The sequence below is a fragment of the Scyliorhinus torazame genome, chromosome 12, assembly GCF_047496885.1.
Source record: "Scyliorhinus torazame isolate Kashiwa2021f chromosome 12, sScyTor2.1, whole genome shotgun sequence".
NCBI lineage: Eukaryota > Metazoa > Chordata > Chondrichthyes > Carcharhiniformes > Scyliorhinidae > Scyliorhinus > Scyliorhinus torazame.
The window spans coordinates 55,454,901-55,599,079 of record NC_092718.1 but is presented as its reverse complement, the minus strand read 5'-3'; the positions used below and the strand labels follow the sequence as shown (position 1 = coordinate 55,599,079).

The 144,179-nt window shown below is 50.8% G+C and overlaps 1 long non-coding RNA gene across 1 annotated transcript; it reads left to right on the top strand.

Annotated features, from left to right (window-relative positions):
- Window positions 1–48,540: 48,540 nt before the first annotated feature.
- On the top strand, window positions 48,541–127,973 carry LOC140387179 (uncharacterized). The gene is made up of 3 exons (XR_011933769.1): window positions 48,541–48,603; window positions 124,279–124,399; window positions 127,200–127,973. It is a non-coding gene; the product is annotated as an uncharacterized lncRNA (long non-coding RNA).
- The last annotated feature ends 16,206 nt before the right edge of the window (window positions 127,974–144,179 follow it).

Genomic DNA, 144,179 nt, shown 5'->3' with positions numbered 1-144,179 from the left:
TCGTCAAACCTATTGGTCCACTAACTCTCGCTGAAGGTGCAAAGGAGCGGAGTAATGTACGAAATGCCTTAAATGAGGACAGGAGGTCTAACCAGTCTTCCATCTTCAGAGCGAAAGAGTCATAGGGCGAGATTCTCCATTCCCCCAACTGCGAGATACTCGGCCGCGTGCTACTCGCTGGCGATGGGATTGTATCTTTCCGCCGCTTGGGATTTCCCATTGATGCCACCCCATGCTGCTGGGAAACCTATGAGTGGGGGTGCTGCCAGCAGGAAAAGAGAATCCCGACAGCCGTAGAATTCCGGCCATTGGGTCATCGAGGACTACAGCACACAAAAGGCCCTACGGCCCATTACGCCTGCACCGATTAAAAACAACCACCTAAATTGTCTAATCCCATTATCCAGCACTTGGAACCATTGCCTTGCATTCCTTGTTATCGTAAGTACGCATCTAAATGTTTCTTAAATGTTTTGAGGGTTTCTGCCTCCATCACCCTTTCGGGCAGCGGATTCCTTGCCTCCCCACCTTCTGGGTGAAAATGTTTTTCCTCACATCCCCTCTGAACCTTTGCAGTCATTCTCATTGATTTTGTTGCTAAGCCTGCCCAGTTAATCTCTGGCTTCAAATGAAGGCAGTAGATCCACTGGCACCATAGGCTGGGCGGGAGAAATGGGTGCATGGATATACTTGCAGTGACCGTCCCACTCAGTTCCACTAACTGTCTTAATCGCATGAGCATCTCACTTGCACAGGAAGTATCTGTACTAATTTGGAGGATGTGGTAGTCACCACTGATGTATTATACTGGATATATATGGGGTTTACGGTAAGGCCCCTGTGATGCACGATCAATGACCACTAAAACGAGGTTGTAGTCCAACTGAAGGCATTAATAAGCTAGATGTTTCCCCCAGCAGCTCAGGTACAGAATGAGGGCTGCTGGGACGGCACGGGTTCTTATACCCCGCCTATCAGGGCGGAGCTATTATACACTCTAGACAATAGCCAGCATACAGGTTCTACCAATGGTACTTTAGCCTCTCCGGTACCGTAATACCTATAATACCACATTCAGTCCCTGTTAAAAAACGGTCCAGCAGGGGTGGTGGCTGGCAACTACAAAACATAACAACATGGTATAATTAGTTATGTAGGTACCGTAATACTTCCGTACAGTGTTTAGTAACTATTTACAAGTCTGGTAGCTATGTACATTTGGTGTTTTATATTTACAGATTACAGTTAAAATGAAGCAATCAGTCGATCGGGGGCCCTGTTCGTCCTCTGCGATCGTCGGAGCCTCGGTGGTGACTCCGGTGGAGGCTCGGGTGACTCCGGGAGCGTGGCTTCGATCTCCGTGGCAGCTTCGTCACCACTAGACAGCGCTGGTGGGGAAAACGCCTTACCTGGGGAGGGAGTGCCTGCGGGGGGCTTCGGTGGGTGCGGGGGCCTAGGCAGGGGCGGCGGAAGGACCGATCCTCCTGTAAGGTGCTGCGGTGGAGGGGAGGGTGGGACTGGTGGCTGGAATGTGCGTGGGGTTCCGGCGGGCGCCAGGTCCCGTAGGGAGACCGTATCTTGCCGGCCGTCGGGGTATGCCACGTAGGCGTACTGGGGGTTAGCATGGAACAGATGGACCCTCTCGACCAACGGGTCCGACTTGTGCACCCGCACGTGTTTTCGGAGCAGGATGGTTCCGGGTGCTGGCGGCCAGGTCAGGAGCGAGGTCCCAGAGGAGGACTTCCTAGGGAAGACAAGGAGACGTTCGTGAGGTGTCTGGTTGGTGGTTGTACAAAGTAGTGAACGGATGGAGTGGAGGGCATCCGGGAGGACTTCGTGCCAGCGGGAGACTGGGAGGTTCCTGGACTGTAGGGCCAGTAGGACGGTCTTCCAGACCGTTCCGTTCTCCCTCTCTAACTGTCCGTTACCCCAGGGGTTGTAACTGGTCGTCCTGCTCGAGGCGATGCCCTTGATGAGCAGGAATTGACGCAGTTCATCGCTCATAAAGGAGGACCCCCCTATCGCTGTGTATGTAAGCGGGGAACCCGAACAGTGAAAAGATGCTATGGAGGGCCTTGATGACGGTGGTGGCGGTCATGTCGGGGCAGGGGTTGGCGAATGGGAACCGGGAGTACTCGTCAATCACGTTCAGGAAGTATGTGTTGCGGTCGGTGGAGGGGAGGGGGCCTTTGAAGTCCATGCTGAGGTGTTCAAAGGGACAGGAAGCCTTTATCAGGTGTGCTCTCTCTGGCAGGTAGAAGTGCGGTTTGCACTCCGCGCAGATTTGGCAGCCCCTGGTGGCAATCCTGACCTCCTCGATGGAGTAGGGCAGGTTGGGGGTCTTGACGAAATGGAAAAAGCGAGTGACCCCCGGGTGGCAGAGGTCCTCGTGGAGGGCTCGGAGGCGGTCCACTTGTGCGGTGGCACATGTGTCGCGGGACAGGGCATCAGGAGGCTCATTTAGCTTCCCGGGATGATACAAGATCTCGTAGTTGTAGGTGGAGAGTTTGATCCTCCACCGCAAGATCTTGTCGTTTTTTATCTTGCCCCGCTGCGCATTATCGAACATGAAAGCCACCGACCATTGGTCCGTGAGGAGAGTGAATCTCCTGCCGGCCAGGTAATGCCTCCAATGTCGCACAGCTTCTACTATGGCCTGGGCCTCCTTTTCGACTGCGGTGTGGCGGATTTCAGAAGCATGGAGGGTACGGGAGAAGAAGGCCACGGGTCTGCCCGCTTGGTTGAGGGTTGCCGCCAGAGCTACATCGGACGCGTCGCTCTCGACCTGGAAGGGGAGGAACTCGTCAATGGCGTGCATCGTGGCCTTTGCAATGTCTGCTTTGATGCGGCTGAAGGCCTGGCGGGCCTCTATCGACAGGGGAAAAACTGTGGATTGGATCAGGGGACGGCCTTGTCCGCATAGTTGGGGACCCACTCTAAGGCGTTTTAGGGCCTTAGAGCAGTGAGGGAGGGGGGACTCCATAAGGGGGCGCATGCATTCAGGGTCGGGGCCTATAACTCCATTTCGCACTACGTAGCCGAGAATGGCTAGACGGTCGGTGCTAAACTCGCATTTATCCTTATTGTATGTTAGGTTAAGGATTTTAGCGGCCTGGAGGAATTTTCGGAGGTTGGTGTTGTGGTCCTGTTGGTCATGGCCGCAGATGGTGACATTATCGAGATACGGGAATGTTGCCCGTAAACCGTACCAGTCAACCATTCGGTCCATCTCGCGCTGGAAGACCGAGACCCCGTTAGTGACACCAAAGGGAACCCATAAGAAGTGATAGAGCCGCCCGTCTGCCTCGAAGGCAGTGTATTTGCAGTCACTAGTGCGGATGGGGAGCTGGTGGTAGGCGGACTTGAGATCCACCGTGGAGAAGACGTTATAATGCGCCTGTTTACCAGGTCGGATATGCGGGGGAGAGAGTACGCGTCCAGCTGCGTGAACCTGTTGATGGTCTGACTGTAGTCGATGACCATCCTATGCTTCTCCCCGGTCTTTACCACCACTACTTGAGCTCTCCAGGGGCTGTTACTGGCTTCAATGACCCCTTCCCTCAGTAGCCTTTGGACCTCTGACCTAATAAAGATCCGGTCCTGGGCACTGTAGCATCTGCTCCTGGTGGCGACGGGTTTGCAATCCGGGGTGATATTCGCAATCAGGGAAGGCGGGTCGACCTTAAGGGCCGCGAGGCCGCAGACAGTAAGGGGGGGGGGTATAGGGCCGCCGAATTGGAAGGTCAGACTTTGAAGGTTACACTGGAAGTCTAAACCCAGGAGTGTAGCCGCGCAGAGGTGGGGAAGGACGTAGAGACGGAAATTTTTGAACTCCCTTCCCTGGACTGTGAGGTTTGCTACACAAAACCCCTTTATCTCCACTGAGTGGGAACCGGAGGCCAGTGAGATTTTTTGATTAACAGGGTGCATGAGGAGGCAACAGCGCCTTACAGTGTCAGAGTGTATGAAGCTCTCTGTGCTCCCGGAGTCAATTAGGCAGGACGTCTCGTGCCCATTGATGAAAACGGTCGTCGTAGCGGTTGAGAGTGTTCGAGGTCGAGACTGATCCAGAGTCTCCGAGGCCATTCGCAGTAGTTGGGAATTCTGTTCAGGCAGTGTGTGGTCGGCCAAGCTGGGATCCTGGGGGTTCATCAAGGATGGCGTCTCCCATTGTTCGCACATGGCCGGGGGTGCACAAAATGGCGGCGCCCATGCCTCAAGCGTGGCGTCCATGGAACAAGATGGCGGCACCCGGGGTCCGCAGTGGCCCTGGGATATGGGGGTGGCGGCGACCGCTGGCTACACGGGGCCCATGGAGAAGTTTGTGGTGGCGGTCCGGATTCGCCGCTGGAGACCGCGGCCACCGCTCAGGCCTGACATACCCCCACGAAATGGCCCTTTTTGCCGCATCCCTTGCAGGTGGATGCGCGGGCCGGGCAGCGCTGGGGGGGGTGCTTGGCCTGCCCGCAAAAGTAGCAGCGGGGCCCCTCGGGGTTGGCAGGCCGCCTTGCAGCGCAGGCCTGGGCGGAACGGGGGAAGTCTCTGGGTCGGCCGCTGCGGGGTTCCATGCTGCCCAGGGGGCTGCCGTGCGGTCAGGAACGTAGGCGCGGGCGTTCCTGGGGGCCTGCAAGGGCCCGTGCCTACCTAAGACCCAGGGTGTCCTTCTCTAACAGGCGCTGGCGGATTTGTGATGAAAGCATACCTGCCACGAGAGTGTCCCGGACTAAGAGTTCCGTGTGTTCGCTCGCCGAAGCTTGCGGGCAGCCGCAGCTTCTGCCCAGCACCAGGAGTGCGCGGTAGAATTCCTCCAATGATTCCCCAGGGGTTTGCCGTCTTGTTGCAAGCAGATGCTGGGCGTAGACCTGGTTTACTGGACGAATATAGTGTCCTTTTAGCAGCTCGATTGCTGCATCGAAGTCTTCCGCTTCCTCGATGAGGGTGTACATCTCCGGGCTCACCCTTAAGTGCAGGACGTGCAGTTTGTGCTCTCCCGTGGGTGCGTTTTCTGCCGTCTCGAGATACCTTTTAAAACACACCAGCCAGTGCTTAAAGATTGCCGCTGAGTTCGCCGCGTGGGGGCTAAGTTGCAGACACTCCGGCTTGATTCGGAGCTCCATCCTTTCTTCTTAAAAATCTAGCTTATTAAATTGATGCATGATCAATGACCACTAAAACAAGGTTGTAGTCCAACTGAAGGCTTTAATAAGCTAGATGTTTCCCCCAGCAGCTCAGGTACAGAATGAGGGCTGCTGGGACGGCACGGGTTCTTATACCCCGCCTATCAGGGCGGAGCTATTAGACACTCTAGCCAATAGCCAGAATGTAGGTTCTACCAAGTACTTTAGCCTCTCAGGTACCGTAATACCTATAATACCACACCCAGTACTACAGGCACGGGGGTAGATCCCTGCCTGCTGGCTCTGCCCAGTAGGCGGAGTATAAATATTAGTGCTCTCCGTACAGCAGCCATTTCGTCAGCTGCTGTAGGAGGCCACATATCTAAGTATAATAAAGCCTCAAATACATTCTAAGCTCGTCTCGTCGTAATTGATAGTGCATCAATTTATTACACAGAGATTTTAAACAGATGGACCTCCACATCAAGCCGGATCGCCTGCAGCTGCATCCTCAAGCAGACAACGCCAAAAAAGACTTTGAAGATTGGCTAGCCTGTTTTGAAGCTTACATCGGGTCTGCGTTAGACCCAACCCCAGAAGCACAGAAGCTCCCGATTCTGTACACGCGGCTGAGCTCCAACGTTTTTCCCCTCGTCCAGGACGCGCCAACCTACGCAGAAGCCATGGCGCTACTGAAGGAAAATTATGCTCAACGGACCAACAAAATCTACGCCAGGCATCTCCCATCCACGCGGCGATAACTTCCCGGTGAGTCTGTGGAAGATTTCTGGCGTGCCCTTCTCGCCTTGGTGAGAGACTGACTGCCAGGCTGCTCCGGCCACTGAACACTCGAACCTACTGATGAGTGATGCATTTGTTACGGGCATAGGGTCTGATTACATTCGCCAGCGCCTCTTAGAAGGGGCCACGCTTGACCTCGCGGCGACCAAAAAACTAGCGAACTCGCTTAAAGTCGCATCACACAATGTTCAGGCTTTTGCCCCCGACCGCGCGGCCCACCCCTCCTGTGCATCATGGACCCCGCCGACGGCCACCCCATCATGGACCCCATCAGCGACAGCCCCCAGCCAATCCCACGCCTGCGCCACGTGGCACCCAACCAACCCCGGGGGACCCAAATGCTACTTCTGTGGACAGTCAAAACACCCCTGGCAGCGCTGCCCGGCGTGGAGCGCCCTCTACAAGGCCTGTGGCAAGAAGGGTCATTTCGCTGCAATGTGCCAGGCCCGCTCAATCGCCGCTATTGTCCCGGCACACCCCATGGTGGCCAGCGGGCGCCGCCATCTTCCCCTCCTCGGAACACGTGCGGCCCTTGGGCGCCGCCATCTTGCTCTACTCACAACACGTGCGGCCCGTGGACGCCTCCCCCAGGACACGTGAAGCCTCTGGGTGCCGCCATCTTACCTGCCTCAGGACCCCTGCCAGTCGGGCACCTCATCAGGCCGCTCATTGCCTGCAACCGCCGATGACCAGCCGCGTCTCGCCTCGGTCACGATTGACCAGTCTCGACCGCACCAGCCTCGCGACCGCTTCGACAAAGGTGAAGGTCGACGGGCACGAGATCTCATGCCTTCTGGACTCCGGGAGCACTGAGAGCTTCATCCACCACGATACGGTAAGGCGCTGCTCCCTCGCGGTACACCCCGCTAACCAGAGAATCTCCCTGGCCTCCGGATCCCACTCCGTGGCGATCCGGGGGTACTGCATCGCCACCCTCACCGTCCAGGGCGTGGAGTTCAGCGGCGTCCGCCTCTACATCCTCCCCAACCTCTGCGCTGCCTTGCAACTCGGCCTGGACTTCCAGTGCAACCTCCAGAGCCTAACCCTGAAATTTGGCGGGCCCTTACCACCACTTACCGTTTGCGGCCTCGTGACCCTTAAGGTTGACCCGCCTTCCCTTTTTGCAAACCTAACCCCGGATTGCAAACCCGTTGCCACCAGGAGCAGACGGTGCAGTGCCCAGGACATTCATCAGGTCTGAGGTCCAGCGGCTGCTGCGGGAAGGTATCATCGAGGCCAGCAATAGCCCCTGGAGAGTCCAAGTGGTAGTGGTGAAAACCGGGGAGAAAAACAGGATGGTCGTTGCCTACAGCCAGACGATCATCCGGTACACGCAGCTCGACGTGTACCCCCTCCCACGCATATCTGATATGGTCAATCAGATTGCACAGTACCGGGTCTTCTCGACAGTGTACCTGAAATCTGTCTACCACCAGCTCCCCATCCGCAAGGCGGACCGCCCATACACGGCGTTTGAAGCAGACGGCCGCCTTTTCACTTTCTTAGGGTTCCCTTCGCCGTCACCAACGGGGTCTCGGTCTTCCAACAGGAGATGGACCGACTGGTTGGCCGGTACAGACTGCGGACCACCTTTCCGTACCTGGACAACGTCACCATCTGCGGCCACGACCAGCAGGACCACAATGCTACCCTTTCCAAATTTCTCCACACCGCCACTCTCCTCAACCTCACGTATAACAAGGAGAAGTGCGTGTTCAGCACGTACCGATTAGCCATCCTCGCATCTGTGGTCCAGAACGGAGTTCTGGGGCCCAACCCCGATCGCATGCGCCCCGTCATGGAACTCCCCCTGCCCCACTGCCCCAAGGCCCTCAAACGCTGCCTGGGGTTCTTTTCGTATTACGCCCAGTGGGTCCCAAACTATGCGGACAAGGCACGCCCACTCATTCAATACACCGTTTTCCCACTGACGGCCGCGGCTCACCAGGCCTTCGACCGTATCAAGGCCGACATCGCCAAGGCCGCGATGCACACGGTCCACGAGACGCTCCCCTTCCAAGTCGAGAGCGATGCATCAGACGTCGTTCTGGACGCCACCGTTAGCCAGGCAGGCAGGCAGGCCCATGGCATTCTTTTCCTGCACCATACATGCCTCCGAAATTCGGCACTCCTCCGTCGAAAAGGAGGCCCAAGCCATCGTTGAAGCTGTGCGGCATTGGAGGCATTACCTGGCTGGCAGGAGATTCATTCTCCTCACTGACCAATGGTCGGTTGCCTTCATGTTTAATAACACACAGCGGGGCAAGATCAAAAACGATAAACTCTTGAGGTGGAGGATCGAGCTCTCCACCTACATCTACGAGATTTTGCATCGCCCCGGTAAGCTCAACGAGCCCCCCGATGCCCTTTCCCGAGGTACATGTGCCAGCGCACATGTGGACCGACTCCGGACCCTGCACGACAATCTCTGTCACCCAGGAGTCACCCGTCTTTACCACTTCATTAAGGCCTGCAATCTGCCCTACTCCATCGAGGAAGTCAGGGCTATCACCAGAGACTGCCAGGTCTGCGCGGAGTGTAAACCGCACTTCTACCGGCCAGACCGTGTGCGCCTGCTGAAGGCCTCCTGCCCCTTTGAATGCCTCAGCATGGACTTTAAAGGGCCCCTTCCCTCCACCGACCGCAACACGTACTTCCTCAGTGTGGTCGACGAATATTCCCGATTCCCCTTTGCCGTTCCATGTCCCGACATGACGTCTGCCACCGTCATCAAAGCTCTCAACACCATCTTCGCTCTGTTCGGTTTCCACGCCTACGTCCACAGCGACCGGGGATCCTCATTTATGAGCGATGAGCTGCGCCAGTTCCTGCTCAACAGGGGCATTGCCTCGAGCAGGACGACCAGCTACAACCCCCGGGGAAACGGGCAGGTGGAGAGGGAGAATGGGATGGCCTGGAGGGCCGTCCAGCTGGCCCTCCGGTCCAGAAATCTCCTGGCTTCCCGCTGGCAGGAGGTCCTCCCCGACGCACTTCACTCCATTCGATCGCTCCTGTGCACCGCGACTAATAAAAAAACCCCTGAACGTCTCTTTGCCTTCCCCAGGAAGTCCACCTCTGGGGTTTCGCTCCCAACGTGGCTGGCAGCTCCAGGGCCCGTTCTCCTCCGTAGACACGTGCGACTCCACAAGGCGGACCCATTGGTTGAGAGGGTACAGCTACTCCACGCCAACCCGCAGTGCGCTAACGTAGCGTACCCCGACAGCCGCCAAGACACAGTCTCCCTCAGGGACCTGGCACAAGCTGGGTCCCCACAACCCCCCCCCCCCCCCGCCCCGGTGCCACCCACCCCTCCCCCGGTGCACCCCACCACAGCCCCCGCTCCAGGACAATCCGTCCTCCCCTTGCTCCCACCCGGGGATGAAGAGGATTTCGACACGCTCCCGGAGTCACCGAAGACCAAGCCGACGCCTTAGTCGCCACCAGCACTGCGGCGCTCTCGATGACAGATCAAGGCACCGGACCGCCTAAATTTGTAATATTCTCTGTGATTTTTAAAAGCAACTTGTCTGTATATAGTTCTCCACCACCCCCGCTGGACTCATTTTTAACAGGGGGTGAATGTGGTAATCACCACTGATGTATTATACTGTATATATATATGGGTTTTACAGTAAGGCCCCTGTACTACAGGTACGGGGGTAGATCCCTGCCTGTTGGCTCTGCCCAGTAGGTGGAGTATAAATATGTGTGCTCTCCGTACAGCAGCCATTCCGTCAGCTGCTGTAGGAGGCCACACATCTCTGTGTAATAAAGCCTCGATTACATTCTACTCTTATCTCGTCGTAATTGATAGTGTTATGGGCAAGGCGTTTTCAGAACCCCAAAATGTATCATGGAGTTCAACCAACCTCTCCCTTTGGATTTGTTGCTTTTCCCAGCACACAGCTTTTTCCATAGGTGTGGGATTACAACTATGGACACGTGGGTTTTTGTTTATTCCATGAACTCAACTTAACATCTTAAATAAACATTGGATCTCTTAACACCACTTACTTCAAAGATAACTCAGAAAATATTGCAACAGTAAATAACTCCTTAAAATGTTCCTTCAAACTTCCAAAAGACTTAACACCTTTAAACAGTATCACATCAGGTTAAAGGATATATATATTTTCTGTTTTATGGCAGAGATATATATGCTTGGTTGACTTCAGCTCCAGCACCTTGCATTTTTCCGTCAAACTCTCTGGAAACACACAGACACACCCAAGCTGCTTTCTAAAACCTGGCTTTCTCCCTTCAAGCAGATCACAGCAAACCAGAACTTCTCAAGCTGCTGTCTCAAACTGGCTTTCTCCTTTTAAACTGCTCTCAGCAAAACCAGCCAGGCACTTTTTAGCTGCTCTCAGCAAAACCAGCCAGACGCTTTTTAACTGAAACTTCAAAATGGCTGAACTGAGCTGAGCTCCACCCACTCTCTGACATCACTGTTTTCTTAAAGGTACATTGCTTAAACATCCATGTTTTAAAGGTACTCTCACATGACAATAGTTCATCAGAGGAACGTAGCAGAGGGCAACACTGGTACAAGAAACTTCCCAGCAAATAATATTTCATAGTTGAAATGATACAAAATGAAAGAAGGCCAAATGGTTATGGTACAGAACCAGTAGCCCAGAATCATTAGGGGCAAGTTTCAAAATTTGATTCAATAAATCAATTGGAAAAATAGATATCTCGTAAAATTACAACTGACTCACTAATATTGTTTAAGGAAAATAACCTTCCATTGCTGCTTAACTGACCTCAGTGCACCCAACTGCATTCAGGCAGGTATTAAATATGGCCTTGGCAAAGCCCCCCACACCCTGACATATTGCACCAAGCACTTCTGGAGGCCCAAATAATTGGCAGTGATCCTGGATCAGAATAGACTCAGTTGTAAACCTGCATTATCTACAACATGGACAACTAATCTAAAATTGATAGATAGTTCTTGATCAATAAATGAATCAAGGGTTACGGAAAAAGAGCAGGAAAGTGGATGTGAGGAATGTCAGATCAGCCATGATCCTATTGAATGGTGGAGCAGGCTCGAGGGGCCGAATGACCTACTCCTGTTCCTATTTCTTATGGTCTTATAGGAAGAGCAGAGCTGGTGGCTGACATAGGGTCCGCCTACAGAATCAGCTAATGATCTTCTATCAGTTTGGAAAGTGCTTTTATCTTCTTTTCCACTGAATAGAAATGGAAACACGATATAGTGACTGCACTTCAAAAACAGAGAGGTCAATGATGCAAGTTATTTACCCATCCTGCAGCTAATTCATCGGGCAGAATCCTCTGCTCTCAACTTTAAGTTTGGTGATGGGTGTGGGAGTGAGTGTGACCCCTGCTGGTGAACATCCCACAGATGTTGCACAGGTCAGCTCAATAAATATGTATCCACGATGATCTCGCTAATTCCTGTGTGAGCGGCAGGCAGGACATCGCCCTCCCTGTCATTACCTCATGGGTTTGAAGGTCTGGGCATCATATTTAAAGGGCTCCAGGACAGACTTCCACTTTTGCCCGACCACTTCTCCAGCCTTCTCCACTAACCATTCCGTGGCCATCCCCATGGAACCTGCACTGCCAAAACACGGTCTCAAACACAGGTTGGCTTTTACAGATACTCCCCAAAGAGAACAATCCAGCAGCAATTCATCATTAATCATGGAAGAGATCTACCTCGCCAGGTGCACACCACTTATATACAGGCGTAAAAGCAAATATTCTAATTTCTCAGTGACGGGGAACTTAATTGGGTGGGGAAACATAATTCCATAGAACTGAGCTTTTAACAAGCATTCATGATGTAGCACCGTCAATATGACACGAGGCAGGTTGAGGTAATGTCAATTGAAGGCTTTATTAAGCAGAACTTTATCCCCAGCAGCGTGGTTACAGAATGCAGCTGCTGAGGGAAATGGAGGGAAAAACTGGGTTCTTATACCGGCATTTCTGGGTGGAGTCCAGTAGGTGGCAGATCCTATCAGGACCTGGCATCCCTCCACTAATAGCCTGTCGGCATGTGGTGTACCGTATTACCCCTAATACATACCACCACACATGACTTGCTAATGCATGCAGAAGGCCTTCCCGGCATTGGTCGTTGGGAAGCTCGACCCGCTTTGAACTTGCCTTTAAAACCCAGAGAACAAAATTCCTACAGTTCTTCCCAATGTCAGAAAAGAGATTTTTGGTCTCATGCCGAGTTAAGTTCCCCATTGCCTGCCATGCTTCCCACTGCTGATGGGACTGGAGGCTTCCGCCATCTGTGTCAGTAACTGGCCAAGCACGATACAGCTACGTTGCTGTTAGTTCTGGAGGTGTGAAACCTTTGGAGAAATTTTTTAAAAAAATCTTTTTATTGGCATTTTCAAAATTATATACATTGCCGTTCATTTTCATTTATTATACAGTCGCAAAGGTTTCTTCTTAGGTTTCTCTATTTACAGTCTGTCGCTGTCTGGCTCAGTATACAATCCTCACTATTCTCACCCCTTCCCCCACACCCCTACCTCCAGCTCCTCTCTCCTTGAACCCCCTCTCCCTTCCCCCCTTTTTCACTGCTGCTCCCCATTTTTTCTTGCTGGGTCTTGCTACCTTACCTTGCTCCCCAACACCCCCCTCCCCTCCCCCCCCACTCCCCAGTCCTCCCTCGCTTTCCTCTTTCTATCTTGCCCTGGCTATTTCTCCATGGCTACTGGCTATTTATTTATTTATGTGTTAGCCACAAACAGGTCTCGGAACGGTCGGGTGAATGGCTCCCATGTTTTGTGGAAGCCCTCTTCCGATCCACGGATGGTGAATTTGGTTTTCTCCATTTGGAGAAATTCCGATGGGTCGGATAGCCAGTCTGCAGCTTTCGGTGGTGCTGCTGATCGCCAACCAAGCGGGATTCGACAGCGGGCGATCTGGGAGTCAAAGGCAAGGGTGTCCATACTCCTCCCCATGAAGAGATCTGGCTGGTCTGATACCCCGAAGACTGCCACTTTCGGGCATGGCTCCACCCTCATCGCCACCACTTTGGACATTGCCTCGAAGAAGGCTGTCCAGTACCCAGCAAGTCTGGGGCAAGACCAGAATATGTGGGCATGGTTGGCCTGGCCACCTTGGCACCGTCCACATCTATCCTCCACCTCTGGGAAGAACCTGCTCATTCGGGTCTGGTCAAGTGGGCTCTATGTACCACTTCTAGCTGCGTTAGGTTGAGCCTCGCGCATCTGGAGGTTGAGTTGACCCTGTGGAGTGCTTCGCTCCAGAATCCCCACCCTATTTTGAACCCCAAGTCTTCCTCCCATTTCCTCCTTGTCGTGTCCAGTTTGGTGTCGGCCCTCTCTAGCAGTCGTTCGTACATGTACCATTTGAAGAAATGAATGGCAACTTGAACATGAGTGTGCATGATGAGCAATTAAAGAGCTTCAATGTTGTGTGAGTGCACGGGATGGGCCAACATTACGGAATAGCTTAAAAGTCATCTTTTTGTGGCATGTATACATTGGCCACTTATTGATACTTTAGGTTGTCCAACCACGTTGGTTTCCTTCTGATGTTCCCTGCTCTCCTGTATGTGTTCCCATGTTTTGTGGAAGCTGCGAGCAGTGTTGACTCTGGATACCAACACATGCCAAACACACTCCACTGGTTTCCAAAGATCGTGCCCCAGAGTGGCGAACAGGTCACCATCACACAGAGGATTCAAATACTCGACTGATCAATCGCCAACTCACAAACCCGGTTTCCTGTGTCTACATTTATTTCGACAGCTACTGGTCTCTACTCCATTCGGTCTTTGGAAAGTCTCAAATACACTTTGAAAGGCTGTAACAATTTTAACATAAGTGGCCATTTATTTACTTTTTAAGTGAGCACACCCTTTTAAATTTTACCTCTTCAAGTGTTTGGACACACTTCCTAGTTCGCAAAAGGAAACCAACTGTCGTCACGAAGCAAAACAGGATTTGTATAACATTTTTTATCACAGGTTTGTGTGTGCCATGAATCTAAGATGATGCTGAGCCATAAAGAACATATGCCAAAGTTTTGGTATCATGATATTGTGAGATGAGGTTATCTGCATTGAGATCTCATTGAATGAAAAGCATTTCCACTAATGAGAAATTGAGTTTGGATTTTCATTTAAATACAAGAGACAGCAAAGGAGGAAATATCCTTAGAATCATAGAATCAGTGCAGAAGGAGGCCATTCGGCCCATCGAGTCTGCACCGGCTCTCTGAAAGAGCACCCTACCCAAGCCCACATCTCCACCCTATCCCCATAACCCAGTAACCCCACCCAACACTAAGGGCAATTTTAGACACGAAGGGCAATTTAGCATGGCCAATCCACCTAACCTGCACATCTTTGGACTGTGGGAGGAAACTGGTGCACCCGGAGGAAACCCACGCACACACGGGGAGAACGTGCAGACACAGACAGTGACTCAAGCCGGGAATCGAACCTGGGACCCTGGAGCTGTGAAGCCCTTGGGCTAATCACCATGCTACCGTGCTGCCCTTATCTTCGTATGATTACGTGATCATTTATGAATGAATATCAATATGAAGTACTTCATGTTTTTGTTAATTGCAGATAAAAATCTGTTGGATAATCAGGATAGTCAATCGCAGGTAAAACTGATATACATATCGTACATGAACTACTTTATACAATAGACCATAGAGAAATTGGTACAAGTCAGATGCATCACTTTCATGATCACGACATGCTGCGCAACTTGACCAGTTCTAATGTATGAGGGGGAAAATATATGCAACAAAATTGTAAACCTATTTATAAAAAATTAGTTTATAATTATATCCCCATGGTGCACAAGATAAATAGCCCCCCATATTTCCTCGAGTATGAGTGTAGATACACACAAACGGTAAGTAAGGAGTGAACTGCCATCTTTCTTGGGGTGTGGGGCATTTCAGCACAAGATGTCGGTCATTCAGCCCTTCGTGCTAGTGTCACATCAGGTGGAATTAATATGCCCGACAGGGGTTTGGCACAACAATTGGAGAACTATTGGGTATCCGAATCAGTTAGTTGGTGGAAACCCAACGGTATCAAGTGCCCATTAGGCACTTTAATTGGCCACTCTCAGGCATTCCCTGGGGTGAGGATCTCGGGATGTGGAAATCCCACACACACAGAGCTGCTGGCCAATCGGAAGCCAGTAGCTCCTCTTTGCCATCAATGCCTCTGGGAGTGATGGTAGTGGCCAGTGATGAACTACCAGAGACCCAGGATCAATGAGGGGTCCCAGGCCAAAGGTAAGCGAGGGGGGCATTGGGAGTCACGGGGATGTGGCTGTGGATGAGGGAGGACAGAGAGGTTGGAGACATGGTCATGGGAGATGGCTTTCAGAGCCCCCTACTGATGTCAGGTTCCTCGATCAGGCACTATGTGCCTAGTAACGAGGAACCGCTGACAAAGCCAGCAGAGTTTGAAACACGCGGAAATCCCATAAAGATCCCAATTAATCCCTGGGCCACCACAAATATGCAGTGGGTTCAAGGATAATTGGTGTCAATTAGCTTGTTAATGAGCTAACAATGCTGCTAGTGGGCAAGAATTCAGCATTGGGCCCTACCTGCCCCAACTAAACTGGGGGCAATGTTCCCAACACCAGCAATTTGATGTGGTACTGCCGTCTAGCTCTCTCGGTCACATTGCCATCATGCCCGCGCCATTGAGGTCAATTAAATTCTGCCCATAAGAGCTATCTACTACTTGAAATCAATTTCCATAATTCCTTTCCTTTGTCCTTTAACATTTTTGTTATTCTTGTAATTGCTTATCTAATTTCCACTTATCTACCATAATTAATTTAGCTTCAAAAGCCACTTTAGGTAATTTAATAATCGAATCATTCTTTCTGTGAAAATAATTCTTCTAATGCCCATTCTTACACCTCTGGTACTATTTCTAAACTACCCATTGGAAAATAACCATTTGTTATAACCTTTCCAAACTCATCTTTAATTTTCAATGTTTGATTTTATCTTAACCTCCTCTTCTTCAGTGAAGACAGGCTCATTTTTCAACTCTGTTTTTTAGCAATAATATTCCCTCATCCTGTGTATCATCTGTGTGAACCTGCACTAGACCTATTCCCATGTTTTTCACATGTGGATGTCTAAAACTTCACAGAATAGGCCAGTGATAACATAACCAATGTCTGGTACATGTTCATCTCCAGCTTCGATCACAATCAATCTCAAAACATCACAGTTTCAAGTGTATTATTGAGTGATAACTGGCTTACTTGTAGGGAAGTGTATGATGTGATTTAAGTAAAAAGTATGTATTTTTGTGCCAAAAGAAATTTTTTAATACTATTAAATATTGTATCATTGGTTGTGATTAAGATTAACAACAATACTTGTATTGGGCAGACCTATTACCTGACATAATGATGATTCCACACAAAGCTTGCTTCACCCGGAGTATCAGAGGTTTGGTGTGCAACCCAGGGATTTCCTTCCATTAATCTCTCGCCCTTTCCACAATTGCACACTAGGGGTTAGGTGCGCTTGGCAGGGGCAACAGTTGTGTTTACATTTTATTTCCCATTTATCGTATTTTGCTTTTGCTCTGCGAACAAAACTTGTATCCTCTTTCAGCTGCACTTGAGATGGTTCGGGGTCAGTACCTTCCTGTTTGCAGGGTTTGGGGAGTCTGTCTTCAATTCCTCCGATGCCACTCTGCTCAGCGTTCCTGTGCCTTGGTCAGTGCTGGGCTTTTTTTTTAAAAGGGAGACTTTTGGATACTGTCCTGGTGCCCATCCAGATTCCTCAACCTTCTGGGGCAGCAATATCAACCTGAATGTGTGGACCTGATTTATCCACGGCTTTTTGCATTCCGTGCAGGTGCAGCTCCTGTTCTTCCTGCGTTGATAATCTCCAGCTGCCTGGCCTTCACTTTTCACGTCTTAATTTGTTTAACAGCGCACTCTGGCGGCACTAGATTCATGTTCGTGGGTTTGCTTATGCTGCAAGATCACTTTCAGAATCTAATGTGCCCAGTAAACTTGATTTACTTATTGTGGTTTTGTTTAATGGAAAATACATTCTTTAATTTTGTGGATATACAGCCACAACAGACAGATTAAAAAGGCACGTGATTTTAATAATTATAATACACACTGTAACATCATTTCCAGGACCAGAACTCTTCCATTTGGCTCCTGCAACAACTCCATTCCCTTCCTTGGCTGTTGGCTCAGACTAACCACAACAGTGTATAATCTTGGTGCCCTGTTTGATCCAATTCATAAACAAGGCTTTGGGTGAAGTGCTGGCAAATGGGATTAGGTGGATTAGGGCGAGAGATTAATGGAAGGAAATCCCTGGGTTGCACGCCAAGCCTCTGATACTCCGGGTGGAGCAAGCTTTGTGTGGAATCATCATTATGTCAGGTAATAGATCTGCCCAATACAAGCATTGTTGTTAATCTTAATCATAACCAATGATACAATACTTGATAGTATTTTAAAATTTCTTTTGGCACAAATTGATCCAATTCATAAACAAGGCTATGGATCAAGTGCTGGCAAATGGGATTAGGTGGGCAGGTCAGGCGTTTTTTATGCATCGGTGCAGGCTCGATGAGCTGAAGGGCCTCTTCTGTACTATTATTCTGCGATTCTGTGAACAAGTCTGCTTATTTCCATTTCTACAAAATTGTATACTTCCTTATCAAACACGTCCTGCCACTGAAATTCCTGTCCTTGTTTTGTGCGGTCTCCAGGTTTGGTTTCACAAATTAAGCATCTTCCTGTTCTCCTAAGATCAGCCCTTTATAAATTACAGCTCATCCAAAACTCTGCCACCCGTATCTTGCTTTGCACTAAGTTTCATTCATCCATCATTTTTGTTGCCATGACGCCTAATTTCTTACTCCAGTCCACGACCCACGTGGAAGTGGATTTTAATTCCAAATCCTTGTGCTCACTTACAGATCTCTTCATGATTTCACCAGGTCCGAGACAATCTCCTCCACCTCCATTCCCAAGCTTGACACCAAGTTTCTTTCTTCATTCTACTACCAATGGCAATGCCCTCAGTCATCTTGGCCTTGCTCGACGCTAGGCTGTACCTCGATATCTCTCTCCCAGCCTTCATCTTTATTTGACTGCTCGCCACATGTCTTCTGTGACTGAAAACTCATTTCTTCTCTGTGATGTATGTGCCTTGATATCTTCCTTACTTTAAAGAAGCTATATAAATGAAGGGTAAGGGCAGCACGGTAGCACAGTGGTTAGCATGGTTGCTTCACAGTTCCAGGATCCCAGGTTCAAGTCCCGGCTTGGGTCACTGTCTGTGCGGAATCTGCACGCTCTCCCCGTGTCAGCGTGGGTTTCCTCCGGGTGCTCCGGTTTCCTTCCACAGTCCAAAGATGTGCAGGTTAGATGGATTGGCCATGCTAAATTGCCCTTAGAGTCCAAAAAGGTTAGGTGGGGTTACTGGGTTATGGGGATAGATTGGAGTCGTAGGCTTAAGTAGGGTGTGCTTTCCAAGGGGCGGTGCAGACTCGATGGGCCGAATGGCCTCCTTCTGCACTGTAAATTCTATGATTCTTTGAAAATTGTTATTGTTTTAAATGTGCATTTCAATGCAGTTATAAAAATCTTCAATGAAATCTTCCAGGTCCTATTAAGACAGGTTTAGAAGTTGGACTGTGACCAAAGTTAGGAACTCTCATGTGGAGCAGCTCCATGACACATTCTTGCTTCTGAACAATCTTGCGGTAAAGTCTGACTGGCATCGGCTGCTCACCTGGTAATTAAGTGCCCACTCAGGGTGACTTTAGTGACACCGCCAAGATCTCCCGATAGCAGACCAGTGCCACAGTGAGGCCGTAGCCCAACAGGTGCCTGGATGCAGCCTATAGGGAGCTGGACAGGACACAAAGGGGGCCTCCTTGAATTCCATGCCTTCCCTCCTGCACTGCTGCCCCCCCTTCCCCCAACACTTCCCCAGAGCCACTGATGCCAATGGGCCACAGCTGTAGCCATAGGCTTTCTTCTGCAAGAATTGGGTTTCCCCTCCACACCGACTGTCTGGCAGCTGCTGTACACCTACTTTTACTAATTTTAGAAGTCTTTAGAGGAGGAGACCACTTGGAGATGCTTTCGCAGTCGTTAAACACCTCTCCCTGTGGGCCTGTCAGCCACCTACAGCCTTGGGTGTTCCGAATAGCCCTTCCACCCGCAGAGCCTGCCCGCCAACCTGAATTGGACGGGGCTCCCAGAGGCGAGGACCACAGGGCCGCCTCTATGAAGATCGCTCAGGTGGGCAGAACTCAGATACCATCAGGGTTCGAATCTGCCGACGGTCGTGACACCCAAAGAAACTTTGATGCTCCTACTTTCCCCCTTTCTTTGGTAATTAATGCAGCTCATGCCATCAACATGATTTTCTTTTTACAACATTGGATCCACTGGCAAAATAATGTGTCTTATTGCTGCTGCACTGCCATTTAGCTGTGAAATCCTACCGAATTATGCTTGTCGTGCTTGTTTTGAGATCAGCTGACTTTTCAGGCTGGCTGCTGATCTCTTCTGATATACAGTACACGACACAACAACCAGACAAGGTCTTTAATCAGAGTGATGAGGATTCGAGAGTACAGCACTTGTCAATGGCTGAATGAAGTCAGCAGTTAGCAGCTGTGGGCACAAGTCAGATGGAATGAACAATTTTCAAAATCGCCACAGGCTAAGGAATCATTGGCAATATTGTTAGGCATTCACGTAAACTCAAAACCTATGCAGATGGTGGTATTTTTGCAGCTGTTCTGTATTAAGACAGATAAGTGCAGTGTTCTCCTGTCTTAGCGATCTTCCCAGTCACTGCTTGACATCATGTGAATTATTATATATATATTTTTTTAAATTGCAGCCCTCTGCAAGGTTTTCTGTGATCAAAGTAACTTGCGAATCTCTGAGTTACAGCTTGAGGTAGTTTCTTTCATTTTAGATCTGCAGACTACAGCTGCGTTTTGCATCACGCAGCATCAACATAAATATATATATATATATATTTTCAAATTTATAATCTACGAGAATATACTCTAGACATCTCTAAAAACCCTTTTATTGACACCTGGCCTCCATTTTGGGCTGAACAAATCGGATTTTGGATGTGTGTGTCTATGTGTGTGTGTGTGTTACTATCTGCTGTCCTTCAAACAAAATATTTTGCAGCGATAAATATTGATTGGCCGCAATCAATTCCACAATAAATGAATAATTATCAGTAATTAACAGGACAAAAGTGAGATCATTTCCAATTCACCACCACTCTCTACGATCAGAATGTTAAAGATTCGCAGTGTTACGCTGATAAAAAAAACTAATTCTTTCCTGGCAGTCAACTACACAACTTAAAATTGAGGAAGGTTGCAGTGAGTAGGCCGTTTTCCTAAGCTCTTCACTGAGATTGCATTGATCAACCTTGCACTGACATCCAGCTCCCTCTGTTTGAAGATTATTTTTTCCCACATTACAGCAGCCATTACACTTCAAAAGCACTTAATTGACTGTGAAGCGCTTCAGGATGACGTCTCGAGGATGTAGGAACAGGAACAGGCCATTCGGCTCCTCCAACCTATTCCACTGTTCAATTAGATCATGGGTGATCTGTATCTCAACTGCATTTGCGCACCTTAGCTTGATATCCTTCATCACACCTGGAAGTAGATGTGTAAATGCAACTTTAATAAGGACTCGGGGAGTCCACACCAAGCAAAAATAAGAAAGAAGTTTTAATAACAAATAATATATGTTCACTTCCCGGTAGACCCCTACCGGGATCCTCTCTGGTCGGTGTCTTACTGGCCGACCTTATTTACACTAGGTAATTGGGCTGCCCTGTCCCAAGCAGGAGAGCTCATACTCCGCAAGGAGCTTGGAATAGTCAAGCATTCCCACCCCGTAGATCCCGTGCAGGATATTACAGCAACTTTGTTCAGTTTTTCTTCATAAGGCTGGCAAATGCAAAGATTTTTTTAAACAGCGACCCTAATGGGCATCACAGGACATGTGTTCTTGAAAAATGAAGTTGTGTCCTCACACCCTTCTTCTGGAGAATGATATGAAGGGTTGGAAGGAGTCCCTAATCGGATTAGGGACGTCAACGCCCTTCCGTGACTGTCTTCATATCAATTGATAGGATCAACAGCAAAAATAACTAAAGCACCTTTAAATAAGTAAAATGTTCTCAAGCAATTTACAGGAGCTTAATCAAACAGAATTTGAAATGGAGCCACATAAGCAGATTTTAGGGCAGGAGAACGTGAGAGATGCAGAGATGTTAATGGAAGGATGTTAAAGATACCTAGCTCCAATCTCCACTTGCTGCAACTGCCTGGAATGGGGTTTGAACCCTGTTCCTCCGCCCTCAGAGGTGGGATTGTCTTCACTAAGCATGCAATTATTTTATTCCCCTTATGAAGGGAAATACGAACAAATTGCATTTACATTGACTTGTTTCAGGTGCATTGAAGGATATTGAGGTAAGGCAAGGTACAGATTACCCATGATCTAATAAAACAGTGGAGCATTCCGTGGGTCTGAATTATACATTCCTTTTCCTGAGTACTTAAGACATCAATCACAAAGCGCGTGACAGCTAATTAATTATTTCTGAAGTGTAATCACTGCTATAATGTGGGAGAAAAGATCTTCAAACAGAGGGAGCTAGGTATCAGTGCAAGGCTGATCAATGCAATCCATAGACTCTGTATACAAGCAGGCTATTCAGCCCATTGCGTCTGAACAGACCCTCTGAAAGATCACCCTACCTAGGTTAACTCCTCTGTCCAATCCCCATAACCACACCCAACTTCACATCTTTAGACACTAAGGGGCAATTTAGCACAGCCAGAACGCCTAACCCTCACATCATTGGACTGTGGGAGAAAACCAGAGCACCCGGAGGAAACACACGCAGACACAGGAAGAACGTGCAAATTCCACACAGTCATCCAAGGCCAGAATCAAACCTCAGTCCCTGGCGCTGTGAGGCAGCAGTGGTAACACTGTGTTGCCTCAGCCTCTGCTACCTTCCAAGATTGTCGGTTGTATAATTGCTTGCTAGTTATGAAGAACACACTGTATTTTTAAAAATTAATTATTGGGACATGTGATGAATGTAGGCATTTCAGATATATTGTACTATATCTATTTGGTGCAATAAGCATTAAAAGTCTGGGTTAGTGTATGTATGATTGCTGCAGTAGTGTTTTTAAAAATCCTTGTTTACAAGACAGCTAGGAGTTTTGGAGCCAGATGTACAGTTAAAACATCGGAAAGGGTTGGGTTAATGGACCTATTTAGATTAAGAGGGTTCCCTGCAGAGAACCTAATTCGAGATATTGTGCTCAATTTAGTAAGATGATGTAGTTAATGTGAGGAGCCGGGGGCTGAAGCAGTCAGGACTTGAGGTTCAGCATTTTAGTTTTTGGATGGAAGGTGAGCGGAGAAGCAGTTTCCTGAACATAAGAACACAAGAACATAAGAACATAAGAACTAGGAGCAGGAGTAGGCCATCTGGCCCCTCGAGCCTGCTCTGCCGTTCAATGAGATCATGGCTGATCTTTTGTGGACTCTGTGGTGTTGGGTGCTCTGAGGTACAGACGAACCAACACGGTTGCGATTGGTACAACGCAGTTTTATTCCAACTAGTTATTTACACATCTGGCTTGGTACTCAGCACGTGGTGACTGTGTGAGTGTCTTGTTAATGAGGTCCTGGCCTTGTCCTGTCTCACAATGGACTGGCCAGTAGGTGTTGTGTTTCTTGTCTTAAACTGTGGCTGCTCTTGTCTGTGATTGGCTGTCGTGTTATGTGTGCTAATTGGTCTGTTGGTCTGTCTATCATGATGTGTGTGTTGTGATGTCTGTTTGAATATCATGACAGACTCAGCTCCACTTTCCGGCCCGAACACCATAACCCTTAATCCCTTTATTCTTCAAAAAACTATCTATCTTTATCTTAAAAACATTTAATGAAGGAGCCTCTACTGCTTCACTGGGCAAGGAATTCCATAGATTCACAACCCTTTGGGTGAAGACGTTCCTGCTAAATTCAGTCCTAAATCTACTTCCCCTTATTTTGAGGCTATGCCCCCTAGTTCTGCTTTCACCCGCCAGTGGAAACAACCTGCCCGCATCTATCCTATCTATTCCCTTCATAATTTTATATGTTTCTATAAGATCCCCCCTCATCCTTAGAAATTCCAATGAGTACAGTCCCAGTCTACTCAACCTCTTCTCGTAATCCAACCCCTTCAGCTCTGGGATTAACCTAGTGAATCTCCTCTGCACACCCTCCAGTGCCAGTACGTCCTTTCACAAGTAAGGAGACCAAAACTGAACACAATACTCCAGGTGTGGGCCTCACTAACATCTTATACAATTGCAGCATAACCTCCCTAGTCTTAAACTCCATCCCTCTAGCAATGAAGGACAAAATTCCATTTGCCTTCTTAATCACCTGTTGTACCTGTAAACCAACTTTTTGCGACTCGTGCACTAGCACACCCAGGTCTCTCTGCACAGCAGCATGTTTTAATATTTTATCATTTAAATAATAATCCCTTTTGCTGTTATTCCTACCAAAATGGATACCCTTACATTTGTTAACATTGTATTCCATCTGCCAGACCCTAGCCCATTCACTTAGCCTATCCAAATCCCTCTGCAGACTTCCAGTATCCTCTGCACTTTTTGCTTTACCACTCATCTTAATGTTGTCTGCAAACCTGGACACATTGCCCTTGGTCCCCAACTCCAAATCATCTATGTAAATTGTGAACAATTGTGGGCCCAACACTGATCCCTGAGGGACACCACTAGCTACTGATTGCCAACCAGAGAAACACCCATTAATCCCCACTCTTTGCTTTCTATTAATTAACCAATCCTCTATCCATGCTACTACTTTACCCTTAATGCCATGCATCTTTATCTTATGCAGCAACCTTTTGCGTGGCACCTTGTCAAAGGCTTTCTGGAAATCCAGATATACCACATCCATTGGCTCCCCGTTATCTACCGCACTGGCAATGTCCTCAAAAGTTTCTACTAAATTAGTTAGGCACGACCTGCCCTTTATGAACCCATGCTGCGTCTGTCCAATGGGACAATTTCCATCCAGATGCCTCGCTATTTCTTCCTTGATGATAGATTCCAGCATCTTCCCTACTACCGAAGTTAAGCTCACTGGCCTATAATTACCCGCTTTCTGCCTACCTCCTTTTTTAAACAGTGGTGTCACGTTTGCTAATTTCCAATCCACCGAGACCACCCCAGAGTCTAGTGAATTTTGGTAAATTATAACTAGTGCATTTGCAATTTCCCTAGCCATCTTTTTTAGCACTCTGGCATGCATTCCATCAGGGCCAGGAGACTTGTCTACCTTTAGCCCCATGAGCTTGCCCATCACTATCTCCTTAGTGATAACAATCCTCTCAAGGTCCTCACCTGTCATTTCCATCAGTCACTGGCATGTTATTGGTGCCTTCCACTGTGAAGACCGACCCAAAAAACCTGTTCAGTTCCTCAGCTATTTCCTCATCTCCCATTATTAAATCTCCCTTCTCATCCTCTAAAGGACCAATATTTACCTTAGCCACTCTTTTTTGTTTTATATATTTGTAGAAACTTTTACTATCTGTTTTTATATTCTGAGCAAATTTACTCTCATAATCTATCTTACTCTTCTTTATAGCTTTTTTAGTAGCTTTCTGTTGTCCCTTAAAGATTTCCCAGTCCTCTAGTCTCCCACTAATCTTTGCCACTTTGTATGCTTTTTCCTTCAATTTGATACTCTTCCTTATTTCCTTAGATATCCATGGTCGAATTTCCCTCTTTCTACCGTCCTTCCTTTTTGTTGGTATAAACCTTTGCTGAGCACTGTGAAAAATCGCTTGGAAGGTTCTCCACTGTTCCTCAACTGTTTCACCATAAAGTCTTTGCTCCCAGTCTACCTTAGCTAGTTCTTCTCTCATCCCATTGTAATCTCCTTTGTTTAAGCACAAAACACTAGTGTTTGATTTTACCTTCTCACCCTCCATCTGTATTTTAAATTCCACCATATTGTGATCGCTCCTTCCAAGAGGAAGAAATACAGTCCGAGGTTCTGCCTTATTCTGACAGGGCGTCGGGTCTCTTTCTTTCAAGCAGTCTCAAAGGATCTCTCTTTTTCAAAGTGGACTGTCCAAGACATCACTTTACAGCATGTATTCCTGAGTCTGCTAACTGTATTTAAAAATGGATTGTAACCTGAGATGGTTCCGTTGTTTGAGTGGAAGTAAAGATAGCAGTTAAGGGTTATTGTGACAATGTATTGATTAGCATTGTTTAAGAGGTAATTAGGTGTGTGATTTTAAAGATATTTTAATACCGTCCATTTTAATACTGTGTTAGTAATAAAGTTTGTTTTATTGTACCATATTGATGAGGGAACAAAATGTAATATCTCCGAATTTGTAGATGACGCCATGTTGTGTGGGAGGGTAAGCTGTGAGGAGGATGCAGGGATCCTTCAGTGTGATTTGGACAAATTGAGTGAGTGGGCAAATGAATGGCAGATGCAGTATAATTTGGAGAAATGTGAAGTTATCCACTTGTCTGTTTCTGTTTGCACCACAGCATAATTTGAGGTGTCCCAAAGAACCCATGTGCCGGAGAATATAAGTTGACCCAGCGTATATGACAACCTAATTTTTCGGTGCCAAAAATCAAGCTTTTTCATACTTGGCATACACGGAGGCAATGGCCTAATGGTATTGTCACTGGGCAAGGAATTCAGAGACCCACAGTAAGATCTGAGTAGATGGTTAAATTTGAATTCAAAAAAATCTGGAAATAAAAGTATAATGATGACCATGAAATGATGTCAATTGTTGTAGAAACCCATCTGGTTCACGAATGTCCTTTGGGGAAGGAAATCTACCATCCTTACAATGTCTGGCCGACATGTGACTCCAAATCCACAGCGATGTTGTTGACTCTCAAATGTCCTCTGAAATGAATGGAAGTTAGGGATAGGCAATGCTCATGTCCTGTGTGAGATTTAAAAAAAATATGCCCCACCCCCATCCCCGTTATTTTCAGCTATGAAATGCTACCCTTGAATACTCGTCCCCCTCTTTCATCCCAGAGGTGACTTACCTTATGCTGTAAGTCCGCACACGGTATCAAGGCTGTGTTGTAAATGCATTGTGGCATAGTTTAAATCATGCCCATGCATGACATGGCGAGTGGCAAACAGAAATAGGCCCGCCAGGAAGATGAATTAAGTAGGAAGCTGCTTTCAAGTTAAAAGTCATAACTTTTCTAAACTCGTCAAATAACCGTGCTGCAGTGAGGCATTTCAGTTTTAGTGAAAAACTGATGCTGGAATGGAAGAAGAAGAAATCTACACCGAAGAAGATGCCCGAGACCCCATGTCCAGCAAAGGCTTGAGAACAATAGCTAGTTGCTGTAGCCACTTAAGGAACGAAACAGTCCAGTGTTGAGACAGAAGACCAAGATTACTCAGAAGCTACCAAAAGACCACATTGCCAAAATTACCAATTTCCAGTGGTTGATTTTCAGACAGCGGCTAAAACATGAGTACCTATTATGTCACTTTGGCAACGTGAATGGAGCGCCCTCGAATTTCAATATGCCCAGCAACCGAGCTGCGGATTGGTTCAGGTTTGAAAGCAGTTCTAGTGAAAACTACAGGAGATGAGAAGACAGGATTCAGGGTGGTACTAGCCTGGTCGACAGAATAAAATTAAAGCCTGTGGTAACCTTCAAACAAACAACCATACTAAACATCAAATACCCTGCAGGAGTCCTTGCGCACTGCCCCGGCAACAGTTGGATGGTTGAGGATGGAGTCAAGGGTGGGCATGAGCATGCTGTCATGGAACTGTCGAATCATTGTGATGAATTTCTTCGGGCAGCCAAATTTCTCTATCACTTTACAAAGACCCTCATGGGTAACTGTGTCTAAGGCCTTTGCAAGGTCAATAAATGTGTAATGGTCCATGTTCCATGCTTGACATTTCTCTCTGAAGCTGTCTAACTGCAAACACCATGGGCTGGATTTTCAGTTTGGGAGACTAAGTCCCCACGCCAACGTGAAAACAGTGGTGTTTTATACCAGGCAAACTGGCACAAAATGGCCACCGATTCCCCGTTTTTACTGGGGGCTAGCAAGGAGGCAGCGTAGCTGCCGATACAGCCCTGAGCATTCCCGGTTCCGTGGCCGTGCTTGTGCACGGCGGCAGTCTGCAGCGGCCGCGCCATGCTTCATGGTGGACTCAGCCCGCGGACCAGGACCGCAAAAGTAGTGCCCCCCTTTGGCCACTCGTGCACCCCGGACCGCCCGCCCACAGTGCCCACAGCCCTGAATGAAGCCCCCCCATATGTGGATCGGCCCTCCCCCGACTGTGGCGGTGCCGGACTGAGTCTGCAGCCGTCACGCGAGGTTCCCGAATGGTGTGAGCACACTTGCCCTGGAGGTTTAAATAAAATCAGTCTCACTCACTTGACTCACTCACACAAAACTTAGATGCAGATGAAGAAAAATAATACAATTAGAACTCAGCATTTCAATCTCTTTTCTAGAAGGCTTATAGTTTCTTAGATGAGTTGAAACCTTGGCTGGAGTGAAAGTCTTAAAAGCAGAAGATTCTAAGTAAGTTACGAGTCTTCTTGTAGTAGAACTGCCAGGAGTGCGGTACGGTAGCACAGTGGTTAGCATTATTGCCTCACAGCTCCAGGGTCCCAGGTTCGATTCCCAGCTTGGGTCACTGTCTGTGTGGTGTCTGCACATTCTCCCTGTGCCTGCGTGGGTTTCCTACGGATGCTCCGGTTTCCTCCCACAAGTCCCGAAAGACGTGCTGTTAGGTGAATTGAAATGAAATGGAATGAAATGAAAATCGCTTATTGTCACAAGTAGGCTTCAAATGAAGTTACTGTGAAAAGCCCCTAGTCACCACATTCCAGCGCCTGTTCGGGGAGGCTGGTACAGGAATTGAACCGCGCTGCTGGCCTGCCTTGGTCTGCTTTAAACGGCAGCTCTTTAGCCCTGTGCTAAACCAGTCCCAGAATTGGATATTCTGAAATCTCCCTCCGTGTACCCGAACAGGAGCCAGAATGTGGAGACTAGGGGCTTTTCACAGTAACATCATTGCGGTGTTAATGTAAGCCTATTTGTGACAATAACGATTATTATTATTATAAGGTAGGTTCTCAGGCAGACTTGAATCGACAACAGATTGGAGCCTGTTCTTCCCCCACTTTCAAGGAGTTGATGCTTATTACCTAGGCTGCTTCATTGACTACTTAGTTGACTGGTGGCTTTTTGCTGGTGTCTCTGTCACGGCAAAGATTCTCGCCATTTTAAAAGCAGGAAACAAACATGGCTGCCTCAACCATGTGGCCAGTTACAAGTCCACAGTCCTTTTCCAAACAAGATGGTGAGTTAATACCGACAAACATCCTGTTTTGAGGCTTTTCACACTTTGAGTATTTGAGACAACCAAGCCCTTTGTATTTCAATGAGAGTATTTCAATGTCACAATGAAAGGTTGGCGGGATCATTTCACATTTGGCTAACATCAATTGACTTCTGAAACCCCTGGTGAAACAACAGGATGGGTTGTCTGCAAACCCCGTTACCTGTGTGTCTTGGTTCACATTTAAACAGGGATTGACCGCAGACTCAATGATTCAAATGCAAAGTCACACGGTATGCTGCTGTCACCTTAACAGCTTTTGGGTTCTTTTTCTTAAATGCAGCCTTAAAATTTGTAACATCTTTGGTCAAAATTTTCCGATTTGTTTTTCAAACTGTTGTCTTGGGCAGGAAATGTGGAGGGCAGCCCATTCGCTGCCTTTACCAGTTATTCCCACGGAGAGTGTCACCCGTTTGCGGACATTGAGCTCGGACCCAGCTAGATCCATGGAGAGGTGGGTTACGCTGTGTCCCAGGGTGGGAAGAAGGTTGCCAAGGAGAAGGTGGCCCACAACCGTTGGGAGAGGGAAAAGACACGAGGGACCGCCGAACCTGCAATCCCTCACCGCAGCGGAGCAGCGGGCACTGGATCTGGTCATTGGACCCAGAGAGAGGGCAGTCGCCATGGCCGAGATCAGCATTGGGCGAGCAAGTGAGGCCTCCCTGAGTTGCGCTTCCCTTTGGCATTTGTGTCACCATCATCACCACCATCACCACCACCAACCCCACCCTCTTCCACACCCGCCACACCTACACACCGCTCCACCACCACCCCAGCCTGCAATCTAATCATGCAATATTTCTTGTGTCTTGCTGGATCTTCTGGGGATGAAGCGGGCCCTTCTGGTGTCCCTCCAGCCCAACCACAACCTCAGCCCTAAATGGATAGCAGCGAGGACAAGGACAGTGATGGTAGCCCGAAATATCCCTAAGCACCAGTCCGGGGACGATACTGACTTCCTGCCACAGCTGCCTCCAACATCCACCACTAGCCCAGACGCTCTCACCTCGGTTGGGCACCTTAGCGAAGAGCTCCTGGGGCACTAACTAGTGTGCACCTCACACATGCTGCAGTACATCAGGTGGAGGTACGAACCGCTGAGGGGGTGGATGGTCAGAGTGTGGCCCAGCCACAGAGGCTAACTGCCATCCGGAGGGGTTTTGGGCTTCAGGAAAGGGCGGCCCCATTGATAGTAGAGATGCAGCCACAGAGCCAAAGACTACATTAGGGAGTGTCAGCAATCATCCAACGCCTTCAGGTACAGTTGGAGAAGTATAACCGCCTGCAGGGGCAAAAGGTGGTGTCGACCATGCGTTCCACCCAGGCCAACACTGCATGGGTGGAGGCCTTGGGGACAAAATTATCGGCTATGGGTCAGGATGTCCAAGGCCTAGGTTAATCTGTGCGGGTAGTGGCCAAGGCCAAGGACAGGGCTGCCCTGTCACAGGCAGTCATGTGCCAGAGACACCTGGACATTGCAGCAGCACTCCAGAGCTTGGTCCAGCCACAGCAGGTTATGGCTGAGAGGGCCGTCGGAATTGGTCAGGCACTGGCCGTCATGACACAGACACAGTGGGAGGTGGCACAGTCACTGGCTGATGTGGCACAGACCCAGAGGGAGGTGTTCTTCCCTGTGCTTCATAGCCGCGAGCATCGAGACCCTGGACGAGATGGGAGCGGACCTATAGGACTGGCAGCGCCAGGTGGTGGGGGAGACTCAGGGGTTAGGTCCACGCGCACCCCCATCCCAAGCGGTATCTCTGGGGACATCGGGCACCTTGAGGGGGGAGGAAACAATTGGGCCCTTGGCTGTTTCTCCCACAGGGGAGGTGCGGAAACACCACACCACAGCATCTCAGACTCCCCCTCCTGTCTCTGGCACATCTGATGGGCAGCAGGCAGAACAGGGTGGCATCATGCCACCTGGGACACTCGAGCAGCAGGGGGATCCATCCAGGCCAGTCGCCAAAGGGGACCCAAGTCACAGGGCAGAAATCACAGGCCATCCCCAATCCTCATGTACCACCTGGGAAGCATTCGGGCCTGAAAGGCCAGAAAGGTATACACCAGTTACGTTGGCATGGGTGCAGAACACAGTACAGCGATAGAGGCTAGGACATGAACCTGTATATTTATGTTCCCCATTTCACAATAAGCACCTGTTCGCAACATTGCAAACTGCCTTGGTGCTCTGCCAGAAGGTGTGAAGGATGGGCTGGGCTGGCTGCAGAGGGTACATTGGGGGGCAGGGGAGAGGTGGGAGGATGGTGTTGGTGGATTTGGGCCAAGGACCCCAGTTCAGCCAGCGCTCACCGCTCCAGTGCCCCACCCCATCAGCCCATTCCTCTCCACTCCATACCCCCCCACCAATCCCAACCTGAATTTCCCCCCCCCCCACCCCCCATCATCCCCACCTCTGACATCACAAGGGTTCAGTGGGCGCATGTGATGGAATGGCCAGCTCGCATGCAGGGATAACCCAGGTGGACGGTTGAAAGTGCAACCGAGGACATGAGTCCAATGTTGCCGAACGCTGTGGAGCCCCAGAGTTTATCGTAGAGTGGGTCATCATCATCTTCCATCCCATGGATCAGACCGCTGTTACTGTCAACCTAAGGCCCCCACCTCATTGGGGGGGAGGGGGGTTGTGCAGGGAGGTTGTTCATGCGAGCGGGTGGTCGGCCGGGGAAGGGTGTGCGGATGGGATGGGGTGTCCGTGCAGCAGGCCATTCGGTGAACCTTGAGGCAATTAGAGCATTCCATGCATGTCGGTCCTGGCATGTCGGCCTCCTGTGCCTACCCGAGCCCCATGTCCTGCAAACCCTTACCCTCCTCCACATCCTCCTTGTGGGACGAGGCCTGGCATTCATCCTCCTCCAGCACATCACCCCTCTGCTGTGCGATGTTGTTGGGGACGCAGCAGGCTGCCACAATGTGGGAGACTCTCCTAGCGCTATACTGGAGGGCCCCTCCAGAGCGTTCCAGGCATCTGAACCGCATCCTCAGGATATCGAAGCACTGCTCGCTTATGCCCCTGGTCGCAGCATGGTCGCTGTTGCAGCGGGTCTCCATGTCGGTATGTGGCCACCGGATAGGTGTCATCAGCCATAACCGCAGGGATAACCCCTGTCGTCCAAAAGCCAACCCCTTACCCTGGGGGGGGCGGGGGGAGGGTCAGGAGGGTGGGGACCGGCGCCTTACACAGGTCAGGAACCATCGAATGTGCCAGGATGAAGGCGTTGTGCACACTGCCCCGGGTATCAAACGTAGGCGTGCATGATGTGCATCTCACGGTTACATACCAGCTGGACTTTCATCAAGTGGAACCCACTTTAATTTGTGAAGAACGGCCCATCATGGTTCGGTGCTCATAGGGCGATATGCATCCCATCGATCACCCCCTGGACCCGGCGTATCTCGGTGATGGCAGTGAACCCCGCTGCCTGGCCATTCTGGTGGGCTCGGTCCACATTGAATTTGATGTATTGTGCCGGCCGGACATACAGGGCTCTGTGACGGCACAGATGCCCTTGTGCACCGATGTCTGTGAGACTCTGGACAGGTTCCCACTGTCATGAGAATGTCGCTTTAAGAAATGGTTAGCTGCTCATGTTACTGCAGTGATGTCAGAGTGTGGGTGGAGCTGAGCTCTGGCTCTGCTTTTTAGTTTCACTTTGAGAAAAGCTTGGGTGTGTCTGGCTTTATGGTTTTGTTTTTCAGTGTGTTGCAGCTGAAGTCAGCCAAAGCAGCTGTATTGTTGGAGCTCTCTGCCATGAAGGACTATCTCTTAATCATTTGGTGAATTCAGAATTATAAATGTTTTCAGTATTGAATGTAAACTCTGATGTGCTTCTGTTTAAAGGTTTGTTAAGTCTTCTGGGTGCAAAAGGACAGCAGACAGATTACTTAGTGTTGTATTCTTTGGGGGGTGTATTTGATTTACTGGTTGCTAAGATGTTCACTGTTTGTTTTAAAAAGGTTAACTTGAGTTCATAGAATAAACATTGTTTTGCTTTCAAAAAGAACTTTTCCATTTCTGCTGTACCACACCTGTAGAGTGGGCCATGTGCTCCCCATACCACAATCTATTAAAAGTTGTGGGTCAGGTGAACTCCATGATACACTTTGGGATTCTCTAAACCCTGGCCTATAACACCACTCAGCGCTTGGGAGGACGACGTGGCATAAATTTTCAGGGCGACCGTCACTTTGACGGCCACCGGGAGCGGCTGTCCTCCCTCATAGCCCCGCTTTGCCAGATGCGCCAGGTGCGACAGATATGTCACACGGTCTGCCTACGCAGCCGGAATCTTCGATGGCATGCCCAGTCCTGCAGGTCCTCGAATGACAGGTGTTATCAGTACACACGAGGCCTGATGAAATGCTTCCTTCCCACCTCCTCCTCGTCCTGTTGGGCGGCTGGCTCTCTAGCTACACCGGCTGCCTCCTGTTCCTCTGGGGCAGGCTCTGCTGCTGCAGGGTTCTCCCAAGGAGATGTGCGAGGCAGATGTTTTACGCAGAGGGTGGTGAGTGTCTGGAAACCGTTGCCAAGGGGAGGTTGTGGAAGCAAATACACTAACTGCGTTCAAAATACATCTTGATAAACACATGGATAGGCTGGGTATAGTGCTGCCGAAGGGCCTGTTCCTGTGCTGTATTGTTCTTTGTTCCTTGTTCATAAAGCCTCAGTGCATCCCCCAGTGCTGCAGCGACTTCGATGAAAGCCACCATTCCTGGTCCATTGTCTGCTGGAGGTGAAAGCAGAAATGTTAGCATGGGGCGTACCCCATACCCAATCATGCCCAATGGCACGGCCTACACTGAAGACCCTGCTCCTGCATGTCCACCTCCCTCCGGCATCCCACACCACACTCAGCCATTTCCATGGCACTCTGACCTCCGCACCCCTGGCCCCGTCGGTGCCTGGCAAATTGGGGGCCTCTGGCTCCCGTTCCTGCTGCCAGCGGTACGGTTGGCTGGCGCTACCCATGCCAGCGGTATGCTCCATGGCCCTCGTCCTGCGCCCTCATGTAGGGGCTACTGTGGGCAGTGCCCTGGGTGGGCTACATGCTGCGGGAGGTGGAGGGGTGGGTTCACCCATACGGCTGGTGTCACTCTGCACAACCACGGGCCACGGTGGGAGGTCAGTGGGGTGCGCAGCAAGATGGCTGCCTTCCAGGCCGCAGCAATAGCAATCCGTGCTAGATGCCCCGGTCTCGTGGGTGGTGCAGCCTGACCCCACGGCCCACCCCTGGTCACCCCCATCACCCCTTGCTGCCATCATGGGGATTCTAATCAACAGGTAAATTGGAAAAAATCAGATTGGCAAAGGTAGTGTAGTTATGGAATTTATAGAATGTTTTTGGAATAGTTCCTTTGGACAGCACATTCTGGAGCCAACCAGAGAGCAGGCTATATTATTTCAAAATCACAGAATCAGAAAAAATACAATGCAGAAGAGGCCCATCGAGTCTGCAGCGACACATGAAAAACACATGACCAACCTACCTAATCCCCATTTGCCAGCACTTGGCCCATAGCCGTGAATGTCATGATGCGTCAAGTGCTCATCAAGGTACTTTTTAAAGGATGTGAGGCAACCCTCCTCTACCACCCTCCCAGGCAATGCATCCCAGACTGTGACCATCCTCTGGGTAAAAAACGTTTTTCTCACTTGTGTCCCCTCAAAACTGACCCTTCCACTAAAGGGAACTGCTGCTCTCTATCTAACCTGTCCATGCCCCTTATAATCTTGTACACCTCAGTTTTCTCTGCTCCAACGAAAACACCCCAAGCCTATCCAACCTCGCTTCACAACTTATACTGGACTTGGTGTTGTGCAACAGGATAGGATTAATTGATGACCTCATAATGAACACACCCCTAGGTAGCAGTGATCAGAATATAATTAAATTTTACCTTCCATTTGAAGGAGAGAAGAATTCGTCCAAGATTAGTATTTTATACTTAAATAAGGGTAATTATGAGAGCATGAAAGTAGAGCTGGCTAAAGTGAACTAGCAAATGGGGTTAAGGGATATGTCCATAGAGATGCAGTGGCAGACATCTACAGAATAGACACATTTCAATAAGGTAGAAAAATTCCAAGCTGAGGACCCACCATCCGTGGTTAATTAAAGAAGTTAAAGACAGCATCAGACTTAAAGAAGAGGTATATAATTGCACAAAGACAGATGGTAGATCAGAAGATTGTAAATAATCTAAAGAACAGCAAAGAATGACAAAAAATTAATAAGAAGGGAAAATTAGAGAACAAGAGAAAGATAACGAGATGTATAAAAGTGGATAGTAAGCATTTCTATAGATATTTAAATAACGAAAGAGTTACCAAAATGAGTCTGATTGAAAATCCCATTGTGTCTGCACCGGCTCTTGGAAAGAGCACCCTACCTAAGCCCACACCTCCACCCTGTATCCATAGACCATAGAACATACAGTGCAGAAGGAGGCCATTCGGCCCATCGAGTCTGCACCGACCCAGTTAAGCCCTCCCCTCACTTTCGCCCTATCCCCGTAACGCAATAACCCCTCTGAACCTTTTTGGACACTAAGGGCAATTTAGCATGGCCAATTCACCTACCCCTGCACGTCTTTGGACTGTGGAAGGAAACCGGAGCACCCGGAGGAAACCCACGCAGACACAGGGAGAACGTGCAGACTCCGCACAGACAGTGACCCAACGGGGAATCGAACCTGGGACCCTGGCGCTGTGAAGCCACAGTGCTAACCACTATGCTACCGTGCTGCCTGTAACCCTGTAACCACACATCACCTTTTTGGACACTAAGGGCAATTTAGCATGGCCAATCCACCTAACCTGCACATCTTTGGATCTGCACATATGTGGACGGTGTTTACTATACATGCGGATAGAACGCTTTGATGCCACTCTTGAGGCACCGGAGCATGGCATTCTGTCCGGTGTCCGGTGCCGGCCAAGATTTTGGCTTCACGACCGATTCTCTGCCCAATCGCCGTTCCCAATTCTGGTATCGGCCGATGGATAATCCTGCATAAATGCTTCCACTTGCTGAAGGCTTAATTTATGTGTGCATAACGTATACTGAGCTTTGAGATCAGGACTCATTATTGCCTCAATATACAAGTTATTTAAAACTTCAGTGACAATAATATATACTGAGTCAAATTAGTGGATAAAAAGCTGTATCTAATTGGATATACAGTGAAAACAATCGATATTTACTTTCTATTTGACAATCACATTTGCAAGTTGTGTACCACCAAAAATGTTGGCAGGTTTGTTATTTTTTACCTCAAACCTCCCTCGCCAATGTTTTGGGTCTTATTCTTCACGGTGATATGACCTGACTCAGATTTTTACTTTCTTTTCCCTAGAATCTGCCTCATGCCGGATGGCTTTCTGCACATTAGCTTCAGAGGCTAAATATAAGCAAAGAGAATAGGGAGAGTCAGTGGGGCTTGAGATTCCCATTCAAACTGGCACAAGCGTCATGGTTTTAACGACTTTGACGCTAAGAACAAACAGTGACTGCAGGTGTAGCAAAGATGCTGATCAGGCACCTTGTGCACCTGTGTCAAAACTGAATATTATATTGATAATATGAATCTAGCTGATTCACATGATCACAGAATCATAGAATCTCGCCAGTGCAGAAGGAGGCCGTTTGGCCCATCACACTTGCACTAACCCTTTGAAAGAGCACTCCACCCAAGCCCATTCCCCCACCTTCTACACAGACAGTCACCCAAGGCTGGGATTGAACCCGGGTCCCTGGCACTGTAAAGCATCAGTGCTAACCACTGTGCCACCATGCCATCCCTACTAATCTACTGACACGGCTGAAGATCAGCTTTTCAGAACAGTGTACATTTTTGCTTGGAGCTGGTGTACTTGATCAGCGCCTTTTTCCCCTCCGACACGGTGTGCTTGGCAGTTCCCCGGGCAGCAGCAGGCACATGGTGGTCTGGATCGCTCGGGAGCTGATGGTGCTGCGCTAGTCGTAATGGGCCAGGCAGGAAGCCTCACCTGCGATGTGCTCGAAGATGTCGTTGATGAATGAGTTCCTGATGCTCTTGGCCTTGGAGGAAATGATGGCATTGGGATAAACCTACTTCATCACTTTGTAGATGTAGATGAAGATTAGTGGAGAGCACATAGCGGTTCTATGGGTATCAAGATCAGACGGTCATGTGCCAGTTATTATATCAATTACTGTATGGTCACCTGTTCTAATATGTAGCTCCATGTCAAATTTTGTTTGGTGCTAGTCTTGTGAAGCATCTTGGGACATTTCTCTGTGTTAAAGATGTGAGCTAAATGCAAGTTGTTGTTGTGATATTGTTGTGATAACAAATCACAATATACTATCCGTGAATCAGACATACTTGCATAGGACTCTTAATAAGAGGTGTGTCATCAGTCTGCCCCTACTGACTGCAGCTCTGTTTAGTTAAAATTGAAAAATCATTAACTAGATGTATTTTAAAATCTTTGTATATGTTTATATGTTTCACAACACTCTGGCCAAAACAGCGTTTGATTTTATCCTTAAAAGATAAAGCTTCTTCTGAGGAAAAATTTCAAATCATTCTATTCATTTTGACAGCCCAGCTGCGAGACGGGCAGAAAAAAATAGATGACCTACAACACCCATTTATTTATGCTTCGAATTGCAAAACAAAAGTGTTTTTTGTCAAGAATAATCATGCGGCTATGTTATTTCTCAAGAGAAAATCCTGAGATCTTCTCTCCTCCACCCCCCCCCCCCCCCCCCCCCCCCACCCCCCCCGGACTCGCTACGAGCTTTCTCATGAGAGATCTGCTGATATTATTTTAAAATGGCACTTTTAATTCCATGGTTATGTAGCTTGGGCCCACTGGACTTCAGAATGTGTGAAAACTCTGTTCTCTGGATGTGGCGGAGGGCTTGATCGGAAGGTATGGCTGCGGTCAGATTCAATGTTTTACATCCTGAAAATATGCAAGGGTCTGCTTTTCCTCGAAGACTATCTGAAGTTGAAATAAAGGATTTGAAATGAAGGCAACAGCCTGTGTCTCTTGCGGCTGCAAATGCCTGAAGGCAGGAAAGTGTTGGATGTGGTAAGGCGTCTTCAACAATAAGTGAAGAGATTGCACAAGCAGCGTTTAAATAAGGAATATAACTGCTTACTTTGAACCAGCTCCCTCTAAGAGGGAACTATGAATAAAGTTGTCAATGCAGAAGATTTCTTTGCTCTCATGATCTATTTTGTGTCGCTGTCACTGGCCTTTTGAGACTTAACAAAACTGAAAAGGATGCTTCCCAATTGAAATCAAAGGTTGAAGTAATTTGGGATCTCAGAGCAACGAAAACATGTGAATGGTTGCGTTCTCTGTACTAATGGAGCGAAATTTCACAGATATAGCTTGAAACTTTGAGAGAAGAAATATATTTTTGAAAGAGAACTATTTTTGCAGAACAAAGGAAAATGCGCAGGTGCAGATATTCATCTCAGCAACTTTAACAGATCTCGGTTTTCTGCTTTGGAAACAGCCTTGAAGTTGTGAAACTAGAATTTATTTCCAGGGTTTGCAATTTACGTTGAAACGATGTCTGCGGTGGGTGGGTGGTTAATTTTGTTGACTGTCGACGAGGTTTGGCTTTTGTAATTTTGTATTTTGGTATGTGAAAAATGCCTTCAATAAAAATATTTCTAAAAAAAATGAAACTAAGTCGCTGTTGAAATTTAAACATTCAAATTTAACTTGGACATGTAGACAAAAGAAACTGAACGAATGTGGAATAAGGGTGATAGATGTGCTTAGAATTATTGCTCAGACAGAGGGCGGATGCCAACGTAGGTTTTTGGGGCGGTGGTGTTGTAACTTTGCTATTATTTGGAACAGGCATTTTGGGGATGCTGTTCTCCTGTGATATGATTTGATTTGATTTATTGTCACATGTAGTGAAGTACAGTGAAAAGTATTTTCTGCAGCCGAGTGAACGTACACAGTACGTACTTAGTAGATAAAAGAATAATAAACAGAGAACATTGACAAATGGTACATCGACAAACAGTGATTGGTTACAGTGCGGGACAAGGGGCCAAACAAAGCAAATACATGAGCAAGAGCAGGATAGGGCATCGTGAATAGTGTTCTTACAGGGGACAGATCAGTCCAAGGGGGAGTCGTTGAGGTGTCTTGTAGCTGTGGGGAAGAAGATGTTCCTATGCCTGGATGTGCGGGTCTTCAGACTTCTGTACCTTGTGCCTGATGGAAGGGTCTGGAAGAAGGCAAAGCCTGGGTGGGAGGGGTCTCTGATAATGTGTCTGCCTTTCCGAGGCAGTGGGAGGTGTATATAGAATAAATGTGTGAAGCGTGTGTGATACACTGGGCTGAGTTCACCACACTCTGTAGTTTCTTGCGATCTTGGACCGAGCAGATGAAGTTACACTTATTGGCACTCAAATATTCAGAAATCTATGGATCAACGTTCACCATGCTCAAAATTCCTTCATTGATCATTTCTGCATGTTGATGTACCTTCATTTACATAGCGTATTTCATGATCCCAGGATATTAAGGCAGAGCTAGATAGATTCATCATTAACAAGGGGGTGAAAGGTTATTGGGGGTTAGGCAGGAATGTGGGGTGGAGGTTACAATCAGAGCAGCCATGATCTCGTTGAATGGCGGAGCAGGCTCGAGGGGCTTAGCGGCCTCCTCCTGCTCCTAATTCATATGTTCGTATGATATCCCAATGAGGTACCTTCGAGAGCAATTACATTTGAAATGTAGGAAATGCAGCAGCCAATTTGCACACAGCAAATTCTCACAAACAGCAATGTGATAATGATCAGGTAATCTGTTTCACGGATGTTGATTGAGGGCTAAATATCAGCCAGGGCACTAGGGGAAAATACTCCTCGTTCAAAATAGTGCAAATTGAATCTCTTATCACAAGCTGAGAGAGAGGATAAGGTTTAGAAAGTCCACATTTGGGAGTGTGCAGTACTGCAATGGAGTGTCAGCCTAGATTTTGTTTCCTAAATCCACCAGTTTCTCATTCCCAGGCACCCGAGCTACTTTACTAAACCAAGAAAGCAATATTCCTTCAAAAAAAACCTTTTGAAATAACACTGCAGGACACGGAATATGTTAGTGAAGTGAAGCACCACATTTAAAAATAAATTTTGATACCTCACCTGTTAATCAAGAACTGTAGAGCCATTTCCTTTCTCATTAATTGTAGCACAGAATGTGACAGCCAGACACAAATGGACACAACATTCTGAAACAGCGGGCTGATAGCTATTCTACAACAGACGATCATATTTCCTCAGCAACATTTTTCGGTCTCAAGGGGTTAAATTGCAAATTTATGTTGTTGGGAGGGGTGGGGGGGGGGCGTTGTTGTTACACAGAGCGTCAAAAGGTGTTTTTTTCCAATATGGGGCCAATTTAGTGTGACCAATCCACCTACCCTGCACATCTCTTGGTTGTGGGTTGTGGGGGTGAGACCCATGCAGACACGGGGAGAATGTGCAAACTCCACACGAACAGTGACCCGAGGTCGGGATCAAACCCGGGTCAACGACACCGTGGAGTCAATGGCAACAAAACTATTCCCATGACTGAGAGAAAATTGCAAGATTTCTGGGACAAGTTGCCCAACCATAAGGCGCAAGTCTCCCGTCCTTCAGCCTCCAGAGGCTATACCCTCCCAGCCTGGAGTTTCCTATTCTCTGCCCCATCAAACTTTTCATCACGTTATTGACGACCGTCCTGACGATGGCAGCGGTAAGTTGTACCCAGTTTCACCACTAGCCACAATTTATGTCCGGGATCCAGGGAGGTAGGAGGTATTTCTTTTTATTCTGTCCCCCTCTTCCTCTCCATGGGGGTGACCCTCACACGTTTATTTGGAAGTCAGCGAGGAGGGAAGGGTGTGTAATAGAAACGAAAAGTGCTGAAAGAGCTCAGCAGATCTGGCAGCAGCCCAGGGAAACTCAGGGAAGTGAAATTGAAGCTGTAATTAACTGGGCTCAAAATCGAGACAAGTAAAATTACTGCGTGTAGTGAGTAAAAGGTTAGTCTATGTGGAGACCCAGGCCCCGAAAGTCTTTGACGCAGAGCATGCAGTGCATTAGCCTGAGATAGTACATCCATCATGGCATTCCGAATGCAAGCGGCATTCACCATCCAGATATACATCACCTGATCCAGCCCGGCATGTGCAGGAAGCACAGCAGCAGGTGAAGAGAGTACGCTGCCCTCTTACTCCGGAGTCATCAGATGAGTCTTCGGACTTGCGGGGTGTGGGGGGGGGGGGGAGGGCTGGGGGGGAATGGGTGGGGGGGTTGGCAGTGGGGGAGGGTTGTTATAACCCACACGAGACCTACAGGGTTGGAGCAATCAGTCTCACCATGAGTCTCGCCGCTTATGAGCTCCCCCGATAAGGAGGCGAAGAACCCGAGGAAATTCAAGATTGAGCTCGATATAACATTGGCCAGGTATGGAACCGACAGAGCCAACCCGGCTGGGATCTGATGTAAATTGTAAATATAATTACTCTGCAACAAACCTAGTTTTCTTTTTGCCAACTTGATTCGGACTCGTTTGTGGCCTTTTAATGTGTCCAATGTTGTGCGGGTTAGGTGGAGCTACGGGGATACAGCAGGGGAGTGAGCCCAGGTAAGATGCTCTTTCAGAGGGTCAATGCAGTCTCAAAGGGCCGAATGGCCTCTTTCAGCACCTTAAGGATTCTAAGTCTAATTTGAGTGTTGTGTATTGTAAGCAATGCCTCTTTGTGTGGCATGTCACATATATAGACAGGTGACATGATCAGAGGCACTTCCCTCTCTTCCATAAATCAAATTAGTGCGGATGCTGGAATCTGAAACAAAAACAGAAAATACTAGACAATCTCAGCAGGTCTGACAGCATCAGATGGAGAGAGAAGGGAGCTAATGTTTTGAGTCTCGATGACTCTTTGTCAAAGTCAGAGAGAACTGGAGGTTTATACTGTAGAGGGGGTGGAGCGGTGGGGCTGGATAGGGCGTCAGTGAAATCTGGAGGTTGAGAAATATGTCGAGGGCATCTTTATCATCATCTTTGTCCACATCTGCTGCCTCACGGCGCCAAGGACCCGGGTTCGATCCCGACCCTGGGTCACTGTCCCTGTGGAGTTTGCACACTCTCCCGTGTCTGCGTGGGTTCCACCTCCACAACCCAAAGAAACGTGCAGGTTAGGTGAATTGGCCAAGCTAAATTGCCCCTTAATTGGTAAAGAAAAAGAATTGGGTAATCAATATTGTTAAAACATTTTTTAAAAAAAATTTTGTCCACATCTTTGTCAATCTCCACCTATCGCTGGCGCCCTCTCCAATCCCACCGCCCCACTACCCCCCTCCAGTTATCTCCAGCTTTGACAAAGAGTCATCCAGATCGAAACAGTAGCTTCCTCCTCTCTCCAAAGATGCTGTCAGACCTGCTGAGATTGTCTACTATTTTCTGTTTTTGTCCCCTCTCTTCCACCTAGACTGTGAGTAAGAACACCTAGATAAATAATGTCTGACTAGTTGGTTAAGAAATCCACTGTGTGACAACCTATCATCTTTTATCTTTTACTGATAAGAAGAACAGGATCTCCTAGAAAACATAACAGTGAAAAGACAAAGCTGGTGACAAGGATGCTTTTTCCGAAAATAATAGTCTAAGAAAGAAAAACCTGGATCTCGAGGCGAGGATTGATTTTCCGGAAATCACTGCACCATCTATAAATGTGTGGTAAAACAATTCATCTGGAACAGGGGGAGAAATTCTCCGGTATCGGCGCGATGTCCGCCGAATGGCGCCCAAAACGGCGCAAATCAGTCGGGCATCGCACCGCCCCAAAGGTGCGGAATGCTCCGCATCTTGGGGGGCCGAGCCCCAACCTTAAGGGGCTAGGCCCGCGTCGGACTAATTTCCACCCCGCCAGCTGGCAGAAAAGGCCTTTGGTGCCCCGCCAGCTGGCGCGGAAATGACATCTCCGGGCGGCGCATGCGCGGGAGCGTTAGCGGCCGCTGACGGCATTCCCGCTCATGTGCAGTGGAGGGAGTCTCTTCCGCCTCCGCCATGGTGGAGACCATGGCGAAGGCGGAAGGAAAAGAGTGCCCCCACGGCACAGGCCCGCCCGCGGATCGGTGGGCCCCGATTGCGGGACAGGCCACCGTGGGGGCACCCCCCGGGGTCAGATCGCCCCGCGCCCACCCCAGGACCCCAGAGCCCGCCTGCGCCGCCTTGTCCCGCTGGTAAGGTAGGTGGTTTAATCTATGCCTGCTGGACAGGCATTTTAGCAGCGGGACCTCGGCCCATCCGGGCCGGAGAATCGCAGTGGGGTGCCGGCCAACCGGCGCGGCGCGATTCCCGCCCCCGCCGAATATCCGTTCCGGAGAATTCGGCAACCGGCGGGGCGGGATTCACGCCAGCCCCCGGCGATTCTCCGACCCGGCGGGGGGTCGGAGAATCTCGCCCCAGGATCTTTAGTCTTGCTAAGAGTGCATATTAATTTTAGAAGTGACAGGGAGCACTCAGGGCCATTCCTTAAATCTTTTCTACGCAACTGCGACCCAGGAGTGCTCGGAGAGTTGGAGGCAGGAAAAGAGAGAAAGAAAATTTCAGTCAGACCGTCAAATGCTGTGCCAGTCAATTTATACAATTGGTGGGCTCATAGAAACTTCGAAAAGACAAAGCTAGGAAATAAGGGAATAGGTGGTAAGAAAATGAGCTACTTATAGAGCTGGTGAGTTTTTCCAGCTGCGCGCTTTTGCACGTGGTGGGCTAGAGCGTCGGATGCTTCAGATTCTGAAAGAGAGAGGCATGATGCTTTTTGGAAGTAACTGCGGAAAAGGGAAAAATGCAGCAAGAGTAACCAACATTAATTTGGATTAAAGCTGAAATCTGCTTTTTTAAAAAAAAAGATTGGTATTTGAAAAAGAAAATGAATAATTGTTTTTATTAAAGCCACGGTCCAATCAAGAAAATGGCATTTTTAAAGAAACAACAAAAGAAATAATACAACTTAAATTGGTAGAGAAAGGAAATCAAAGGGGAGGAAGAGTTAAAGAAAGTACTACCATTTAAGAACTCATAACTGAGATAGCAAGAAAAGGTGGCACTATAGAAACATTAGATGAAAATGCTGAATAATGGAGTTCCCATGAAGAGAGATTCCAGTACGACCTTGTTGCAAACAGGTAACCAAATTAAATCAAGGTAGCAACTTTATTGAGTGTAATAGGATGGGACACCTTCACACCATTATAAAATCTTGTCCATCCTGCCAAGCCTGGTACAATAACTTACAAAGAATTCACTAACACCCTTGAAGAACACTTCTCCGCCAAACCAAACTAATCATAGCAGGGAGATTCAGGTTTCATCAATGTAGTCAAGAAGAGGGTAAAAATGTTCCACAAATTCTAGCTGTACTGCGGAGACTAGCCAAGAATTGTGAGTTTGGATCGACCCTTGAGGACATGCTGCGAGACAGACTTGTGTGCGGATTGAGAAATGCGACAATCCAGAGAAGATTGCTGACAGAAAGCTCTCTAGCACTCACATTTGCTGTTGGAATAGCAGTGTCTATGGCAGCAAAAGAAGCTTCCAAATCAGAGCTAGCACCAAAATAAACAAGGTGGATACTGAGAAAAGAAAATCTCTCCACAATCATGCCATAGGTGTGCCCAGGTGTGGCATTCTCCACAGGAATGTTGGTGGTGAATTAGAAAATTTCATAATTGGGGGAGGAAAGGCATGCTGGCCCTATTCCAAAGGTCCATAGACCAAATATGTAGTGGCCTCAACGGCATTCAATGTTATTTGGATGACATCTTAGTTACTGGCAGGACTAAACAGGAGCTCCTAAGAAATTTAGATGAGACATTGGAGCATCATAAAAGACACAATCTTTGTTTCATGTGAAAGAAATGTGATTTATTTAGTCATCAATAAGCTATCTTGGCCATGTAATTGACAGGAACGGGCTCCACAAGAAACCTTAGAAAATGTCAGCGATTTTGGAAGGGTCGAGACCGCAGAATATATCGCAACTGAGGTTTTTTTTTAATGACTCAGCAACGACTATGCTAAATTTATTCCAAATCTTGCTACCATCTCAAAACCACTCCATACATTATTATAGAATCATAGAATCATCATAGAATTCGCAGTACAGAAGGAGACCACTCAGCCCATCGAATCTGCACCAGCCCCTGGAAAGAGCACCAAGTCCCCACCCCCACCCTATCCCTCACCCAGTAACCTCACCCCTCCTTTTTTGGACACTAAGGGCAATTTAGCATGGCCAATCCACCTAACCTGCACACCTTTGGACTGTGGGAGGAAACCAGAGCAGCCGGAGGAAACCCACGCAGACACGGGGAAAACACGCAGATTCCGCACAGACAGTGACCCAAACCGGGAATCGAATGTGGGACCCTGGATCTGTGAAGAGACTGTGCTAACGACTGTGCTACCGTGCTGCCCTAACAAACAATGGGCTTGGACAAAAGACTGTGAAGAGGCATATACTGAAGTTAAAAATGTGCTGCAGAAATCGAAGGCTGTTACATTCTTTATAATAATGATCTTCATTGTCACAAGTAGGCTTACATTAACACTGAAATTAAGTTACTGTGAAAAGCCCATGGTCGTCACATCCCGGCGCCTGTTCGCATACATGGATGGAGAATTTAGCTTGTCCAAATTACCTAACAGCACGTCTTTTGGGACTTGTGGGAGGAAACCGGAGCACCCGAAGGAAACCCACGCTGAAACAGGGAGAACGTGTAGACTCTGCACAGACAGTGATCCAAGCTGGGATTCAAACCCGGGTCCCTGGCACTGTGAAGCAATTGTGCTCACCACTGTGCTACTGTGCCCCCATGGTATTATCGTAAAGAGAAACAATCAGAGGTGGCACCCATCAAGTTCATATAGCATAGTGCTATGTTATTACAAGATGCTGCTCAAATCGGGTACGATGGTGAACTCCACAGTGCCAGCGAAATGCTTCAATGATGTCAATGCATAACACGTGTCATTACATCAGCCAATGGTGGCACTCTGACCCATAACAAAAGCGTTCACTCATTTTAACCCTAATTAAAAAATACAACTCACATGGGACGCATCGCCCCATGGGGTGGGTGCAGTTGCCTCTCATGTAATGCCAAAGGGAGATGAATGAACAATATTGTTTGCTTGGAGAACACTGATTACCGCTGAACAGAATTATGCTAAATTGGAAAAAGAGCTCTTGAGTATAATATCTGTGGTTAAACGGTTTCATCACTACTGGCAGAGAAGACATTTTACTTTGTTAATGGACGACAGTCCTTGAAACAACGATCTTTGGTCCATACAAAGGAATACCGACTCTAGCTGCTAGTCATTTGCAGGAATGGTCCCTCATCTTATCAGCCCCTAATTACGAGAGCAAATGCAGAAGGTCTAAGCAACATGCGAACGCCGATTCTCTATCACGGTTATCAATTCAGGACAAAGTCGAGTCACAGGAGAACGATGTGAACTATGTGCACTTTTCCTAGGTTGATAGTCTCCGTACTACAGCCTCTCAAATACAAAGACGCATGAGGTCAGTTCCGGTGATGGGAAAAGTCATGGACATGATCGTGAAAGGTATACCATTGGATGAACAGAGGATAAATCCGGAATTCAGGCTGTACCGAACAAGAGAATGTGAATTAATGGTATAGAACGGAGGATCCGAGTCATCATTCCTCCATGCTTGCGGAGTAGTATACTGGATCAACTCTACAAAGGCCATCCGGGAGTGGTATGTGATGGAAGAGCTCACAAGGAGATATTTCTGGTGGCCGGGACTAGACACACAGATTGAAGAAAGTGCAGGTCAATGTCAGTCTTGCGCTAGGATACAGAATACTCCACCTCTTCAATCACTTCACCCTTGGAATTGGCCAAAGCTACCATGACAAAGTGTACATATCAATTTCACTGGACCAATCGAAGGAAACATGTTTCTTGACCTGGTATGGAGGGTATTAGCTGTGAGGAGAGATTGAATAAACTGAGATTGTTCTCCCTAGAGAGACGGAAGCTGAGGGGCGACCTAATGGTAGATTATAAAATGATTATGGCTATAGATAGGCTGAACAGTTGGAGGCTTTTTCCCAGGGCGGAATTGAAAATTACAAGGGGACACAAGTTCAAGGTGAAGGGGATAGATTCAGTGGAGATGTGCGGGGAAAGTTTTTTACACAGAGGGTGGCGGTGACCTTGAATGCACTGCCAAGTGAGGTGGTTGAGGCAGATATGTTAACAACCTTTAAGACTTATCTGGTTAGGCAAATGAACAGACGGAGTATGGAAGGATACAGGCGGTTGGTCTAGATAAGACATGTGATCGCCGTAGGCTTGGAGGGCCGAAGGGCCTGTATCTGTGCTGTACTGTCTTTGCACATTCTCCCCGTGTTTGCGTGGGTTTCGCCCCCACAACCAAAAGATGTGAAGGGTAGATGGATTGGCCACGCTAAATTGCCCCTTAATTGGAAAAAATTAATTGGGTACTCTATTAAAAAAAAGAATGCCATTAAAACATGAAAGGATAAAGGACTGTTAGCTAAAAGAGTAAACAATATTCTCATATCCTATAGAAACACTGTCCATGCGACAACCCAAAACTCGCCAGCAGTATTGTTTTTAAAAAGGAAGTTGAGAATGACACTACTAGCATCGTAGAGTGGCAACAACAAAGCAAAGTTACTCGCCGTGAGCAGACCTCGAAAACTCGACATTTTGAGCAAGGAAAAGGAGTTTTAACCAGAAGCTACTCTTCAAATGAGAAGTGGGTTCCTACCACAATACTCACAAAGGCGGAGCCTATTTCTTATACAGTGCAAACTGATAACGAGAGAATTTGGAGGAGGCACAACGATCAAATCCCCGCTTCAAAATGAGAATTTGCAGAGTCAGTATCTGAAAGGCCAACAGCGGGTACTCAAAGTTTGGAAATCGCTGAACATATGATTACGACTGAGTCAAATTCAGATTCTATCACAGTTGAACCAACAGCGTCTGTAAAAACTGAAGAAGAACCAACTTTATCAGATGATGTGTCTGAGCAAAGTGTGGGACAGACTATCGAGAGTGTGAAAACAAAAGACCCCTGAACGACAGTCTGTGCCCAAGCTGAAACAATGTCCACCAAAGAAGCTGTCGTACTGATCGATGTATATAATTGTATAATAATAGTACTTGGTTAAACAATCACTGTTCACCATGAGTAAAAGTTAAAGTTAATGTTAGTTGTCGTACTGCAGGAGTAAAGGGGGAGAGATATTGGGCGGGATTTTCCGGTCTGCTAGCCGGATGTTTCCCGGTAGCGCGCTGTTCATTAACAGCAGGAGTCTATCCTCCCGCCGCTTGTCAATGGGATTTCACATTGAAACCACCCCATGCTGTCGTAAAACCCACTGGCAGCGGTGCACTGCCAGTGGGAAAAGTGAATTTGGCCATTAAGTATTGTAACAGAGACACTTGGGAGATATTCCCTCTCTTCCAACCAGACTGCGAACAAGCAACATCTCGAATAACAATGCCTGACTATTTGGTTAAGAAAACCAGTGTGCAGCAATCTTTCATCTCTTGCCTTTTGCTGATGAGAAAAACAGAATCCCCGAGAAAACATAGCACTGAGGAATAATGTGTGCAGCATAGGTCGAATTGCGTGTGTGTTTCTCCAATGAAAGTGTGTGTGTGTGTTTGTGTGGTGCCCCCATCACTTGTTTCCTAACCATTTGTGTTAGTAGGACACCTGTATCAGTGGCACTGAGTGATGCCAGTTTTCAGGCGTGGCGTTCCAGTTGGTCTGGGTTAGTGTGCAACATTGCCAGTAGCTGCCATCTGTGCGCAGTGATTGCTGCACCTGCTTAACCACCCCTTTGACTCTGCCCTCTGAAGTTGAGACACCTGCAACCTAGCTTCAGTTCAGCAAGAGTGATTTTGATCAGAATGCATCATGAAGCTTCACTGGGAAAGCATATTGTCCACAGTGTGTTTGTCCCTTAATTTCTAATGACTTCGAAAGAACCCTATCAACAGGATTTATATTTTTTCTACTATTGGGCAACTACAAAGGTTAGATTTATGTGAGGTGCTGTAACAAGACTCAGTTCCCAGTTTGAAGTGAAGTTGGTTTATCACTCTCAGCGCCCGGCAATATAACGAAGCAATTTTGAATGTCCCATGTTAAACTGTCTATTAAGGTGGGTGTTAAAATCTCATGATATTATTTGGATAAGAGCTGAGAATTGTCCTGGTATGCTGACCAGCTTCACAAACAAGCAGCAAATGAACTGACCATTCATCCATCAGGCCAAAATAACGGTGAGATTTGCACAGTTGATATAAATTATAGAAAGTTAGAGTTGATCTAAACTGAAACAAGGAAGCCTGTTTTGAAACAACTACAGATTTTTGTATCGAAAATAAGACTGGATTAGTTGTCAGATTCTTCTAATCTTGCACTTTAACAGTATTAACTGCTTGTGAACCTCTCAGGCATTGAAAATTATCACAAATGCAGAGTCTCGTGCTTTCAGGTTTTAATTGTTCGATATTTCAATAATGTGAGATTTTAAATTTTAAAATATTTCTTTCCCCTTTTCTCACTCATTCAAATCTTTCTTTCCCTCTCATTATCTTTCTTTCTGCACCTGATTTGACATTGAATTCATAGAATCTCACGGTCAGAAGGAGACCATTCGGCTCATCGAGTCTGCACCGATCCACTGACAATTCCCCGTACCTGGGCCCACTCTCCCGTCGTATCCCAGTAACTCCACCTAACCTGCACATCTTTGGACTGTGGGAGGAAACAGGAGCATTTGGAAGAAACCCACGCAGACACGGGGAGAACGTGTAAACTCCATCCACCCAGTCACCCAAGGCCAGATTTGAACCCGAGTCCCTGGCACTGTGAGGCAGCAGTGCTAACGACGGCGTTTAACCTGCTGCCAACTGCTCTACACCTCTCTCATCTACTCTAATTTATACTTCCTTGTCAATTCGTGAACTGCTAATTTCACAATCTTTCAACGTGATTGAATAAAGGAGATGCAGCGTTGCATGCGTTGTTCACTCAGCCGTGGTGCAGTTTGCTTCACTATGTTATTATCAGCTGCATTTTGATGCAAGCTCGTAGACCTTGAAATGTTAATTGTCTTTCTCTCACCACCGATGCCGCTGGCCTTTTGGATATTTCCAGCATTTTTCCTTTTAGTGTTTAATTTAAATCCTTGAATGAAAACGCATCTTTAAACATAATGGACCCAAACTTGCTGGAGTAGGATATTACAAGCTCTCCATCTTCTCTTCTTCACAGGCAGTCCCTCAGGGATGACTTGTTTCCGCACTAAAAATTAGTTCTCATGTGACTAAGGAATCATAGAATCATAAAATTCCGATAGAGCAGAAGGAGGCTATTCGGTCCATCGAGTCTGCATCGACCCTCCACCTACCTAGCCCTCCACCTACCTAGGCCCAATCTCCTGCCCTATCCCCATAACCCCACCTAACCTTTTGGTCAATAAGAGGCAATTTAACATGGCCAATCAACCTAACCTGTACATCTTTGGACTGTGGGAGGAAACCTGAGCACCCGGAGGAAACTCACGCAGACACGGGGAGAATGTGCAAACTCCACACAGACAGTCACCCGTGTTTGCACTAAAGCTCGGGTCCCTGGCGCTGTGAGGCAGCAGTGCTCACCACTGTGCCATCGTGCCACCCGATGCGCAGCCTATAGTCTCTGTCACAGGTGGGGCAGGCGGTGGTCGAAGGAGTGTGTGAGTGGGATGCCCGAGCTGCCACACGCTCCTTTCGCTGTCGACACTTGGCTTCATCTTGCTCTCAGCGATGAAAATCAAGGTGTTCAGCTCCATATAAGGCAGCATTGGACCAGGAATTCCGAGGTGTCAGTGGGGGTGTTTCTCTTTTTCAAGGAGGCTTTACATATGTCCTTGAAGCATTTCCTCTGCCCTCCTGGGGCTTGCTTGCCGTGTCGAAGCTCTGTGTAGAGCGTTGTTTTTTTGTTTGTTCCTTAAGGTCTATGCCATTGATTGAACATTTTACCTCAGAACAATTTGCTAGAACTATGAACTGATATCTGCGTGGACAGGATAATTGAGTCTCTGAGACCTTTTGGCTGGAATTCTCCGTTTGTTCGCTGGCGACGGGATTCTCTGGTCCGGCTGGTAGTGCACCCACGCCCATGGATTTCCCGATGCCATAGGGTGGCTTCAATGGGAAATCCCATTGACAATGGCGGGGACAAAGAATCCCGCCGTCAGCGAACCGTGTGCCGGTTCCCGTCACCGGGAAACACACGGCTAGGACAGCAGAGAATCCAGCCCGTTAGCAATGAGGCCAACAATCTACAGCCTTAACCCTGCAGAATAAAGACAGAGACTGAGGATGCACAAGAGTCAAATCGGATACAGAACGAGAGATAAAGAAAATGAAAAGATAGATTTGATTAAGAGAGAGAGAAAGAGACAGCAAGATAAAGTAAGATTTTTTAAAAGTATAATGTCTATAATTGACTGCTTGCAGGAAAGAGACTCAATAGTTTAAGTTGTTTCCTTTCTGGGCTGGAGAGGTTGATTGCCATTGCATTAACTGTTGTCACATTGTTAAAAAGTACTCGTGAAGTCCTGCAGAGCCCTGGCTTTCTATGGCTTGGCAATTAATCTGCAAATCGAGCTAGTTATTAAAAATAATGGCAGGGGAGGGGAGGTGGGGGTGTTGGTGTTGAAGATGTTTTGCTGTTTGTGCAATGCGAGTAGGGGAGCTGGATTTCTACAATTTGCACCGTATCTCATAATCCCCTGAACTGGCTGGCTGACTTGCACATGAGTAACACCATTCATTGCAAACTTAGTGTTATTTTTAAAGGAGGATTTTGGCCAATAGCTGGCCTATTGTTCCCTCCACCACTTTGCAAAAGAATGTACGAAGACATCAGAGTTAGCATTGGGCACAAATAAGGTGCATTTTAGCTGTCCAGTTTGTATTTGTGTCTTTCCGGCATGAAGGTAAGAGAAGTTTAATGTAGCCATATTAAACACGACACAGATATTATCACCAAATTTCTTTGTATGAAATTGAAGCAGAATATTTTGGTATGTTAATTTTAGAGCTTTTTTTATGGAACGCTTTTGTTAAAGCTGGAGCTGTCACCAGATACTCAGCATCTATTGAAGTATTCAAGAATAGCATCACTTTCTTGTGTGATTTCTGACATTTATATTCTGTGTTTCCACATCTGCACATGAAGCACAAAAGCCCTGGACCTATGTACAGATTACATGCTTTGACTAACAAGGAATGAGTCAGTCACAGCGGCAGTACCACAAGTTTGCTTCACAGGCATTGGAATAAGATATACCATAAGGGATTTGTGTGAGCTTGTATTGCCCCCAAAAAATAGTTTAACTGCAAATAGGGCAATTAAAAAGTCCCTTGCAGACACAACCTACACCAGCTTGAGGGAACCTGACCATATTTGGAAGGTATCTTCGACACAGCAGTCACAGCTACTGCCGGGTGATGGACAGTTCAGACTATTTTCTTGAGATTTTCCAACAGTAACAGTTTTCTGAGTGTGGATAGATTGCTGAATTACACTGCAGGAGATTTGCCATTGACCTGGCTCCTTAAATTGCTGATCCCGTTCCTTTCTAATGTCCTGTCGCTTCCCAAATACATGTCTATTTTCTCTGCAACGCCATGTTGGAATCCCTCCAGACGGGTTTCCACCTCAGCACTGGAACATCGGCAGGAATTCTCCGGTCGTTGTAATTCGCTTTTCCCGCCGGCAGCACCCCCCCTCACCAGCGGGGTTTCCCGGCAGCGTGGGCCGGCTTCAATGGGAAATCCCATTGACAAGTGGCGGGAATACAGAATCTGTCGCCACTGAACGCCGCAACATCGAGAAACCCTCATCCGGCAGACTGGAGAATCCTGTCCATCACTTATAAATGTCACAGGTGATGTCCCATGTGGCAAAAGTAAATTATCCACCCGTGAATGACTCAACCTGTCTTGGGTCTTCAACGTCATCCTCCTCCAATGCCACTCTCTTATCATCCAGTCGCCTGATTCCATTCTTATCTAATTATAGCCAGATAATCACCTACAATGTCTTGTCTTTCCATCTCTGGTGTCCCTCAAGTGTTTGTCCTTTTACCTCTCCTGTTTCTCATTTACATGCTGCCCCCCTTGGCAACTACATCTGAAAACAGTCTAAGTTTCCACAAAGATGCTGCTGACACCAAACTCTATCTCTGAACACCTCCGCTGCCTCTAAATTGTCTGTCAATTTGGCTGACATCCAGTGCTGGATGATCAGAACGTTGCTCCAAGTAAATATTGGGAAGACTGAAGCCATTGACTTTGGCCACTGCCGCAAGCTCAGTTCAGTGATGACTGACCTGATCCCTCTCCTTGGCAACTGTGTGAGGCTGAGCCAGGCTGTTGCCAATCTTGGTATCATATTTCACCCCAATGTGTGCTTTTATTCAACATGTGTCCATGTGCCAAATCACTCCATGGCCTAGTCTCCTTCCTATCTCTGTAAAGTCCTCAAGCCCCACAACCCTCTCCTCCAACTCTTAGAACATAGAAAAATACAGCACAGAACAGGCCCTTCGGCCCACGATGTTGTGCCGAACCTTTGTCCTAGATTAATCATAGATTATCATAGAATTTACAGTGCAGAAGGAGGCCATTCGGCCCATTGAGTCTACACCGGCTCTTGGAAAGAGCACCCTACCCATAGTCAACACCTCCACCCAACACTAAGGGCAATTTTGGACACTAAGGGCAATTTATCATGGCCAATCCACCTAACCTGCACAACTCTTGAACCTCCAATTTTAATTGCTCCTCTAATGGTGGTTATGGCTTCAGCTGCCGGGGCCCTATGCTCTGGAATTTCTTGCTTGAACCTCTTAGCCCTGCTAGCTCTCTTTCCTCGCTTCTTAAAACCTAACTGTAAGTAATTTTTGGTTCTCTGCCCTAGTACCTCTTTAATTGGCTCAGTGTCATATTTTACTTTATATCATTGGGCCATACGATAACAGAGGCGCGACATCAGTACACAACTTGCTGCTGTCATTTCAATTGAACACAGTGTAAGAATGTTCTTTCATTCATCCCAGTGCAAAACTTTTGAACATCTTTGGCAGGTCGTTGGGAATAACTTATCTGCCAATTGTCTCTCATCCAGGTCAGGGGGCTGACAGTATTCCATTATATTCACAGAATCACAGAGTTGTTACGGGCAGAAGGAGGCCATTTGTCCCATCATTTCTATACTGGCTCTCCAAACAAGCACCATGACTCAGTGCCATTGCCTGCCTTTCCCCCATACTCCTGCACATTGTTTCTATTCAAGTAAAGCATCTAATGCCCTCTTGAAGCCTCAATTGAACCTGCCTCCACCACACTTACTGGCAGCACATTCCAGACCCAAATCACTCACTATGTGAAAATGTTTTTTCTCACATCACATTTGTTTCTTTTGTAAATTACTTTAAATTTATCCCCGCTCCTTCTTGATCCTTTTACGAGCGGGAACCGTTTCTCCCTATCCACTCTTTCCAGCCCCCTCATGATTTTGAACATCTCTATCAAATCTCCTCTCACCTTTCTTCTCGCCAAGGAGAACAGTCCCAACCTCTCCACTCTATTCCTGAATTGTTCTTTGTAGAGAGGCTTTAGGGACTCAGGAAATGAGCCACCCTCTGCATAATACCTAACGTTTGAACTGCTCTTAAGTCACAATATTTATATGACTTGTTCAGTTAAGCTCATAGAATCAGAGAATCACTACAATGCGGAAGAAGGCCATTCAGCCCAAAGTGCAACCCCCCCCACCCGCCCCCCCCACCCTATCCCCGTAACCTGGTATATCCCCCACTTAATCTTTATGGACGCTAAGGAGCAATTTAGCATGGCCAATCACCTAATTTGCACACCTTTGGACTGTGGAAAGAAACCAGAGCATCCGGAGGAAGCCCATGAAGACACGGGCAGAACGTGAAAACCCCACAAAGACAGTGCCCCAAGGCCAGAATTGAACCCGGGCCCCGGGCGCTGTGAGGCAGCAGTACTAACCACTGTGCTGCGTTGTCTATGATGACTCCCAGACTGTTGACAGTAAGGCATTTGACAATGATAATGCCTTTGAATCTCAAGGTAGCACAATTCTTTTGTTGGAAACGGCCATTGACTGGCACTTGTGTGGCGTGTTTGTTACTTGACCAAATGTGACGTTGCCCAGGTCATACTGGAGCTAGCATGGGCGGCATCAGATCCGATAAATTGCGAATGAAACTGAATCCTGTGCTATTATTCACTAATAACCCCATGGCTGATCTTACAGACTTTGTCTCCTACCAGTATGATCATGAAGTGATGCATCTGCTGCAGGTAGATTGGTGAGGACAATGTTAATTAGGCTTTATTCCTCTTCTCAGCTACCTCATGCCCTGCTGCAGGCACAATCTGCTGGCTATGTCCCTCAGAGCTCGGCCAGCTTGGGCAGTAATGGTGCTACTGAGCCACTCTTGTTAACAGACATTGTAATCCTCAGCCAGAACATATTCTGTGCCTTTGCTCCCCTCAGTGTTTCTTTCAAATAGTGTTCAATGTGGAGGAGCACTTATTCGTCAGTTGAGGAGGCCGGTAATTGGCAGGAGATTTCCTTTCCCATGTTTGTCTTGTCGCGTTGAAATTTCATGAATACCATTTTGCTGCCACCTCTCGGGGGGGCCTGTCATGCTCATGGAATGCTGGCCGAAAGGTAAGATTCTGAGAGTATGACTAGATCAAGCTGCAGAAAGATAGAAAATGTGGAATTTCTGTACAATTCTGCCAGTGTCTGCGGACAGAGAAACAGTTAGTGTTTCAGGTTGCTGACCTTCATCGAACTGTTATTTTGCAAGTCTGTGGATGGATTTTGGCACAAGTCCCCAGGTTTGTTAGGAAGACATTGGCAGAGTTGTCCTTGCTGCCGCGTGGGTGTTGATGCCCTGTCCAAATCCAATGCCTTCGTCAATGCTGGGTGGTCCTCCTCTCATTATACTCTGTCATAGCTCCCCCTCAGAACGGAGTGGTGTGCCAGCCTATTTCAGAGGACAGCTGAGTCAATCACACTGCCATGGAACTAGAGTCACAAATGGGCCAGGTGAGCTTTTCTGACTGCCCAAAGTTACTGTGGGAGTGACGTGGCCACCTGTTCTAATATCTCCCTCTGTGGCTCTGTCAAAATTTGTTTGATGATTGCTCCTGTGAAGCACTTTGGTGTTTTTCGCTGCATTAAAGACAAGGCATATATTCAAGTTAAAAGAAAATTACTGCTGATACTGGAATCTGAAACAAAAGCAGAAAATGCTGGACAATCTCAGCAGGTCTGACAAAGAGTCATCCAGACTCGAAACATTAGCTCCGTTCTCTCTCCACAGATGCTGTCAGACCCGCTGAGATTGTCCGGTATTTTCTGTTTTTGTTGTATAATCAAGTTGTTATTTTTTTTGCCAGTCTTACAAGGGAACCACAGCACCTGAATCCTCAAAGGTTATTTATGTGAAATCTGTTGAATGTTTCAGGACTAAATAGAGAGCCCTTGTCTGTTAATCCTGTGACTGGTCTTATTATGTGTTTTCACAAAACATTCATGTCTTCAGTAGGCAGCATAATGTGAACATAGAATTAGGAACAGGAGGAAGCCACTCGGCCCTTCAAGCCTGCTCTGCCATTCAATAAGATCATGGCTGATATGAATGTAACCTCAACTCCACATTCCTGCTAACCCCTGATAACCTTTCACACACCCACCCTTGCTATCAAGAATCTATCCACCTCTGCCTTAAAAATATTCAAAGGTTCTGCTTCAACTGCCTTTCAAGGACGAGAGTTCCAAAGACTCACGACCCTCTGAAGGAAAATAATTCTCCTCATTTCTGTCCTAAATGGATGACCCCTTATTTTTAAACAGTGACCCCTAGTTCTAGATTCTCCGACAAGAGGAGAAATCCTCCCCACATCCACGCTGTCAATACCCCTCAGGACCTTCTGTGTGTCAATCAAGGCACCACATACTCTTCTGAGCTCCAATGGATACAAACTTAACCTCTCCTACCTTTCCCTGATAAGGCAACCCACCCATTCAGGTATTAGTCTAATAAACCTTCTCTGAACCGCGTCCAACACATTTACATCTTTCCTTAAATAAGGAGACCAATACTGTACACAATACTTCAGACGTGGTCTCAGCAGTGCCCAGTAAAACTGAAGCACAACCTCCCTACTTTTGTACTTCGCAGACAATGAAGTACTTTGGAAGTGTAGTTGCTGTTGAAATGTAGGAAAGCAGAGACTTCAGGTCAGCACCAAATGTCAAAGCACATACGTGGCACAGCTTGTTGTCGTCTACTTCCTGGAACTCGGTCAAAGGAAAACTTACTTTTGTAACCCACAGAATGGAACAGGAGGCTGTAAAATGGATTTTATGAGGGACATGGACAGGGTGGTTAGAAAGCAGCTATTCCTCTTATTTGAAGGGTCACTAAAAAGGGGCATAATTTTGAGGTGAAAGGCAGGAGGTTTCGAGGGGAGTTGAGGAAATATATTTTTCACCTGGAGTGAAGTGGGGAATCTGGAATACATTGCTTGGGAGGTAAGTTGAGGCAGCAAACCTCAAATAATTGAGGGTAGGACAGTTGAGGAGCAATGGCAGATGTTCAGGGAGATACTAAATACCTCTCAATTAAAATATATTCCTGAGGGGAAGTGGAATTGTAAAAGGGAGAAAAACGCTCCATGGCTAAACAAGGAAGTCAAGGAAGACATAAAGGCAAAACTAGGGCATACCATGCTGCAAAAGCTAGTGGTAAGCTGGAGGATTGGGAGACCTTTAAGATTCAGCAAAGGCTACTAAAAATAAAATCAAAAGAGCAAGATGAACTACAAAAGGAAACTAGCAGAAAACACAAACACTGATACCATAAATATATAAAGAGGAAGAGAATAGCTAAAGTTAATGTTGGCTGATTAGAGGACGATACCGGTGAGGTAATAATGGGGAACGGAGAGATTGCAGAGGCACTGGACCAATATTTTGCCTCTGTCTTCACGGTAGAGGACAATAAAAAAATTCCCCAAACTGCAGTTAATGCAGAGGAATTTGGTGTAATAATGTTGCACCAAAGATATAAAGATATTGAATAAACTAATGGGATTAACGGCAGATAGGTCTCCGGGACCTGATGGCCTGCACTGTAGCACATTAAAGGAGAGGGAAAGCAGAGACAGTAGATGCATTGGTTATGATATTTCAAAATTCCCTGAATTATGGAAAGATCTCAGTGGACTAGAAACACACTAATGGAATGCCCCTATACAAAAAGGGAGAGAAGCAAAAAGTAGGAAACTATAGACCAGTTAGCTTGACCTCTGTGTTGGGGAAGGTGCTGGAATCAATTATTAAAGTGGAAAGACAAAGCTCAATCCACCATTATCAGCATGGTTTTATGAAGGGTAAGTCATGCTTGACAAACTTGCTTGAGTTCATTGAGGAAGTAACCAGCAAGATGGATAATGGGGAACCTGTGGATACAGTGTATATAGACTTCCAGAAGGCATTTGACAAGATGCTGCATAAAAGACTGATCCAGAAGGTGAGATCACAGGGAATTGGAGGTAGAGTACTAGATTTGAGTGATGATTGGCTGACTGACAGAAAGCAGAGGGTCGGGATAAATGGGTCCTTCTCTGACTGGTGAACTGTAACTAGTAAGGGGGCCACAGGGGTCAGTCCTCAGACCTCAACTGTTCACAATCTACATAACTGATCTACAAGCAGGGACAGAGTGAAACATGGCAAAATTTGCAGTTGATACAAAAAGAGGTGAGAAAGAAGGCAGTGGCGAGAAGATAAAGGGTTGGATTCTACGTCAGCGGGATTCTCCGCTTCACCAGCAGAGAATCCCGCCCAAGGAGTTCACAGACAGATATAGATAGGCTAGGAGAATGGGCCAAAATTTGGCAGATGGAATTTAATGTGGATAAGTGTGAGGTTACCTATTTTGGACAATGGAATAGAATGGGAAATTAGTATCTAAATGGAAAGCAGATTCAAAATGCATCTGGGCAGAGGGATCTGGATGTCTTGTTCATGAATCGCAGGAAGTCGGTATGCAGGTACAGCATGTACTAAAAAAGGCAAATGGAATTTTAGCGTTTATTGCAAAAGGACTGGAGTATAAAAGTAGAGAAGTGTTTTTGCAATTGTATAGAGTGTTGGTGAGACCACATCTGGAGTATTGTTTCCAGTTTTGGTCTCCATATCTTAGAAAGGATGTGGTGGCATTGGAGGCAGTTCAGAGGAGGTTCACCAGATTGATTCCGGGGATGAAAGGGTTGACGTATGAGAAGAGATTAAACAGTTTGGGCTTATACTTGCTGGAGTTTAGAAGAATGCGAGGGGATCAGATCGAGGTGTATAAAATGCTAAAAGGGATTGATACAGTAAATGTAGACCAAATGTTCCCCCTTGTAGGGCAGTCGAGATGGAGAGGTCACAGATTTAGGTACAGAGGTGGTATTTTTAGAACTGAGATGAGGAGCAACTACTTCTCACAGAGGGTGGTGAATTTCTGGAACTTGCTGTCCTATAGTGCAGTGGAGTCTGAATCATTAAATGGTTTCACGAAGGAGATAGATTTATTTCTGTTTTTCAAACTGGGTTAAAGGGATATGGGCAACAGGTAGGGAGGTGGATTTGAGACCAGGAAGAGATCAGCCATGATCTGATTGAATGGCGGAGCAGGCACAAAGGGCTGAATTGCCGACTTCTGCTCCTAATTCCTATGTTCCTAAACCTCACAATCTTTAAAAGGTACTTGGACGGGCACATGAAATGTCATAACATCCAAGGCTACGGCCCAAGTGCTGGAAAGTGGGATTAGTGTAGATTTGTCAGTGCTTGCTTGCTGGGCCATAGGGCCTCTTCTGTATTGTATGTTTCTATGATTCCATAAAAGAATCCTGTTCAAGAGCAGTAGCTATCTCAAAGCCAGTGGCTGGAACGAAAAGTATCGTACTTCTGAACTTGGAATTACTATGAGCTTCCTCCATTGTAAAGTCACCAGATTATGTTTGCTGCTCTCTCTCTGCTTGGGTATTTTGACAGTTCACCATATTGGATGGTGTTCACTCTGCAGTGTCTGTAAACAAACACCATTCCTCTTCACCAACTAAGCTCTGGTCCTGTTCTCGCTGAGCGCAATCAGTGTTCCTGATTATTACTGCAAAGCTGGACTAGTGCCAATTATGTTAAAGGTTCCAAGAGCTAGAATCGTTTCAAAGACAGAATACTGTGATTGCCAGAAACCTGAAATAAAAACAGAAAATGCTGGAAATACTCAGCAGGTCTGGAATCATCTGTGCTGAGAAAAACAGAGTTAATGTTTCGAGTCCATAGGGCTCTCCTAAAGAAGAAGGCACCTCGAAACGTTAACTCTATTTTGACTTGCTGAGTTTATCCAGCACTTTTTGTCTTTATTTCAAAAGTTCTGTTTCTCTTTCCACAGATGCTGCCTGTCCAGCTGATTATTTCCAATATTTTCTGCTTTTATATAAGGAAGGTAAAATTTCCTGGTCACCTGATTGCCACAGCTATTATACAGAAAGTTTAGGCGCCAGTGTATTAAGTGGGTGAACACCACTTAAGCGCTTAAGTGTCTTAAGGCTGAATGTCTTTGATGTAAAGAGATGCCATCTGCTCCATGCTCCTTCTGGCTCTGCTTTGGCCTACAAATGCTTTCAGGCTTGAGGATATTTCTGCAGATACTGCTGTAGCTCCTGATTTCATTAGGCCTGCAAAACCTATGTACAAATTACCCACAAGACCATGCAGTAATTGCAGGACTGGCTACCGCAAGGATTCGGGTCTGTGCAAACCAGGCAGTGATTCAGAACATTGCAGCTGAAAAGGTGACCCAATAGTAGGAATGAAAATAGTGGCATGATGTGCATGTGGTAATCTACAATGACGACTTGTATTTAGAGAGCACTTACCAAGGTGCTTCACAAACAAAGTTAGCAAACAAAATTTAACATCAAGCCACATAAAGAAATATTAGGGCAACTAAACAGAAGCTTGGTCAAAGAGGTAGGATTTATGGAACTTCTTTAAGGGAAGAAAGGCAGAGAGGCTTATGGAGAAAATTCCAGAGTATAGGACAGAGGCAGCTGAAGTCATGGCTGCTAATGGGGGACTAATGAAAATCGATGATGACCGAGAGGCTAGTATTGGAAGAGTGTAGAGATTCTTGGAGAGATTAGGGCCAAGGAAGTTACAAAAATAGGCAAAGGTATGGAGGGATGTGAATGCAAATGAGAATTTTAAAATTTGCCTCCAGACCATGGGGGACAAACGAGAGGATCGTGCTTCCATTGCCTTTACAAAGAGGCTCTATGACTGCGTAACTCCCTGCATTTCCTCTCCCTGCAGCTTTCCATTATGTCCTCAATTCTTGTGCTTTGGCATGCAGTGGCGATGGGCGTGGGGCTGTGTGCCCCGAATCAGTGGATGCAAGATATAGCATTGTCTGCAAGTTTCTTGGAGAACTGATCCTCCATGGTTCTACCCATTGACGAATTGTAGTGGATATCTGACTCAAGGGGCGGGATTCTCCCCTACCCGCTGGGAAGTCTCCGCACCTTTAGGGGCCAAACCCTCACCTTGAGGGGCTAGGCCCACGCCGGAGCGGTTTCTGCTCCACCGGCTGGCGGGAAAGGCCTTTGGTGCCACGCCAGCCGGGGCCGAAAGGTCTTCGCGGGGCGACGCGGGTCCGCGCATGCGCCGGAGCGTCAGTGGCTGCTGACGTCATCCCCGCGCATGCGCAGGGGAGGGGGTCTCTTTCGCCACCGCCATAGTGAAGACCATGGCGAAGGCGGAAGAAAAAGAGTGCACAGGCCTGCCCGCGGATCGGTGGGCCCTGATCGCGAGCCAGGCAACCGTGGGGGCACCCCCCGGGGCCAGATCGCCCCGCGCCCCCCCCCAGGACCCCGGTGCCCGCCCGCACCGCCTTGTCCCGCCGTTCAATAGGTGGTTTATTCCACGCTGGCGGGCCAGGCATTCCAGAAGCGGGACTTCGGCCCATCGCTGGCCGGAGAATCGGCGGGGGTGGGCCCGCCGACCGGCGCGCCGCGATTCCCGCTCCCGCCGAATCTCTGGTGGCGGAGACTTCGGGACACGGCGGGGGCAGGATTCACGCCAGCCCCCGGTGATTCTCCGACCCGGCGGGGGGGGTCGGAGAATCCCGCCCAAGAAGTCTCACAGCACATATACTGAACCAAAACATCTTCTCAATGTGACAGCTTCTTCCAAGGCCTCTGCAAAAAGGTCTCCAACTTTGCAACACTCAATGGCAACAGGTGACGCAAACCTTCATGAACAAAACCCTGTTTCTCTTAATCTTAGGCCCACCACATCACCTTGTGCAGCATTACCATCCCATTAATCAGAGGGATGCAAGGAATGAGGGGGAGTATCGGAAGCACTTTGAGTCCCCTTTCAAGTGCTCTTGCTGAAGCAATGGCGCTCCTGGAATTATTTGGAGGTATTTTGAAACTGACTGCAAGGCTGTGGATAGGTATCCAGCTGGACAGGAGAGCACCAGGAGACAAAGAAGCTGGCATTTGTGGCACAATCTATTTGTGGTCGCAGCAGTACCATTTATGTGATAGGAACAAGCATGATTCTGGAGGCTGTGTAGACCGGCAGTGCTTTTCCCATGAACCATTGCTGTTAGAACATGTCTTACTGTCCTGTTACCTCTTCCTCCCAACTCCAGTGTGTGTTGCAGATAAAGACAAGACCATTATCATTAAGATTTCAGGGACTTCAAGTTCAAACTGAACAAAGCTCTAGCATGCTGCGCACTCTTAGATTGCATCAAATAGAATGACAGTAAGATGATTATAATGTGCATTGTGGAACAGAGATTATACTTTATTCAATTGCATGTCTGACGAGTGGTTTAGCGATCCTGTATTCTATGATCCATTTTTGAATTGTCACTTACAATTATGCCAGTAGAACATACTAGCTTCATCAGTTTTATTCCTTTACTGGCCGGGATTCTTCAATCATCGGGATTCACTTTTCCTGTTGGCAGTGCACCCTCGCCCCCGTGGCTTTCCCAGTGGCATGGGGTGGCTTCAATGGGAAATCCCATTGACAAGCAGCGGGAAGAGAGCACCCCACCGCCTGCGAATGGCGTGATGCTGTGATGTACGAGGCTGAGGGACCATTGTCTCTTTTTATATTCACCATGTTCAGCTCTTTTAGGGTCCGCCTTCTCTCATTTATATCCTCACCCATTCATAAATGTTGGCACCTTGGAGGTAATTTTGCCGAATGGGAAACCCACATTGGTTTTCCATACCACCAGGACATAACATCAGCCTGGCACTCAATCTCAACAATTTCCCCATTAGTGGGTTAGATTAAATTTGTTCCCAACTCTTCATGTGAAGGCGTTATTCTTTTATTCAATTAAAAACCACGAGCGGGATTCTCCGTCGGTGGGATATTCCGCTTCGCTGGCAGTGCACCCAAGCCTGCGGGTTTCCCGATGGCGTGGAGGTGGCCATAATGGTAAACCCCATTGGTCGGCTGTGGGAACGGAGAATTACACTGCCGTTAAACGGGGCTGGCGGGATGGAGAAACCCGCCCATGATCTTTGTTAGCCATGGCTTTGGAAACAAAGCTCACCCAATACCATGTGATGAATAAAATATGATGCTGCCTCGGGCAGGGAACTGCTTCTGTCACAATCGCCTTAATGTCTTTCTTGATGCCATTGAATTTCTTTTCATTTCAAACATGCCATTGACAGAGCTTGTCACCTCCTCCTGTGCAGTGGTAGTGGCCCTTAGTTACTACATAACGTTAAATATTAATCCTAATATTTGCATTGCTGATCCAGCATTTCATCCACAAGTATAGGCAGAGTAGGGGCAGTGAAACACACTTTCCTGTTTGTTTCAGTAGCAGCTATAATCACTCTGTTGCATGGGAATATAATTATTGTTAAATGACAAAATACCATTTTTGTACAATCAGGGGAGTTCTTCAGAGAAGAAGAAGGTTTATTTCCAACACTTTAAGTACATGGCTCCCAGTGATATCCAGCTGGGTGAGTACTCGGCTGGCCCCCGAATGGCCGGCTTTATATGCAGAAGTGATTAAGCTTCCCCGCCCCCTCAGCAGGGAAGCAAGTACCCTGCAAATGACTTGGGAATACGATTGTCTCACCCTGTAAGTTCCCTACGGGTTCAGGTTTTGACCATCCCTCGCCCCAATGTCCGAAGGGCTCACCAAAGGCCGTGGACAAGGAGGAGGAGAAGCAGAAGAAGGGGAAGGGTGAGAAACTTGCTTTGGCTCAGGCCTTACACCCTGTGTCTGAGGCACTGGGTCCAACGGCGAATTACGGGTCTGGGAATGCTGTCTCCGACAGGAGCGCTGCAGCGGGACTACGGCAGGAGGTGGCTGCACAGCCGAGTCTACCTCAGAAGCTGCAGAAGGCTGTGTGTCCATCTCAGAATCCAAAGAAGCTTCATCCCATGGTCTTGAGTTGAGGCATTCACAGGGTGCCGCAGTGGGCCAGTCCAACAGTGGGACCGGACAATCCGGAACGGGACACATATCAGGAACTGGAAGTAGGGGTGGCCTCTGCGACCGAAGGTGATCCAGGTGGCACCTCAACAGCTGGCCGCTGACATGAACCTGGTAGGAGACCGGTCCAGTCTGACGGGAAATAGTCCCCAAGAGCCAGCATGTTCCGATGGCAAAATTCCAGATGAACAACTTGTCTTCTGGAGCAAAATGTCAGGGTGGAAATTGCGGAGCGGGGCAGAATCCCTGCAGAGCCTGGGTATGGTCTGGTACACAAACAAGAACTGAGCCTGCCTCGTATCCATGGACCCTGGGAGTTTCTTTTGAATCTCTGCATCGCTGATGCCACAGAAGAGGCGATCACGCAACATCTCTGTCAGCGCAGCCCCATATTCACAGATCTCGATGATTTTCCAGAGCCGGGACATGACCTCAGTGACTGAGTCACCCAGGGCTCTCCTCTGCCATGTTAAACTGATATTGTTGGACCAAAATGGGTGGCGTTGGGCTGAAGTGCTGACCGTCGAGCTCTACAAGCTGGCCAAATGTGCGAGGGGCCAGTGCCACCGGGTACATAAGGCTCTGAATAACCCCATAAGTATAAGCGCTGCAAGTGGTCAGCATCCTCCATTATTACGCTATTATTAGCGTGAATGAAATAGCGCATTCGCTAGGCATACTGGGCCCAAACCTCGACTCCGGCATCAAGGGGGTGCAGCCGCCCAAATAGGGGAATGGTGAGAAATAAACAAGGCTCCTAAAAGTAACACGAGTACAGGGAGGTGGCGGAACTGGCAGGGCCACAGCATTGACAGCAGACCAGGACTACTCCTCATTGCCAGTTTTATATATCCAGGGGGAGTCCACGCTGAGCCCAGCCACTCCCTTGGGTGGAGTGGAGCTGCAGAGGGTCCGTCTGTGTCCACTCCTTTCACCTGGGCTGCCGTAACCAGCAAGGAGTCCATGAAGCGCAACGCTGCAATCACCTCCTCTGAGGTGGCAGGCGGCGGGCGGCATGCTGGTGAGAAACGGGAATTTGCGTGCGGAATCTTTGTTCCTGGACAATGTTCCCACACATATTCTTACGCCACCAGGAACAGCGCCCAGCGCTGAATGCGGGTGGACGCCACATTGGGGGGGGGGGGGTTTCTCTATTCCCCTTAAACAACCCCAAAGGAGCTTGTGGATTCGTATAGGCCGTAAATGTATGTCTGTACACATACTGCTGGAATCGCTTCACTCCGAAAACCAATGCCAAACCTTCCTTTTCGATTTGCGTGTAGTTCTGCTCCGCTGGCGCCAGGGTGTGTGAAGCAAACGCAATGGCCATTCCGTTCCGTCATCCTATTGGTGCGCCAGAACAGCCCCGATGCCGTAAGGTGAAGCATTGCAGGTTAGCAGCAACAAGGGCTTGGATGGGTCAAAATGAGTCAACAGATACGAGGGCGAGAGTCGCTGCTTCACCTTGAACGCCATCTGTTGCAGTGGGTCCCAAAACAATTGCTGGCCCTTTTTTCGCAACAACAGATGGAGTGTGGCAAAAACGGTCCGCAAGTTTGGAATGAACTTGCCACAATAGTTGATGAGGACCAGGAAAGAGCGGAGCTCCGGAGGATCCTTTGGCATGGTGGCCTGCCAGTTTGCTTGCACTTTATTGTCCACCGGGTGCAACCCATTCTGCCCCACCCTGTAACCCAAGTAGACCGCCTCTTTTGCGTGAAATACACACTTTCTCACCATAAGCAGACAAAAACTGACGTAGCACATCCTCCAGGCTGTTCAAATGGTCCCGGTCGGATGAAACGGTCATCAATATGTCATTGAGGTAACTGCGATCTACGACAATCCCCAGAAACTTTTCTCCATCACCTGCTGAAAAATGGCACAGGCGACGAGACTCTGAAAGGCAACCTGGTGTACTCGTAAAGATCGTGGTGTGTATTGATGGTCACATACTTTCTCGAGGCCGGGTCCAAAGCTTCCTGCAAACAAGCATGGCTCATGTCGAGGCCTCCACTGAGGCGAGCGTACGGGTCTTCAATCCTGGGCAACAGGTAACGGTCGAAACGGGACGCCCGATTTATCGTCATCTTATAATCCCCACAGTGACGGAAGGAACCATCAGGCTTCATGACTGGCACAACCGGCACAGCCCAATTTGCGAACTGCAGGGTGCCGTTGGTCTCTAATCGTTCCAGGTGGTTCAACTCTGCACCCACCTGAGGCTTTAATGCTTAGGAGACAGAGCAGACGTGGAAGTACCGTGGCTGGGCCTTGAGGTCCACAAAAATCTTGGCGCAGGCCCCTCAGATGGTAATTAACCCATCTTGATTCACCGATATCGAGCGCCATCTGGATGGGGAAACTGTTGATCCGGACCATCACCTGAATGGACACCACCCAGGATGGCGAGATACAATATAAGTAGTGGTCACCCTCAGCCTGGTCCTCCGTGAAAAGGGCCCATTTCTGGGTATAGTCATCGGGGGTGTAGCAGCGGTCAGGTGGGCCCACTGGGGCCTGTCCCATTGGTTTCTCCGGGCACCGGTGTATCCATGCCGCAGGTTGGTTGCCTCCGGTGTGGGGGAGGGCTGCCATCTCTTGCCGGGAAAAGGCTGACGCTGGTCTTGGCCTTGAGCAGTGCATCCCCAATGGCGGGAGTCCTGAACAACATGAGGGTGCTCCGCGCCCTGCTGGGCTGCCTAGCCTGAGGACAGCCATGCCGCAAAGCTCCTGAACACCACACTCTATGCATTCCTGGGACAAAACTACTTTGGTCGCCTTCTGTAAATCGAGGTGCATTTCCTCCAGCAAGCGTTCTTAGATTGCCACATCGCCAGTGATGTCTAATGTTTATCCGATTTATTGGTTTGTATGTGCAGAGATAGACATAACAAACATATACCTCCTAACCAACAGAGACCGCGATTTTCCGCTCCGATTTAGTTTGGGTGGGTTTGGTAGTGGGAGGGGGAAAACCGCAAGAGGCCCAAATTGCGTTTCACACCGACGTGATATTGGGACATGATTGTCCTTGCTGTCCGCCAGTGATGTAATGGGATTCCCAACATTCAATACCAGTAACTTCATTTGCATACATTAACATCTAATTGTCAGGCCTCCACACCCAAATCTACCCCCCATTGTAAGAAGGTCCATTCACGTCCATCTGAGTGTTGACCGACGTGAATTGTCTCTCAAAGTGTGCACATGGCGAGCAGACCACCCAGAGTAGTTCAGGTGAGTGCCCCCGGCATGACCTAGGACACTGTTCGAGCACTGCCCTGTGGCACTACCCAGGACACTCTCCTGGCACTGCCCCCTGGCACTACCCAGGACAATGTCTCGTCACTGCCGCCTGACACTACACAGGACGTTGTCCTGGCACTGCCCCTGGGCACTACCCAAGACACTGTCCCGTCACTGCTGCCTGGCTCTACCCTGGCACTGCCCTGGCCCTACCCAGCCACTGCCCTCTAGCACAACCCAGGATACTGTCGCAGCACTTTCCCATGGCAGTACCAAGGAACTGCCCCGGCACTTCCCTGGTATTACCAGGATACTGCCCGAGGAGAATCTCGAGCAGCAGCGCACCTCTCCCCAATGAACGCAATGCATTTGGTTCGAGCAGGAAACTATCAAACCATTGTCAACTGTCCCAGCAGCCTTGGACACACCCATACCTACCGTCACAGCTTCCGAAGTCAGGTCGGCCTTCTTGAAACTGACCCTTGGATAGCAATGGGTCCTGACGGGGTCCCTGATCATGCACTCAAATCCTGTGCGGACCAGCTGGCGGATGTGTTCGCGGACATCTTCAACCTCTCCCCGTGGGAGTTCCCACATGCTTCAAGGTGACCACCATCATACCGATGCCAAAGAAGAACCAGGAAATGTTCCTAAGGGACTACCGTCCGGTGGCCTTGGCATCTATCATTATGAAGTGCTTCGAGAGGTTGGTTATGAGACACATCAACTCCATACATCCAGAATGCCAAGATCCACTGCAATTCGCATACCGCCACAACCGGTCTTCAGCAGACACCATCTTCCTGGCCCTACACTCATCCCTGGAGCATCTCGACAACAAGGACTCCTACGTCATTGACTACAGATCCGCCTTCAACACCATAATCCCAGCCAAGCTCATATCAAAGCTCCAAAACCTAGGACTTGGCTCCTCACTCTGCAACTGTACCCTCGACTTCTTGACCCATAGACCACAATCAGTAAAAATAAACAACAAAACCGCCTCCATAATAGTCCTCAAAACCAGGGCCCCGCAAGGCTGTGTACTTAGCCCCCCACTATACTCCCTATACACACACGACTGTGTGGCAAAATGTGGCTCCAACTCCATCTACAGGTTTGCTGATGACATGACCGTAGTGGGGTCGGATCTTGAACAACGATCCGTCAGTGTTCAGGAGGGAGATAGAGAACCTAGTGAAGTGGTGCAGCGGCAACAATCCATCCCTCAATGCCAGCAAATCTAAAGAGCTTGCCATTGACTTCTGGAAGCAAAATATCGTACACAACCTTGTCTGCATCAATGGTGCCAAGGTGGAGTTGGATGTGGAGCTTCAAATTCCTAGGTGTGCACATCACCAACATGTTCACTGGGGCATAGAATTACATAGAACATAGAACATACAGTGCAGAAGGAGGCCATTCGGCCCATCGAGTCTGCACCGACACACATTAATCCCTCACTTCCACCTTATCCCCACAACCCAATAACCCCTCCCAACCCTTATGGACACTACGGGTAATTTATCATGGCCAATCCACCTAACCTGCACGTCTTTGGACTGTGGGAGGAAACCGGAGCACCCGGAGGAAACCCACGCGGACACGGGGAGAACGTGCAAACTCCGCACAGACAGTGACCCAGCGGGGAATCGAACCTGGGACCCTGGCGCTGTGAAGCCACAGTGCTAATCACTTGTGCTACCGTGCTGCCCAGTACATTGGGGCAGCATTGATCTTCAAAAAAACAAGTTGCTGGCAACCGCCCCATGCAATTATTTTTACAAAGTCCTGGACGATATGGTGCAGAAAGCTGTCATTCCTGCCAATGGCTTCAATGCCACTTTTCCCACCCGGTATCGGTCTTTGCCAGTATGAGGGAAAATTCCTCCCAGAGTTTCAGCCTGCTGCTAGAAACAGGAGAACAAGTGAATACACAATTAATGGCTACCACATATAATTAACAGATCCACAACACTCTTTAAATAAAATTAGAGCTTTTGTGCACAATCAAATATTTACAACAAATGTCAATAAAAAACTTTCATATTCTGTACAAAGCATTGGATTGCGAGACGCCCCCCCCCCCCACCCCCAGGACCCTTAACAATTTCTTCATGCATGCATTTCTTTGTGAAGAAATCAAATAATTTAATGACTTGCATCCACCCCATTAATTTTAGAGATTTCCTTTCTCTTCAAAATTTCTTTGAAGCCAGAAGGTCAACCCGTAACCTTATTCACTCCCACTTTTGGCAGCGTGTAAATTCGTTGAGGGATAATGATTATCGAGATAAAATTCCATAGGTATGATATCTTCAGTGGACCCACTGTAGAGAATCTCACGTGAAATATTTGAGGAATGGAATCCTGTACCCACTGCCTCCATAAGATCCAGAGTTTTGGTAACCAGAGCACCTTTAACAGCCCGTTTTCATTTGCTGAGCTAACCAAGCTAAAGAACAATGGGCTGGATTCTCCGTTCCTGACTCTAAGTGCTGACGTCAACGGAGGATCCATGGAGTTCCACGTCAGAAAAATCAGCGCCACACTCGCACCGATTCTGACAAGCTACGCGTACACCATACCCCCCCAACACACACACTGATCGTGGGCGAAAAGATGGCACCGGTTGTGCTGGACCGTGTCCCCGTCCAATCCAACCCCACAGCTCACCTCCTGGCCACCCCCCCAGCCCTGGCAGATGCTGCCCGGTCAGCGGCATGACTGTCGGCAAAGTATGGCGGTGCTGGACACTGTCCGTACGCCCTCTCCCTCTCTCCGCAGCCACCGCACCAGGTTCAGGACTGTTGAGAGCACACGTGGACCGCGCCGTCGGGAACTCGGCCCATCGGAGGTGGAGCATCGTGGGTGGACCCCCTAATGAGATGCGAACGCGGTTGCAACTACGCGTGGCATGATGCTGTTTTCGAGGGGGTGAAGCATTACGATTCGGCGTCAAACCACCGCCTGCCACGATTTCGGCATCAGGAACTATTCTCCGCTCGATCGCTGTTCCCAATTTTGGCATCGGGCAAAGGAGAATCCAGCCCAATGTTCTCCAGTCTCAGTCATGTGAAATAGTGTGAAACCTACTGTACTAGATACCCTTCAGGATTCCCTTAAAACACTCTCTACATTAGAGTTTTTCATCATAGCATTTAACTCCATCATATCAAAACTAGCATTTAGCCTAGTAAATGTAAAGTTGCCTTAGTCCCAGATGGACTGCTTTCCCATTTGAGGGGGAGAGCTGACTGGTGGTGATTTGACCTCATCCCACTGCAAGTGAGGGGCAAGGTTGAGAAGGCGGAGCCTCCTTATTCATGAATAACCCTCAGTCCGTATGGGAATTGAACCTTTGCTGTTGGCTTTGACCCGCATCACAAATCAGCTACCCAACCAACTGAGCTAAACCAGCTAAGTCAGTCTGGCACGAGTGCACAATTGACCAATCAAGCTTCACAATTGCTCGACCTCTTGTAGCAAATGGCCTCCTTCTGTGCTGTAAAAATCTCTGATTCTTTAAATATGAGTTAATATTTCTATGATGACATGGTATAAAAACTGGGATGGAAATAACAGTCCCTAAATAGGATTGCTGAGTAGAGTTTTTGCAGACCTACTCTGCTTAATATCTAAGCCAATATATATTTTTTTTAAACCATAAGGTCAACTCCCATTTTTAAATTCTTCTATGATCTTAGTAATAAATCTTTTTTAAAAAATCTTCAGGACCATTGCATAATACATCACCAATGTGCATCATGAAGATTACTATAGATTTTCCTTTGTAATGCCAATAAAACATTGCGGGAGCTTAAGGGCAATTAGGGATGGGCAATAAATGTCGGCCTAGACAGCGGCGCCCACATCCTGTAAATTTATTTTAAAAGTCTGGGTTTAATTGAACACAACCAGCAAAACAGGTTTCACTGAAAACCACCACTGCCAAGGAGTATCATTCAGGTATTTGTTTAGTTTCCATCGTTTTCTTGCTGCATCTGCTACCTCTTTGAACAGATTCAGGAACACACCTGTCTGAACGGTACTGTCCAGCAGCAACACGGCTTCGGTGTTGATTGATCCCCACTCTCATGAACATGTGGCCAAAAGAGTAAAAATGAGGGGCGTCATTCTCCGACTCCCCAGAGGGTCGGAGAATGGCCGTGGGCCGCCGTGAATCCCGCCCCCGCCGGTTGCCGAAGTCTCCGAAGGGAGAAAAGTCGGCGGGGCGTTATTGTCGCCGCTGCCGCGGAGAATGTCACGGGTCTGCGCAAGGCAGCCGATTTTCGGCCTGCCGATATTCTCCCTTCCGGATGGGCCGAAGTCCCGTTGACGTGATGACCGTTCACGTCGACGTAAATTAAACCTCCTTTTCATCGGCGTGACCCTGTGCTCCAGGTTCACGCCGACCAGCGTGGAGGTGAGTGACGGCCTGGCGGGTGGCTCTGGGCAGGCGATGGCATGGCCGCAGTCTGAATGCGTGAGGAGAGGTGTGTCTCGAGTTGTGTGTGTGTGTGTGTGCGGCGGGGGGGGGTGGTTAGAGTGGGCTGGGCTCCGGGGGAGTGCTGGGAGGGGGGGTCCGTGCCGGGGAGGGGGATGGGGGGGGTCCGTGCCGGGGAGGGGAAGGGGGGGGGTCCGTGCCGGGGTGGAGGTTGGGGGGGTCTGTGCCGGGGAGGGGGATGGGGGGTCCGTGCCGGGGAGGAGGTTGGGGTCCGTGCCGGGGTGGAGGTTGGGGGGGGGACCGTGCCGGGGAGGGGCATGGGGGGTCCGTGCTGGGGTGGAGGTTGGTGGTGGGTCCGTGCCGGGGAGGGGGATGGGGGGGTCCGTGCCGGGGAGGAGGTTGGGGTCCGTGTCGGGGTGGAGGTTGGGGGGGGGGTCCGTGCCGGGGAGGGGGATGTGGGGGTCCGTGCCGGGGAGGGGGATGGGGGGGTCCATTCCGGGGTGGAGGTTGGGGGGGGGGGGATCCGTGCCGGGGTGGAGGTTGGGGGGGGGTCCGTGCCGGGGAGGGGGATGGGGGGGGGTCCGTGCCGGGGAGGGGGATGGGGGGTCCGTGCCGGGGAGGAGGTTGGGGTCCGTGCCGGGGTAGAGGTTGGGGGGGGTCCGTGCCGGGGAGGGGGATGGGGGGTGTCCGTGCCGGGGTGGAGGTTGGGGGGGGTCCGTGCCGGGGAGGGGGATGGGGGGTCCGTGCCGGGGACGAGGTTAGGGTCCGTGCCGGGGTGGAGGTTGGGGGGGGGGGTCCGTGCCGGGGAGGGGGATGGGGGGTCCGTGCCGGGGTGGAGGTTGGGGGGGGTCCGTGCCGGGGAGGGAGATGGGGGGGGTCCGTGCCGGGGAGGGGGATGGGGGGGGTCCATGCCGGGGAGGGGGACGCGAGGGCAAGTGAATTGGTCCACCAGGCCAGGTGCCAGCCTCCAACAGTTGGACCCATGCGGTCCATGCCACCTGGCTGGGGGGAGGAGGGGATATGGGCAATGATGACATGTCGTCGTTCCCCTCCCCCCACCAGGCCGTCATGTTTTCCGATCATCCAGCGATGTTGGCCGCCGTGGCGGCAGCCGCTAATGTCTATGTTGCCCTGGATGAGGAGGAGGAGGAGCGTGCCAGAGAGGCGGTGCAGGCTGCCGCAGAGGGACAGGCGGCAGCCGCCCAGGCTGGAGGGACACCTGACCGACAGGACGAGGAGGGGGAGGAGGACGTCGCGGCCCCACGGCAACGGAGGCACCCGAGGGTCCTCTTCGGCACGGGCCCCCCTTCCCCCTCCCCGGCACGGACCCCCCATGGTCCGTGTGCACCGGCCCCGGCAGTCATACCAGGACCTCACGGACCGGGAATGCAGGAGGAGACTCCGGATGAGGCGGGAAACCGTGGCACACATCTGCCACCTGCTGGCACACCTGTCACCGCGTGGCACTGGCAGGGGATACCCTCTCCCCGTGTCCGTCAAGGTTACGGTGGCCCTGAACTTTTATGCAACGGGGTCATTCCAGGCACCGAGTGGGGACCTGTCCGGCATATCGCAGACATCGGTGCATCGGTGCATCCGGGCAGTGACAGATGCCCTATATGCCATGGCGCACCGCTACATCCGCTTCCCCGTGGACCGGGCCAGCCAAGATGCCCGGGCCGTGGGCTTCTCTGCCGTGGCCGGGTTCCTCATGGTCCAGGGCGCGATCGATGGGATGCACGTCGCCGTGCGGCCACCTGCAAATAACAGGGCCGTGTTCACCAATAGGAAGGGGACCTATTCGATGAACATACAGGTGGTCTGCGACCACCGCATGATGATCCTGCACATCTGCGCCCGTTACCCAGGCAGTGTACACGACTCATACGTGTTGTCGCGGTCATCCATCCCCGGCATGTACGAGGGATGCCATCCCCGGCTGAGGGGCTGGTTGCTGGGCGACAGGGGCTACCCATTGCGATCGTGGCTGATGACGCCTATACGGAGGCCACGCAATGAGGCGGAGAACCGCTACAATGATGCCCATGTAGCGACAAGGGGAGTGATAGAGAGGTGCTTTGGCATGCTGAAGATGCGTTTCAGGTGCCTGGACCTCTCTGGGGGCGCCCTCCAGTATCGGTCAGATAGGGTCGTCCGCATCATTGTGGTGTGCTGCGTCCTGCACAACATAGCCCAGCAGAGGGGTGATGTGCCGCAGGCAGAGGAGGGCGGAGTGGAGGAGCAGCAGGAAGAGGCGCAGTCCTCCCCAGATGAGGGGGATGGGGGTAATGGTCAGGGCAGACGGGGTAGACACAGGCGGGTGGCTGTCCACCGTTACCGGCTGGGCCAGCGGGCACGGGACAGACTGATAGCCGCCCACTTCACTGACTAGATGGGCGTGGGAATCGGGTAGTATGGCCACAGACCACACACCATGGCAACAGCCGACCACCCACAACCCCCACCCATCCACCCACCCAGCACCCTCACCCCCCTCCCCAACCCCACCCACCCCAGCCGCATGCACACCACCCCCCCCCCCCCATTGCCGATCCACCTGCGGCACAACAGGCCGTGCTCACACAGTTGCGGGTGGACGCGTGTCTATTGCAGGCCATGGAGGATGATGACAACCAGCCCTGCGGTGAGCTCCTGGCTCCACATCGTTGGACTATGTCTGACCCATGGCCACAGTACCACCATCCACCCGGACCATCCCTGCATGCGGCTGTGACACTGCAGCGCACGGTCCCGTCCTCTGCCCGGGGGATGTTGATGGCGGCCCAGGGGGAAGGGGGCAGACTCACCTGGGGCTGAGGTAAGACCACCCCTCACACACACACTTGCGCTCAACGTACATGACACCCCCGCATGCTTTGGACAGAGCACAAAGGCAGCTTCTGTCGGTGTAACATTGACTTTAATAACCAAACGAGTTCATGCACGTGCCCTAGCCCCTAAAACTCATCTGTGCCCTGCACCCGTGCCAACTTACTCAGTGTCTAATTGTTTGGCCTTACGGGCCCTTTGACTACGTCTACGTGGTTCCCCAGACGGTACAGCAGAACTGGAGGTGGACTCCTGTGATTCCTGCCCTCTGACACGGGATCCCTTTGGCGGCCGTTTCCTGGGGCGTCCTGGCCTAGATGGGCCAGGCTGCGGCCCGGGCGACTGGGATGGCGAGCTGCCAGCCTGTCCTGCCGTTGCCCACCCGATGCACCTGGGACGGAAGGGGGGGGGAGTCCGAGGTGTCGCGGTGTACCGGGACCTCCCCTACAGGGGGAAGCCGGGACGGACCACACCACCTCCTCCTCCCTCGGGGTGCCCAATGGCCCCCAGGCCTCTACATGGGTGGGGGATGCGAACGGACTGGCCATCCGACGCCCCCCCGACATCTGGTGCTGCCAGTCCTGGAGGCCCGTGCTGGTATCGACAGGGGTCTGCAGGTTTGCAGCCATGGAGCCCAGGGGGTTGGCAAACCCTGTCTGTGACAGTGCGAAGCCGGCTCGCACATGGCCACTGGTGCCGATGCCCTCAGCGATGGCCTGCAGAGACTGGGCCATGGCCTGCTGAGACTGGGCCATGGCCTGCAGAGACTGGGCTATGGCATTGAGCGCCTCTGCCATCTGGCGCTGGCACTGGCTCATGGCCTCCTGTGAGAGGGCAGCCATGTCCTGGGCCACAGACGCCGCCTGCACGGAAAGCCCCAGGCCTCGCAAACCGTTCCCCATGTCTGACACCGTCGCACCCATTGCCTCCACCGCGGACGCCACCCGTGCGGTGTCAGCCTGGTTGGCACGCATGACCTGCACCACTCCCAGCTCCTGGACGCGGGTGGACTCCTCCACCTGCGACTGCAGCCGCCGCAAGCCGGCCGTCACCCTCTTCACTCGTCTCCGGTTCGGTGGTTGCATCGCATCTATGGGTGGGTGTGGTAACTCCAGGAACCCGGGATCCATCTGGGCGGCAGATGTTCGCTTGGGCTGGGCTGCCCTCCGACCGCCCGGCCCCTCTGCTGCTCCTACCTCCACCTGCTGCACCGGGACGGCTGTGTTGTGCGCACCAGTGAGTGTACCAGACGCCTCATCACTAAAGTGCCCAACCGAGGTGAGTGTTTCTCCGATGGTGGAGGGTGTTGGTGACAGCAGTGGCGTTGTGTCATGCTCTGAGTCCCACTCTGAGTCCATGGCACTTTGGGGTGGGGGTTCGTCTCCACCCATCCACTCTGAGTCACTGTCCGGTATTTCGTCTTCCTGGGTAGTGCTGTCCCGGGTAGGGGTGTCCTGGGTAGTGCTTTCCCGGGTAGGGGTGTCCTGGGCAGTGCTGTCCCGGGTTGTGGTGTCCTGGGTAGTGGTGTCCTGGGTAGTGGTGTCCTGGGTAGTGGTGTCTTGGGGAGTGGTGTCCTGGGTAGTGGTGTCCTGGCTCGGATGTGACGGGGGCCTGTGGCTGCCCCCCTCGTCGCTGGGTGGTCGCTCCCGCACGTGACGGGGGTGTCGTCTCCCTGTTTCTCCAGGTCTCTCCGTCTCCTGTGGTGTGCGAGGGGCATCCTGCGGGCGTCGCATGCTGGAGGGTCCGGGTCTCTCCGTCTCCCGTGGCCTCCGAGGGGCATTTTGCGGGCGGTCTGCATCTGTGGGGATGGGTGCCTGGACGTTTGGTCCTGCGATACACAATGAAGCATGCATGGTTAGACATCAGGCAGTGATCAGGTGATATGGGGGAGGGGGATATAGGGGAGGGGTGATATGGGGACGGGCTGTCGGTGGCTCACTTGCTAGTACGCCCCCGACCTCTGCATCACAACCTCCCGGTCGTCAGGTCCGCCAGCTAGTTCCAGGGACCTTTCCTTGTGTTCCGTCAGTGGCCTCTCATCAGCGGGGCCTCCTCCAGTCCTCACATGCTCCCTATTGTTGTGTGCGCGCTTCTCCTGTGGGGGGGGTGCGGGTGGCAGGGGTAAAAGGCAACACTGTTAGGCAGGTATATGAATGCACGCCATCGGTTGCGCGTGCATTGCAGAGGTTAAGGTTAGGGCTGGATTCACTTGGGGATATGGGGGATATGGGGGAGGGGGATATGGGGGAGGGGGGATATGGGGGATATGGGGGAGGGGGGATATGGGGGGTATGGGGGACGGGGATATGGGGAATATGGGGGAGGGGGGATATGGGGAGGGGGGATATGGGGGAGGGGGGATATGGGGGATATGGGCGAGGGGGGATATGGGGAGGGGGATATGGGGGAGGGGGGGATATGGGGGAAGGGGATATGGGGGAGGGTGGATATGGGGAGGGGGGATATGGGGGAGGGGGGGATATGGGGGAGGAGGGATATGGGGGAGGGGGGTATATGGGGAGGGGCGATATGGGGGAGGGGGGGATATGGGGAGGGGCGATATGGGGGAGGCTCACCCTGCCTGCTCTGATGAGGTCGTTCACCTTCTTGTGGCACTGGGTGCCTATCCGTGGTGTCAGGGCCGCAGCGGTGACGGCCTCTGCCACTTCCCTCCACAGACGCCGGCTGTGGCGTGGGGCAACTCCGCGGCCGTGCCCGGGATACAGGGCGTCCCTCCTCTGCTCCACCGCGTCCAGGAGCGCCTCCACATCCCGTGACTCGAACCTCGGGACTGAGCGGCGGCCAGCCATCCAGTCGGGTGTTCCGGTCGGGTGTTCCGGTCGGGTGGGGGGGAGCAGTGCGGCCTTATGAGCCGTCACGCCTTGCGGCGCGTATGACACTGCACGGCGTGAACCACTGCGCAAGCGCGGATCCCGTTACGTCGCTGCTAGTCCATTTCGGGCCGGAGACTTTCGACCCATTTTTCCGACGTGACGCAAGTCGGATTTGCGCCGTTTTTTGCGCCGATCGGCGGACTTTCCGGCGATAACGGAGAATTTCGCCCGAGATTTTTAACATTACTTTTGCTGCTGTGGCAGAGTCCATTTGTTCTTCAAAACCTCTGGCAACTAGCCTCACTTTAACAGCAAAAGTGCCGTCTAATTTGATTTGATTTATTGTCACATGTACTGAAGTACAGTGAAAAGTATTTTTCTGCGGCCAAGGGTACATACACTGCATGTACATAGCAGACAAAAAATAACAATAATCGACAGAGTACATTGACAAATGGTACATCAACAAACAGTGATTGGTTACAGTGCGGAACAAGGGGCCAAACAAAGCAAATACATTAGCAAGAGTAGCAAAGGACGCTGTGAATAGTGTTCTTACAGAGAACAGATCTGTTTGAGGGAGAGTCGTTGAGGAGTCTAGTAGCTGTGGGGAGGAAGCTGTTCCTATGGCTGGATGTGCGGGTCTTCAGACTTCTGTATCTTCTGCCTGATGGAAGCGTCTGGAAGAAGGCAAAGCCTGTGTGGGAAGTGTCTTTGATAATGCTGTCTGCCTTCCTGAGGCAGCAGGAGTTGAAGACAGAATCAATGTGAGGGTAACAAGCTTGTGTGATGCGTTGGGCTGAGTTCACCGCACTCTGCAGTTTCTTGCGATCTTGGGCCGAGCAGTTGCCTTACCAAGCTGTGATGCAGCTGGATAGGATGCTCTCCATGGCACATCTGTAGACGTTTGTGAGAGTCGATGCAGACGTGCCGAATTTCTTTAGCTTCCGGAGGAAGTAGAGACGTTGTTAGGCTTTCTCGAGATAGCACCTGCTGTGGACCGGTTGCGGTAATAGGCGAAATGCAATGGTTCGAGATCTTCTGGGAGGCTGGTGTTGATCCGTCTCATGACGAGCTGCTCAAAACATTTCATGATAATAGACATCAGGGCCACCGGTCGGTTGTCATTGAGGCAGGTTACCTTATTCTTCTTTGGTACTGGTATTATGGTGGTCTTCTTGAAGGAGGTGGGGACCTCGGAGCAGAGAAGTGAGGTGTTGAAGATGTCTGCGGATACACTCGCCAGCTGGTCAGCGCAGGTTCTGAGTGTTCGCCCAGGGACTCCGTCGGGGCCCGTCGCTTTCCGCGGATTCACTTTCAAGAAGGCAGCTCTTACCTCTGAGGCTGTAATAGTGGGTATGGGACTGTGTCATTGATGTATTGGCTGACTGTTCAAAGCGGGCATAGAACTTGTTCAGTTTATCGGGGAGGGATGCTCCAGCCCGAGATATTCCGTCTGACCTTGCTTTGTAGTCTGTGATCTGGTGTAAGCCCTGCCATAGTCGTCTTGGGTTAGTGCCATTGGCCTGGGACTCTAGTTTGATGCGGTATTGTCTTTTGGCATCCCTGATGGCTTTCCATACATCGTACCTAGATTTCTTAGTGAGTGAACCCTTTGGTTGGGCCAGGGTTTCCGATTGGGGAACACCCGTATTGTCTTCTTTGGTACACAATCCTCGACACACTTACTGATGAAGTCTGTGACGGTGGTTGCGTACTTGTCCAGGTTAGCTGCCACAGCCTTGAAAATGGACCAGTCCACAGACACCAAGCAGTCGCAGAGAATGTCCTCAGAATCCTCGGACCAGCACTGCAAGGTGTTCTTGACTGGCTCAGCACGCTTGAATTGCTGTTGTAAGCCGGAAGTAGGAGTACTCGGATTTGCCAAAGTGTGGTCGGATTTGCCAAAGTGTGGTCAGGGAATGGAGCGGTAGGCACCTTTGATGCTCGTGGAGCAGTGGGCCAGGGTGTTTGCACCTCTGGTGGAGCAGGAGATATGCTGATGGGGTTTGGCTAGAATCATCCTGAGGTTGACCTGGTTGAAGTCTCCAGCCACGATTGTCAGAGCTTCAGGGTGATTTGCTTCATGGTTGTTGATGGTGGAGTGTAGTTCGTCAAGTGCTTTCTTCACTGCCGCCTGGGGTGGGATGTGGACAGCTGTGATGAGAACACGGGTGAATTCACGTGGGAGGTAGAAAGGGCGACACTTCACGGAAGATATTCTAGGTCTGGGGAGCAGTAGCACACTAGGGACACCACATCCGAGCTCCAGGAGGTGTTAATGAGGAGGCAAACACCCCCGCCCTTCAACTTGCCTCAGGCCATCGGGTGGTCCATCCGGTGGATTAAAAAGCCTTTGGGTTGGATGACGCTGTCTGGTGTGGCCGGAGTGAGCCATGTCTCGATGAAGCAGAGCACACAGCAGTTTCTCACTTCTCTCTGGGAGGTAAGTCCAGCCTTCAGGTCATCCAGCTTGTTCTCAATCGCTTGAACGTTCGTCAGGAGTACGCTGGGGAGAAGAATCTTGAAGCCGCATAATTTAAGTTTCACCTTCAGGCTGGCACGTTTTCCCTGCGTCCTGGGTCGGCGGCTACTCTTGGATGGCAGAGCTGGCTTTGCATAAGGTAAGAGATTGCATCGTGGAGGGGTCGTGGATGGTGGTGGCGTTGTCACGCTCACTGGAGTGGGTTGTACATGGGCCGCGGTCTGTTCTCGTGGGACGGTGAGGTTGGGTTCACCTTCCGATGTGTCTGTCGCGCCGGGATTGTCGCTCCGGGATTGGCCCAGGCATTCACGCTTCGCTGGCGAGGCCTTGCATCTCCGCGGTCTAGTCACTCTTGCCTTTTACCTTTTCTTTTTCTGAAAGTTTGTTTTATATATAAATCCCTCTCTGCACCTGTTTGACTGTGACCGAGGGCGGGATATTCCAATCCCGTGGTAGAGTGCCACGCCACCGCGTTTTATGAAGGCGTGAACGGGCCCCTCCCAGGACTAATTCTGGCCCCTACAGGGGGCCAGCACGGCGCTGGAGCAGTTCGTGCCGCTCCAGCTGCCAGGATCCACGCATGCGCAGTGGCCTCCTTCAACCTGCCGGCCCCGACGCAACATGGCACAGGGCTAAAGGGGCTGGCGCGTAGGAAAGGAGGCCCCCAGCCACACTGATCGGTGGGCCCTGATCGCGTGCCAGGTCACATCGGAGGCACCCCCAGAGTCGTAACCCCCCCCCCCCCCCCCCCCTCCCACAGGCCGCACCCAATCCTTCATCGCCGAGGTCCCGCCGGCCCAGAGCAGGTTAGGATGGCGCCGGCGCGACTCGGTTCTTTTCTTATGGCCGCTCGGACCATCTGGGCCGGAGATTCGGCGGGCCGGCAGCGTAGAGTGGCCCGCGACCGGGGACGCGCCAACCACACTGGCACCAATGCCGCCGATTCTCCGCTCTGCGGAGAATCACATGCCGGCGTAGGGGCGCCGTGGTCCATTCGTGGGGATTCTCCGGCCCGGCCCAGGGCTTGGAGAATCCCGCCTCTGGTATCTCAGATTAAACTCCAAATTCTCTCCATAGAAGTTCATGGATTCTCCGGCCTTCCGGCCACGTGTTTCTCGGCAGAGGGAGACGGTGCACCGGTCCCTGGCGGCAGGATTCTCTGCTCCCAATGCTGTCAATGGTAATTCCCACTGAAGCCACCCCACGCCCCCGGGAAATCCGTGGGGCAGGAATACGCTACCGGGCGAGGTCAGAGAATCCAACCGTCAGCAAATAGACAGAGAATTCTCGCACATGTGTTTTCCCTCTCTTATTAGCTTATCCTCAATATCCTGAACATTCAATTAATTGAATTTGCCAGTGGCTTTCTCTGCACATCCCATAATTGTCGAACCCCTCCCATTACTGGTCCCTTTTGGAATATATGGGCGTGATCTAACTGAATTGCAACAGAGTCCCATGTCGAGCACGTTTAGCCGGGTGTTTCCCGACATTCGCAGTGCCGAGGAAGACCACGCTATTGAACAGGACTCTGCCGCAATCTAGGGCCTCAGTGGAGAATACCCTGCCGAGGCCACACATTTCCTGAACTGAGAAGCTCTGCTCACCAGAACTCCTCAGTGCAGGAGGACTTTGGGATGACATTTTTAAATACACCCTGATCTCTTGACCGCCCTCCCGATGAGACCCCCCCTCCTGACGCGCCCCCCCCCCCCCAAAGCCTCAACGTAATTATAAGAGGGTCTTCAGGTGTCCCCTGCATGCCACCTCACCAGGCCGGACACCCCCATGCCCAATCTCTGGCATGGGCACAATGCCAGCCTGGCACCCTGGGAAAGGCTCTGCCAGTCTGACAGTGACTCCTGGGCACCTTGCCAGTGCCAGGCTGGCACCCAGGTGCCACTGCTTGGGTGCCAGGCTGGCAGTGCCAAGGTACTACCTTTCCCAGAGCCACCCACCTAGGGACCTCCGATTCCTTGGGTGACCCACCCCCCCAGGTGCCATTGTGCCTGGTCGCCATTTGTGGGGACCAGTTACTGAATGGCGCTCACCTAAGTGGCTAGATCCCAATGCCTCAGGTAGATCAGATGAACTGCACAATAGAGTAACACTAGCCACTCACTCTAATATTCAGATTTGCCAAATACTGATCCTGCCCACAATGGGCAGGATCCAGATCGCAGCATCTCACAAGGTCCCATTCGACCTTGCATGGCGTGGCGAGCTGGGTAGATCCCAGAAGAGGCCTCTCCTGGAATCTACTGGCCGCATTGCGCCCCCGTTTTCCCAAAAGGGGGTGCGACGCAGCTGGTAGATTGCGAGCTATGTCGCCCAAATATCGACTCTGGGCAAGAGGCCTGTGGGTGTGAAAGCTGTGATCTCTGTGTCATGGTCACGCACACTAACACTATTCAACTCTTGATATGCTGCATACAGTTCCTCAGGGGCCTCACCGCAAAACACATGAGGCATTTGAATTACAAAGTCTTGCCTGCTTCTGTCAGCTGCACTGAATTTAGCATTTTGTAATTAATTCGGATTAATCATCAGGAATGAACCTTAACAGTTTGATTGCCATATTTGATAAATACTTACCATCAAGACCTTACGAGGGTCTTTCCATTTCCTGTGACACTTCTTCAATAGTGAACTCTGTGCCCTCAAGTTTTTTTTTTTAAAAGACCCCAGCCTTCATAAAAGCCTATTATCCCTGCAAGCAGGACATTTAAATTGTCAGAAAAGAATGGAACTAGCTACGGTACTTTCAAGAGCAGGCAGACGAACACAATTACCAGAAGGCAATTTGGGACTGCGCCCATAGACTAATTGATAAGGACTATATCCTCCAACCATCTGGGGTGAATTCATTGCATGAAGTGTCCATGCCAGGGCAGTTGTCAATTTAAAGTCTGGTTGATCAGCTAAAATCTTATGCACCATTTCATCGATCACAGCGTGATGCATTTTACAAAGACTAAAAGGACACTCAGCTGCTGTATTCATTCCTATAATATTTATGTTTTCGCACAGATCTCTGAACTCATTATTGGTAAATTTGCTTCCATTATCAGTTGGAAACATTTCTGGTGTCCCAAAATCCTGTGCCTATCCATATCTCCATAGTTTTATCCAAAATAACCTCGATATCCTCACTCGATTCCAAATCTCTGCCCACACCTAGGGTGGACTAAAGCAGACTGAGGTCTATTTCCATAGCTAGCAATTCCCAGATCAGGTTGCTCCTTTATTGCCAGGGGATTAGAGCTTGAGGGGCGCCACTTGACATCAAGCTTGGCTGGCCAAGAGTCTCTCCCGCTCATACCAGCAACCACTGGCGTGTTTGGAAGGATTTTGGAGGTTGACACTCAAATTGTTTGGCTCCATTATGAAGGCAGCTTCTTTTGCCATCAATTCCTGGGGTGGGACTCGAATCCACAGCTTCTGGCTCAGAGGTGGGGACGCTACCCACTCTGCCACAAGACCACCTCCTCACCAGATACTAGTGTCAAAATATTAAACCTTGTAGCCAGGTCAATAACAAATAGGATAAATATACTTCTGACTTTGTTCCATTCATTTTCATCCATGGCAACTACCTACATGCTAATGGAAGGCATACTATAGGATATGGCAGCATCTTTCAACATGTCTTACAGATTTTATAATTGCAACCAGTCTCTTCAGTTAGCCTGAAACATACCACTTCCATCACACCTTTTAATGACATTGGACAAATTTCTCCATTTCGGAGACCGTGTTCTCCCATGGGAGCGCAAATCAGGAAGTGATTTCCAATCCTTCGGCATGCAAATTTATGTATGGCAAGGTTGTGAGGGATTCCCGACGGAATCCCGCTACTAGGCCACCATTTTGATTGGGCAGCCTGATTGCGAGGGCACGCGGCTGTGTTTAAACCCCCTCAGATCTTTGATCTGCAAGCCATTCATTCACATCTGTTTGATATTGATTTTACGACGTTGTAATTGAGTGCTGTCAATTTCTAGCTGACCACTTCAATATCGCTCAACCGCGAACAGAGGTGATTGGAAAGTACTTCATTCTGAAGTGGTCCAGGAGCTGTCAAGCAAAGCTTGATGTTGATAAACTTTGCGATTTGAGCACTTCGGAGTTACCCAACCATGAAATAAGATTAATGGAACAATGCTGCCAGCTGGGGAGTGTGGAAGCTGTCAATCACAGCCCAGTAAAATAAATTTCACAGAGATATGAATGAGATATGCTGATGACACGACCGTAGTGGGTCGGACCTCGAACAACGATGAGTCAGAATACAGGTGGGAGAGAGAGAACCTGGTGAAGTAGTGAAACAACAACAATCTCTTCCTCAATGTTAACAAAGCTAAAAGAGCTGGTCATTCACTTCAGGAAGCAAAATACTGTACACACGCCTGTCTGCATCAACGGGGCCGAGGTGGAGATGGTTGACAGCTTCAAATTCCTAGGTGTGCACATCACCAACAATCCGTCCTGGTCCACCCATGTCGACACTATGACCAAGAGAGCACAATAGTTTCTCAGGAAGCTAAGGAAATTCAGCATGTCCACATTGACTTTCCCATCAACTTTTACAGATGCACCATAGAGCTGTTGTTGCTAACTTTAGCCTTAGTTTAATTGCTCTGTTCTATCACCTTTGCTCTTGAGTCGCCAGGTATCTTTCTGATACCGCCACGTGGTTCAAGTCCGAGTAATGATCAATAATCCAACACACCGCTTAGTAAGAGTTAAATCAACGCACATTTATTATATACAGTAATCAACACTTATGCATACATTCTACATCTAAGCTACTTCCTACAACTAACAGGCCAATACTTAACTTGGAAATGGCCCACCAGGTCAGGGAAACGAATGGCCTTTCGTTCGGGTTCTGAGCCTACGGGATTCGAAGCTGGTACAGATTGATAGCTAGGAGCGACTATCTCGTAGCGAGCGTTGAAGTAAGACGTACGATTTGAGTGGCTGTTGAAGAGTGCAGAAGACTAGCAGAAGGGTGGCAGAAGGGTGGCAGAAGGGTAGCAGAAGGGTCGATTTGAACTTGGACTCTATTCTTATAGTCCCCAGGGGCTTCCCGCCTTTCGGGGCGGACCCTGTACCTGGTTCCAAGTGATTGGACTTTGTCCCAATCACTTGGTTCGATATTCTCCAATGCTGGAGCGATTCCTTGATCGATGGACGGTCTTGAGGTGATCGTTCACCTCCCTTTGTGTAGGCTTTTGCTGGCGCCGAAAAGTCTGGGTTGGCTTTGTGTGTCTAAATTGTTGCACATTGTTCCCGGGGATTGCTACTTAGTATGCAGATGGCTGGTGTTTTGTTGTGCTGATGGTTCCTGGTAGCGATCTTGTCAGGCCTTCCCAGAGGTGAATACACAGTCTACCTGTAGCTGCTTGTTTTAGTCCTGTTGACTGATTTTCCCATCAGCCTTTGCCGTTCGCCATTTTAAATCGGGGTTAGCCATTCTAAATCAGGAGTTAGCCATTTTAACTGGCTACAGAGCGCATCCTATCTGGCTGCATCACAGCCTGGTATGGCAACTACTCGGTCCAATACTGTAAGAAACTACAGAGAGTCGTGAATACCGCCCAGTCCATCACACAAACCCAGCACCTATCCATCTACACCTCCTGCCGCCTTGGGAAAGCGGACAGCATAATCAAAGACCCCTCCCACCCGACTTTTTCACCCTTCCAATTTCTTCCATCGAACAGGTGATACAAAAGTCTGAAAACACCTACTAACAGATTCAAAACCAGTCTCCTAAACAACCCTCTTATGGACCGATCTGATCGCTTCACACATCTTCACTACTGAGTAGTACTCCGCTCCTGTATGCTTCACCCTTCCAATTTCTTCCATCGAACAGGTGATACAAAAGTCTGAAAACACCTACTAACAGATTCAAAACCAGTCTCCTAAACAACCCTCTTATGGACCGATCTGATCGCTTCACACATCTTCACTACTGAGTAGTACTCCGCTCCTGTATGCTTCACCCGATGCCTGCGTCCATGTATTTACATTGTGTATTTTATGTTTGCCCTATGTATTTTCTTTTCATGTATGGAATGACAAGTCTGAGCTGTAAAAGAACAATAGTTTTCACTGTACGTGAACACGTACACGTGACAATAAACAAATCCAATACACTACAATTTTCCAAAAACACAATTGCATGTTCTGCTCCATGCCAAATTTTATCTGTGCCTTTTTCATAGGCTGGTTACTCAACAGTATAAAGCTCCAACTCAGGACAACATCAGTGGCTTATTCAGATTTCCAAGGAATTACAACTCTCTTTAGTGACCTCAGTGTGTTATCACCAACAAACCTAAAATAAGTAGCACTTTATATTCCTTAACTCTGATGTAACCAATGTCCTACATAATGCTGAAATCCAAACGCTGTCTAAAACTGTGCAATTAAAGGAATATGTGGCAGCACGCTGGCTACAAGACTAAACGTCCCTGTGATCAGTATAATTTGTCCAGATTCATCATTATCTTCATCCTTTTCCTCAGGATCCTTTGCCATCTGTCACTTTGAGGATCCTGCCTCCTCACTTTGGGCAATTCACCAAACAATGATGCTTTGAGTCACACGCAAAGCACTTATTAACTGTTCTTTAGGAATTCCTGAGATTCAGTCACCCATTATTGTGGTTCCAGCTCTCTTTTCTGCTGTAACAGCCAGATCTAGTAAAGGCACGATCACCCTCAAGCTGCCTGTCTTTAATCCTGGTATATTGAGGCCTGCATTTGATAACTGGACTATTTTGAAATCTGGTAATCATTGAGTGTTTTATTTTTGTGTCACATTAGAATGTCTCATTTGTTCCATGAAGGCTGAAGGAAATGACTGTGTTTTTTTTATAAGGCAGCAAACATCTGGTCGCTCTCCAATACTGAACACCAGTGAGAACACGTTGCCTGTCCATATAAGACTCCTTAACACAATTCAGTAAAGAAAATGCAAGTACTGATCTCGGGATCCACAATTTGAGCTTGGTCAAAGTCCATGATATGTTATTCCTTGGAATGACCATCCGCGTTCTGAAATCTTATCAAATCGGATATGCTTCATAGGCATTTAAGAGAACATCTTTCTTCTGGATTCCATCCACGAACTCTATTGGAAGATCCAAACCTTTGTCTTTATCCAACTGACAGGCACCCATCTCACAAGAACAGTACTCCTGATTTTAGGTCTGCTTAAAAAGTGACAACACTCTTTGACAGGTTCACAACATGTGTCCACATAGCCACTTCATTCCTCCATTAGTCATATTCCACGAACATCGGAGGGTAATCATATACCAATAATTTACGCTTGCTTTCTGCCATTTTCCCCAGGGGCCACCAGGACTTTGGCTTTATGTCTAAAACATTCTCTTAGGTTCCAACCTGTCACTGCTTTCATGTTCTATTCCAGAGAGCCAGGCAGTGCATGATGGAACTGGAGCCTAAACTTTGCAAACTTTGATGTGGAGATGCCAGCATTGGACTGGGCTGGTGTGATGAATGATATCTGTATACATATGTACCTTTAATGCGTAGGCCCCTTTAAGACCGGGTTTGGAACCCAGGGGGACTCCGCCTCCGGCTCCGCCTCCAGGAAGCTGTATATAAGGTTACGTTCAGTAGGCAGCGTGCAGTGAGCACACTTCTCAGCAGCTGTCTGGTTTTCTGGTTATTAAAGCCTTTGTATTATCAAACTCCTCTCCTGAGTCGTAATTGAGGGTATCTCAATTTAATAACCAGACTACATTAAGATGGACAGCGGTCTAAAGCCGGAGAAGCTCAATTTGGACGCTTGGTCGCCGGAAGCCACTGAAATTTCTAAATACTGGCTCCGGTGCTTTGAGGCCTATCTGAATTCCTCAGAGACTGAAGTTGACGGACCTCGCAAACTGAGCTTACTACATGACTGGGCGGGCCACCGACTATCCTCCGTGATCGAGAAAGCTACGACGTACGAAACAGCGGTCGAAATCATATAGAAGCGCTTCATAAAGCTGATAAACGAGGTACACGCCAGACATTTGCTCTCGACCTGCCGCCAGCGCTCCGGGGAAACGCTCGATGAATACTCAGAGAGACTCACTGTGCTCGCCAGGAACTGCGACCATAAAGAGGTGACGGCAGAAGTCCACATGAACTTACATATTCGTGATGCTTTCGTGTCCGGTATCCGATCCACATACATCCGACAGCGGCTCCTAGAAGACGGAGCGAAGGACCTCCAAGGCACGGCAACGCTCGCCTCTTCCCTGGAAGCGGCCCACCATAATCTCCGCACGTACTCCGCGGACCTTGCGAACCCCTCTCGATCCCCTCCAGACTCGGCCACACTTCAGGCCTGCGCCACGCGGCGACCCGCTCACGCCCGCCCCCCAGTGCTATTTCTGTGGGCAAGGTCAGCACTCACGCCAGCGTTGCCCGGCCCGCTCCGCTATCTGCGGCGAATGCGAAAAGAAGGGGCACTTTGCGAAGGTCTGCCTGGCTGGGCCCAAAGGCCAGAAACAAAAGTCTCATCGGACCCAGAAATCGAACTCCTGGGACCACAGGCCCCGCAACACGGCCGCGCGGCGGCCAGACATGCCTACTTCCGACACGTCATCGGCCTCGTGCAAGTCATGGGGGCGGCCACCTTGGTGGCGGCCATCTTCAAAATTCAAAACGTGCGACCGACGGCGGCGGCCATTTTGCGAGTCCGATTCAACCGAGGACTCTGACTGCCCGCAACTAGGAGCGATCACGCTCGATCAATCTCGGTTGAAGCACCTGCGAAACTCAATGATGCAGGTTCAAATCAACGGCCGCGACACCCCCTGCCTTTTTGACTACGGGAGCACGGAGAGTTTTATCCATCCAGACACGGTAAGACGCTACACCCTGCGCACCTATCCTGCCTCCCAAACTATCGCCCTCACATCTGGGTCTCATTCGGTCCAAATCACGTGGTATTGTGTCGTGAACTTCGCTATCCAAGGCGCCAAATACGCCCGTTTTAAACGTTATGTCCTCCCTCACCTCTGCGCCCCGCTGCTGCTCGTTCTGGACTTTCAGTGCAGCCACCGAAGCCTGACCCTGAAGTTCGGCGGACCCCTGCCCCCGCTCACGGTATGTAGCCTGGCGACACTCAAAGTTGCACCACCCCCCCTCTTCGCGAACCTCACCCCCGACTGTAAGCCCGTCGCCACCAGGAGTCGGCGGTACAGTGCCCAAGACATGACTTTCATCAAGTCAGAGGTTCAGCGGCTACTAAAAGAAGCGGTCAAAGAGGCTAGCAACAGCCCTTGGAGGGCACAAGTACTGGTCGTCCGCTCCGGGGAAAAACAACGTATGGTGGTGGACTATAGCCAGACCATAAACCGCTTTACACAACTCGATGTGTACCCACTACCCCGCATAGCAGAAATGGTGAACCAAATTGCCCAGTATCGAGTATTCTCCACGGTCGACCTACAATCGGCATATCATCAACTCCCTATCCGCCCAGAGGACCGCCCCTATACAGCCTTCGAAGCAGCCGGTCGGCTCTTCCACTTCCTCAGGGTCCCTTTCGGTGTCACAAACGGAGTCACAGTTTTCCAAAGGGCAATGGATCAAATGGTGGACCAGTACGGCTTCCGGGCTACATACCCGTACTTGGACAACGTCACCATCTGCGGCCATGACCAGCAGGACCATGACGAAAACCTGAGGAAGTTCCTCCAGACCGCCCGGGCCCTCAATCTGACATACAATAAAGAGAAATGCGTGTTCCACACAACCCGGCTAGCCATCCTTGGCTACGTCGTTGGAAACGGGGTCCTAGGGCCAGACCCCGACCGCATGCGCCCCCTTAAGGAACTTCCCCTCCCCCGTAGCCTCAAGGCACTCAAACGGTGCCTGGGGTTCTTTTCCTATTATGCCCAGTGGGTCCCCAGATATGCGGACAAAGCCCGTCCACTCATTAAGACCACGGTTTTTCCCCCTGACGGCTGAGGCTCATTCGGCCTTCAGTCGTATCAAGGCCAATTCAAGGCCGCCATGCACGCGGTGGACGAAACCATTCCCTTCCAGGTAGAAAGCGACGCATCAGACGGCGCCCTGGCTGCTACCCTCAACCAGGCGGGCAGACCGGTAGCATTCTTCTCCCGAACACTCACCACCTCGGAAATTCGACACTCTGCAGTCGCGAAGGAGGCACAAGCCATAGTGGAGGCTGTGCGGCACTGCAGGCACTACCTAGCCGGTAGGAGGTTCGCCCTCGTCACCGACCAACGGTCAGTCGCCTTTATGTTCGATAACGCACAACGGGGCAAAATAAAGAATGATAAAATTCTGAGGTGGAGGATCGAACTCTCCACCTGCACGTCCGATATTACATATCGTCCGGAGAAGCTCAACGAGTCCCCAGATGCCCTGTCCCGCGGCAAGTGCACCAACGCACTGAAAGATCGTCTGCGAGCCATCCACGATGACCTCTGCCACCCGGGGGTCACCAGGCTTGCCCATTTCATCAAGTCCCTCAACCTACCTTACTCCACCGAGGAGGTCAGGCCATGACCAAGGCTTGCCAGTTGTCCGAAGTGCAAACTGCACTTCTATCAACCAGACAAGGCTCACCTGGTAAAGGCCTCTGGGCCCTTTGACCGACTAAGCGTGGACTTCAAAGGGCCCCTCCCGTCCACCAACCGCAACACCTACTTCCTCACTATCATCGACGAATTCTCCCGCTTCCCATTCGCTGTCCCCTGCCCCGATATGACCTCGGCCTCCGTAATCAAGGCACTGCACAGCATCTTCACCCTGTTTGGTTTCCCCGCTTATATCCACAGCGACCGGGGTACATCGTTCATGAGCGATGAGCTGCATCAGTATCTGCTCAACAAGGGCATCGCCACAAGCAGAACGACCAGCTATAACCCGCGGGGAAGCGGGCAGGTGGAGAGGGAGAACGCAACAGTTTGGAAGGCTGTTCTTCTAGCCTTACGGTCAACCCAATCGCCCGCTGGCAGGAGGTCCTACCCGATGCCCTACACTCCATTAGGTCGCTCCTCTGTACGGCCACGAACGAGACCCCTCACAACCGTTTGTTTGTCTTCCCCAGGAAGTTCACCTCTGCGGTCTCGCTTCCACGTTGGCTGACGTCTCTGGGACCAGTTCTACTCCGGAGGCACGTGAGGAGCCATAAGACAGATCCACTGGTCGTGAGGGTCCAACTATTACACGCAAACCCTCAATACGCCTATGTCAAGCACCCTGATGGCAGGCAGGACACCGTTTCCCTGCGAGACCTGGCACCCGCTGGCTCGCCCACCGACGCCCCCCCCCTCCACCGACGCTCCCCTCCCCGCACCGGCGGTCGACTCCGACAGCGCCCCCCCATAGCGCCCCCCTCCCCTCAGCCGGCGCCGGCACCAATCACCCTAGTCACCCCGATACCCCCCCTGCTCCAACGTGGGCAAAGGCTCAGACAACCGTTCTCCTGGATATACCACCTCCGAGGACGACCGTATCCGTCGCACCACCGCTGGAGCTGAGAAGGTCAACACGGGCAATCAGACCACCCAAAAGATTGAACTTAAAACCCCCGACGGACTATGCATTTTTTTTGAAAAACGGCGGATATGTACCTTTAATGCGTAGGCCCCTTTAAGACCGGGTTTGGAACCCTGGGGGACTCTGCCTCTGGCTCCGCCCCCAGGAAGCTGTATATAAGGTTACGTTCAGTAGGCAGCGTGCAGTGAGCACACTTCTCGGCAGCTGTCTGGTTTTCTGGTTATTAAAGCCTTTGTATTATCAAACTCATTTCCTGAGTCGTAATTGAGGGTATCTCAGGTGGGCACAGTTAGAAGTCAGGTTGAAGTCCAACAGGTTTGTTTCAAATCAATAGCTTTCGGAGCGCAGCTCCTTCATCGGGTGACTCACCTGATGAAGGAGCTGTGCTCCGAAAGCTGGTGATTTGAAACAAACCTGTTGGACTTTAACCTGGTGTTGTAAGACTTCTTACTGTTTGCAAACTTTGCAAACGTTTGGACGGAATTCTCTGGTTATCGGGATTCACTTTTCCCACTGACAGTGCACCCCCACCAGTGGGTTTCACGGTGGCGTGGGCTGGCTTCAATGGGAAATCCCATTGACAAGCAGTGGAAGGATAGAATCCTGCCATCAGTGAATGGCACCCGGCTGAGAAACATGCGGCGAGGGGAGCGGAAAATCCCACCCTTTATTTACAGAGAAGCACACAACAAAAGTACACCTGCAGTTACAGTCACCTCCTATAACAAGGAGCATGAGTGAATACTCAATGACTGACCAATGTTGCCCTGTGGAGTGTGCTGTGGTCTTGTGGCGCAGTTGGTAGCATCCCTACCTCTGAGCCAGAAGCTCCAGGTTCGAGTCCTACTCCAGGACTTGATGGCACAGTTCATAATGCGGTCAAACAGCAAACAGGATGAGAGTGTCAACCTGCAGATCCTCCCGCCATGCCAATGGCTGGCAGTAAGAGCGGGAGAGACTACTGGTCAGCCATTCTTGATGTGAATTGATGCCCCCTCAAGTTATAAGGGCGGGATTCTCTCAGTCCGGGGCCGGGCCGGAGAATCCCCGCGACCGGTGTGAACCACACCACGCCGCCCCGACACTGGCATGCGATTCTCCGCAGAGTGGAGAATCGGCGCCATTGGCGCCGGCGTGGCTGGTGCGGCGCCAGTCACGGGCCGCTCTATGCGGCTGGCCCGTCGATTCTCGGCCTGGGATGTGCCGAGCGGCTGTCGTGAAAACGCCGAGACCCGCCGGCGCAGTCCACGCCTGCTCTCAGCTGGCGGGACCTCGGCGTGGAAGGGTCGGGGGGCGGCCTGTGGGCGGGGACGGGAGTCCGACCCCAGGGGGTGGGGTGGGGGCTCCGATGTGACCTGGCCTGCGATCGGGGCCCACCAATCGACGAGCCGGCCTCTCTGGCTGGGGGCCTCCTTTCCTACACGCCAACCCCTGTAGTCCTGCGCCATGTTGCGTCAGGGCCGGCGCGTTGAAGGAAGTCACTGCGCATGCATGCGTTGGCGACGGTGCCACTGCGCACACGCGGATCCCGTGGAGCACAGTTCGCACCGGGATCAGCAGCTGGAGCGGCATTAACCGCTCCAGTGCCGGGGGGCCAGAATTAGTCGTGGGGTCAGCCCGTTCACGGCATCGTAAAACGCGATGGCATTTATGATGCCGCGGACACTCTGAGGCAAGCAAACTGTTCCAGGAATACGTAGCTATGGGAATGGATGAAAGTCTGCCTTATGCACCACTAGATGAGGGAAGAGAATTGGAGAGGGTTCCATGCTGAAAGATAATCCACATTTAAGCAAGTCCACAAAAAGCTTTGGGGTCAGCGTGATGAATGCAGAGTGTTCTTCCTTTATCAAAGATTACAAAATCTGGACTAATGTAAAATGTTACGTAGCCACAGTCTTCCTCGCCACATTGTGCTTGCTTCCTGAGTAACACATTCATATATAAAATCTCATTTTGCAGAATCTGTCGAAAGCTACATTATAATTTTGCAAATGCAGACTCCAAGTCACTCCCATAACTCCTCAGTGAGGCAATCCCCAGTGGACTGTCACTCTGGATGGACATACCCTCGCTTACCTTTGGGGCGCGGGAGGGGGGAGTTCGGTCGGGTTGGGATGGGGGAGGGTTTGGGTTGGAGGGGTATTGGATCGGACTGGGATGAGGAGGGGTGCAGGTCATGGGGGTGTTATGCCGGGGGTCGGGGTGGTGTGCTGGGTCCCCTGGGGGGTCGTGTTTGTGCGCAGTATTCCATGCGAGTCTCAGTCTGGGACTTTAAATAGCCGCTCTGGAGTTACAACTCATTTTTCTTTCCTTCCAACTCTTTCAGAGCGACTATCAGGTTATAACTGCCAGGACCACCCAAAGTTAGTGATTTAAATCGCTTCTGTCAATGATTCCCAGACCAACGCAATTATGCAGAGGAAGTTATCACTTCTGGGCAATTGCCGGGTAAACCCTTACGTGGGAATGTCCTGGTGGGGTTCCCCAGCACATCATTGTCGTACCCCTCAAAGGCGACTCTGAGGAACCAGCAGGTTATGGGCCAATGACAGTTGTTACATCCCCCAATCATATCACTGACCTCTGCTACACCACAAGCCCTAGTGTCCACAAATTCTTGGGCGGGATTCTCCGACCTCCTGGCGGGTCGGAAAATCACCGGGGGGCGGCGTAAATCCCCACCGGCCGCCCGCAACCTTCTCTGGCCCCCCAAAAGTCCCATCGACGGCGCGCCGTGCTCCTCTGATAATGTCGAGGACCGACGCAGCGCAATGGGCTCAGGGGCCGCCCCAATTCTCTGGTCCGGATGGGCCGAAGTCCCGACGACCTGACCACGGGTCACGCCAGCGTAAATCACACCACCTATTTAACGGCGTCAACCAGTCGTGCTGGAGGGGGGGTGGGGGGGGAGGGGAGGTGAGGGGGGGGAGGGGGGGGGAGGGGGGGATTGGGGAGGGGGGAAGGGGGAAGGGGGGAGGGTGCGTGCCGGGGAGGAGAGGGGAGGACCGGGGAGGGCAAGTGATGGAGAGGGTGCGTGCTGGGGAGGAGAGGGTGTGTGGTTGGGGCGGGTGTGTGCCGTGGAAGAGGGGCGGGGGGGGGGGGGCTGTCTGTCTGCCAGCTGATAGCAGCTGATAGCAAGTGCCAGCTGATAGCAGTCGCGACTATGCAGCCCATGGCACCTGGCTGCAGGGGGGGGGTTATGGGCAATGATGACATGTCATCTATCCCCCCCACCCCCACCCCCGCTCCCTGCAAGCCGTTATGTTTGGTCATCACCCAGCGATGTTGGCCGCCGTGCTGGGAGCCGCACTTCTACATGTTGCCCTGCGGGAGCTGGAGCAGCAGCGTGTCAGGGAGGCGCCAGAGGCTGCCACAGAGGAGCGTGCCGCAGGAAGGCAGGTAGCAGTCACCTCGGCTGGAAGGCCGTCTGCATGACAGGACACCTGGCACCGCATGGCACTGGGGGAGGACACCCTCTCCCCGTGGATGTCAAGGTTATGGTGACCCTGAACTTTTATGCCACGGGGTCATTCCAGGCGCTGATTGGGGACCTGTCCGGCATTTCGCAGGCGTTGGTGCACCGCTGCATCTGTGCAGTGACAGACGCCCTAGATGCCATTGCGGACAGCTACATCCTGTGGACCGGGCCAGCCAGGATGCCCGGGCAACGGGCCTCGCTGCCGTGGCCAGGAAGCCCATAGTCCAAGGGGTGATCGATGGGATGCACGTCGCCATGCGGCCACCTGCGGATAACAAGGCCGTGTTCACGAATAGTGATGCGCTAAGCGTCAAGAACCACAAAGACATGTGAGACTTTAACTCAGGCTTTAATATACTACATGGGAGGCTTACCCGACACATACGACCCCAGACAGAATGGGGCCGGTCCCAGAAGAGGGAAGTACACAAATAGGAAGGGGACCTATTTCATGAACGTGCAGGTGGTCCACCGCATGAAGATCCTGCATGTCTGCGCCCGGTACACGAGCAGTGTACAGGACCCATCCGTATTGGCACAATCTTTCATCCCCACCATGCTCGAGGGATACCCCCCCCTCCCCCCGGCTGAGGGGCTGGTTGCTGGGCGACAGGTGTTACCCGTTGCGGTCGTGGCTGATGACGCCTATACGGAGGCCACAGACTGATGCGGAGAACCGCTACAACGATGCCCATGCAGCGACCAGGGGTGTGATAGAGAGGTGCTTTGGGCTGCTGAAGATGCGCCTCAGGTGCTTGGACCATTCTGGACGGGCCCTCCAGTACCCATCAGATAGGGTCGGCCGCATCTTTGTGGTCTGCTGCGTCCTGCACAACACAGCCCAGCAGAGGGGCGATGTGCTGCAGGCAGAGGAGGGGAAGGGGAGGAGAAGCAAAATGAGGCGCAGACCTCCCCAGATGAGCAGGATGGGGGCAATGATCAGGACAGACGGGGTGAACATGGACTGGAGGCTGCCCACCGTTACCGGCTGGGCCAGCGGGCACAGGACAGGCAGATATGCGCCCGGTTCATGGGCTAGGGGGGGCGTGGGAATCACCGTGTATGGGCACAGACTGCGCACTATGGCACCAGCCTACCACCCTCGCCCCACCCACCCAACACCAACCACCCTCGCCCTACCCGCATGCACACCACCCCTCCATTGCACATCCACCTGCGGCACAACGGGCCGGGCTCACACGGTCGCCGGTGGAAGCGGGTCTATTACAGGCCATGGAGGATGATGACAACCTGCTCTGCGATGAGCTCTGGGCTCTACATCGTTGGACAATGTCTGACCCATGGCTACAGTACCACCCACCACCCGGACCATCCCTGCATGCAGCCGTGACACTGCAGCGCACGGTCCCGTCGTCTGCCCGGGGGGATGGCGAGGGCGACCCGGTAGGATGGAGGGCACACTCACCTGAGGCCGACGTTCTATCACCCCTCACACACACACCCTGGTACTCACCTCACACCACACCCCTGCACGCATCAGACAGAGCACAAAGGCAGCTTCTGTAGGTGTGAAAGTGATTTTAATAACAAACAGTTCATACACGTGCCCTAGCCCCAGAACTAATCTGTGCCCTGCCCCCATGCCAACTTACTCAGTGTCTAATTTCTTGGCCTTACGGGCCCTATGACTATGTCTAGGTGGTTCCCCAGACGGTACAGCAGAACTGGAGGTGGACTCCTGTGATTCCTGCCTGTGACTAGGGACCCCTTTGGCGGCCGTTTCCTGGGGCAGCCCGGCCTAGATGGGCCAGGCTGCAGCTCGGGTGACTGGGTTGGCGAGCTGCCAGCCTGTCCTGCCCGTTGCCTACCAGATGCACGTGGGATGGAGAGGGGGGAGTCCGAGGTGTCGCGGTGTTCCAGGACCTCCCCTACAGGGGGACCTGGAACGGGCTCCAGCACCTCCTCCTCCCTCGGGGTGCCCGATGGCCCCTGGACCTCTACGTGGGTCGGGGATGCGAACGGAACGAGCTCCCGACGTCCCACCGACATCTGGCCCTGCCAGTCCTGGAGGCCCACTCTAGTATCAACAAGCGTCTCCAAGTTTGCAGCCATGGAGCTCAGGGAGTTGGCCATCCCTGTCTGTGTCTGGGCGACGCCGGCCAGCACCTAGGCAATGGCGCCGATGCCCTCAGTGATGACCTGCAGAGACTGGGCCACGGTGTTGAGCGCCTCTGTGATCTGCAGCTGGCTCATGGCTGCCTGTGAGAGGGCAGCCATGTCCTGGGCCACGGACGCCACCTGCATTGAAAACCCCACACCTTGCATACTGCGACCCATGTCTGACACCACCGCACCCATTGCCTCCACCGCGGACGCCACCCGTGCGGTTTCGGCCTGGGTGGCATGCATGACCGGCACAATCCCCTGCTCCTGCACACGGGTGGACTCCTCCACCTTCGTCTGCAGCTGCCGCAAGCCGGCCGTCAGCCCCTTCGGTCGTCCCTTGGTCCGTGACTGCATCGGGTCTATGGGTGGGTGTGGTAACTCCAGGAACCCGGGACCCATCTGGGCAGCAGATGGATGCCTGCGCCGGGCTGCCCTCCGACTGCCCGGCCCCTCGGCTGCTCCTGTCTCCACCTGCTGTACCGGGATGGCTGTGTTGTGCGCACCAGTTAGTGTCCCAGATGCCTCATCGCTAAAGTGCCCAACCGAGGTGAGTGTCTCTGCGATGGTGGAGGGTGTAGGAGGATATGGGGGAAGGGGGGATATGGGGAAAGGGGGATATGGGGAAGGGGGTTATGGGGGTTATGGGGGAAGGGGGATATGGGGAAGGGGGATATGGGTGTTATGGGGAGGGGGGATATGGAGGGATATGGGGTACGGGGGATATGGGGGAAGGGGGGATATGGGGATATGGATGTTATGGGGAAGTGGGGATATGCGGGAGGGGGGATATGGGGAAGGGGGATATGGGGATATGGGGAAGGGGGATATGGGGGAAGGGGGGATATGGGGGAAGGGGGATATGGGGAAGGGGGCATATGGGGGAAGGGGAGATAATGAGGAAGGGGATATGTGGGAAGGGGGATATGGGGACGGGGATACGGGGGAAGGGGGATATGGGGGAAGAGGGTATGACGGAAGGGGGGATATGGGGGGATCTGGGGGATATGGGGAAGGGGATATATGGGAAGGGGGATATGGGGGCAGGGGATATGGGGAATATTGTGGAAGGGGATATGGGGAAGGGGGATATGGGGGAAGGGATATATGGGGAAGGGGGATATGGGGGAAGGGAATATGGGGAAGGGGATATGGGGGAAGAGGGATATGGGGGAAGGGGGATATAAGGGGATATGTGGGAAAGGGGATATGGGAGATATGGGGAAGGGGGATATGGGAGAAATGGGGGAAGAGGGGATATGGGGGAAGGGGGATATGGGGGAAGAGGGGATAAGTGGGATATGGGGGAAGGGGATATGAGGGAAGGGGGGATATGGGGGGATCTGGGGGATTTGGGGAAGGGGATATATGGGAAGGGGATATGGGGGAAGGGGATATGGGGAATATTGTGGAAGGGGATATGGGTTGGGGATATGGGGGAAGGGATATATGGGGAAGGGGGATATGGGGGAAGGGAATATGGGGGAAGGGGGATATGGGGGAAGAGGGATATGGGGGAAGGGGGATATGAGGGGATATGGGGGAAGGGGCGATATGGGAGATATGGGGAAGGGGATATGGGATATATGGGGAAGAAGGGATATGGGGGAAGGGGGATATGGGGAAGGGGGGATATGAGGGAGGGGGATATGGGGGAAGGGGTGATATGAGGGAAGGGGGATATTGGGGAAGGGGGATATGTGGGAAGGGGTTATATGGGGGAAGGGGGATATAGGGGAAGGGGGTATGGGTGATATGGGCGAAGGGGGGTTATTGGTGAAGGGGATATGGGGGAAGGGGGAACGGGGAAAGGGGGCAGGCAGTGGGGGGGTCTCACTTGGCGCTGCGCGGCAGGCAGCCATTTTGCCGGATCTCCGGGGGAAGTCGTCTTCTGTGCAGTGACGGCGCGCGCGTCCATGACGGGTGACTCCGTCGCGAATGGCGTCACGTTGCTACCAGCCCATTCCCGGACGGAGAATTCAGACGTTTCGGGGGGCCCGACCCCGGAGTGATTCACGCTGTTTTTGGCGCCGGGTTCAGGCCATCGCGCCGCTTCACGGAGAATCCCGGCCACAAATTTCTAACTGTGCGCCACACTCCATCTGTTGTACTTTATTTTCAACTGGAGGGGTTCGCTCTCATGTTGATTTTGTGCACCTTTTTAAAAAATTGCAATTGTCTACTATTCTCCTTTTGTAACTATGTTTAAAATCCACATGTTCCATATCATCCAGGCTCAGACAACAGAGATTTCTCCCAGTTTGCCTCAAGACGAGAGGAAGAATCCTAGCTGGTTGTAGTGTCTAGCAGCTGCTTTGTACAGCAAACATGTGCTCTCCTTGTCAGCAAATTAACCCAAACTTTAATTTTACACAATGCTGCCAACTGTGCAACCAGCTGGTCCCTTGACCTGCAGGAAAGTGACGTCAATGTTGTAAAGAGGCTGAAAAAGGCACAACAACCAGGGGTTCTCTTGCCCTGTCACGCTTTTTCTCATGCACGATGGCTGCCTCACTTGTGTGCGTGCATTCGTTCTTTCTTCTCCTGCTGTTTTTATTTTCTGTTCCGCCTGATGTTTTCCTTCTCTTTCAAAACCCCGTTCCTCCCTACCACCAGCACCCCCACCACCACACGCCCCTCCCCAGCCCCACCCCCACCCTCCCCAGCCCCTCCCAGCCCCTGAGCCCCTCCCCATCTCCTCCTCAGCCTCTACCCCGCCCCTCCCCCACCCCTCCCCACCCCTCCCCCACCCCTTCCCAGCCCCCCCCCCCGCCCGAGCCCAGCTGTTTCCGGTTTGTTCTCTGTTTCCCCAAACAGAATCTTCTTATTTTGAAATCCAGGATGAGTGAACTCCCACAATTCATGGGCCGAGTGCAAACAGTGGCAAATTTGCGGGAAAAATAGCAGTGAGGTCACGATGCGACCCTTCCTCCATATTCCCCCTTCCCCTATCCCTTTCCCCCATATCCCCCTTCCCCATATCCCCCTTCCTCCATATCCTCTTCCCCCATATCCCCCTTCCCCCATATCCCCCTTCCCCATATCCTCCTTCCCGCATATCCCCCCTTCCCGCATATCCCCCTTCCCCCATATCCCCCCTTCCCCATATCCCCCCTTCCCCCATATCCTCCTTCCCCCATATCCCCCCTTCCCCCATATCCCCCATATCTTCCCTTCCCCATAACCCCTTCCCCCATATCCCATCTTCCCCCTTTTTCCCAATATCCCCCCTTCCCCCATATCCTCCCTTCCCCCATATCCCCGTTCCCCCATATCCACCCTTCCCCATATCTCCCCTTCCCCCTATCCCCCTTCCCCCAACAATGTGTCACGTTGAATTGGGAATTACAAACCACTACAAATTGTTCAATGATTTGCACTGCTCTGCTTTAACTACCAACCTCTCTGTAAGTGTTAAAAAAGTGCTGGATTTGCATCAAAAATGCAAATGAAACAGAGTTAGTGTGGTGAATGTATAATTACTGATAATTCACCAGTGCACTGTGTTATGTTATTAACCCTGTGGGCTCTACCGATGGGCCATTGTGTAGCTTCACCCACAGGGGATATGTTGGGGCATGTACGGGCTCTGCCCATGGCTCCACCCCTTTACAGGAAGTATAAGAGCTGCTGACCTGCGGGGCCGGCATTGGCTTCGATGCTTCAAGGCCTATCTCGCCGCGTCATCTACGCCATCCGTCACTGACGAACAGAAGCTGAGCCTCCTCCACGCACGGGTGAGCCATCGCATTTCTGTCCAGCTCGACGAAGCCGCTTCCTATAAATAGGCCCTCGCACTACTCGAACGTCTCTATGTGCGGCCTGTGAACGAGGTCTACGCGCGACACGTCTTCACCACTCGCCGCCAGCACCCGGGGAGTCGCTAGATGATTACCTACGCGACCTCAAAGCCCTCGCGCGCAACTATAACTACCAGGCCGTTACAGCCACTCAGCACATGGAGCTCGCCGTCCGAGACGTTTACGTGGCGGGGGTCCGATCGAACTATGTGAGACAGCGCCTGCGCGAAAAAGGGGCCCATGACCTGGACGACGCGGTAAAACTGGCTCCCTCTCTAGAGGCTGCTTTTCAGAGCCTTACTGCGTTTCAGTACGATCACTCGACCCCCTCATGGGCCCCCGACCAGAGACTGCCCCAGGCCTGTGCCGCGCGGCCGCCCGCCCATCATGGGGGGCTACCCTGCTACTTTTGCGGCCAGTCCCAACACCCCCGACTGCACTGCCCGGCCCGCAACATGAACTGCAGCAGCTGCGGGTGGAAAGAACACTTCGCCAAGGTCTGCCTGGCCAGGTCTAAGAACTCAAACTCACAGACCCGATCCACAGACTCACAGGCCCGCAGACCCCGTAAGGTGGCAGCGTGTCTGCTGACTCCACCTCTGAATAACATGTGCAACTCATAGGGCCACCATCTTGGCCATCCTGCCCCACGCGGCCAGCCACGTGCTATCCATGGGGGCCGCCACCTTGGATGCCATCTTCCTCACTGCCCACCACGCTCGACCAACGGGGGCCGCCATCTTGGCTTCCATCTGCTACGCCGCTCGACGTGTACGACCTACACGGACAGCCATCGCGGGGCCGCCCCAGCACCTCCGATCACGCCGCCGGCTACACACAACTCAGCGCGGTCACTCTGGACCAGCCGCGACCTAAGCACCTCCGGAGCTCCATGATGGCCGTCCGGGTTAACGGGTACGAGACACCTTGCCTCTTCGACTCCGGAAGCACAGAGAGCACATAAAACACTACTCGTTCCCAATATTCCCGACGCAACAAGCCATCACCCTCGCCTCTGGGTCGCACTCGGTGCAAATCCAAGGGTGCACTACTGCAACCCTAGCGATACAGGGCACTGAGTACGCTAATTTTCAACTATATGTGCTCCCAGACCTCTGCGCTCCTCTATTTTGGGACTCGACTTCCAGTGGAACCTCAGGAGCCTAACTCTTAAGTTCGGGGGTCCCCTGCCCCCGCTCAACATATGCAGCCTCGCGACCCTAAAAATCGACCCCCCGCACCCCCCCCCCCCTTCGCAAACCTCACCGCCGATTGCAAGCCAGTAGCCACCAGAAGAAGGCGGTATAGCATGCAGGACAGGACATTCATTAGGTCCGAGGTCCAGCGTCTCTTGCGGGAGGGGGTCATAGAGGCCAGCAATAGCCCCTGGAGGGCTCAGGTGGTGGTCATCAAAACCGGGGAAAAGTTCCGGATGGTGGTTGGTTACAGCCAAACCATTAACCGGTTTACGCAACTCGATGCGTACCCCCTTCCCCGGATTGCAGACATGGTAAATCAGATTGCGCACTACCGCATGTCCTCCACGGTGGATCTGAAGTCTGCACACCACCAGCTTCCAATCCGCCCGGAGGACCGCCACTACACGGCATTTGAGGCAGACGGCCGCCTTTTCCATTTTCTCCGGGTCCCCTTTGGCGTCACGAACGGGGTTTCGGTGTCCCAACGAGCAATGGATCGAATGGTGGACCAGTACGGGCTGCGGGCCACGTTTCCGTACTTGGACAATGTCACCATCTGTGGCCATGATCAGCAGGACGACAACGCCAACCTCCACCGATTTCTCCAAACCGCCCAAAAACTCAACCTCACCTACAACAAGGAGAAATGCGTTTTTCGCACAACCAGACTAGCCATCCTTGGCTACGTCGTGGAAATGGGGTCCTAGGGTCCGACCTTGACCGTATGCGCCCCCTCCCACAACTCCCTCTCCCTCACTGTCCCAAGGCCCTGAAGAGGTGCCTTGGATTTTTCTCCTATTACGCCCAGTGGGTCCCCCAGTATGCGGACAAAGCCCGCCCACTATTTAAGGCCACACTCTTTCCACTGGCAGCCGAGGCTCGCCAGGCCTTCAACTGCATCAAGGCGGACATCGCCAAAGCTGCGATGCGCACGGTGGACGAGTCCGTCCCCTTCCAGGTGGAGAGCGACGCCTCAGAGGTCGCTCTCGCCGCCACCCTCAACCAAGCAGGCAGACCGGTAGCGTTTTTTTCACGCACCCTCACCACCTCCAAAATTCAACACTCCTCGGTCGAAAAAGAAGCCCAAGCCATCATGGAAGCCGTGCGGCACTGGAGGCACTACCTCGCTTGGAGGAGCTTTACCCTCGTCACTGACCAACGATCGGTTGCCTTCATGTTTGACAATACGCAGCGGGGCAAGATCAAGAGGTGGAGAATCGAACTCTCCACCTATAACTACGACATAGTATATCGTCCTGGGAAGCTCAACGAGCCCCCAGATGCCCTGTCCTGCGGCACATGCGCCAGGGCTCAAGATGAGTGACTACGGGCTATCCACGATGGCCTCTGCCACCCGGGGGTCACCCAGCTCGCCCATTACATCAAGGCCCGCAACCTGCCCTACTCCACTGAGGAGGTCAGAGCTATAACCAGAGACTGCCAAATCTGTGCGGAGTGTAAACCGCACTTCTATCGACCGGATAAGGCCCACCTGGTAAAGGCATCCCGGCCCTTTGAACGCCTCAGTATCGATTTCAAAGGGTCCCTCCCCTCCAATAACCGCAACACGTACTTCCTTAACATCATAATGAGTTCTCCTGCTTCCCGTTTGCCATCCCCTGCCCTGATAAGACCACCCCACTGTCATTAAAGCCCTGCATAGTGTCTTCACCGTTTGGTTTCCCCAGTTATGTCCACAGCGACAGGGGCTCGTCGTTCATGAGCGACGAACTGCATCAGTACCTGCTCAGTAAGGGCATCGCCTCGTACAGGACGACCAGTTATAACCTCAGGGGAAACGGGCAGGTGGAGAGGGAGAATGCGACGGCCTGGAAGACCGTCCTACTGACCCTGCGGTCCAGGAATCTCCCAGTTTCTCACTGGCAGGAGGTCCTCCCCGATGCGCACCACTCTATTAGGTCCCTCCTTTGCATGGCCCCAAACCAGACTCCTCATGACCACTTGTTTGTTTTCCCTAGGGGAGCTACCTCAGGGGCCTCGCTTCCACCCTGGCTGATGACACCGGGTCCAGTCCTCCTCCGAAAACATGTTCGGCGCCATAAGACCAACCCCCTGGTAGAGAGGGTCCAGCTCCTGCACTCCAACCCACACTATGCGTACGTCAAACACCCCGATGGCCAGCAAGATACCGTCTCCCTCTGGGACCTGGCGCCCGCAGGCTCCACCACCACTACCACTACTGCATCCCCCACACTATTTCCCGTCCAACCTCCCATGTTCAGCGCCCCCACCCCTATATGGTTCCCGCGCTCCCTCCGACCCGCCGCACCGGTCCACAGGAATGAAGCTCCGGAAGTGCCGCTCCCAGAGTCCACGCCTGTGCCCGCTCCGGACCCACTTCCACAGCCACCCGGTCCAGCTGCAACACCAGTGCTTTGGCGGTCACAATGTACGATCCGGGCACCGGACCGACTGAATCTATGAGCCCGTCACCCCCGCCGGACTTCATTTTTAAACAGGGGGTGAATGTGGTGAATGTATAATTACTGATAATTCACCAGTGCACTGTGTTATGTTATTAACCCTGTGGGCTCTACCTATGGGCCATTGTGTGGCTTCACCCACAGGGGATATGTTGGGACATGTACGGGTTCCGCCCATGGCTCCACCCCCTTTACAGGACGTATAAGAGCTGCTGACCTGCGGGGCCGCCTTCAGTGTTGTACCGGTCACAGGCAGGCTCGGTTCTAAGCTGATTAAAACCACGGTTTACTTCTCCACATGCCTTCGAGTGAATTGATGGTCGCCTCAGTTTGGAACTTTTAATGGCAATTGAACCTCAGAGGGAACAACTGACTTTCTGGATTCCCATTCCTGCAGGTCGTAAATTGTTCATGGAGGTTTTTAAAAATATTGCGCGGGATTTTCCGTTGCCCAATGCCGACATCGGAGAATCGACTCCGAAGTCCAAATCGGTGCCAGTTTGACTTGGTCAGCCATTCTCTGCCCCTCGGAAATAGTGTAATCGGCAGGCCCTTCCGCGATGCTCTGCCCCCGATGGGCTGAGTTCCCAATGGCGCTGGACACGTGTGGGCTCCGTGGTCGGGAACCCGGTGTAGCGGCTGCGGACTGCATCCAGCGCCGCCACACTCAGGCGGGATCCATGCCGCTGGTCGGGGGGGGGGGGGGGCCTTCCACGAGGGCTGGAGGGACTGGTGGAGGCTGGCCAGAGGGTGGCCCATGGGGTCGCGGATGGCGGGTCAGGTCCGCGCTCAGCCGGCGCCAAGTTGCACAGTGTAACTGCTGCAGGTCATCAGCCATGCGCATGCACGACCAGGGACCCGGCCATTCTCCAGCCGTCTTCAGCGCAGGAGCCATGAGTTTCACCTGGCACCGCTGCATTTACGCCTCACCGGGAATCGGTGAGGGGTCGGCACCGATTTTTTTGGTCATATTTGAGACGGACAATCCAGCCCATTATATTTTTCAAAATATTTATTTCATGTTTTGGGCTTTTTTTCCTTCCTCCACCATTTTGTTCATTCTCAAAAACTCTCTGAATCTAATTTGACTTGATGTTTCCTTCTCCATTCTTTATTCCGTTTCTCTCATTATCCTTAAAATCTCATTGTTTATGGTGATGGACTGTCAGGCCCAACATTCACAAAGGCACCAGTAAACCCCACACCTCCACTGTATTTGGCAGGTGGGAATGGAGGCGATGAATAAAATGGGTGTCCACAAACAACTTTTGCACATCGAGATGTCCTGTTCTGAATGTCCCCACACCCCGCCAATGTCGTAATAGGGTTCCTGCTATGAAAGGTCAGGAACTCCTTCACCATATATTATAATATCATTGACGGGTTTCGCCACCCTATTATCCCCTCACATTAGATAATAGCAAGCTTTACAACAGCTTTTGACAAACAGGGACCTGGCAACGAGAATGTACAGGAGGTGCACAGATATATACAGCCTACAGGGGGACAGGGCCATGCCCAGTCAGTATTCTAGTAGTGCCTGGGCACTGCCTGCTGGCACTGCACCTTGGAGGGGCAGAGCCAGGAGGCAGTACCCGGGGTAGGGCTCTGCTGGGGAGGTCGGTGGAAGAAGTTTCCTGGGCGGGATTCTCCAATCCTGCGGCAGAGTGTCCATGCCTTCGTAAACGCAGTCTCGCGTTTTACGACGGTGTGAACGGGCCGCTCCCATGACTAATTCTGGCCCCTCCAGGGGGCCAGCACGGCACTGGAATGGTTCGCGCCGCTCCAGCTGCAGATCCCAGCACGAACTGTGCGCCGTGGGATCCGCGCATGCGCAGTTGTGCCGGCGCCAACAAGGACATGCGCTGTGGCACCGGCGCCAACACGCACATGCGCAGTGGCCTCCTTCAACGCGCCGGCCCCGATGCAACATGGCGCAGGACTACAGGGGCTGGCGCGTAGGTAAAGAGGCCCCCAGCAACAGAGGCTAGCCCGCCGATTGGTGGGCGATCGCGGGCCTGGCCACATAGGAGGCACCCCAGGGTTGGAACCCCCCCTCCCTCCCAAAGGCCGCCACCCGACCCTTACACGCCGAGGTCCTGCCAGCCCAGAGCAGGTTAGAACGGCGCTGGCGGAACTCGGCTCTTTTCGTACTGCCGCTCGGCCCATTTGGGCCGGAGAATCGGTGGGCCGGTCACATAGAGCGGCCCGCGACCGGCGCCGCGCCAACCACGCTGGCGCTAATGGTGCCAATTCTCCGCTCTGCAGAGAATCGCGTGCCGCGTCGGGGCGGCGAGGCGCGATTCGCGCCGCCCTCTGCTGATTCTCCGACCCGGCGCCCCCTGTGTCTGTGAAGAGGGATTGTTTGGGGGTTTCCCATTTCTGTTGGGGGTGGGGGGGGGAGAGGCGTGTGCATGGGGAAGGTTACCAGTGCCTTTGGTGAGGGCAGCAGGGGTGGGGGGGGAGGAGGAGGCGTGTGTGTTGGGGGTGGATTCCCCGTATCCATGGGAGGACCCGTTTTCTTATTTTTATCATGTTTAGATCGGGGCACCCTTTTAAAACAGTGCCCCAATCTCGTGATGTTGCTGCTGAGGTAGGTTCACCCCCAAGTGTTCTGCCTGCTGATTGGTTTTGTCCTGTTCTCTGTATTCATTAGCTGCCTGCTTGTATCTCATTATGTGCATGTCTGCATATCATGACAAGGCCTGTATTCCACCTAAAGGGTACAAAGGGGTAGTCAGGAAAATAGAGTTGAGGCCACAATCAGATCAGCAATGATCTTAGCAAATGGGGGAGCCAGCTCGAGGGACCGAATGCCCCTAATTTGTATCTTTGAACACTTAGTCATTTCCATAGTGCTGGCTTAATAATTAGCAATAGTTACAACACAATTAATGCAATTGAATTATAGAAATACTTGTCCACGTTTAACTTCATTTTCAAGAGATGGAGCTTGCTTTATGGAGATTATTTGCTTGGGGGTTTGTGGAAATGGTTTGAGATGGGCATAATGCAAAGGGATGAAAGAACAAATTGCATCCAAAGCAAAGACAATATTTTTTGCAAGTACATAAATGGTCTCAAGTGATCCCCAAACTGGATCATTGTATATGGATCATCGTTTTGTGGCTCAGAGATTTCTTTATATCCTTTACAAATAAATGTTATTTTTTATGTTATTAATTAATCTGAAATGTATAAATTAAATGGGCCTCTAGTGCAGTAGGATTTAGGAAGCCATTCGTTTTCAGTGACCATTTGTTCCTCGAACAGCAAAATATTACAGAAGCACTTGGGCATTGCTGACCGATTATTTGGGAGTATGGGGTATATTTGTGTTTTGTGCAGATGTTGCTAATTCATGACTCGTAGATTGCACAGCACAGGATCAAGAGCCAGAAATCTCCATGAATGTTGTTTTTAAAATCCGTTCTCAGGATGTGGGTGTCACTGGCAAGGCTGTGTTTATTGCCCATCCCTGATTACCCTCAGAAGGTGCGGTTGGTTGCTTTTCTGATTCACAGAACTGTAATGGTGATCCCTTAGCTTTTTCCACCCACCACACCAATGAGGACTAAAACAGTAGGAGAGAAAATGTTCGTTATCTGTGCCTTTGTACAAGCATATTTATACCATAAGATGCAACAAGGGTCATTTTGTGACACCAGGGGCGTCATTCTCCGACCCCCCAGAGGGTCGGAGAATGGCCGTTGGCCGCCGCGAATCCCGCCCCCGCCGGTTGCCGAAGTCTCCGAAGGGAGAAAAGTCGGCGGGGCGTTAATGTCGCCGCTGCCGCGGAGAATGTCACGGGTCTGCGCAAGGCAGCCGATTTTCGGCCTGCCGATATTCTCCCTTCCGGATGGGCCGAAGTCCCGTCGACGTGATGACCATTCACGTCGACGTAAATTAAACCTCCTTTTCATCGGCGTGACCCGGTGCTCCAGGCTCACGCCGACCAGCGTGGAGGTGAGTGACGGCCTGGGGGGTTGGCTCTGGGCAGGCAATGGCGTGGCCGCAGTCTGAATGTGTGAGGAGAGGTGTGTCTCGGGTTGTGTGTGTGTGTGTGTGCGGCGGGGGGGGTGGTTAGAGTAGGCTGGGCTCCGGGGGAGTGCCGGGAGGGGGTCCGTGCCGGGGAGGTGGATGGGGGGTCCGTGCCGGGGTGGAGGTTGGGGGGGGGTCCGTGCCGGGGTGCAGGTTGGGGGGGGGTCCGTGCCGGGGTGGAGGTTGGGGGGGGGTCCGTGCCGGGGTGGAGGTTGGGGGGGGGGGGTCCGTGCCGGGGTGGAGGTTGGGGGGGGGTCCGTGCCGGGGTGGAGGTTGGGGGGGGGTCCGTGCCGGGGTGGGGTCCGTGCTGGGGTGGAGGTTGGGGGGGGGTCCGTGCCGGGGTGGAGGTTGGTGGGGGGTCAGTGCCGGGGTGGAGGTTGGGGGGGGTCCGTGCCGGGGTGGAGGTTGGGGGGGGGGGTCCGTGCCGGGGTGGAGGTTGGGTGGGGGCGGGGTCCGTGCCGGGGTGGAGGTTGGGGGGGGGGGGGGGTCCGTGCCGAGGAGGGGGATGGGAGGGCAAGTGAGTTGGTCCACCTGGCCAGGTGCCAGCCTCCAACAGTTGGACCCATGCGGTCCATGCCACCTGGCTGGTGGAGGAGGGGATATGGGCAATGATGACATGTCGTCGTTCCCCTCCCCCCCACCAGGCCGTCATGTTTTCAGATCATCCAGCAATGTTGGCCGTCGTGGTGGCAGCCGCTCATGTCTATGTTGCCCTGGATGAGGAGGAGGAGGAGGAGGAGCGTGCCAGAGAGGCGGCGCAGGCTGCCGCAGAGGGGCAGGCGGCAGCCGCCCAGGCTGGAGGGATACCTGACCGACAGGACGAGGAGGGGGAGGAGGACGTCGCGGCCCCACGGCAACGGAGGCACCCGAGGGCGCCCCGTGTGTACCGGCCCCGGCAGTCATACCAGGACCTCACGGACCGGGAATGCAGGAGGAGACTCCGGATGAGCCGGGAAACCGTGGCACACATCTGCCACCTGCTGGCACACCTGTCACCGCGTGGCACTGGCAGGGGACACCCTCTCCCCGTGTCCATCAAGGTTACGGTGGCCCTGAACTTTTATGCAACGGGGTCATTCCAGGCACCGAGTGGGGACCTGTCTGGCATATCGCAGACATCGGTGCACCGGTGCATCCGGGCAGTGACAGATGCCCTATATGCCATGGCGCACCGCTACATCCGCTTTGCTGTGGACCGGGCCAGCCAAGATGCCCCGGCCGTGGGCTTCTCTGCCGTGGCCGGGTTCCGCATGGTCCAGGGCGCGATCGATGGGATGCACGTCGCCGTGCGGCCACCTGCAGATAACAGGGCCGTGTTCACTAATAGGAAGGGGACCTATTCGATGAACGTAGAGGTGGTCTGCGACCACCGCATGATGATCCTGCACGTCTGCGCCCGTCACCCAGGCAGTGTACATGACTCATTCGTGTTGTCGCGGTCATCCATCCCCGGCATGTACGAGGGACGCCATCCCCGGCTGAGGGGCTGGTTGCTGGGTGACAGGGGCTGCCCATTGCGATCGTGGCTGATGACGCCTATACGGAGGCCACGCAATGAGGCGGAGAACCGCAACTATGATGCCCATGTAGCGACAAGGGGAGTGATAGAGAGGTGCTTTGGCGTGCTGAAGATGCGTTTCAGGTGCCTGGACCTCTCTGGGGGCGCCCTCCAATATCGGTCAGATAGGGTCGGCCGCATCATTGTGGTGTGCTGCGTCCTGCACAACATAGCCCAGCAGAGGGGCGATGTGCCGCAGGCAGAGGAGGGCGGAGTGGAGGAGCAGCAGGAAGAGGCCCAGTCCTCCCCAGATGAGGGGGATGGGGGCAATGGTCAGGGCAGACGGGATAGACACAGGCGGGTGGCTGTCCACCGTTACAGGCTGGCCCAGCGGGCACGGGACAGTGTGGGAATCGGGTAGTATGGCCACAGACCGCACACCATGGCAACAGCCGACCACCCACACCCCCCACCCATCCACCCACCCAGCACCCTCACCCCCCTCCCCAACCCCACCCACCCCACCCGCATGCACACCCCCCCCCCCCCCATTGCCGATCCACCTGCGGCACAACGGGCCGGGCTCACACAGTTGCGGGTGGACGCGTGTCTATCGCAGGCCATGGAGGATGATGACAACCCGCCCTGCGATGAGCTCCTGGCTCTACATCGTTGGACTATGTCTGACCCATGGCCACAGTACCACCATCCACCCGGACCATCCCTGCATGCGGCTGTGACACTGCAGCGCACGGTCCCGTCCTCTGCCCGGGGGATGTTGATGGCGGCCCAGGGGGAAGGGGGCAGACTCACCTGGGGCTGAGGTAAGACCACCCCTCACACACACACTTGCGCTCAACGTACATGACACCCCCGCACACTTTGGACAGAGCACAAAGGCAGCTTCGGTAGGTGTAACATTGACTTTAATAACCAAAGGAGTTCATGCACGTGCCCTAGCCCCTAAAACTCATCTGTGCCCTGCACCCGTGCCAACTTACTCAGTGTCTAATTGTTTGGCCTTATGGGCCCTTTGACTATGTTTACGTGGTTCCCCAGACGGTACAGCAGAACTGGAGGTGGACTCCTGTGATTCCTGCCCTCTGACACTGGATCCCTTTGGCGGCCGTTTCCTGGGGCGTCCTGGCCTAGATGGGCCAGGCTGCGGCCCGGGCGACTGGGATGGCGAGCTGCCAGCCTGTCCTGCCCATTGCCCACCCAATGCACCTGGGACGGAAGGGGGGGAGTCCGAGGTGTCACGGTGTACCGGGACCTCCCCTACAGAGGGAGCCGGGACGGACCACACCACCTCCTCCTCCCTCGGGGTGCCCGATGGCCCCCAGGCCTCTACATGGGTGGGGGATGCGAACGGACTGGCCATCCGACGCCCCCCCGACATCTGGCGCTGCCAGTCCTGGAGGCCCGTGCTGGTATCGACAGGGGTCTGCAGGTTTGCAGCCATGGAGCCCAGGGGGTTGGCAAACCCTGTCTGTGACAGTGCGACGCCGGCTCGCACATGGCCACTGGCGCCGATGCCCTCAGCGATGGCCTGCAGAGACTGGGCCATGGCCTGCAGAGACTGGGCCATGGCCTGCAGAGACTGGGCTATGGCGTTGAGCGCCTCTGCCATCTGGCGCTGGCACTGGCTCATGGCCTCCTGTGAGAGGGCAGCCATTTCCTGGGCCAGAGACGCCGCCTGCACGGAAGGCCCCAGGCCTCGCAAACCGTTCCCCATGTCTGACACCGTCGCACCCATTGCCTCCACCGCGGACGCCACCTGTGCGGTGTCGGCCTGGGTGGCACGCATGACCGGCACCACTCCCAGCTCCTGGACGCGGGTGTCCTGCGTAGTGGTGTCCTGGGTAGTGGTGTCCTGGGTAGTGGTGTCCTGGTTAGTGGTGCCCTGGCTCGGATGTGACGGGGGCCTGTGGCTGCCCCCCTCGTCGCTGGGTGGTCGCTCCCGCACGTGACGGGGGTGTCGTCTCCCTGTTGCTCCAGGTCTCTCCGTCTCCCGTGGTGTGCGAGGGGCATCCTGCGGGCGTCGCATGCTGGAGGGTCCGGGTCTCTCCGTCTCCCGTGGTCTCCGAGGGGCATCCTGCGGGCGTCGCATGCTGGAGGGTGCGGGTCTCTCCGTCTCCTGTGGTCTCCGAGGGGCATCCTGCGGGCATCGCATGCTGGAGGGTGCTGGTCTCTCCGTATCCTGTGGTCTCCGAGGGGCATCCTGCGGGCGTCGCATACTGGAGGGTGCGGGTCTCTCCGTCTCCTGTGGTCTCCGAGGGGCATCCTGCGGGCGGTCTGCATCTGCGGGGATGGGTGCCTGGACGTTTGGTCCTGCGATACACAATGAAGCATGCATGGTTAGACATCAGGCAGTGATCAGGTGATACGGGGGAGGGGGATATAGGGGAGGGGGGATATGGGGGAGGGGGGATATGGGGGATATGGGGGAGGGGGGATATGGGTGAGGGGGGATATGGGGGAGGGGGTATATGGGGGATATGGGGGAGGGGGGATATGGAGGAGGGGGGATATGGGGGAGGGGGGATATGGGGAATATGGGGAGGGGGGATATGGGGGAGGGGGGGATAAGGGGGAGGGGGGATATGGGGGAGGGGGGATATGGGGAGGGGGGAATATGGGGAGGCTCACCCTGCCTGCTCTGACGAGTTCGTTCACCTTCTTGTGGCACTGGGTGCCTGTCCGTGGTGTCAGGGCCACAGCGGTGACGGCCTCTGCCACTTCCCTCCACAGACGCCGGCTGTGGCGTGGGGCAACTCTGCGGCCGTGCCCGGGATACAGGGCGTCCCTCCTCTGCTCCACCGCGTCCAGGAGCGCCTCCACATCACGTGACTCGAACCTCGGGGCTGAGCGATGGCCAGCCATCCAGTCGGGTGTTGCGGTCGGGTGTTGCGGTCGGGTGGGGGGGAGCAGCGCGGCCTTATGAGCCGTCACGCCGTGCAGCGCGTATGACGCTGCACGGCGTGAACCACTGCGCAAGCGCGGATCCCGTTACGTCGCTGCTAGCCCATTTCGGGCCGGAGACTATCGACCCATTTTTCTGACGTGACGCAAGTCGGATTTGCGCCGTTTTTTGCGCCGATCGGCGGACTTTCCGCCGATAACCGAGAATTTCGCCCCAGATTAGTAAAATCTAACTCCATAAAAATCATTTTCTGTAAACGCAATGTCATATTCTATCAAAAGACCAGTGTTGATTTGCACAAAGATCTTTGATAGCAAAGTATAGCGAGCAGTGTTAATACACAAATCTTTTATTCCTGAAATAACCCAGTCTGATGATACCACTTTAGTTATGTTGTTGCCATTTAATTTGTTCGAGAAGTAACACAACAGTATTCAAGTTACAACTGATTACTACATTCTCTGGTTACTTTGTGATGGTAATCACTTATTCCAGTAGCAAACCTCATTATCGTGGTATTTAAAAGGCACTGACATTCTATTGTATATAGCCCAGGCTGAATTCAAATTTGCTTCTTTCAAAATACTGATGATCAATGTTTTTAGTGCAAAATTTGTCACATACAAAGTTATTTCGATTTGTTTCCGAGATTTAAGGTCAAATAGTACTGACTGAGAGATGTAGGAAACTGTAATGTTTGCCAAAGGTATATAGAGGATATTACTGCCATAGAGGGAGTGCAACAAAGGTTCACCAGACTTGCTCCTGGGATGCAGAGAGATTTGGCAAACTAGGCCTATATTCTCTAGAGTTCCGAAGAATGAGAGGTGATTTTATTGAAGCCTACAAAATACTTAAAGGGATAGACAGGGCCGATGCGGATAAGATGTTTTTCCTGGTTGGGTAGTGTCAAACCAGGGGACACAATTTTAAAATAAGAGGGAAGCCATTCAGGACTGAGATGAGGAGAATTCTTTTATACTCCGAGGGTCATGAATCTTTGGAATTCTCTGCCCCAGAAGGCTATGGAAGCTCAGTCATTGAGTATGTTTAAAGCAGAGATTGACAGATTCTGAGATACGAATGACCAAATACTAAAGTCATAAAGGGATTATGGGGCTAGTGAGGGGAAAAAGGCAATGAAGTGGATCATCAGACATGAATCGTATTGAATGGCGAACCAGGCTTGAAGGGCTGAATGGCCTTCTCCTTTTCCTGTGTTCCTCACAGACAATATTGGATTGGGTGTCTACTCACCCAATCCAATTGTTTCTATTTTCCATTGATCACAATTATCACTCACTTTATGTCATCACTTAAAATTTTCCAATCATAACTGTGCATCTTTCTCTTTTGGATAGCATCTGTGGTGATTCGCCTCTTCACATTTACACTCTCCTCTGGACACATATTTTGTTTCTTTATTTATCCCATTACTATTCCTTTTTGCCCTGCATTATATCATCCTTTCTTTGCATGAAATCTCTCCTACCTTCTGCCCAATCACAGGTGGGCCGTCTCTTTCTTTTCCTCTTTCCCCACCCCCAGTCCTTTCTTAAAACCTTCCCCTTCTTTCAGTGCTCTCAGTCCTGACAGGCCTGCAGTGTTAACTCTGTTTCTCTCTCCACGGATGTTCCCTGACCCGCTGAGTATTCCAACATTTTCTGTTCCCATTTCAGAGTACCAGCACCCATGGTGCATTGCTTTAGTGTGAGGTTTCTTCAACTGAAGGCCTGTAAGCAATATCATAGTTGGATGGTGTGGGACCTCCAACCAGCAGGTGACGATGCAGACACACCATGCGGTCTCAAGACCGTGGTCATCTGACCAGGGCTCCCATGTCAGTGGCGACACGTCTGGCCGTCAGCAGAAGGGTGCAGATGGTAGTAAGACATACAGGTGAATAGGCGATGCTAGATGTAGTTCCAGAGGAGTAATAAGGAGATTCCATGATAACGTGCTCTGTGACAGATTGCTACCTTACCACATGAGACTCAGTAAAAATCCTGGTTTGGACAAGTCAAGGTTTTTGGTGGATTCCTTTGAAAGGTATAGAAGACCAAACACAACACTGAAGGCTATTGTTATGGTTTTATTCTACTGATCTTGCATTGCGTGTTCGCATCCCAAATCAATGGCCGTTAATGTCTTGAAGCAAACAAACTGCTCAGTCTCTACACTGATCTGACTTTAGAATTGTATTTTTAAAAAAGTTTTCATCTAAGTTCAGCTACAAGGTTGCCAAACTGTAAGAACATAAGAACTAGGAGCGGGTGTAGGCAATTCAGCCCCTCAAGCTTGCTCCGCCATTTAATACTGATGCACGATCAGTGACCACTAAAGCGAGGTTGTAGTCCAACTGAAGGCTTTAATAAGCTTGATGTTTTCCCCAGCAGCTTAGGTACAGAATGAAGGCTGGGGCGGCATGGACACTTATACCCCGCCTATCAGGGCGGAACTATTATACACTCCAGCCAATAGCAAGCATACAGGTTCTACCAATGGTACTTTAGCCTCTCAGGTACCGTAATACCTATAATACCACATTCACTCCCTGTTAAAAAAGAGTCCGGCGGGGGTGGTTGCCTGAAACTACAAAACATGGCAACATGGTATAATTAGTTATGGAGGTACCGTAATATTTCCGTACAGTGTTTAGTAACTATTTACAAGTGTGGTAGCTATGTACATTTTATCATAGAATTTACAGTGCAGAAGGAGGCCATTTGGCCCATCGAGTCTGCACCGGCTCTTGGAAAAAGCACCCTACCCAAGGTCAACACCTCCACCCTATACCCATAACCCAGTAACCCCACCCAACACTAAGGGCAATTTTGGACACTAAGGGCAATTTAGCATGGCCAATCCACCTAACCTGCACATCTTTGGACTGTGGGAGGAAACCGGAGCACCCGGAGGAAACCCACGCACACACGGGGAGGATGTGCAGACTCCACACAGACAGTGACCCAAGCCGGAATCGAACCTGGGACTCTGGAGCTGTGAAGCATTTGTGCTATCCACAATGCTACCGTGCTGCCCATTTGGTGGTTTATATTTACAGATTACAGTTAAAATTAAGCAATCAGTCGACCGGGGCCCTGGTTGTCCTCTGTGATCGTTGGAGCCTCGGTGGTGACTCCGGTGGAGGCGCGGGCATCTATGGCTCCAGGAGCGTGGCTTCGATCTCCATGGCAGCTTCGGCACCCCTAGACGGCGCTGGTGGGGAAAACGGCTGACCTGGGAAGGGAGCGCCTGCAGGGGGCGTCGGTGGGTGGGGGGGGCCTAGACGGGGGCGGTGGAAGGACTGATCCTCCTGTAAGGTGCTGTGGTGGAGGGGAGGGTGGGACTGGTGGCTGGAATGTGCGTGGAGTTCCGGCGGGCGCCAGGTCCCGTAGGGAGACCGTATCTTGTCGGCCGTCGGGGTAAGCCACGTAGGCGTACTGGGGGTTAGCATGGAGCAGGTGGACCCTCTCGACCAACGGGTTCGACTTGGGCGCCCGCACGTGTTTTCGGAGCAGGATGGGTCCGGGTGCTGCCAGCCAGATCGGGAGCAAGGTCCCAGAGGAGGACTTTCTAGGGAAGACAAGGGGATGTTCGTGAGGTGTCTGATTGGTGGTTGTACAAAGTAGTGACCGGATGGAGTGGAGGGTATCCGGGAGGACGTCTTGCCAGCGGGAGACTGGGAGGTTCCTGGACCGTAGGGCCAGTAGGACGGTCTTCCAGACCGTTCCATTCTCCCTCTCTACCTGTCCGTTACTCCGGGGGTTGTAACTGGTTGTCCTGCTCGAGGCGATGCTCTTGCTGAGCAGGAATTGACGCAGTTCGTCGCTCATAAAGGAGGACCCCCTATCACTGTGTATGTAAGCAGGGAACCCAAACAGTGCAAAGATGCTATGGAGGGCCTTGATGACGGTGGTGGCGGTCATGTCGGGGCAGGGGATGGTGAATGGGAACCGGGAGTACTCGTCAATCACGTTCAGGAAGTACGTGTTGCGGTCGGTGGAGGGGAGAGGGCCTTTGAAGTCCATGCTGAGGCGTTCAAAGAGACGGGAAACCTTTATCAGGTGCGCTCTCTCTGCCGGTAGAAGTGCAGTTTGCACCCCGCGCAGATTTGGCAGTCCCTGGTGGCAGTTCTGATCTCCTTGATGGAGGAGGGCAGGTTGGGGGTCTTGACGAAATGGAAAAAGCGAGTGACCCCCAGGTGGCAGAGGTCCTCGTGGAGGGCTCGGAGGAGGTCCACTTGTGCGGTGGCACATGTGCCGCGGGACAGGGCGTCAGGAGGCTCGTTTAGCTTCCCGGGACGACACAAGATTGGATTGGATTTGTTTATTGTCACGTGTACCGAGGTACAGTGAAAAGTATTTTTCTGCAAGCAGCTCAACAGATCATTAAGTACATGAGAAGTGCAACACAACATATACAATGTAACTACATAAGCACTGGCATTGGATGAAGCATACAGGGTGTAGTGTTAATGAAGTCAGTCCATAAGAGGGTCATTTAGGAGTCTGGTGACAGTGGGGAAGAAGCTGTTTTTGAGTCTGTTCGTGCATGTTCTCAGACTTCTCCTGCCCGATGGAAGAAGTTGGAAGAGTGAGTAAGCCGGGTGGGAGGGATCTTTGATTATACTGCCCGCTTTCCCCAGGCTGCATAGTTGTTGTAGTTGTAGGTGGCGAGTTTGATCCTCCACCGCAAGATCTTGTCGTTTTTTATCTTGCCCCACTGTGCATTGTCGACCATGAAAGCAACCGACCATTGGTCCGTGAGGAGAGTGAATCTACTGCCGGCCAGGTAATGCCTCCAATGTCACACAGCTTCTACTGTGGCCTGGGCCTCCTTTTTGACTGAGGAGTGGCAGATTTCGGAAGCATGGGAGGGCACGGGAGAAGAAGGCCACGAGTCTGCCCGCTTGGTTGGGGGTGGCCGCCAGAGCTATGTCGGACGCATCGCTCTCGACCTGGAAGGGGAGGGACTCGTCAATGGCGTGCACCGTGGCCTTTGCAATGTCTGCTTTGATGCGGCTGAAGGCCTGGCGGGCCTCCGTCGACAGGGGAAAGACTGTGGATTGGATCAGGGGACGGCCTTGACCGCATCGTTGGGGAACCACTGGGCATAGTAGCTAAAAAATCCTAGGCAGCGTTTCAGGGCCTTAGAGCAGTGAGGGAGGGGGAACTCCATAAGGGGGTGCATGCATTCAGGGTCGGGGCCTATAACTCCATTTCGCACTACGTAGCCGAGAATGGCTAGACGGTCGGTGCTAAACACGCATTTATCCTTCTTGTACGTTAGGTTAAGGATTTTAGCAGTCTGGAGAAATTTTCGGAGGTTTGTGTCGTGGTCCTGCTGGTCATGGCCGCAGATGGTGACATTATCGAGATACGGGAATGTTGCCCGTAAACCGTACCGGTCAACCATTCGGTCCATCTAGCGCTGGAAGACTAAGACCCCGTTAGTGACACCAAAGGGAACTCTTAAGAAGTGATAGAGCTACCCATCTGCCTCGAAGGCAGTGTATTTACGATCACTAGTGCGGATGGGGAGCTGGTGGTAGGCCCACTTGAGATCCACCGTGGAGAAGACCTTATGATGCGCGATCCTGTTTACCAGGTCTGATATGCGGGGGAGAGGGTACGCGTCCAGCTGCGTAAACCTGTTGATGGTCTGATTGCAGTCGATGACCATCCTATGCTTCTCCCCGGTCTTTACCACCACTACTTGAGCTCTCCAGGGGCTGTTACTGGCTTCAATGACCCCTTCCCTCAGTAGCCTTTGGACCTCTGACCTAATAAAGATCCGGTCCTGGGCACTGTAGCGTCTACTCCTGGTGACGACAGGTTTGCAATCCGGAGTGAGGTTCGCAAACAGGGAAGGCGGGTCAACCTTAAGGGTCGCGAGGCCGCAGACAGTAAGGGGGTGTATAGGGCCACCGAATTGGAAGGTCAGACTTTGAAGTTTACACTGGAAGTCTAAACCCAGGAGTGTAGCCGCGCAGATGTGGGGAAGGACGTAGAGACGGACATTTTTGAACTCCCTTCCCTGGACTGTGAGGTTTGCTGCACAAAACCCCTTTATCTCCACTGAGTGTGAACCGGAGGCCAGTGAGATTTTTTGATTAACAGGGTGGATGAGGAGGGTACAGCGCCTTACCGTGTCAGGGTGTATGAAGCTCTCCGTGTTCCCAGAGTCAATTAGGCAGGACGTCTCGTGCCCGTTGATGAAAACTGTCGTCGTAGCGGTTGATAGTGTTCCAGGTCGAGACTGATCCAGAGTCACCGAGGCCAATCGCAGTAGTTGGGAATTCTGTTCAGGCAGTGTGTGTGGTCGGCCGAGCTGGGGTCCTGGGGGTTGACCCAAGATGGCGTCTCCCATAGGTCGCACAAGGCCGGGGGTGCACAAAATGGCGGTGCCCATCCCTCAAGCGTGGCATCCGCGGAACAAGATGGCGGCGCCCCGGGTCCGCGCGTGGCCCTGTGATATGAAGACGGCGGCGACCGCTGGCCACACGGGGCCCGTGGAGAAGTTTGTGGTGGCGGTCCGGATTCGCCGCTGGAGACCGCGGCCACCATTTGGGCCTGACATACCCCCACAAAATGGCCCTTTTTGCCGCATCCCTTGCAGGTGGATGCGTGGGCCGGGCAGCGCTGGCGGGGGTGCTTGGCCTGCCCGAAAAAGTAGCAGCGGGGCCCCTCGGGGTTGGCAGGCCGCCTTGCAGCGCAGGCCTGTGGGGGAACGGGGGAAGTCTCGGGGTCGGCCGCTGCGGGGTTCCACGCTGCCCAGGGAGCTGCCGCGCTTTCGGCAACGTAGGCGCGGGCGTTCCTGGAGACCACGTCCAGGGAGCCTGCAAGGGCCCGTGCCTACTGAGACCCAGGGTGTCCTTCTCTAACAGGATTTGTGGCGGATTTGTGGTAAAAGCATACCTGCGCCGAAAGCGTCCCGGACTAAGAGTTCCGTGTGTTCGCTCGCCGAAACTTGCGGGCAGCTGCAGCTTCTTCCCAGCACCAGGAGTGCGCGATAGAATTCTCCAACAATTCCTCAGGGGATTGTCGCCTTGTTGCAAGCAGGTGCCGGGCATCGACCTGGTTTACCGGGCGAATATAGTGTCCTTTTAGCAGCTCGATTGCTGCATCAAAGTCTTCCGCTTCCTCGATGATTGTGTAAATCTCCAGGCTCACCCTTGAGTGCAGGACGTGCAGTGTCTGCTCTCCCGTGAGTGCGTTTTCGGCCGTCTCGAGATACCCTTTAAAGCACGCCAGCCAGTGCTTAAAGATTGCCGGTGAGTTCGCCGCGTGGGGGCTAAGCTGCAGACACTCCGGCTTGATTCGGAGCTCCATCCTTTCTTCTTAAAAATCTAGCTTATTAAATTGATGCACGATCAATGACCACTAAAGTGAGGTTGTAGTCCAACTGAAGGCTTTAATAAGCTAGATGTTTCCCCCAGCAGCTCAGGTACAGAATGAGGACTGCTGGGGCGGCACGGGTTCTTATACCCCGCCTATCAGGGCGGAGCTATTATACATTCTAGCCAATAGCAAGCATACAGGTTCTACCAATGGTACTTTAGCCTCTCAGGTACCGTAATTCCTATAATACCACAAATACGATCATGGCTGATCTCATCTCGGCCTCAACTCCACTTTCCTGCCCGTTCTCCATAAACCTTCAACCCATCACTAATTAACAATCTGTTGAACTCCTCATTAAATTTATTCAATATCCCAGCATTCACCGCACTCTGGGATTATGAATTCCACAGATTCACAACCCTTTGAGAGAAGTGATTTCTCCTCAGCTCTGTTTTAAATCTGCTTCCCCTCATTTTAAAACCTCTCGTCTAGATTTCCCCACAAGAGGCAAAATCCGCTCAACGTCTACTTTGTCAAAACTTTTTATCATCTTATATACCTCCATTAGTTCTCCTCGCATTCTTCTAAACACGAGAGAGCATAGCCCTAAACTGCTCAATCTCTGTTCATAAGAGGGGAAGCAGATTTAATATACTGGTGTATATTATGACAAAGTCAATGACAATATCCTTCATTTTGTTGACATAGAGGGAGAGATTATTGTCGTTGCACCATTTCACCAGATTCTCTATCTCATTCCTGTACTCTGTGTCGTCTTTGTTTGAAATCCGACCCACTACTGTGGTGTCATCAGCAAATTTGAAAATTGAGTTGGAGGGGAATTTGGCCACACAGTCATAGGTGTACAAGGAGTATAGTAGGGGGCTAGGAACACAGCCTTGTGGGGCACCGGTGTTGAGGATGATCGTAGAGGAGGTGTTGTTGCATATCCTTACTGATTGTGGCCTGTCGGTTAGAAAGTTCAGGATCCAGTTAGTAGAGGGAGGAGCCGAGGCCAAGGCCACAGAGTTTGGAGATGAGTTTCATAGAATTGATGGTGTTGAAGGCTGAGTTGTAGTCGATAAATATGAGTCTGACATAGGTATCTTTGATATCTAGGTGTTCCAGGGTAGAGTGCAGGGCTATGGAGATGGCATCTGCTGTGGACCTGTTGCAGCGGTAGGCGAACTGTAGTGGATCAAGGCAATCCGGGGGGCTGGAGTTGATTCGTGCCATGACTAACCTTTCGAAAAACTTCATGATGATGGATGTCAGAGCCACTGGACCATAGTCATTAAGGCACGCTGCTTGGCTTTTTTCTGGCACAGGGGTGATGGTCGTCTTCTTGAAGCGGATAGGAACCTCAGATTGTTGTAAAGAGAGGTTGAAGATGTCTACGAATACCTCCGCCAGCTGATCCGTGCAAGACCTGAGTGCTCGTCCGGGTACCCCATCCGGGCCAGTGGCTTTCCGAGGGTTGACCTTCGAGAAGGTTGCTCTGACGTCTGCAATGGTGATCTCAGATACAAGTTCATCCGAGGCTTCTGGGGTGGAGGGCTTGCTCGCCCTGCTTGCTTGTTCAAAGCGTGCATAGACTGCGTTGAGCTCATCAGGAAGGGGTGCATTGGAGCCGATGATTTTACATGCCTTCATCATGTAGCCCGTTATGTTTTGCAGACATGCAAATGATTCTAATATCAGGCATTGGTGGAATCCCATGGCAAACTCATTTCCTAACAGAAAAACATCCATTCATCACTAATCTCTGGCTCCCTTCCCTCAGTCAATTTTGTTCTCAGGTTACCACCATCCCTTCCAAGTGCTTCTATTTTCTGAATAACTTATACGTTTGCAAAAGGAAAAAATTGTTTATATTAGACCATCAACCCATCATTCGACAAATGTTTTCATGTGACCCAAAGTGATTCTCACATACCTCCAGTTGTATGTGGATTAAGGCAATCTAAAGAGAAACTTCAGAGTGCTTTGGTGTAGAGGGATCTGGGTGTCCTCGTGCATGAATCAGAGAAAACTAGTCTGCAGGTACAGCAGGTAATAAATGCAAATGGAATTTGGGCCTTTATAGCTGAAGGAATAGTGTTTAAAAATAAGGAAGTGTTGTTGCAATTGTACAAGGCATTGGTGACACTGCACCTGGAGTACTGTGTACAGTTTTGGTCCCCTTATTTGAGGAGAGATGCCGTTTCATTTGTGGCCATTCAGAGGAGCTTCACTACATTGATACCAGAGATGAAGGATATTGTCATTGACTTTGTCATAATATACACCAGTATATCATGGTGCAGACACACACTGATGGACACACAGTGGGACCAATCAACATACACAACACCGCAGCCAATCACCAGTGAGACACGCACTATAAAGACAGGTGACATCAGAGTTCCCGCTCATTCGAGTAGCAGCTAGCTAGGAGCACAGAGCTCACAGCCTGCAACACAGATATTCACCATGTGCTGAGGGCAGCAACTGGTTAGGACAAGACAAAGGTCTTTAGTTAAAGCTGGTATCATATTTACCCACAGTTCAAGTATGTTTAAATAGTTAACCTTTTACTAAAATAGTGTTGCACTACTTCAAGTGTTGGTGACCTGTATGTGATCCAGAACACCCAACACATCAGACTTCAGGAAGTGTAGTGGAGAAAATGCCCCTGTCTACGTCAATGGGAACGAAGTAGAAAGGGTCGAGAGCTTCAAGTTTTTAAGTGTCCAGATCACCAACAACCTGTCCTGGTCCCCCCATGCCGACAATATAGTTAAGAAAGCCCACCAACGACTCTACTTTCTCAGAAGACTAAGGAAATGTGGCATGTCATCTACGACTCTCACCAACTTCGACAGATGCACCAGAGAAAGCATTCTTTCTGGTTGTATCACACCTTGGTATGGATCCTGCTCTGCCCAAGACCGCAGGAAATTACAAAAGGTTGTGAATGTAGCCCAATCCATCACGCAAACCAGCCTCCCATCCATTGACTGTCTACAATTCCCGCTGCCTTGGAAAGGCAGCCAGCATAATTAAGGACCCCACGCACCCGGACATACTCTCTTCCACCTTCTTCCATCAGGAAAAAGATACCAAAGTTTGAGGTCACGTACCAACCGACTCAAGAACAGCTTCTTCCCTACTGCCATCAGACGTTTGAATGGACCTACCTCGTATTAAGTTGGTCTTTTCTCTATACCTTGCTATAACTGTAACATTATATTCTGCAGTCTCTCCTTCCTTCCCTATGTACGGTATGCATTGTTTGTACAGCATGCAAGAAACAATATTTTTCACTGTATACTAATACATGTGACAATAATAAATCAAATAAAATTTTTTTTAAATCATTTGCTGGACTTTTGTTTGGATTTGGTACAGTCCCCTTCTGTGCTATAAGATTCTTGATCCCAAGGCTATGGAATTATGACTGCCACAGTCATCGTTGTTAGCCTCGACAGTATGGCACACAGTAATAGTCGTCAGTGAGTGACTATTCCCATAGTTAGATCATTAACAACAATTTTTTAAATTCTGATTGAAATAAATTAAATAGGAAAGATAGTCTGGGGTGTGTGGGTGTGTGTGTGTGTGTGGGGGGGGGGGGCGCTTGTGTTCACCGAATGTAGCGTTTGCATTGTGTTTCATTATGCAATATAATGAGCAATTTCAGTCCATCACTCCAAGCACATAGAATTTACAGTGTAGAAGGAGGCCATTTGGCCCATCGGGTCTGCACAGGCCCTTGGAAAGAGCACCAAAGATTTTATTTTATTCTTTCATAGGATGTGGGCATCACTGGACATCACTGGCTGGGCCAGCATTTGCTTGCTCAGCTATTTCATACGAGCATTTCAGAGACAACCAAGTTGATGTGGATCTGGAGTCACACGGATGCCAGTCCAGGTAAGGATGGAAGATTTCCTCCCCGAAAGGACATTGGTGAACCAAGTGAGTTTTTATGACGATTGTTTCATGGTCAGCATTGAACATTTAATTCCAGTTTTGTATTGAATTTATATTTCACCACCTGCCATATGGGATTAAAACCCAAATTCCCATAAGACCATAAGACATAGGAGCAGAAATAGGCCACTCAGCCCATCAAGTCTGCTCTGCCATTTTTCTCATCCTCATTCTCCTGCCCTCTCCCCATAACTCCTGATCTCCTTATTAATCAAGAACCTATCTATCTCTGTCTTAAAGACAATCAGTGATTTGGCCTCCACAGCCTTCTGCAGCAAAGAGCTCCACAGATTTACCATCCTCAGGCTGAAGACATTCCTGTCCACCTTTGTTTTAAAGGATCTCCCTTTAGCCTGAGATTGTACCCTCTGCTTCTAGTTTTTCCTACAAGTGGAAACATCCTCTCCACATCCACTCTATCCAGGCCTCGCAGTACCCTGTAAGTTTCAATAAGATCCCCCCTCATCCTTCTAAATTCCAACGAGTACAAACCAAGGGTCCTCAACCGTTCCTCATATGATAAGCTCTTCATTCCAGGGATCATACTTGTGCACCTCTTCTAGGCCCTTTCCAAGGCCAGCATATCCTTCCTTAGATACGGGGCCCAAAAGTGCTCACAATATTCCAAATTCCCAGAGCATTACACTGGAACTCTGGGTCACTAGTCCAGGGAAAAAACCACTAAACCACCACCTTGCTTCCGATTACATCTGTATGTTGAAATAGGATATGTGCGGGCAGCTGGTAGATCTGGAAGTGGGTACACAATACAATAAGTAAAGTTTAGTAAACCTCTGAGCAAAGGAAATTTTTTTGGCTGCTTTGTTTTTGTTTCCTATTTATTTAGTTCTGGTCTGCATCAGAAGTTAGGAATATGAGAATCAGGAGTTTTACTGGGTTTCTTTAAGATGAGAGTACATTATTTACTTGTTTATTTATTGTTCCCTTTGCCCTTACTAGAATCTATTTTTCTTTCTGTTATTTAGATGAAGGAACTCTCACCTTATGTTTAGCAGTGGGTTTGATGTTATTCAAACTGCTTTTCTGAAGCATTGTGCGGACAGATCTTTACCACAGTTCAGTCTCAAATGGCCAGCACCTGAACAGCTAGTTATTCATATATGCTTGGCTCGGTGACGGGCTGAAAGCAGTAATGATAAGGGTCCACATCAAATTGCTTCATAAATATTTCCTTTTGGCCCTGGCCGTATGATCAATTCCTGGCACAAAATGGACTTGTTCCTCTTAGGAACATGAAGAACAGCAATAGGCCATTCATCCCTGAAGCCTAATCTGCCATTCAATCCTGCACCTTAGCCCCATCTATCTGCCTTTGACCATTAAACGTTTAATTCCAAATTTTTATTGAATCCAAATTTCACCACCTGCCATGGTGGGATTCAAACCCTTTCCTGATAACAATCTATTTATCCCAGTCTTCAAAGCTTAAGGTGTCCCAGCATCTCGAGCCTTTTAGTGAAGAGAATTCCAGATTCTGCTACCCTTTTTATGGAATAAAACTACTTCCTAATCTTGCTCCTGAGTTGCCTTGTTCTAATTAGAAGATTATATCCCTTCCATAGATCCATAGAATCCTTACAGTGCAGGAGGAGGCCATTCGTCCCATTGAGTCTGCACCGACCCTCTGAAAGAGCCCCCTACCTCAGCCCATCCCCCACCCTAACCCTGTAACCACACCGAACCTGCACATCCCTGGACACTAAAGGGCAATTTTTCATGGGAAATCCACCTAACCTTCACACCGTTGAACTATGTGGGGAAACCCACGCAGACACAGGGAGAATGTGCAAACCTCACACAGTCACCCAAGGTCGGAATTGAACTCGCGTCCTTGGCGCTCTGAGGCAGCAGTGCTAACCACTGTGCCACCAGAAAGTTTTCTCCCTCTCCCTCTTGCCCTCTCTCTACCCCTGCTGCTCCTCCCCGCCGTGCTCCTACCCTTCTCTTGCACCCCCTTTCCCCACCTCCTTCTCAATCTCTCTTGCACCCACACATTCATAATCTGTCTCACTCTCATTCCCATGTTTCCGTGGTTGTTGCTCTTCTGAATGTTTGTTTCCCCTTCCTAGCAAACTTCAAGACTGCTGTATATTCTTAGTCTCATTCTCCCTCAATCTGCAGTCTTTCTTGGGATGGGGGCATCGCATCGCATTTATCGCCCACTCCTAATTTCCCTTCAATTGAGGGCATTTAAGAGCCAACCACATGCTGTGGGTCTGGAGTCACAGATAGGCCAGACCTGGCAAGGACGGAAGATTTCCTTCCCTAATAGACATTCGTGAACCAGATAACTTTAAAAAAATAATCACTAATGATTTTATGGTGATCATTAGACTTTTAATTCCAGGTTTTTTCTAAAATTCAATTTTCACCATCTGCCAAGGTGAGATTCAAATTGGGTTCCCAGAGCATTGCTAGCCCAGTGACAATACCACTACACTACCGCCTCTCCAACAAAAACTACGTATTACCCAAGCTCCACTTTTTGATTTATAATAATCTTTATTAGTGTCACAAGTAGGCTTACATTAACACTGCAATGAAGTTACTGTGAAAAATACCTTCTCATCTCTCCCAGTCATTTCAACTTTGGAGGGTTTTACCCTTCACCTTCATTCATTTTCAAAAGGTGCATCCCGCTTATGGGATATCCAGGTGTGATATCTTGAATATTTGCTGCCAAATCGGAAAATCATGAGTCCCATTTTCTTTTCACTAGCTCCGTTGGCTGGACGGCTGGTTCGTGATGTGAATTGACACCAACAGCATGGGTTCAACTTCGGTACCGGCTGAGGATATCAATGAAGCCTTCTCAACCTTGCCCCTCCCCTGAGGTGTGTTGACCCCCAGCTTAAATCATCACTGGTCAGCTCCCTTTCAAAAAAGGGGAAGCTGCCTGTGGTCCTCGCGGACTATGGCGACTTCCGTTTTTGAACTTGTTTTTTTATTTATTTATTTAATTTAGAGTACCCAATTCATTTTTTCCAATTAAGGGGCAATTTAGCATGTTCAGTCTGTTGCTGCTAACTTTAGCCTTAGTTTAATTGCTCTGTTCTATCATCTTTGCTCTTGAGTCACCAGGTATCTTTCTGATACCACCATGTGGTTCAGGTCCGAGTAATGATCAATAATCCAACACACCGCTTAGTAAGAGTTAAATTTATTATATACAGTAATCAATGCATAAATTTATGCATAAATTCTACTTCTAAGCTACTTCCTACAACTAACAGGCCAATGCTTAACTTTGGAAATGGCCCACCAGGTCAGGGAAACAAATGGCCTTTCGTTTGGGTTCTGAGCCTGCGGGATTCGAACCTGGTACAGATCGATAGCTAGGAGCGCCTATCTCGTAGCGAGCGTTGAAGTAAGACTTACGATTTGAGCGGCTGTTGCAGAAGGCTAGCAGAAGGGTCGCAGGAGGGTGCAGAAGGGGTAGCAGAAGAGTGGCAGAAGGGTCGATTTGAACTTGGACTCAATACTTATAGTCCCCAGGGGCTTCCCGCCTTTCGGGGCGGACCCTGTACCTGGTTCCAAGTGATTGGACTTTGTCCTAATCACTTGGTTCGATATTCTCCAATGCTGGAGCGATTCCTTGATCGATGGGCGGTCTTGGGGTGATCGCTCACCTCCCTTTGTGTAGGCTCCTGTTGGCGCCGAAAAGTCTGGGTTGTCTTTGTGTGTCTAAATTGTTGCACATTGTTCCCGGGGATTGCTCATTAATATTCAAATGGCTGGTGTTTTGTTGTGCTGATGGCTGCAGGTATCGATCTTGTCTGGCCTCCCCAGAGGCGAATACGCAGTTTTACCTGCAGCTGCTTGTTTTAATCCTGTTGGCTGATTTTCCCATCAGCCTTTTCCGTTCGCCATTTTAAATCGGCGTTAGCCATTCTAAATCGGGAGTTAGCCATTTTAACTGGCTACAAGTCCACCTACCTTGCACATCTTTGGGTTGTGGGGATAAAACCCACGCAACACGGGGAGAATGTGCAAACTCCACATGGACAGTGACCCAGAGCCGGGATCGAACCTGGGACCTCGGCGGCGTGAGTCTGCAGTGCTACCACTGCGCCACCGTGCTGCCCTTTCAACTTGTTTAAATGAACAGCGATAAAATGATGAGACAGAAAAAAAACAAGGGGAGAAGTCGCTCATCAACAAATTTTGCACAATAATACATTGTAATCATCAACAAGGGATCAAAAAAACAAACAAATATTAGGTAAGAAACTAGAATCAAGCATCACTCATTGCCAGGTCTGCATAAATGATTGGCTGATGTACTCATCACAGACAAATAATACCAAATGCCTGAAGTTAGGAATGACATGATAATTGGCAGATGCTTTTCATGACAGGCTAAGGATAAGGTGGAATTAATAACCTTGGAGTGGGGAGTTATGTTTGAACTCATCCATCCGTATATACTGATATTGCAGCAGCTATCTCATGGAATAATTTGAGTCACCAATCTTGGAAATTACCCGTGTTTAAAAACAGCCACAAGCGGGGAAGTGTTGGGAGATGGGCTGGTGGAGGGCCACAGTAGTTTTCTGCCCTTTTATACAATTTTCATTTTTGATATTGAGAATGCTTCAGAAATGCTAATATAGCTGAAAGTGAAAAAAAAGACTTATTTCTGCTGTCGGGTCCTTTGATCTATTCAGGAAGTGATTCATGTCAGAAGGTGTGTAAAACTGAATGCAAACTAACTTGGTATGTTTTGTATATTGATTAAACAAAACCAATAAAAGGTCCTCCATAATACACAAAATATGTCAATTGCGCAGGACATATGCTTTTATGGTAAACTGGTTATTCATTATTTGGTTTCCTTCTTTTTCTTTCGAAAATATAATGTCGTTTTTTTTTGACTCAGACTTTAAAAATGAAAACAAATGGGTCTGTGTTTTTCTTGGTAGTTTGATAACTTAAAGATGAGCATGAGTGCCATTAGAGACTATCTCTTTGAAAGACTGATGGTCCTTTGAAGAAAGGCAGCCTATCCAGAACACTGACATATTCTGACTTGGACCTTCTGTTTCTGTTTAAATTCACGGGTGTTATGCTGAGTCTGTAACCAAATGCCATATCTTAGGGAATATATAATAAGCGATGCATGAAGTGAGGGGCAACCCATCGGGGCCTGAGAGATGCACTAAAATGCACCGTTTATTCTTAGGATTGTGGTCACTGTTTAAGCATCAAGTGTGAACTGTCCAAAGCAAATAGTTTACTTTATGAGCAGATTGTGACAGGCTGAGTTGGAAACTGCATTTCTAAAGAGCCTCACCCATTGTACTTTTAGCTGACCACATAGTTTGTTCCATAAACACGGTCATGCTTCTGTTAAATCGAGTAGCATAGAGTTAACAACATGCAAAGACATCTGGCAAAAGCTGTGGGTGTTGACCGTGGCAGCTCCTAGTACCGTACCAGTCTGTACAAGGTAGTTGTCGCCCTCCTGATTTATCATTGCTTCAGACTTCGTACTGGCATAATAGCAACTGTGGCTAATACACAAAATAGCCAAGATCTGCAGCTTATTATTCAGTGCCTAATGATGTGATGATTCATGGCATTGGCTTGGGGATTAGTTCTAGAAATATACAAGTCTTCTACCAGAAAGCACTTCTTCAGGGAATATGTCAAATCATTGTGTCTTTATTAATTATTATTTTGACATCATCTAAAAGTAAAATTAAACATTTTTTTCCCTTTTACTTAAATCCAGGATTATTTTAAAAGTTCCTTGAAGCGTTTGGTTGTATCATTTTGGGTGGTTGAAGATGCAAAGTATGTGTAAAATATTAAAGCGTTTTCAATACACCTATTAGTTACATTTAAATATTTTGATTATGCTTCAATATTTTTACATATAATTAACTTCCATTTACCATCTACTAATTGGACATTGGCACTCGCATTAAGTAAGATGTTTTGATCTTGAGTCCAGCTGTGAATCTCAATGCAGTAACACGGACGATTTTTATAGTTGTTCTAACTAGCGCACTCCTTTGTAGGTTTGAAAATCTTGCAGTCATGTCATTGCACATCAACTTCCTGACCTTTCTAAAGCACTAAAAATTAAAGTAACATTTAGAGAAGCAGCTCTTAGAAGTGCCAGGACATTACAACTGCCTCAGCAGATTTTCTCTACACGCTGTGATTTCATTGAATTACTGCGAAATGTGACACTACTTGCAAGTGCAATGAGAGTCCATCAATTTTTCTTCTGCTATTTCTAAATAAGTCTGGTCTCCTACGACTGTAATGATGGTGTGTCTCAATTCTGGTGTGAACTCTGTTCTTGCATTGCAACAGATGTTTCCCTCACTGGCTTCTTATTTCCATTCTCCAGAAGAATTCACTGACTTCAGTACTCTGCTGGTTTCCTTCAATGTTCCCACTCAGATGCATGTCTGACCCTTGTAATACAAGCATAACCACAGGACAGTCTCATGGTGTAAACATACCAAGAAAATAAGTGCATGACCTTTTTAGCAGTAGAAACGGACAGCCACAGGTATTCTGGAAGAATCAGACTGACAAATTTGGGTTCCAGGCGTTGATAATCCTTGTTTAATTTGAGTATAATTTGCAAGTTAGCAAAAACCGTGCTTGCGATTTAAAAGTCATACTTCTGCCTTTTTCCTTGAAAATGCATCACTTTCCCTCAAGCGGGTTTCACAAATAGAAGACAGAGATTTGAAAGTTAGTCATTTTCAAAACGGGACAAAACACTGCCATTGAAACAAATGAGCATTGGGTCTTGTGCACTTAAAAAGAATGTGTGGCATGGTACATCTCGCCGCAGGGAAAATTCAAATCAACAATATCATTAGAGAGGCGCTGTGCAGAAACAACCAAATACTTGAAATGTCATCTGCATGAACTCGAGACTTTTTTTTTCAAACTGTTTCTTTGCAGGGAAAAGAATGCCTTGTCTTATATATGGAAACTAATATTGTCAGGATCAAACCAGAAGGTCTGTTAACTATTCAGTTGATCTAGATGGATCTGTCTAATACATAAGGATATTGAGTCCTGGTAATTCACAGTTGTTTGATTTATATTCCATAGAATCCCTACAGTGCAGAAGGAGGCCATTTGGCACATCGTGTCTGCACTAACCTTCTGAAAGAGCACCCTACCTATGCCCACTCCCCCACCCTATCCCCGTAACCCCACCTAACCTGCACATCTTTGGACACTAAGGGACAATTTTTGCCTGGTCAATCCACCTAACCTGCACATCTTTGGACACCTTTGATAAGTGTTAGCACTGAATGTTATTAATAACACCACAGTGCGCTAAATTAATTATTGCGGTATAACCAACGACATACAGAGATTTCTCTGTATCCTGTAACTATCCAGTACACTATTGATCGAACTTAGATAGACACAGCACAGGATACCGAGGTTCCTACACAGCTGTGGCGAAGCTTAAGCTATGTTGGCTGAGCTTTAACCAGGTATTTGCTCTGTGACAATGATTATTCTGTCCTGGGGAAAGGGCCAAGCTATTCAACATAATTGCAAATGTATGGTGTGAGTTGTTCAAATATGTGCGCTTAATTGGCAGCTTCTATTTGAATTGAACTGGCAGCTACTTAAACTCATTAAATTCTGTTGCAAGCAGCCGAGGTTCCTTCAAATCAGAAAGTCTATCTGGAATCTTTGAAGAGTTTCAGTCCAGAATCTCTGAAGAGGTAATTAACCCAGAAAACTTGCATGGATATCAAGAAAGTAAGAGAACAGAGAAAATTTATTGCAGTGTAGTTTTATGCAAGAGGTGTGAACTGGATATTCTTTGCTATTTAGTTAGAAAAGTTCAATAACTGCTGTAAAATTGTGGTGCATTGCTGTGTTGTGATTTTTTTAACCTGTGATTCTGTTTAACACATTTGTTTGGTAATTATAGTAGCTGGCCCCTTTAAGAGGGGCATGAATTGGAAGGGTCATGTGACCTGACCGGCCAATGGGGAGCGAGCGCGGGGATTTCAGTATAGACCGTTGTCATCCTCGTGCTGAGAATTAATACATTGTTTATTGTGCTGTGTATATTGTTGAATTTACAATAAACCTGTCGTTGTTAGTCAGCTAACTGGTGGTTGCCAATCATTGCATTTACTATATTGGCGACGAGAAAAGCAATAGCGACTCAGATTGCAAGGAAGAAAGAATTTTGAAGGAAAGCTTGGTTGCAAAAGTTTCAGAACAAGTCCAATCAAGTCCAGCCTGCAAAAGAGCAAAAATATTCATGCCTCTCTTCGGAAAATTAGAAGCTTTCGCCATTGCTACAGAAGACCGAGTACAACATGTGGAACGTTTTGAATATTTTAATGAGATAGAGGAGGAGAATAAGAAGAAACTTATATTGCTGACTTAATGTGGGACCCAGACATATAACTTGTTCCGAAGTTTAACACCCTCGGATGCCCCCAACATAAAGCCATGTGCAGACCTCGCTAAGCTACCAGAGGGGCATTACCACCCTAAATTAATATTATAACGGTATAAATTTAACTCCATGGGGAGAAGCCCAAGGGAGAGCATTGCAGCATTTGTAGCAAGGCGAAGACAATTCGCAGAGAATTGCGATTTTGTGTCAGTATTGAGTGACATGTTAAGAGACCGATTTGTATGTGGTATAAACAATGGAGCTTGACAGAGAAAATTACTAGCTGAATCGGAAGTAACTTTTAAAAAGGCGCTGGAAATGGTATCAGCGATCCAGAGCACCAAGAAGGGTGCCCAGGACCTGCAATATGCACAGAGCAATGAGGTCCACCAGTTAGGGCGGGAAGCTGTGAGCAACAGTAATGTCAGGAGTGGAGGTACTGGTTTAACCCGCAAGAATGCCAGAAGAGCCACAAATTATAGAAGATTTAAATAACAGCAGAGGAATAAAAGAATGCCATCAGTGTCGAGAAAGTCACTCCCCAGAAACATGTAGATTTAAAGGTGTCATAGAATTATGGAATCCTTACAGTGCAGAAGGAGGCCATTCGGCCTATCGGGTCTACACCGATCCTCTGAAAGGTACTTCACTCAAGCTCACTCCCCATCCTATCCCATTAACCTCTTCATCTAACCTACACATCTTTTTGGACACTAATGGGCAATTTAGCAGAGCCAATCCACCTGCACATCTTTGGGCTGTGGGAGGAAACCGGAGCACCTGGAGGAAACCCACGCAGGCGCGGGGAGAAAGTGCAAACTCCACACAGACAGTTACCCAAGGCCGGAATTGAACACTGTCCCTGGCGCTGTGAGGTAGCAACTGTGCCGCTCATGTGTGTGGATAAAAAGGACATTGGAGGCGCAGGTGTAAAAAGAAGCAAGCCCTGTCCAGAATCAACAGAGTAAATAATCCAGCCCAGTGCATAGCATGGAGGAATTGCCCAGCGGGTGAATGGAATGTTTTGGCCCTGAACAATGCGAGAGAGGGCAAAGTAGCCCCCATCACAGTGATGTTGTTAGTGAGCCAGCCACTGAGGATGGAAGTGGACACGGGGGGCATCAGCTACTGTCGTGAGTGAACTGACCTACCGCTATCTCCTAGAAGGGCAATTTCACATATATGGATGGTCTTGTCTGGTTTGACTACCGGCACAATGGGTGGTGCCCAGTCGGCCCACTAGAAGGGGTTCAATCCCTGAGGTTAAAGAATACTGCAGCGAAGCTAGCTACATATACAGGTAAAGTCATAAATAGTAGGGGTGACCATGACTCCAGTTAGTTATAGAAAGTAGTCTGACAGCTACCGTTGATAGTGGTGTTGAGCCAAGGACCAAGTTTAATGGGATGTGACTATCCCCAGGACATCAAGTTGAACTGGCTAACAATGTTTTAGTTGAAATGGGGGGGGCTTGCATGAAGTCATAAAAAGAAAACAAGATGTGTTCCAGGAAGAATTGGGGAAGATCAAAGGATTGCAAGCAAAAATCCATGTGGACCCAGAAGCAACTCCAAGATATTTTAGAGCTCCACTCATTAGTAGAGAAGCTAGAGACAGAACTAAGGTGACTGGAAGACTTGGAAATCATCAAGCCTGTATAATATGCCGAGTGGGCACCACCCATTGTGCCGGTAGTCAAACCAGACAACACCATTCATATCTGCGGAGATTACAAGCTGACGATAAATCAGGCCGCAAAATTGGACAGATACCCCATCCTCAAAATAGATGACCTTTACACCAAGGTGGCTGGGGTGTGACATATACCAAGTTGGACATGAGCCACGTTTACCAACAGTTAGAACTGGATGACACATCAAGAGGATATTTCACCATAAATACTCATAAGGGGTTGTACCGATATACACGTCTGACATTTGGGATTTCATCGGTGTGCGCCATCTTCCAGTGAACTATGGAGAAATCACTGAAGGGTTTTCCGACGGTTGTCATTTATTTGGATGACTGAAGAGGGAAATCTGGTCAATTTGGTCAAAGTTTTGAAGAGATCAAGAGGCGGAATTGTGTTTAAAAAGAGAAAAGTGCACCTTTCAGGTAAACAAGGTAGTTTATCTTGGTTATTTGGTGGATGCTCAGGTGCTACACCCCAGGGGGGACAAGGTGAGAGCAATTAAGGAGGCACCGGCCCCTAGGAACACCTCAGAACTCAAATCTTTCCTGGGGTTGGCCAACTATTATTGGTGGTTTCTCCCAAATCATAGAATAATAGAACCCCTACAGTGCAGAAGGAGGCCATTCGGCTCATCGAGTCTGCACTGACCCTCTGAAAGAGCACCCTACCTAGGCCCATGCCCCCAACCTAACCCTGCCACCCAGTAACCACAACTAACCTTTTGGACAATAAGGGCCAATTTAGTATGGCCAATCCACCTAACCTGCACATCTTTGGACTGTGGGAGGAAACCGGGGCACCAAGCAGACACGGGGAGAACGTACAAACTCCACACAGACAGTGACCCAAGGCTGGAATTGGGGTCCCTGGTGTTGTGAGGCAGCAGTGCTAAACATTGTGCCACCATGCTGCCACAAATCTATCAACATTTCTAGTACCGTTGCATGTGCTGTCAACATTTTGACAGGTGTTTTTGTAAGGTCAGTCAGGGGACACGTACTTCCACCTATTCTGGAGTGGATAACTGGAGAGGATCAATTTAAATTGGCAGAAGTCAAAGAGATGGTGGAGGAAGTATTGGGACTGGATGCCGAACAGACATAGTACAGTTAATGCAAACTCAGGCTCTCACCTCAAACGCAGCAGTTTGGAGAACTGAATCACATTTGGGTTTGGGACTCATTAACAGTCTGATGTTGAACTTTGGTGGATAATTGCTTTCTTTCTGTGTGAATGGTCGTTGCCAGTTGCCTTGGAAGAATGAAGGTGATAGAGAGTGAAAAGTTCAATGAGAGAGCTTTCCACGCGAGGACAGGAAAAGCAGAAGGAAAATCAGAGTCTCCTTCCTCTGGACTCTCTTTCCCAACATCTCTCCTCCAGCCTCCCACGTGGCTCCCCCCTGGACTCTCTCCTCTGCCATTAACCTACACGTGCATGGCCAGCTGAGGAACCACCAATCTTCAACAGTCAAACAGGCTCTCCGTGCTGGGAAAGCAGTCCAACGAGGCCAGGCACTTAAACTTGTTGGCAGACAGGGTGTTTCCTGCTGGGAGCCTGCTCAGAGTTCACATACAGTACACCTCCAAAACTTGGTTCTGTTGAAAACTCACACACCTGAAGTATTAACTCTGTTCCTCTTTCCACAGTGACTGCCAGATCCGCTGGAGGAGGTAGGGGGGGTGGCACGTGGTGTGGGTAGGCGTGAGGGGTGCAGATTCGAGGGCCTGATATTCAGTAAAAGAACTGGACCAATATTCCTGCAAATGGTGGCAAGCGTTCCATTTGCAGGGCGACCAACCATCTGTGCCTTACCGGATCGTTCCTTAATTTAGTCATTTGTCCCATGCCCCATTTTTGTTTGTCTTCCCAGGATTCCATTTGTCCCATGTTCCTACAGCGTACCATGGGCAGTGATCTGCGGAATGCTGGACCTGTCTCCCCTTGCAGTTCGATCCACGTCTGTGTTTGACGTGAAGCCGCGCTGCCCTCCCATTGTCGACAACAAGCTAGATGCAGTGCTTTGGGAGAGGAACTGGCTGGGAACATTACAGGCGCGCTGTCTACTTCTTTCATTTATTGAGTTGATTATCATTAAAGCACTATCTAATTGGCCGGCAGCTCTCTCAGGCGGGACTACCCCCCTGCCTCCCAAGTGCAGATGGGCGTCTTGGCTGCTGTCAATCAATGTTCATTAATTGAGCATCAATGAGGCCCCTGCCATCCAACAAAATCAGGTCACAAAAACATTGGAGGGTGGCCTTAAATAAACAAGCTCAACACCTTTCTCCAGAGGACGATTGACACCTGTGCCATTCCTTGCTTCCTACCATAACAGGGCACAATTACTGCTGTCCATTTGATCAACATAGAACATGCAGCGCAGAAGGAGGTCAATTAGCCCATCGAGTCTGCACCGACCCACTTAAGCCCTCCCTTCCACCCTATCCCCGTAACCCAATAACCCCTCCTAAACATTTTGGTCACTAAGGGCAATTTATCATGGCCAACCCACCTAACCTGCACGTCTTTGGACAGTGGGAGGAAACCGGAGCACCCGGAGGAAACCCACACAGACACGGGGAGAACGTGCAGACTCCGCACAGAGAGTGACCCAGCAGGGAATCGAAACTGGGACCCTGGCGCTGTGAAGCCACAGTGCTACGCACTTGTGCTACCGTGCTGCCCTCTGATCACTGACAGATATGTTACAATGAGCTTGTCCGAGCCCAGTGGCGCAGCTCTGCTGAAACCATCTAAATAATCAGTGATTATTGTCATTCGGGGATCCACCATTGCTTTGGGAGCGTTCCTTCACATCTTGAAACTGCAGGAATTTCCTGGGCTAAGACTATCTGCAGGGGAATCGCCTGGAAATTGTTCAAAACCTGTGGCATGATGCAAATTTAGATAATAACCCCTACGACGTTAGCTATTTGTAAACATCACTAATAACTGTTTAATGCATGGGCGGGATTCTCTGTTGGCTGATGCCGAAATCGCAAAACACGATTGAGCGGAGAATAGGTACCGACGCCAAAATCACGCCGGGCGGCAACTTGACGCCAAATCACAATTCTCCGTCACCTTGACAGCGGCGCCAATGGGGTCTGGAATGCACAAACAGTCAATACCATTTGCATGTCATCAACGGGCCTGACCCAGTAGTCTCTGGGGCATCCGCGATTATCCGCCTCCAATGGGCCGGGTTCCTGACGATGCAATTCACTTTTGCTTTCAAAAATCGTGAAACCAGCGTCGCGGCTGATGAGAGAGGTAGGACACAGTGGCGAGACAATGGGCTGCCTGGCCGGACACTGGCCGGGCTGGCTGGGGTTGGGGGGGCCTGCCAGGGCCGGGGGAGAGGTGTTACAGTGGAACAGGCCAAGTGGCCGGGGTGACCCCCCATGGGACTGGGGCGCTGTCCAGTTATGGATCGCCATTGCCACGGCCTGCAAGGCAGCCATCTTTCTGCGCACCCCACTGACCACACACCTTGGCCCCTGGTTCTGCAGAGTGACACTGGCCTTATGGGTGCCCTCAACTCCACCACCCCCTCATCCCACCCTCTGCCATACCCCGCCCCCACCCTGCCACCACCCGCTGGCGGCCCACTTAGGGCAATGCCCACAGTAGTCCCTATGGGGGCACCGAGTGTGGGCCACGGAGTACACAAGTGGCAAGAGCAGCGCCAGCTGATGGTACGCCTGGCATCAGGGACTGCGCCAGGGCCAGAGGCTCCCACGGTGCCGACCAACTTCGGGGCCAGAGGTGCGGAGGTGGTGGTGGGGGCGGTGGTTATGCAAAGCCACAGCCCACAGCGCCAACCGGGGCCACCATATAGCCCTTTGGACCTGGTTGGGCACGGGGTACAAACCATGCTAACAAGTTGGCCTTTTGCCCGCTGCAGACAATGGATATTGGAATGCAAACAACAATAGTGACCTTCCTGCTGGTCGTGGCAGCCCTGGGGGAAGACGTGTGGCAGTACGAGCTGGGACTGCTCGAGGAGGAGGAAGCTGCAGCAGCGGAGCGTGCAGCAGAGTAACAGAACAGCAGCCGCCCAGAATGGTGCGCCGGCTGCCTAACAGGCTGAAAAAGTGCAAAGGAGGCGCTGCATAAGGCGTCTTGTGTACCAGCAGCACCTGCCATTCGAGGACAGGCCGGACTGGGCATGCCGTCGAAGACTCCAGCTGAGCAGGGAGACAGAGCGACATATCTGCCAGATCATGGCACAGCTTCCACGTTGGGGGTATGGGGAAAGGCACCTGCTCCCGGTGGCCATCAAGGTGACAGTCGCCCTGAACCATTGCACCACATGGTCCTTCCAGGCACTGAGTGGAGACCTGTCCAGGATCTCACAGACCTCGATGCACAGGTGCATTTGTGCCGTCGCAGAGGCTCTATATGCCCATTCGGCACAATACATCCATTTCATTGTGGACTGAGCCCGCCAAGATGCCCGGGCAGCGGGGTTCGTCACCATCGACATGATGCCCCTGGTCCAGGGGGTGATCAACGGGATGCAGATCACTGGCCGCTCTACACAAACTGAAAGGGGTTCCATTTGATGAATGTGCAGCTGGTATTTGCCCGATACCCAGGCAGTGTGCACGACTCCATCATCCTGGCACGCTCAACAATTCCTGACATGTTCGATACGCCCTCCCTGGCTGGGGGGGCTGGCTCCTGGGTGACAGGGGTCATTCACTGCGGTCGTGGCTGATGACACACATCCGGAGGCTGCAGACTGACGTGGAGACACGCTACAATTACAATGACACCCATACAGCAACCAGGAGCATGATCGAGCGGTGCTTTGGGCTCCTGAAGATGCGGTTAAAAGTCTGGACCACTCTGGAGGAGTCCTCCGGTATGATGCTGGGAGGGTCACACGCATCATGGCGGCCTGCTGCATCCTCAACAATATCGTGCAGCCGATGGATGACGTGCTGGAGGAGGAGGATGAACACCAGGCCTCAACAATGTGTAGGATGTGGGGGAAGGCGAGGGTGAGCAGGACATGGAACCCAGGCAGGCATGAGGGGCCACATGACATGTGCGCCAAGACTAACGCGCACTGAACACTGATTGCCTCCAGGTTCACCAACTGGGGGGGGGGGGTTCTGACCAGGGGCACGGACACCGCATCACACCCCGACACAACTCCCCCACCCCCGGCCACCCTCTCGTTGCAACTCCCTCCGCGATACAAACCTGCCTCACTGCTAGGGTGGGAGCCCTAGGTTGGCAGTAACAGCGGGTCTGGTACATGGGATGAAGGATGATGACAACCCGCTCTAAGATGAGCTCTGGTGTTCTGCATCATTTGACAGTGGTTTGTCTACTGCCCACGGTAGCACCTTCTACCGTCCACCTGGATGATCCCTGCGTGCGAGCTGGTCTTTCCATCACACGGCCTCATCAAATTCCTGGGGTGACAATGGTGGAGACAGTGGTGGTGGGAGGGGATTCCAGGCCACCCACAACGTCCGCCCATTCCCTCCTGCCCCTCTCTGGCCAGCCCAAACCAGCCCACCCCTCATACCCATCTGACAGAACACCGGGACAGATTGTAACTGTGTGAACAGGTGGTTAATGTGACAACATATACACAGATTTGTGCCCTAGCCCCTATGACCAAACTGTGCCCTGCCATCTTTAGTTTCTAACTTTCTGGCCTTATGGGCCCTAATGCTAGGCCTTGGTGGTTCCCCAGAAAGTACAGCAGGAGTGGAGGCGGGCTGCTGTGATTCCCGTCCTGCGACCTGGGTCCCTGTTGGCGGCTGTCTTCTGGGGCAACCGGGCCTGGATGGGCGCGGTTGCTGCTCGGACATCCCAGGTGGGGTGGCACCGCGCTGTTCTGCCCGCTGCCCACCAGGTGCACCAGGGACAGGAGTGGGGGGAGCGTCCGAGGTGCGGCGTTGTTCCGGCACCAAACTCTGCAGGAATCATCGGCATGGGCCCCATCACCTCCTCCTCTCTTGGGGTGCCCGATGGCCCATGGGTTACTCCATGGGATGGTGATGCGCACGCAGCTATTCCCTGCGGCTCCCTTGCCACCTGGCGCTGCCAGGCCTGGAGGCCAGCTCTGGTCTCAACTGAGGTCTGCATGCTCATGGCCATGGAGCACAGGGCGTGGACCCTCTCCATCTGCGACTGCACCATATCACCCATTGACTATGCCACCACCTTCTGGGTTTATGTCACATCAGCCAGTATCTGCGCCATCGCCCTTGGGACTGGGCCCCTCCCTCTGTGTCTGCACCACGTCGGCCAGCGCCTGGGCATTGCCGCCGACGTTCCCAGCCATTGCTTGCTGTGACTGGGTCACGCTCAGGAGCACCGCTGTGATTTCCTGCTAGCTCTGGCACATTGCCTGTGAGGCTGCAACTCTGTCCTGGGCCTCGGTCAGTGCCTGCGCAGAATGCCCAGGCCTTGGACATCCTGATCTATAGCCAGCACCGTCGCCCCCAATGCCTCCACTGCGCACGCCACCCATGCGGTGTTGGCCTGGATGGCACGCATCATGTGCTGCACGCAGTTGGACTCCTGCACTATGATGCTGAGAGGATCGCACGCATCATGGCGGCCTGCTGCATCCTCAGCAACATTGCGCAGCAGAGGGATGACGTGCTGGGGAGGAGGATGAACACCAATCCTCAACATTGAGTAGGATGTGGGGGAAGGCGAGGGTGGGTAGGACATGGAGCCCAGGCAGGCACCGGAGGCCACATGATGTGTGCGCCAAGGATAATGCGCACGGGATGCTTTGATTACATCCAGGTTCACCAACTAAGCGGGGGGTCTGGCCTGGATGCTCGCCGACAACCCTTCATGTAGTCCCTGGCTCTGCGACTGTAACTCCACAATCGATGGGACTGTCTGTTCCAGAAGCCCGAACCCCATCTGGAAGCAGCTAGTCCCTGGGGTCGGCCCGCCCTCCGACCATCCACCCCCTGCGGTGGTCCTATATTCGCCTGCTGTACTGGGTCAGCTGTGTGGTGCGCACCAAAGAGTGTCCCAGGAGTCTCTTCACTAAAGTGTCCAACTGAGGTGAGTGGCTCTGGGATGGAGCAGGGTGTTGGGGACAGCTGTGACGGGACGCCGGTACTAGCCCCTTAACAGTAGCAGTACCAGGTGCAGCGGCAGTTTTACTGTCATGGAACTCCATGAATTATGCGCCGGTGTCAACACTTAGGGCGCGAACCTTTGGCCACATTGGGCTCTTTCTTGAGCGTAACGCGGCTGCAGAATTCCAGGAGAGGCTTGCAACGAGGCTCCCAACAAGCTCCAAGCCTCCTAGGATTCTCCGACGCCCCGCGAGATGTCGAAGTCGAAGTCAAATGGGTGCAACCGAATGATGATCGTGGAAGTAGGTCATAAACCTACTTACCACCTACTTGCGCGGGATCCAATGGCCTCCCACGATTCTTCGGCCTCCCCAGGGAGGCTGCAGCCAGATGCCAACCAGAGGGTCTCCCGGGCCACCGGAGGCCCCAGGGTAGTCAGAGTAAGTGCAGGGTGGCTCTCTGGCCCTCCCCTGGAACGTGGGTGCCTTGGCACTGCCCAGCTAGCAGCTCGGCACTGCCACCCAGGCACTGCCAAAGTGCCCGGATGGCACTGCCAAGCTTGCAGGAGTGCCAGGGTGGCAATGCAAGGGTGCCAGAGTGGCAAGGGGGGGCGAAGCCCAAAAGATTAGGGTGGAGGGGGATTTGAATGCAGGCCAGGTAAGCAGGAGCCTCCAGGGGGTTGGGTGGATGATGGGTGGGATTCCAAGAAGGAAGGGAGTGCTGGAAGGGGGCTTGGGGGATCCTGAAGAGGGGGGACCCCCAGGGACCCCATAGCAGGGTATCCTCACTTGTGAGGTACGAGGTAGTGTTCATGTGTGTGGGGGTGACATTGCCCACGGGTGGGGGGGTATGGGGCACCACAAGCTCACTTAGCGATCAGGGCACCCTTTCAAAATGACAGCCCATTCTTTGAATTCAGCTTCTCAGCGCTAAAAAAAAATTCTGTGGGCTAAACCGGTGAGAAACTCCCCAGGGCCCAAAACAGTGACTAAGTGTCATTGAATAGCGGTGGGGAACTCGCCGTCAGAGCCAATGGAAAACTTCCTGATAAACCCGCCACAAATTAACTTAAAGATTTTGGGGGAGAATCGGACCTTTTGGGCTGGATTTTCCGATTTTGAGGCTATGTCCGGAGCATGGGCAGGATTCTCCGTGAATTGGCGCGATGGCCCGAACCCGGCGGCAAAAATGGCACGATGGCTCCGGCGTCGGACCCCCCCCCGGAACGTCGTGAATTCTCCGGCCGGGAATGGGCTAGCAGCGGCGTGACGCCATTTGCGACGGCGTCACCCGTCACGGACGCAGTGTTGCAGCACAAAGAATGGCCCCCCCTCGTGTCGCAGCACAATGACGTACAGGACACTGATGCCCAGGACACTGACGCACAGGACACTGACGCACAGGACACTGACGTGCAGGACACTGACGCGCAGGACACTGATGCACAGGACACTGATGTGCAGGACACTGATGCCCAGTACACTGATGCCCAGGACACTGACGCACAGGACACTGACGCCCAGGACACCGACGGACAGGACACTGACGCACAGGACACTGATGTACACGACACTGACGCCCAGGACACTGACGCACAGGACACTGATGTGCAAGACACTGATGCACAGGACACTGATGCCCAGGACACTGACGCCCAGGACACTGACGCCCAGGACACCGATGGACAGGACACTGACGTGCAGGGCACTGATGCCCAGGACACTGATGCCCAGGACATCAACGGACAGGACACCGACGGACAGGACACTGGCGTACACGACACTGACGCACACGACATCCACACACAGGGGACAGATGGACAAGAATCACTCCAGGGGACCCTCCCCATTCCCCAGCATGCGCTCCACCCACCCCCCCTCCTCCCCAACATGCACCATCTCCTCCCCGGCACGCGCCCTCTCCTACCTGGCACTTGCCCTCTCCTCCCCACCACACGCCCTCTCCTCCCCGGCACTTGCCCTCTCTTCCTCAGCACGCACCCTCTCCTACCCAGCACGCGCTCTCTCCTCCCCGGCACGCACCCGCTCCTTCCCGGCACGCGCCCTTTCCTACCCGGCACTCGCCCTCTCCTCCCTGCCACACGTCCTCTCCTCCCCGGCACTTGCCCTCTCTTCCCCAGCATGCACCCTCTCCTACCCAGCACGCGCCCTCTCCTCCCCGGCACGCACCCTCTCCTTCCCGGCACGCGCCCTCTCCTACCCGGCACTCGCCCTCTCCTCCCCGCCACACGTCCTCTCCTCCCCAGCACTCGCCCCCTCCTCCCCAGCACTTGCCCCCTCCTCCCCAGCACTTGCCCCCTCCTCCCCAGCATGCTCTCCCCAACCCCCGCACCGATGCTCAGCCCGGTGGAGGACTAGCAGCCGCGCCACGTAAAACCTCGGCGTTCCCTGCAGATACGGCGGAGAATTGCCAGGTCTGTGGCCGTGCACACGCACGGCGGTGACCTGCAGCTGTTGCGCCATACAACATGACACCAGCCGCTCACGGCCCAGGCCTGCCAGATAGTGC